This window comes from Scleropages formosus, chromosome 11 (genome assembly GCF_900964775.1).
Source record: "Scleropages formosus chromosome 11, fSclFor1.1, whole genome shotgun sequence".
NCBI lineage: Eukaryota > Metazoa > Chordata > Actinopteri > Osteoglossiformes > Osteoglossidae > Scleropages > Scleropages formosus.
The window spans coordinates 3391401-3513296 of record NC_041816.1 but is presented as its reverse complement, the minus strand read 5'-3'; the positions used below and the strand labels follow the sequence as shown (position 1 = coordinate 3513296).

Below are 121896 nucleotides of genomic sequence, written 5' to 3'. Positions count from 1 at the left end.
ACAAACTGCAGCCGTTAATCATACGTGTACGCAGTAGACAGGACCACTGCATAATGATTTCAAGTCAATTAGCCTGTTTAGCAAAGGTCACCCTAAATATTCCGCTCACTTCTTGTGTGAACAAAGCACAACATTACTGTGGCACCGCATTCATGTGAGAGCAATTAGCGTCACTTGTAAAAATTGCACCAGGCGTTTCATTACCGCAGACAAATATGTATGCACAATTTTCATAATAAACCAGTGATTGCTCCCCTCTGACACTACAACGTGTGCGCGGTCCTGCCCTCCTCCGTGTAATATGTGCAGGAAGACTGGAGAACATTTGACGACTCCAAAACACGCTTCTTTAATAATTAACTACCCACTCATGCCTCATTAGACTATATACTGACGACGAAGAGGGCCGAAGACGGTTTTTGAGATTCAAAGTGCTTTTGAGTTGAGCCCAACGAAGGCTCCCGCAATGATCGGGACCCCATGGGGATAGAATATAATGGAGAAACAAGGCCCTCGCTGACAGAAAGACAGAGCAGGCAGAGAATCTCCATCGGTGGGAGGCTGCCATCTGTGTAAACAGCTCATTTGTGCCCTCACATATGGCTGATCATACACCCCCTTCAAAAGGCTTTCAGCCTTTCACTTTGCCCAGTAAATAGGATCAGAACGTGATTCAGGGATGTCTGGACATGGGTTCAATACCCATGTGGTGTTTCCAAGTTCTCCTTCTGTTGCTATGGGTTTACTCTGGGTGCTCTGGTTTCCTCCCACAGCACATTGGTGACTCTATATTGTGAAAAATAACATCAGAAAAGCCATCTTCATTCTATCGTTACCCATGGTGGGAGGAAGCACTGTAAGTATTGGTGACTGTAGAGCACAAGTAAAGTGCGAGCTCACCTGGACAACACGTGTATGGGACAAACTGGACAGAAGAGTGACGGCAAAGCAACACACGAGTCCTACATCTCTGTGAAGTGCTACAAAAGATTTAGGAAGACGCGGTGTCTGTGTCCAGAAAAAGCATGTATAAATACAACACCAAAAGTCAAAAGTTTGAGTACACATGTGAAAAAAAACCCTAGATTTCAACATGTGTACTCAAACTTTTGACTTTTGGTGTTGTATTTGTACATGCTTTTTCTGGACACAATCTTCACAAATAGTCCAAAGACTAAAAATTAACTTATATTCAAGTTGTAGATCTGGCTAAAGTTTGTCTGTACACACACAGTCTGAAATCGCCTAGCCCAAGCAGGGTCACAGCAAACCAGAGCCTAACCCAGCAACACAGGGCACAAGGCTGGAGGGGGAGGGGACACACTCAGGACAGGACGCCAGGCCATCGCAAGGCACCCCAAGCAGGACTCGAACCCCCGACCCAACAGAGAGCAGGATCCAGCCAAACCCACCGCACCTGCTGTTTGTACCAAAAAGTTAATTATTCATATCCACACAGGTATTTGGGTTCTTGGTCCACTCTTTGAAAATGTTTATCTACAGCACATTTTGCACGACTAAAGCACATGTTTCATTATGTTTAACGGGACACTTGATTCATTATGTCTAACAGGACAGGACAAAATTTGCATAATAGGCCCTATTCATTCCGTTTGAAGTCCGGAGTAGAGAAACAAATGTGTACGAATTGCCAGGCGAAACATCAATAGAGGGGAAAGTCAATTCTCCGAGGATCATCTCCAGTGGGTTTCCGCCGCGCAGGATAAAAGATCCCGTTTACTGCTACGTTCGCAGAAAGATGGGCACGTTTTCTCATTTTCTCCAATGCACAGTATAACCAGGAGGGTAATGAACACATAGCGCTCAGCCTCATCTCCTTGGGGCTAAGCAAACGGAGGCAGGCAGGCAGGCAGGTGTGCGTGTGTGTGTGTCTTGGGGGATTGGCTTCCCTGCTGTTCTCCTTGCAAATGAATTTAAGAGGCCTAAAGCTCCATGCGCAAGCTGACGGTTAATATAGAGATTGTGAAGTGTCACAGGAACTTGTCATGTTTACTCTTTGATCCGGTAAAGCATGGGACGCAGCGGCTGAGGACAGTGAGAATATGAGGATTACAGACTCGGCTCTTGACAGCATTTGACAAATTCCGCTCCATCCACAATGCGTAAAGCAGAATGTCAGCAATCACTGCAGTTTTTAGACATGTAACTAATTGGAAAATTATCCGTCCATCCATACAACTATCATCAATGTCCATAGCAGTGACGGTGGTCCAGAGGCAAAAGACAAAAAATTGTTATTGCAAATACTGCGAAAATACACTGGATGAGGCAAAAAAAAAATGGGGCTGGCTCGTTTAATTTTTACATTTTTAAAAAATTACATTTTATGTGGCTGCTTTGGGCATTTTACTCCAGAAATTATTGTGCTTTGTACTCCCGTAATAAATTATATGTTTTAAAAAAAAGGGGGGGGGGGGCTAATGTGAACATGGCACTTTTACCTGTTGTGTTGCATTAGACAAAAAAAATAACTGGAATAAGAACATAATTTCCTTTTTATTTTTTAACTCACAACGCAAACCTCATTGTCAAGTTCCAACAGCGTTTAATACCTTTGCATTCGTCCTCTTCAAAACATCCCTCGAAATCCCAACTAAAGTGTAAATCCTTCTCGCCAACAACTTGAACACGGAGATCAGATCTGCAGTTTTCAAACAGCATGTAGGGAGGGAACTCTACGGCATTACTGGTGCTTCCATTTCTACCGTTAATGCAATTACTGTACAACAGCCTCGGGATTTTCCATTTCTCGTTAATAAAAAAGTTTCAGTTTTGCTCTAATAAAAAGCACAGTGACGCAAATCCTGCATTTAGTGTTCGATGCTAAGCGATGAGAGAGCCGTGCGTCACTTTAATGCCTCCGTGGTCTTCAGGGGTCCGGGACGCTGCTGCTGCTGCTGCTGCTGCTGCTGCTGCTGCTGCTCAGTGAGGGGGGCACACACCCCAGTGCCGAGACGACACCTTCGCTGAAGGAAACACAACCAGGGGATGTCAGGGTTCGGCGCATTGACAATGCGGAACACTAAGCTTTACTGTTAAGTACGCATTTTTACAGCACGATACTCCTACTGCAAATAAGGGTAAATACCTTGCTGAAGGATACCACAGAAGGAGCGGGATTCAGCTCGGGAACCTTTATACTGTAACGCGATGCTCTAGGTACTACTCAAGCTGCTGTTTCTGAGAAATTATGCTATTTTATTACACATTGCACATATATTTGTTTTTCACACAAAAGCACAAGGGACTGACATGTAGTTTATTTTGTAATTCCAGCCATCAGGTTTGCTCAGAATGATCATGGTGGTCAAAGACAGATTTTCAACACACAGACCGACACATAAGCGCTGGCGTAACTATATATTCCCCGTATGTATAGCACCGAGCATCCATCAGCACCCCGCAAATCACAATCACAGCACATTGCAGCTCTTTGTCCACTTGCGATTGGCTCACAGGCACACGGATGAAGAGGCACAAATGAGCGATGGGGGGCCGGCAGCGCAAAGCGGAAGGTGGAACTACGCAGGCCACAGCAGCGGTGAACATGCTGGCTTGGTGGGACCGACGAGCGGCTCCCACCCGAACATGCACAACTGTACAGGCTGAACACGGTCGTCCGGTTGCGGATCCCTGGGTTTCGCACCCTGTGCATCAGAGGCCTGGCGGGTTGGGTTGGCACAGCAGTCAATCCAACACGTGTCTCTAAGGGTACCGGCGGTCACTGCTTCCTCAACACACCATCACCAAGTGCGCCTGTCTTATGTGGGCCATGTAACACTTGCCGAGATGCGTGCGTGAGAGGACAGTGCAGCGGTGACCGCAGATGCCAGTGTAACTGCGACTCAGAAATGCGGCTGTTATTGGCGCTGCAGTAAATATGCAGAATAGAGGGGGCGGCTTCAGTCTTTGCAAATATCAGGCTGAAGGTGCAAACGTCCTCTCAGTACAGCCCTGTGGACTTATTGCCCTGGTCGCTCTGACACAGTTACACACATCACACTACCTGATCAAACGCCGCCTGACAAAGCGCACGATGGGGGCGCCGCAGCCCCGAGGTGAGCAGCCGAACCTGATGGCGCAGCGGTCGGCGGCGCAGTGAGCGAGTGCGTTGGTGGCAGGGGAATCGAGCGGCCGGTCCTTACTCTGTTCGTTCTTGTCAGACAAACGTGTAGTGAAATCCATTGCTTAGGGAGGGGTTGGGCGGCTGTGGGGCAGGAGAGGGGAGGGTAGGAGGGTGGAGCACCTGGCTCGGAGCTGGGGGGGTGGGGTGGGGTGTAAACAGGAACAGAGTGCCGTTAGACACGTGCCTGGCCACCGGGGGGCAGCAGGCACTCCCATCACTGACAACCTCTTCACTCCTCTCCAGTAAAATATGCAGCGGGATCCTCCTTTGCTATATCCTCGTTTATATTCTCAAACCCTTTTTCCATTTTGTGGAAGAAAGTACTAGTAAAGCAAACAATGCTGTCAAGGACAGGCTACTGAACGGCGTTTGCTCATCGACATGCATGCCACACTGATCTGCAGAAACGCCGCTGGAAATTCATTTGTCCTAAGCAACTGACGACAATGCAAGATGTGCCCACTGGCTCCTCATATTACTAACAGCTGAGTTACAAATTTCCGTAGATTAAATACTTTGCATTAAGTTTTCTACAATTTGTTTGCAGGAAAGTGAATGCAACTTGTATTTACCTGCACAGCCCATAGATGGCAGTAAAGTTCATTAAAACAGAGTAGAAGAACCAAGCTCACTTAACACACCTTCAGCTTTTTTTACCGCTCATGTCTGGTTTTTGTCAATATTGGTGATCAATAACATTTACAGGATGAAAACTATCAGGATTTTCATAACGAATGTTTTTTTATGTCAATTAAGTCTGACAAAGTCTTACAAAACACTTCTCATTTATTACAGCTACATCACCCAAGACTTTTACTTAACCAGTCCTATGAATAAATCAAGGGGCGTCTGTACACTGAGGAGTCAGTGTACATGTAAACAGACCGACCAGCTCAATACTCTGGGAAAAGGCAAGCTTTTTCTGCACAGTCCAGATCAGAACTGACACACATTAGCTGTAAAAATAGCCTCATCAAGAGATCCTGCCCTTCTGAAAAATTTCACCAAACGTGAACATTAGCACAGCCTTCCCATATAATATCCATTCTAAAAATAAAGTGATTCATTTGGTGATTAACGTACTCCATCACGGGGACATCGCATTCATCATAAATCATGTCTACAACCATCTTGTTCATGTTTCTGCGATAAAAGACTAAAATATAGACACATTTACATTTAAACTATGGTGGCTTGTTGGGACTTATAAGTGTCCCTAATTGCATTAATTATCAGGGAATAAGGTAGAATGAAGAACAGGTTGAGTCCTGTATGGGGGATCAAGAGAATGTGGTTTACCTGTCACCTCCTTGTTCCTCAGCGAGGCCTCAGATGCCAAGACATAGGGAGCGGCCACCATGCGCTCCTGCAGGACCCAGCTGGCACTTGGCTCACCTGGCTTCTCTGGGTCCTCTGGCGGCAACATGTTCTGAACACTGCTATGCACACACACACAAGCAAAGGTCATTTATTAATGTGGAAAACAGTTAAACTGCTTTTTTCACTTTTTTGGAAAATTCTACACTGATGGATGGAGTTCACAGCTTTGTTACTACTGTATGGGCGGACATGTGTCTTCATGCTGCTAGAAGTTACTTAAGTAAGTCACTACACATGGTACTAGACATCGGTGTCACCGAGTAACCGAAGAGCCTAAAGTAACCACAAACTGGTGACTCGTTTCTAGTACAGGCTTGGTCAAGGCCGGTACCTTGACTGAGCCAGGATACCGCTGATGCGCTCTGCTTTGCGGTACCGGGCCTCCGCATCGTGCTGACTGAGGGGCTCCTCTGGCTCGGTCGCTCTCTGGGGGATGAACACCTTCTGGGGTGTAGAGAGCTGTGAGGAGCACACAACGGAATAAACTCACCAACGGACACAAACTCCACCAACGCCAGACACTCATTTGAACCCAGCTCCAAATAAACAAGTCTAAGTGTGTTTAAAGGAGAAGGGATGTTGACCTGATCAAAAGTGATCAATTTTGTGTGATTTTCAGATCGGCTGGCATTTTCACAATTGGATCTTGGGCAAAACGTAAACCCTGGCCATTGCGGGTCACTGTTCAGATAAGGGGTCAGTCTTTGCCTCGCGTTGCAGGTCCAATTCGAAGTCCACAGGTTCCAGATCCAGCGCAGCCAAGGGCTTAGCCAACACGGTCAGCCACTCGTCGGCCTGGGGCCTCACATTGTCCTGGTGCTCGGGGGGCCGCTCCGCGCCCTGCACGGCCCGCTCCAGCAGCTGCATGTCGAAGTCCTGTTCTCGTTTCCACTGTGGGAGCCAAGACAAACACCACCGTCATCCCCACTCCATTCAGATCGATGCTTCAGGGGCCCAACTGGAGGGCTCAAACCACCATCTTCTCAGCTTTAAATAACAGTAACAAGATGAAATGATGACAAGGTGCCGGTGGCTGCATCCATGGGCACTGATGGTTGCAGCGTCATCTGGGGGCATCCCTAAATCCCGTTCACGGATTTCTTAGCGGCAGAATGTAGAAGAGCAGAAATGTGAAAGGGTGCAGAGCACACTTGGTGGTAGTAGCGGTACACTGGTGTGCTGCAGCCCAAGGAGATGTACAGATTTGAGTCATGAATGGAATGAGGAATTAATGATGCATATCTCATTTATGCCCATTACATGTTCAACTCCCTTCCTTTGCACGTTAAGCTTATCCGAATACTAAGTTTGCAACGCAGTTACTTTCGACACAAAATCACAATAAAAGGTGAATATACGTCCCCTAATTTTGGTTCTGAAAATCTTCAGAAATGTGTCTAAAATTACTAAAACATGGTTACTAATTTATGATGCTATTGAAAGGAATCCGAAAGAAATCCGTATCAAACATTTTTGGAGCGTTTGTAAGACATGCCGGTATATGAAGCTACACACTTCAGTCTAGATACACGGCTATGAGCAGCAACACAGAAATGTTTGCGTTATAATGGCAACTCCCAAACTCAGACCCAGCAGTGATTTACTGTACACCTTCATGAGGGCAGTGTGAAACGCCAAGGACGGTGAAGACCCTCACACCAGAACACAGCCTTTGCAAAAGCAAGACTCCTCAATTGAGTGTAGCGCGACCCGATTGCTTGTTTGTTTGCAAGTTAAACATTTTTAAATTCATTGACTCATTTATATAGTCTTAAATCTTAATCCCAGGCTTCATTGTGCTTACTCGACAAAAAAAAAGCTCAACATCACCAATGCATATTTATGAAGGACCAGCAATGAAAAAAACAGCCAGCATTCATTAATTAGCAAAAGGTTTTATTTAATAAGTGCACACATCTACATAAAAAGTGATGGAAGTACGAGCTGAACATTTAATACTCCATTTGCAGCTGAAGTTTTAGATTAATTGCCTAAACACTGTAGTTCCAAGCCAATCGAATCAGTGTAGTGCTACTGAAACACATCTGATTTTACAGTCTGTTGAGAAAGTGTGCAGCGTTTCTCTCCAAAAATCTAGAGGCTACTCTCCAAACAGCTAATAACTGACTCAGATGGAGCCACTCCTGTAAGTGTAAGCTACAAGCCACTTTTTCATGTGGATCAAATTTGCGAGATTCTGTGACAAAATCAACAGAGAGAAATAAAACGGGTTATATAAATTACAGAAATGCAACTGTTAAAAAGAGCATCTCTACAAAATTTTGGATTATTTGTGCATTACTTCTCACACCCTCATTACTTAGTATTCGTTACTAAGTGATCAAAGCCATCTCAGGCTAAAAGCATGAGTGAGAAAGTTAAGTGTGGTTATGACCAAACATGAAAATCATCAAATAAATTAATGAAAGCCAATGGAGTATACATTTACAGTAGTAGCAAAGCTATGATTTACATTCCCCTTAGCCAGCGTTAGCAATGAGCAGCACAATGAGGCCTGGGCACAAGAGATCTGGTCATTAATCGGGTTATCAGAGAACATGTTAGGAAGCCAGTGATGGGGGCAGAAGTGGGATGAGTGAGAGAGCACAGCGCACATCGTAGGGGTTTGGAGCCGAGGGACAGCGAGACCACCTGGCCAAGGAGGAGGAGTCCAAGCCAGCAAGTTAACAGCGTTCCTACCACAGTATACAGATGCTGACAAAACACTTTGCCGCAAAGAGACGAGATAAAGAAGCGGAGGAAAGGCTTCATGAAACAACACATCATCATCAGTCCATTTGCCTGGCAATCATCGCAAGGTCAAGTGATGACGAAAGACACTTCCATCAATACACAGCAACAGAATTTGTTCCTAGAAACTCACTTTCATTTACTGACGCCATAACGTACTGCTCCAGATAGAGAAGTCACTGTCAACGAATGCCAAAATTAAATATACTCAAATATAAATTGAGTCAAGAGCACGTGCAGTAACACACACACACACACACACACACACACACACACACACACACACACACACACACACACACACACACACACACACTGTGCTCCTTTCAGGACCAAACCAGTCCTCATTCGAGTATAAATGGTGTTTCCGTCTCGTGACTTCTGAATCCTTCGCATCATTCATCAAGGGACAAAATAAAACATTTTCTGCACAGTGCTGTTTTGCACACCTTTAACACTCGCCTTGGCACAAACTTGTCTTTGATGATACAAGTGTAAAATTTCATACAAAGCTGCACACACTTTTGTTACTCTGTGATGGGGGAATAGGGGGAAAAAACAAGGCTGATACAATGGAAAATCACTTCTAGACGTAATTTGTCGGACCTGGGGTACCACTCTCCTCACAGATGACATCACTCATACACCCACTTACCTGCAGCTTGCTAGGTCCTACAATGACAAGTTAAACACACTGCATTGCTGCAACGCTACACACCGGACACCACCTCTTTAACACGGTACCTCTGATAAACCCCCAGAGGTGATCGTCGGGGCATGGGGATTATTATTTTGTTTTTGTGTGTTTTTGGAAGTTCTAACGTACTGAGCCCAGGTCTGTGGGGGGGGTTCGGGAGGAGGTGGCCGCAGAGGCGCGGGACGAGGTGCTCTGGCGCTCGCTCTGGCTGAGGTTCCGCTTTCGCTCGCGAACCAAAGCCTTCTGGTGCCTCTTCATGCGCTCCAGCTGCTCCTCGGCGCTCATGCGACCCCCATGGTGCGCTTCCCCTGGGTACAGACGCTCCAGGGCGCTCTTTGGTCTTTCCTGGTCATGGATAACAGGGGACCAGGCACACATTAACGCAAAAACCCCACTGAGGCCCTAAGCACTAAAAGCAGAAGCAAACAAAAGTCAGAGCAGGAGGCTGGATTTGCAGAATGCACAAAAAAGAATGAAATGGAAATGTAATAATAAGCAGAAAAGGCATACACTAGATCCTGATGAGCATAGTCTGTATTGGATGTCCTCTGTAAAATTTGTTCATAACTAAAACGTCACTTACCAGAAAGTCAACCAATGTAAGTAATACAGACATCCCTGAATTTATGAGTTAGTATAGCTGAGGTTATGAACACAACCGTTCTCCTATTCAATACTGTCAATCAACCGATCTCATAAACGTTAAAAGATTAGTCAATGATCATCGACCCTTGTGAACGCCAGACGAGAGGTAAACAATCGAGCATCGAGTTGAATTAATGCGGCCACACAGCCCCGTTTGGTTTTCTTTTACTGCCATCTGTCATCTGGGAATATAAACAAGGGTTGCTTTTGCTCTGCAGTTTGAGATTTTACTAAATAAATGACCTGGAAAAGGATGCATTTTTAGAAATTCAACATTTCATAACAGACGGAGCCAGCTGTGTGTAGACGTTTTACATTTAGATTAATTCATTTAGCTGATGCTTTTTTCCAAAACGTTTTACAATGTGAAGTTACTTACAATTATTTACACATTTATACAGCTGGGTAATTTTACTGGACAAATTTGAGGTAAGTACCTTGCTCAAGGGTACTACAGCTTAAGTGGGAATCAAAACAACAACCTCTGGGTCCAACGGCAGTAGCTCTAACCACTACGCTACCAGCTGTCCCGTCATAACTTCAGTGCATAAATTTCATATTGTACATGTTTATTAGGGCACAGCGTAAGAGGATAATAAAACCTGATAATAACTAGTATAATAGTTAAATCGTAATTTGTAGGTTTCCCCAAAGTCTCACGCCCCTAGTGAAGCCTCAATCACAGTTTTTTAAGAACTCAGCATGTATAAAACAAACTGCAAAAGGGTGTGAAGTAAATGGTGCTGGATGATGTCCTGAAGACATGTCCTACCGCGTGTCTATGTGTGTTTGTTCTAATGACCCCGGGTCTCACCTTGAAGCTGATCTCCGAGACGCCTCTCCGAAGGGTGACGAATGACGAGATGTTGGTGGACTGGTTCAGTCTCGAGGTGGAACCTGCCAGCCCTGCGAGAAATCCAGGTAACGTCGAGGTCCCGGTGTGCTTCAGAACACCATTTAGCACAGCAGAAAAGAGGTTCTCACTCACCTCTGCTTGGCAGGGTCTGGTATCCGTTCCCATGTGCCACCGTCTCTGTGTCCGTCTGACCAAACAGCTCCGGTTCGCTCACGTATGACCTTAGCTCCACCTGGGACACAGTCAAATAGGTCCGCATTGCATTGTGGGTAAATCCATGACTTTGAATTAGCACGCAGTGCAGTGTTGGCGACTGGGTTCTCCGTATGTCAGTCATTCAGTCTGCTGACACACCTTGTAGTCCCCGTTGATGTACTGGCCGAACTCGCGGTCGCGCTTCCTCTCGTCGGACTGGCGCTTGAGACCCCGGACGGACGTGTGCCGGATAGCTGAGGCCTCCTTGGGGAGCGGTGGCACAGCGGGCGGGTTCTCTTCAGGACTGTAAAGTTGGGGCAGGGGCGGTCTGGGAGGGGCGTCGTCCTCCGCCTACATCCAAAATGCATACATCCCATGGTGCACTGTGCTGAGTACGACATTTGCGTATCACCCAGGGAGGGCGGAGTAGTCCCACACAGTCACTCACCCATGATGGCACAGGTAGGTGGGACACACAAACCTCGGAGTCCATGCGTGTCAGATGCAACGGCTGCTGGGAAGGTAGGCTCTGGGGTTCTGGCCACGTGGGGCTGAGATGGGGGCTGTGCAGGGGGCTCCTCGTTTTTCCCACCGGTGCACTCGCCGGCAGAGAAGGCACTGAGGGTGCTGATATGGAAGGCACGAGTTTCCTCTCTGTACCAACACACACACGGTAGCACAAAGACAATGCATTATATCCTCCTCCCTTTGGTACCCAAGTAGCACGGTGTACGGAGGTAGGAGCATGGAACTTGGTCATTCTCACCTGGGTTCTTCACCGAGTCTACGGTGACCTTGTAGATGGCTTTGCTAGAGCTCAGGCCCGCCATCACGTCCTCCATCCTCCACAGCTCCTTCCTCATCTGAGCCTTCTCTTGCTGTCAAGACATCACAAATGCCCACTTCTGTGTCCAATGGAGACCTTTTAGAGAGCTAGAACACCCTCCCATCAACAAATCTGTCCCAATAATGCTGCCCCAGAGAACGGAAAAAGACTCCTGGCACGTCATCTTCTCCAGACCATTACAGTTTGCCCATGCGATGCAGAAGGTGGTCTCACCTGAGACAGGATGGTGCGGTGCATCTGGTCCTGCAGTGACTCCCTCAGCTGGTGTAGGTCACTCTCCAGCCGGCTGTACTCATTCCAGGCTTTCTCCATCTCCTGTAGGACACAACCACTTGTAAGGATGCACTGCCAGCGAAGACATTCCAAACACGTTTTTGTCTCCCTGGAGTGATATGAAGTATTGTACACGTTTTTTTTTTTTAAATTCACCATCAAAACACAACACAGAGTACAATGTTAACTGATGAATGACAGGAGGGAATCCCCGGCCTGGCTCACCGTGGACACTCGGGACATCTCGGCCCGGATATGCACCACATCCTCCTGTAGAAGCTTCTGCTGGTAGGCTATCTTCTCGGCGTGCGCCGGCTGGTCTCGGTACTGCTCCATCTGTTGGTGGGACACATCCAGCACCGACTCCAGCTTGTCCTGAACAAGGCATCGGGGGAGAGTTACGAGGACCACTGGAAAAAGCACAGTTACGAATACAGGCTGGCGTGCTACACAGTGCCACTGACTTCCAATAAACGTAGCCAAACTGGCTTTGTGCGACTTTCTGTACTAGAAGAATCCAGCTAAGTCAACATTTTCTACAAATGTTTATTCATCTGACTCCTTTGTCCAAGGTGACTTAGAGTGATAGATCAACTTTTTCATTCCCCTTCTCTGCAATAGCTGGGTCACTTTTACTGGAGCAATTCAGGCTAAGTACCTTGACTAAGGGTGCTCCACAGGTGGGGATTCAAATCAGGGACCCTCAGATTCCAAGGCGACAGTTCTAACTACTACGCCTCTTTCTGGCCCCATCCATATATATTCCATCTCAGCAAGGTGTTACATCAGGTCGGAGGCCCAAGGTTGACAGAGGTTCTGGGAACTCGATGGATCGTTTTCCATATACCTTATCCTCCTTCAGAGAACGGATCCGAGATTCGAGCTCCTGGAGAACCTTGTCCTGTTCGCACAGTCGGCTTAACTTCACCTGCAGGGAAAAGTGTTGGCAGCCGTCAAATCTTCTCCATTCACACCAGTGCGGTCAAATGGTCAAATTGACCACACCGTGCTTCACACTTCGAGACACTGCATTGAAAATGATCTTTACATGCCAGCTTGTCCATGTGATCAAACTGTGTCTGATTTAACAGCCAATCTTCTCATGGGTGACCCTTCTTCTTAATATTTTTTTTATTACTGAATGTAAAAGATAATTTTTCTAGATGTTTCAAAACTATGTTGAGGAGAAAAGAGAAAAAGCTACAAGCAGCAGAGCCAATTCCTCTGTCACTCGCACAGCAAGTGCTTCCCCCCCCGGGAGCTGTTTACCATCCTGCGAAATTAATAATTTAACAGTGTGCATTTCACCACATTGTTGTTTTAATTACATTAAATATTCATCTTTCAGACAAACCTGACAGCGGCTCCTTCCAAGTTGTTAACAACGTCACAGATGAAATGCCTAGACTTTCAAGTAATTTAGGATAGCATAAATAAAATTAAATGAAAACTGAATGAAAAATATCAAACTGAAAAATTTAAGAGTTAAAAATATGAAAAATCACACAGCATGTATTTTTCTCTTTAAGCTGATGCACTTGTTTAAAGCCTGCTCAATCTTTCATAACTCCGCAAAAGGCGTCAAGATTATCCAGCGGCGCCTCTGTTCCAAGTTTGTTTTCGTGCTCGAGTTCACCCCCGTAACCGCCGAGCGAAAAGTTTCTCATTCACACTCCGACACCGCGATTCTTTTCGTACTTGAAGACAACTTTGCGTAAAAAGAAGTTTGTGGTTCCGTACTTACGTCGACGTCGCTTTCCGCTACTTTGACAGGCCTCGCCGATTTGTCTTTCAAAATTTCGCGCCCCATCACCTAAAGGAAGTCACAAATGTTTGAACATTTTTATTAATTAACTGAAAAACGGCCGAGACTCTCAGGAAATTTGGACCGGGCCGCAAACAGCTTTGATGGGGAGGTGCGGTAGCAGCGAGCTCGCTGGTAATGTAAACGGAGGCATCATGCAATAAACAATTTTAATGGGGGGGAAAAGCTACGCTTGGCGCAAACTGAAGAAAATACATAACAATTTGAGTAAAAACCCTAAACTCCATTAACCATATATTAGTTCTACTCCGGCAAACGCTCTCGATCCTTTAATCTTGCAGAAAATAATATGCCGCACAACCGCCACGCGTACATGTGACACTGCGTCAGTTACATATGTCAAGCGAAGGGAATTGGATATGTCGCAAACGAACTGATGAGCTGATGCAGTCAGTAACAACATAGGCGCAAGACACATCGAGAATAACTGTAAATATTTTCTATTAAATGATGTAAAATTGGCTGAAAAAGGCCAAACTGCCTTCATGCCCCATGGCAGCATGAACACGAGACAGAGCAGAAAACTGTGGAACCACCAGCAAGATTTATTAAAAGCACAGCGGACAAATTCTGTCCATCCATAACAGAAATAATCCATCATAGAGAAATCGGTATTCATTTATGTTCATTTTTACTGTTTTTTTGTTTCAAGCACCTTGATCAAGGGGACTTCAGCAGGGTTTGGGATTCAAAGGCAAGTTCTTCCAACTGCAGGGTGACACCTCTTAACCATTACGCCACCTACTGCCCCACAGGGAATAATTTCCACTGAATCCCTCTCGGCCGTCAACACACCTTACCCGTGAACGACAGCGATGGAGCAGGGGCGCTCCCATTGAACGAGCTCACTCGACAGAGCTCCTTTCTTACACGACAGTCCCACAATCAACCAGCAAAGATCCGTGATGCTGAGCTGGCGCGCCGGCCATAAACGATTCACTGGGTGTAAAGGGTGTCAGTGGGCAGGGGGGTTTGGAAGAACCCACCTTCAGGTCCAGATATTCTAGGTCCGACTTCAGCTGCAGGTAGGTGTCGTCCGCCTTCAAGGGAGGAGGGAGGGATCATGTGACATGAAGAGGGACAGACCAACAGTAGAGCCTTACCTGGCTGTCACTGCAGAACCGCAGATGGGGCCATAAATCACAGCAAATGTTACTGTAACATCTCTTTGGAATTGGCATTCATTCTAGTAAGAAAATTATCCTGCTTCCATATAAAAAAGAGCTCAAATAATCCATTTAATTATGCAGAGGACAGCATCCCCCCCCCCCACACCCCTCAGATCAGCACCGATAAAGCCTGGACGCTATTACAAGTGCCCTGCAGGCGCAAGAACGTGTCGTCTTTTTTGAAATACAAAACTTTGAGTCACTATAATCTAAATTATTACTGAGTATCAAGCTGCTAATGTATGAGGGTCTTAAAGCTTTGTATTAACCAAAAAAGCTCTTGCATGCATCACGTCAGCCCTCTTCGCTGATTTAGCCCAAAAAGCACAAACTGCAGCTCATGTTTGTAAAATTTTATGCATTCCCCCCCCCCCCCCCCCATTTGACAAACCAGCCAGAGCAAAGATGCAAACGAAAGCAGAGCTTCTCCACGGCATCCCTTCCGGGCTCACGCTCGCTACAGCAGTTCCCGGCAGTTTGGCAAACGGCAACGAAATCGGTGGAAGCAGCAGGAGATCGGCGTGCGGACGGTCGGCACTGCAGCTCTGCCTCAAGGTGAGCTGATGATGCAATGGTCTCGTGGCCTCATGCCAACAAAGAGCAGATCAACTGCATGAGGAAGACGGAGCAAATGCATACGAGCTCGGGCCAGGGAGGCGGGGTTACCAGGGCTTTAGGGCCGCCGCGCAGCCGCAGCAGGGCTAGCGGATCCCCGCGCATGCCGGCCATCTCGGCCTGGCGCCTCCCGAGCTGGACCAGGAGCAGGGTCAGCTCCTCCGGCTGCGCGGCCACGGAAGGGGGCAGAAAGGGCAGCTTTTCATTCACAGCCTGCAATACCACACCTGCACCGCAGGGGGCGACAGATGGCAGGAACGTGGAAGCCGGGCCAGTAACGGCAGATTCTCCTCATCATCCCCCATAATCGAGCCATTTTTCTCAGAAAGCCAAATTATGCCACGAGAGAAAATCCCTGTGCCGACAGGTTTACGCCACACGCTCGCCTGGAAATGAAGCAAGTTGCGTAAAATGCTCAGGTAGCTGTGCGATAGGACTCAAGCAGCTGTGCTGGCATTTTAAAAATGCATACGTTACTTTTATGACTCAACACGTCGGTTAATGATTACACTGATGGACAGGTGGAGTTTCGATCTTACCGTTTTCCCGTGCAAACTGGGTGCGCTGACTGTGTGTGTCATGTAACCCATGGGTGGTACTGACCGCCTGTCTGTGGGGGTCGTCTGTTGCGGGGGGGGGGGGAGAAAAAAAACTGTTTCAATGTAAATTATTACTAACAGCAGGAACACAACTCCATACCTGCCGTATCTGGAAGACTAAAACAACACCGAAAACAACAACAATATGTTGCTTATGCTATTTGACCCATTCATATAACTGGCCTTTTTAATGGAGCAAACTTTTCAGTTTCATTGTTTTGATGCTCTGTCCATTTCCATCAGCCTTGCTTTCTTAACTGCGACAAGGCCTTATAGATTCTACTTTTTTTGTACAATCAAGTACAGTATGGCAGTAATCAAAACAGATCATCAGTCATTAGCCTCTAATAAACCCGCTGCTAGTTAAAAAAAAAAGCACAAGGCTGTTATTCTCAGACCTCCACTGCTGGTTGATGCTTTTTTTTTTTAAACAGAAATCATAGATCACGTATTCCTGCAATGTCCCCACATTGGTTGGAACGAACCCCACAGCAGTTTGAGTCCCTGGACACACGCAGTTCCGTACGTCCAGAGAGGTACACAATACAGCAAAACAGAAATGCATGTTTGGCGGCAAGAGAGCAAACGAGCTTTCAGGGGCCGGGATGTGAGAAAAAGCTCCCGAAGCACTCGGATAACTCATCAAAAACACCGTTACGGCCGCATCGCTACTTGTGATCCTCATTAGAGGCGTGTCAAAGGGAAAACAAGGGTGTTTTTGCAATTAAATTACATTGTTTTGTTAATTTATCATCCAGGATCTGAAGGTTCTCGATTTAAATCCCGCTCTCTCCTGGACATGTGGTGGGGATGTGCTGGGGATGCGCTGGTGCAGTGGGTTTGGCCCGTGTCTGCTCTCTGGTGGGTCTGGGGTTTGAGTCCCGCTTGGGGTGCCCTGCGATGGACTGGCGTCCTGTCCTGGGTGTCCCCCCTCCAGCCCTGCGCCCCGCGTTGCCGGGTTAGGCTCCGGTTCACCACGACCCTGCTCAAACAAGCAGCTTGAGCCAACGTGTATCTCTCTTTTGTACTTATGAGAGATACTAAAAAAGACCCACCTGTACAAATGGGTAAATCATTGGCAATGATTTACCCAACATCATGCAACGCTGTAAGATGCCTTGGACAAAATTGCCGACTGGAGAAATGGAGCCTCTCAATGTGAAAGCCACCGACTCGGGTGTAGGAGCATCCCGGCTCTGGTGTGAGCAGTGTCCCTGTTGGGTGTATCGCTGTGGGGGTCTGCCGCGTTCTCCCACACGCCGTCACGTGTGACCACCGTGGACCGCAGGTAGAGGGTGGGGACACAGTAATACGGTAACATCCCCGAGATACTCCCGTTCGAGTTACACAAATTCAACGAAACACCCCAGTTTTGACCTGTGAAGAATTTCTTTAGCTTTACGAGGACTGATCTCCATGAGCCGAGTGGTGCGAGACCATCACCGCCACGTTGCCTTCTTGACCGTGTTTTTCAGCTTGTGCTACATTTACGTCCATCACGCCTTGTCCCCTAGTTTCACGTATGAATAACCTCAGTAATCGCGTCCCCCATTCGGACTGTCCAAGCAAGTCACCTTTTTTCTCAGTGTGAATTCACGTAAACCCTTTTCACCGATGTCTTTCGTATTTACTTTCTTCCTTGTATTAATGCTGAATCAGTGCGCAAACACCGGAGTGTAACAGTGTGTTTGGGAATAAGTACGGAAGAGCTGAACGAGCCCATGTAGACAGCAAAAAATATTATATAGCAATTAATGAAAAGAAACTGCACTGTTATGATCACGTGTCATCGGAGTAATTTTGTCCATTATAACTGGACTGGGATACTTCAGCATAAATGGGTGTCAGTTTTGGTGCATTAAAAATTTTTTACCATTCCAACTAATGGTAATAACATCCTTATAAGATGTAAAAACCTTGAAAAGTGTTCCGTCAGAAACTAATTATATTCATAAGGTGGAGGCCGACTTCACTTTTTCTGCTATGCATGGCAGGCACTGACTTTGCACCTGAGGGGTGTTGGTTCAAATCCCAGGCTGCAGTACTCCCGAGTTCAGTAACTGCTAAATTGCAAAAACACCCAGGTGTGTATTAATGGGTCAGATAGAGTAGGCTGCACACACACACACACACACACACACACATTGACTGAAACCGCTTGTCCCGAGCGGGGTCGCGGTGAGCCGGAGCCTAACCCGGCAACACAGGGCGCAAGGCTGGACGGGGGGGGGGGGGGGACATCCCCGGGACGGGACGCCAGTCCGTCGCAGGGCACCCCAAGCGGGACTCGAACCCCAGACCCACCAGAGAGCAGGCACAGGCCAAACCCACTGTGTACAGCAGGTTGACTTTGGATAAACAATCACCTGAGCAACAGCAGCAATCATGAGAGAAAATGTACTTGGCTCATTTTTAAAGTGTTGAGCTGAAAGGTACACTGTACCGCTGCTCACCCTGGAGTGCTGAGGGTACATGTGCCGGGGGGAGACGGAGGCCGGGACCCCCACTGCCGACGCCTCATCCACCGGCCGCACCGTCACTCGGTTAGCAGGCACGTGAGGCCGACGGGGGGACAGGACCTTGATGGTGGGCCCCGGTGGCGGGATGTCCGAGGGAGAGGGCGGCACCGACATGGAGCGGGGCACCTCCAGCGTGATGCGGAAGGCAGAGGCGTCGGCGTACAGCGGCGCCGTGGGGCTGCCGTGACGGAACTGTTGCCGCTGCTGCCACTCGTACAGCTGCCACACGGTGCCCTCCTTGGTGGCGACACGCTCGTCCGCCGACATGCGCAAGTGGCTCACGCGGTCCGCCGCATATTTGTAATCGCTGGGCAGGTTGCGGGGCACGGGTGACGAGCACCCAGCCGGGCCGTGCTGGGACGTCTTTGGCAAGGACTGGTAGGCCTTGGGCTGCGTAGGCGGGGTCCGTCGGGGAAGAGTGTGCTCGGATGGAGAAAGGCTAGAAAAGGGGAACAGCTTTCACCCAGTTTTACTGCAGAGTCGACCATCAGTGGAGCTTCTGTCAGCCCCATCGATCAAACGAGTAACTGTAAATCAATGTCTATAAAACATGAAATAATTGGGAAAGAAGGTGACATAGCGGTTAAAACTGTCTCGCGATCAGAAGATTGAGGGGTTGAACTCCTGCTGCAGAACGCTTGATCAAGGTACTCGCCTGAACAAAACAGTAAAAATACCCTGCTCTAAGTGGAACATTATCATGCAGAGCTGACATTCTGGCTCAGAGAATGGTGTCACATTAACGCTTTATTTCGATTACATCGGCTGAAACCGCTTGTCCCATTCGGGGTCGCAGGGAGCCGGCGCCTAACCCGGCAACACAGGGCACAAGGCTGGAGGGGGAGGGGACACACCATGGATGGGATGCCAGTCTATCGCAAGGCACTCCAAGCAGGACTCGAACCCCAGACCCACCGGAGACCGGGACCCGGTCAAAGCCACCACGCCCACTTTATTCTGATTAGCTAGGAATTGCTTCTCTTTTTGCTTTTAAAGTGAGTCCTTGTGTTTTCAGGTTTGGCAATTAGCACCAGCAGGGGGCGCTCTGATTATATGACCGACACCAGTGGTACAGAAGGTGCCGTGGCATTTGGGAGCCGATGTAAGGTTAAGCATAGTTACTGATTGATGAGCTGGATTTGTGGACAAAAATCGCGCAGATTTATTTCCCGGGAGGGTTGTCCTTCAATCCGTGAGCATGACGACACCGATCCTGACAACACAATCCGGCAGTACGAACACAATACACTGCTAACATGCTGGCGCTTTCCAGTCACACTAGGAGTTACCAGTTCTTTTTAAAACAGCTGGACATGTGATTTGCACATCCCTTTAGCTGTGTTCACAGAGAGAATGTGACCGACTGTTGCGATTCTGTGCCGTGTCGTACATTCCCGTTTGTGACGACCTTCTCACTGACCTCCTGGGGTCTCCCTTCTGCACCTTCACCCAGTGCTCCACCTGGGCCAGAGCGCTCTTCCTCTGCACCTGCTTCTCCGTGTCCGGGCGCGGGGTCACGCCCCTCTTGTACGCCGTGCGACCGTTCGGCTCGGAGCGCCGGACGCCCGGGGACAGGCGGCTCACGTGCACGGGCGGCGTCGCTTTGGGGGCGGCCGAGTCCGTGGAAAGACCTCCCGGGTCCACGACGATGGCAGGAGATCTGGCCTGGCCGCCAACCTCCCTCTCTTTGCGGCCCTCCTCGGGCTTCCCCGTGCCGAAGGGCGCGCCGTCGGGCCGTTCCGCGCTTTCCAGCCGATGCAGGCCCTCCGGCTGGGACGCGCTCCTGCCGTAGCTGCTGATGTGGTTGGTCTGCGGGCCCGCCTGTCGCTCCAAAGTCTCCGCCCGCTTCTCCGACTTGTCACCCTCTCTGGGAAAGGACAGCAAGGTGACCGAGAGCCACAGAGGGGACCACACCTGAACCCTGCGACCGTCACGCTCGAAGGCAACAACAGAGATGGCGCGAGAAGTCCATTTAGATACCAAACAGAATGCGGTCGAACCTGCTTCGGAGTCAAGTGCCTTTTCTTATCAACTGCGCACATGTCAGCTACTAGAGAGGTTCAAGTTAATAATTGATTAAAAAATGTATTAATTTCTTTCCAGCACTGAAAGTGTTAATGCGCAGAGAACAATGACAATGAGAAAACGATAAAAGGTCATCGGCAAAGCGGAAGTCCCTGTGGTGTGAAAGTTGTGTAGATACTCTCAGTTAAATAGTACAAATGCCCAAGTGTACCATCTGACATGAGTAGAATACACACATTGTCTGAACCATTTGTCCCATACAGGGTCACGGGGGGGGGCCAGAGTCTAACCCAGCAGCATAGGGTGAAAGGCTGGAGGGGGAGGGGGACACACCCCGGACAGGACGCCAGTCCATTGCAAGGGACCCCAAGCGGGACTCAAACCCCAGACCCACCAGAGAGCAGGACTCAGGCCAACCCACTGCGCCACCGCACCCCCCCACCCAAGTAGAACATCAGACTGAAATTGAACCATTACCCTTAAATGATTAACAATACTTACTGAAAAATGGAGGACAAACTGTAGCCATGCAACTATAGTGTCCCCCAGCGTCCAAAGCCAGTCCACTGTGTTCAGCAGTACTACAAATACCACGATTCATTTTATCGTTACTACAACATGTGAAAACTGACATCAAGGTCAATGTTTTTCATAAACAAGCTGCTGCTGCCTTTCTGGTTAACAATCAAGTCTATTTTGACCCTGCATGCGAAAAATATTAGGAATAGATGAGCCTTTCAGGTCTTAAAGTAATGAAATTGATACATGGAATTATCCATCAGCTATGCAATTATGCAAAGCAGATATGCAATTATGAATTTGCTTATACACAATCTCTTCTGTGTTAAACCCCCCAGGGCTACATGACAGGTGATCAAAAGTTAGTGAATACATTGTAATTTTTCAGGAATATGGCACGCGCACACACACACACACACACACACACACAGAGTTCTCAGAAATGTCCATCCATGTGACGTGGGAGGAAACCTGTTGAGGAATTTGAGCCAAAAACTGAAATTGAACTGAATTTTTCACTCTTTGGAGATACAAAATTATTAGGACGACAATGAATGCCTTTGGCACATCATTGGGATGGGTCACACATTTCGCCACTCTCGGTGCAGACACCTCCCATTTATATCCTAACCGTTTACACAACCAATGAACCTTAGAAATGGAGCCTGAAAATGGCCATAAATCTAGGAGACAGGCTGTCAGTCCCGGACTCAGCCCATTGGCTTCTCTTGAGGGTAACGCTTCAAAAAAAAATCACGTGATCCCATAGAAACATACTGAAAGCCCTCCAAAGGGTAAATGTGAAACATGACAGGTCTCATCACCAAGGTGGTGATTATTACCATTATATTTCTATTTAACAATAATTTTCCCTTTTATTCCCATTTCCACAGCAGGGTCATGTGTAAGCAAGAACATTTCTTCAAGGTACTATAGCAGGAGCAGCCAATCATTAGATGCAGGTCTTTTGAGTCCTACATCTAATGATGTAGGAGATAGATTACATATATCTAAGAAAGGGTGGCACGGTGGCACAGCGCCTGGGTGGTTTGAAAGGACATGGGTTTGATCCCCGTTCAGTCTGTGTGGCGTTTGCATGGGCTTCTTCTCGGTGCTCTGGTTTCCTCCCACAGTCCAAAGACATGCTGTTCAGGTTCCCCCATAGTGGGTGAGTGACAGAGAGAGAGAGAGAGAGTGTTCCACTGATGTATGGATAAGTGACCTATTGTAAGTAGTGTATCTAGCAGTGTAAGTCACCGCGGTGTGTGGACTGATAACACTACATAGAGTTCATTGGAAGTTGCTTTGGAGAAAAGCATCTGCTAAATAAATGTAACTGGACTAAATGTGGTCAGACAGCTTAGCTTTTTACATCAACCATTTACAATTTTTTTTTTCCTGAGAAAGTACAGAAGTGTGTGAACGACAGATTAAGAGCTTTATTTACAAACGCAACCATCGACGCATAACGAACATCTCAGCTTTGCTACCGGAAACGTTTTTGTTGGTACACATTACTTGAATAGCTGATGTATAACTGCGAATCTGGCAAGAAATGCAATGATGGTCATGATGGATTGAATGGAAGAAAATGAGTCACACTGAATCGGCGTTTCTAACGAAAAGGGGGTGGTATATCGAGACAGTTCTGGCAGGGGGCTCGGGACCAAGTCTCAACAAACACAGCTGTGCCGAGCCGCAAAATTACCCAAACTCAAAGCAGGATTTCTGCCAGTGGGAATTCACAGATGACTGAGAATTATAGTCATATTTTGACTCCCAAATTGAGATGGATGGAGCAAATTATGATGAATATATTCATTTCAGAAAGAGCAGCAGCAGCTGGTGGTGTAGTGGTAAGAGGTGTGGCCTGTAGACCCAAAGGTCACAGGTTTGAAACCCACCTCTAGGTGTAATGCTCTTCGGCAAGGTACATACCCCCTCCCTTACTCCAACAAAATTACCCAGCTGTATAAATGAGTAAAACACTGTAAGCCACTAAGTGTTAGCTAAATGGATAAATGTAAATATAAGCAACGCAGGAACAGATAGTACCGTCCCACACGAAGACACAGGGGCTGTGGGGTGGAAACGGACCTCCTCTCTCTAGGGGCATCCATCACGAGGGCTGCCTGGTTCATGGCTCGGATCCAGCCGTTCATGTCTTGCTGGGTGTCGGCGCTGAAGAAGTACGTGCGCATACAGCTGTGCTCGGCCTGGGAGCCACCCCCGGAGTCCTTGCGGATGTAAGCACGCATCCCAGTGTGGCACGCCTGCGGGTGAGGGGGGAGCGCACAGAGACGTTAGTGCCAGGGGTAGCAGCATGTGTCCCGGTGCAGTGAGAGCACCGGCGGTCACAGTTGAGATGGCACACGGGACAGCTTTCGGAGGAAGATCCAACATCATAACCAGAGCTCCAAGGACCCAGCAGAGAAAAGCCAAAGAATAAAAGCTGAAATAGAATACATTCTGTAGAAAAACTCAGTTTCTGTAGCAGCCTCAATCTGAAACGGGAGAGGTGAAGGAAATGACTCCACATGAAGAAAGCCAACATTACTGTGTATTGGTAGAACAATTCCCTTCAGTTATGGTGCCACTGCAGAGAGCAGTAAACCAAGCCACAGCGCCACAATTCCCACAACGCTCGCTGACAGTGCACAGACACACGCACACGCACATACGTACTTTGTCCCTTGAGCTCTTACGTGGAGATCTGACATTCATCCCCTTTTGCCCCCGGATCGCAGTGGCAAGACCCATTATAGTAAATACAGCACAATGGCAAAAGCTTATCATATTTAGCGGAAAATGTTCTAATACACCATCTAAAAAGTGCTGAAAAGGTGATCAAATCAAGCAAATTATTAGAATGAACTTTTCTAGTGGAAAACCCTAACTCTGTTATTAATCTAGACTCCCACTTTGACAATCACACACACATCATCTGGAACCGCTTGTCCCATACGGAGTCGCGGGGAGCCGGAGCCTAACCCGGCAACACAGGGCGCAAGGCTGGACGGGGGGGGGGACATCCCCGGGACGGGACGCCAGTCCGCCGCAAGGCACCCCAAGCCGGACTCAAACCCCAGACCCACCGGAGAGCAGCACCCCCCCCCCACCCCACAATACAAAACTCAAAAGCATTAAAGTTTCTGCATTTTTAGTTTTTTTTTTTAAATTAAGCTTACCAACTTCCTAAAATTTTTTCTTTCTTTCTGGGAGTTCATCTGTCCAGCGAGGACACTGCTGGGAAACCTCACGTCTTATCTTTCCATCCTCTTACAGCACTGCTTCAGCTGGACGTGTGCGACCCTCCGCTGTTGTCCTAGCCGTCGGGCCCCCCGGCCCCGCGCTCAGCGATGGTCTCTGCCGCACGGCTGTTTAATTCCACTCCAGCTCAGCAGTTTCCATTGTGCTCCCTGCTTTCTGTGCCCCCATCACTGTGCCCTCAGTCCCGCACCGACCCATCGAGACATCCGACCTCTGGACGACTGCAGCAGCAGCTTCAACGCTCGCTGCACTAAGAGCTTTGAGACTGACAGCGTATTAGATAGAAGTCGCTGGACTCTGTTGTGTTGTCATAAAGAATCCTGGTCCCCCCCGCACTACATTCTCCTTTTATACTCTCGTACAGGAGGGTTCTCTTCAAACTGCAAACATTCTGTGTTCCTAGGGAACACCTGGCATTCTGTTTTGACATTTAACTACATGCATTCCATATTCCTGAGTAATGAAGTATATTGGTAAAAGTACTATGCTTTTATAAAAGATGACTACATATTTGAACAATAGCAAATCAAAACTTCTCGTTAAGGTGCCCCTATTCTGTGTAAGTGTGCTTTACTGCCATCTATTGGCTCGGAGGTTAAACACAGGTCATGCTTATTCCAGAACAAAACAAATGATTTGAAAATTGAACCGTTCCGAGTCCCGCTTGGGGTGCCTTGTGACGGACTGGTGTCCCGTTCTGGGTGTGTCCCCTCCCCCTCCAGCCTTACGCCCTGTGTTACCGGGTTAGGCTCTGGCTCCCCGGGACCCCGGATGGAACAAGTGGTTTTAGAATGTGTGTGCGTGTGCACACATTTTAGAAAATACCATCAAATATAAATGAACCAGAAAACGCTCAAAAACTTGAATGTGGCCATTCATAGCTTGATGAGCCAGGGTGGTATAATACATTTACTCATTTAGCTGACGCTTTTCTCCAAAGCGACTTACAATGTTAAAGTCACAATTATTACATACTTCCAATCATTTACCCATTTATACAGCTGGGTAAGTTTTACTGGAGCAATTTTAGGGTAAGTACTTTGCTCAAGGGGGGCGCAGTGGGTTAGACCAGGTCCTGCTCTCCGGTGGGTCTGGGGTTCAGGTCCCGCTTGGGGTGCCTTGTGATGGACTGGCGCCCCATCCTGGGTGTGTCCCCTCCCCCTTCAGCCTTACGCCCTGAGTTGCCAGGTTAGGCTCTGGCTCCCCGTGACCCTGAATGGGACAAGCGGTTCAGAGAGTGTGTGTGTGTGTGTGTATACTTTGCTCAAGGGTACTACAGCCAGATGTGGGGATCAAACCTGCAACCTTTGGGTCCAAAAGCAGTAGCTCTAGCCACTACACTACCAGCTGTCCAATATGGAATTGAACTGGCACATAATGTAAAAATTAAGATATGAATCATGTTCCATGTAATGAAAATGGTGGGCAATGCCAACACTCTTTTTGCACATGTAAGGATGACAAACCTCTCATTTGGTGTGTATACCCAGCACCTGTTTAGAGAAAGTCCACTCAGACTCAAGCACAGAGCCTGTGTGAGCTGAACCATGTTGGTGGGATAGTGCCGAGCTGGTCAACCGGGCTAGGATTTGAATCGTAGGTCCAAGTGTGCTGCTGCACAAGACTTGGTATCAAAACCCGTAAAGGCGCCACTCCACCAAAACCACTGCATGACAACAAATTCATAATGCCATCTACACCAAAAACACCGACCTAGTAGTAGCTGTACTTTTTAACAGCCTTGGCAGCTATGTGGTGCTCCAGCATCTACTTCAAGGTTCTAGCGGTCAGCCAAGTGTCATCCTGTGCTTTCATCGGATATCCCTCGGTGCGATTCCACGGCATCCCTTCAGACATCAAAGGCCGGTGACGCCGAGGGAAGCCGGACAACTCGACATGCCTCAAAAACAACACGCGGGCCAAAGAATTTGAGAACAGGAAAAACTCGTCTTCAGCCACTGTGTGTCATCTGCAGTGTCTGACCTCGAGGCCTTTGGAAGTGTCCCAAATAGGAAACTCTTCACATCAGACTTAATCGTGTTGAGTGGAACTGAAGTTTATTATTTATTATTGATTCAAAATAAGAGCGATTTAATGTGCCGACCAAAAAAGGGCTTTTAACAGCACATAGCATAGTGGCTACACCCATCACCTAGCGATTCGGTTCCAATCCCCACTCCTGCGGTTGTATTCTTGATCAAAGTACTACACAGTGTTGCCTGAAAGTATGTGAATCTTATTGGGAAGGACATTATTCTTGTATAAAATATTGAAAAAGCATAGAAAATCTAAATCTTAAAACTATAAAATGAATAAATGATAATGATTTACTCCTGATTCTACATACCTACCTGGTTTAACCAATGCATCTTGGGCTTCACTTTTTTTTGCACCGGTGCCACTTCCGTTTTTCTACTACACACAATTTCCTTTACTCAATGTCAGATAAGAAAGATTGTTTCTCATTAAATAACCAATTTGTGGTAAACTAAGGGGCACATACTTCACAGTTTACACTCATATTTTACGTAAGTTTAAGACTTTGAGTGTTTCCCTAAACAACTGTCGCGACTATTACGGTCACCAGGGTGTTCCTAAGGGTCACACAATGGTCTCAGACAAAGAAATACTCATTTTATAAGGGGATTACTTCGCTGGCACAATATAAAGAGTTGTTCAAATAATCCTAAAAGTAGAATAACTGTGGGTAACAAAGCATCGAAGATGTTTAAATCTGTTCAAAACCATGCGTTAAGCACACCAGCGAGGGGCCTCTTGTTAAGCAGCACATTTATCTAAATGCAATCCTGTATATGGTGAGGTACTGTTAGCAAATTAGCGGAGTTTACCCACACAATGAAGGAGTTATTACAGCAGCCACCAAGAAAATCAGTGTAAATAATTGTGCAAGAAAAAAAATTGTCATGTAAATTTGTTTTTCATTTTGTTAAATTAAAAATCCTTGTTGGTTGGATCACTGGGTGAGGACAAGTATTCTGTATTCAGAGTTCCCATCAAAAGTCTACGAGTCATGCAAATGCAAAAGTACAAACAGAATGTTTGGGTTACTTGGTTGCTTAGCAACATAGAATGTGTGTTGTTAGAAGAATGTTTGTACACTGGGTTGTCAACTAACACAATTTGGTCTGCAAATATGTTCTTAACTCAAAACGTGTTCATAACTGGAGATTCAACCACGACACCACAATCAATATCAGCTGAATAATACAGACAATACAGACATCATTAATTCACAAGTTACATCCTGTAAAAAAGCTCAGAAAAGGCAACAATGAAAAAAATGCTGTAAGGTTTTTATTAATTTATTCCCTTTCCACCAACTGTTTTGTCTTACGCAGGGTTGCAGTATTGCAGAAAGTATTCTGGAAACAGGACATGTTCCAGGGAACACCCTGGTTGGGATATGCCAGTTCTACATGGGACTTTTATTATCTTATATCACCTTGAAACAACATATGCAATGGAGAATTTTACCTGCCCCATTAGTGACAGGAAGGCGGGCAGCAGCACAGAGAGGAGAACATGCCAACTGAAGGAGGAGTACAGTCGGAAGGCGATGAGCTCTCAGTACAGTCTCACTCTCAAGGTTCTGTGTGGTACCTAGATGCTTAGCGACGCAGAACGTGTGTAGGTACATAGTGAAGTAGGATCGATCATAAACAAAGGACATTGCAGCTGCAGTTGGGGACTTGTGTGTTTGTACAGTAACCTAACACTGTCGGTTTGGTGAAAATAAGCAACAAATAAACGAATAAATTTTTTAAAAATAACAGCAAGTTCCAAAAAGAGTTAATATTGGTACACGGAATTTTATTTATCTTCTTGCCCACTTTGGAACCATTTATAACAAAAATAGAGGTACAGTGGCTCAGGAGCAGTGCCTAAGCTACGCATTTCAGCGTAAGTTGAAATCCAGCTCCGCCCGTACGGAATAAGCTTCTCCCCGTGTTAGAAATTCAAAGTCAATTGAACGAAGCCATGAAAACCATGAAAATTTCACCAAAAAATGACGACTTATTTGTCTGCCATAGTTGGCAGCGTGTTTTAGGAAAGGCTTTCTGGGAGAGTGAGCTTCCTCCAACAAACACTGCATGGTCACTGCAACCCCAAGGGTCAAGGGGCGACCATGGACAATTAGGCATAGGAGAGAAACCAAGCGCTGAGCACCAGCAAGGCCTGTACGTAAGCCAAAAATCTGCGGGGTCTCAACTCTGTTGAATGAATCGATGCGCAAACAGCATCCGCCTCGGTGTTCTTACATCCAACGAAAGGCGTGTCTTTTCCGGAATCGCTGAGCACAAACGGTCAAATCCCACACGCATTGTGCAACTGACACAACACAAGGGGGAAAGAAGGTGAAATGCACCGAGAAGCCTGTGCCAAAGCATGTAACTGCATACACCCCCCACCTCAGCGAACATCCCTCTCAATAAAGTACAATTACTCACCGGCTCCAAGAGGTAATGGGTACCTCTCTTGTTCCAGCTAAATAATTAACGCTCCAGCAGCGAGCTTTGGAACTTTTCACCTAGCCGTGACTTCGACTGCAGGGCGAGGAGGAGAAGACGTTAGAGAAAGGGCCCGATGCATAATTAATTGGTCCCACTGCAACAGTGGCTGCATAGGAATGCGATGAAATCTTAGCACTGCTTGTACAGTACTGTACACCCAGAGAGGAGCGGTCGTTTGAGGGGGACGGCAACAGAACGCCTCCCGACACATCAAACGTGAATGGCACATTGGTCACTGCGAATGGCGGTTATATCGCAGCCAGCGATGAAAATGAACCGCCCAGAGAACCGGACACACTTTACTGCGGCGTAAAACCGTAAACCGGAAAGTGAAGAAAACACCACTGGAAAAAAAAAAATTGGAAAATGTTTGTATTTTCAACTATTCGTAACTCAAGTGTTCATAATACTAGGAGGTGGTGTCAAAGAAAATGTTACATTACTATAAACAAACTTAGACATGCTTTAACTATGATAGTTACTACCTTCTTCTTTAGGGAGTGACATAATCACACTGGTTATGTCCTAAATGCAAAGTGTGTGTGTGTGTGTGTGTGTGTGTGTTTTCTTTCTTTAACGCAAATCCAGACTTCACATACATGGAGAACATCGTTAAATGTCACTAGCAACAGTGAGACAGGGAATAATAATCTTAGCATCTAAAGGTGCCCCAAATTAAGGTTTCGCGTGGCGGAGACTCGGCCGAGGAGAGGCGGGGACTGCGGCAGATGGACTGTTACATGCTCCAAAGGAAACTAATGGGCGCAGCGAAGAGCAGCGCAGACAAGGTGCTCAATCACCACGGTGCAAGGAAAAGGTCGCTCAAACAGCGTGAACTTTAAAGCGGCCGCTCTCGTTCTTTCACCGCCCCGGTCACGGTGACTTAGCTTCCTGCTGCCAACGCAGCGGATGCTGGAACGACAGCGAGGCCTCACGCACACACACGCGGAGCTCAGACTGAACCGCTCTGCACCATTATTGAGACAGATCACTTTACCTCCTTCCCTTTTCACACCCTTGAAGGTCCAAAACAAGCCTCCTTCTGGGGGGCTCATTTTTGCACCAAGTGGCCTGTCGGGGGCCCTCACCTTGAAGGCGTACTTGCGGCTGATGTGGTCGGCGGGCTCCACCGGACAGATGGCGTAGCTGGGCAAGGGGATGCTGCCCAGGGCGGCCTCCTCTCGGCTGTCTGCAGATGGGGGGGGGGGGTGAAAACGGACGGACCTCAGTACCCGGTCCACACCTCCCGATGCCAGCGTGTGTGCTGGCTTTTTCAGCCAGCCGCAGAAACATCTGGACATCTACACAGTGACAATAATTCAAGGCTTCTTCGGGGAGACGTTCCCAATGTGTGGCCACAAATCAATCTGCTCTGTGAAACGGCAGAAGGAGGAGCGCGTGAGCCGCATCCCATAACAACATTATTTGGGATGCTGGGGGACAGATTTACACACGTGTGCTTCGGCAGCAGAACTCGGGTTCAGCAGGAGGCGGAAGAGCCGAATCGCAGCACGCTTTCCAAGTAAACGGGAATCACAACGTTACAGCTTGAGTGAAACAAGCGATTTCCCCGTATGTAGCAAAAATAATAAAAAGCAGTATAATAGCAATACAGTAATGCACGTAAAAAGTGTGAATTTCGTCTAAAAAGATAACTGAATCCCCACCCCCAGCTTAGCGTACACAGCGAACATTGTAAGTCACTTTGTCAGAAAACGTCAAATAAAGGTTAATGATTTAACCGCGATTTTAAATACTTTTAAAGTGTGTGTTTGGAAGAGTCCTCGCGGAAGTTCAGCGTGAAACGTTTACACCGAGTTACACCGGGGTTCACCTGACGCCGGGAGACAACTCGCACCCCGAGCGCAGCACGCGCCCCCGTTTCGTTCCTCTCTCCGCTCCACCGCTTTCTGTGCGTGAAGTAGTTTCGCAGGAGCGTGTGATGGGTTTTCATCAAAGACAAAATACAGGCTGTTTTTATCCTAATGGCACTGAGCGCCTACCCAGTGCCCTTGGATGATGTTCATATCTCCAACAGAAACGGCTATATTGCTGCAGCATGTAATGCAGTAAAAATATTTCGGAAGGCAACAATGAAACCCATCCTCCCCACAGCACCCATTTTTATTCTTTTATTACGTGTGTGTAGAGGTTACATACCCCTGACTGCTGTACTCGAATCCAATGGTGGCATCAGGCCCTTTCATTTGACAATCATTCACTTTAAAAAGCACCATTAAGCACAAATCTAATAATATCCATATTGCTGGAGGACAGCTATAAAGCAGTTCCATTAGTTCTGTAGTAATAAAAAAAAAACACTGCCACAACCATATGTGTTTTTTGACGCTTCTATTCCATCGAATGTCAGAACACTGAGCGGTGTGACTCACCTTTGTAATAAAAAAGGCAGTGATCAGCCAGAACGAACCACTTTCGCTTCCAAAGCCTCATCCCCGAGCTGTCCTGGAGCAGGAAACACGAGAGCTCCTTCAACTCACACTCCCTATCCTAGGATTTTTAAAAATAAACAGTCTGGAGGGAAATGATTTTGCAAAGATGGCTCCAAAGGGAAAATTCAAACCGCCGCTCATGACCTCATCACTTTAGTATCATTCAGTGTTACAAAAGTTTAATTAATAATCTGCACTAATGTTAGTTGTTCTTTAGGGCATACTGGCTTATTTATCTAACCATTTAATAGTGAGCGCAGGCCTACAAGATGGCGAAAGGATCAGCACCCTGACACCTACAGGACTTGACCATTCCCTACGCCGCAGCAAGACATTATTTGATTTTATGCACCTGGGTAGTTTTACTGGAGCAATTTAGGATAAGTACCTTGCTCGAGGGTAGTAGAACAGGAAAGGGGATTGATCCTGCAATCTTTGGATTCAAAGGGAGTAACTCCAACCACTATGCTACCAGCTGGAATGACCTCCCTCGCTTCCTCAGAACTGCTGAATCTCTCTCATCATTCAAGAAGGGTCTCAAAATACATTTCTTTCAGATCAATTTCTCTCTTCATCTCCCAAAAACGTCACAAATCTGAAGCACAATATCGGTCATTATCATTGCATGCACTATTTGACTCTCAATTCTACAGGCAGCCACTTAATGTGTCGGCTAAAATTGCGGTATCAGACAAACAAGTTGTGCTTTGATAAGTGCATGTCTGTGTCTAAGACTCTTTCCCTGTGGTAAAATGCACTTGTTTTACTCTGAGTTGCACTTTGCATGTACTTTGAGGAGCAACCCATTCAACACCAATATTTATTTCCCTGCATCCATGAGATGACCAACGGCTGATCTGCCAGGCTGGGTGGTCTCACCTGTTTGTAGAGCCATCCCCTCACCACAGCTGGCACATTGGGGTCTCTCTTGATGGCGTGGTCCCTCTTTCCAAAGCTGTGCACCTTACCGTTGGACCTGGAGCCCTGCGATACACAGACACGATACTGATAGGGAGAAGGGGGTCATTTACTAACTGCGAGTTCATCTGCGGAGTCTGCCAAGGATCTGGCTGGCAGGAGGCCTCGGGAGGCACCACCACAGCTGATCACGAGGGTCTGGGCCTGTCGATACTGACCCTACTGTAATTTACACGTGACATTTTGATAATTACGCCCATTTTCCTGCAGTGGCAACATAGAGCGTGCTGACAGGAACACTTCATAATGCTCATTCCTGTCCCATTAGTGCTTATTTATCTGCACTCTTTTGGACAAATAAGAATGTGAGAAAAGTGCAAATGCCTTCAAGCCCAGAGCTCTATTAAGCATTGCATTTCCTACCGGTGGACTGGATCAAAGGCACTCATATAAATACAGCCAGGTATAATGTGCTGTAACGCTGTGTTACTATTGCTCAAATTTTATTATTACAGTAACAAGCCACTGTAACATTTATATTCATGTTACTCTTTCTTAGTTTGTTACTTTTCTTAATTTATAATGTTCTTGTTTTGCTAGGACAAATACCATAAACGGTTCAAGGTACGCTGGGCTATGAAACGACATACAGGCAACGGCACCAGTAACGGTAGCATATGGGGGTTCTTTGTTTCCCAGTTTCGACCACGCACTAAAGCAGTGCATTATTTGGGTGTAAGAGTTGTACAGCTGGCAGAGTAGTGGTGAGACCTGCTGCCTTTTGATCCAAGGGTCGCAGGTTTCAATCCCACCTCCAGCTGTAGTACTCTTGAGCAAGGTACTTACCCTAAATTGCACCAATAACGTTATACAGCTGTATAAATGGGTAAATGATTATAAGTAACTTAATATTGTAAGCGGATTTGAAGAAAAGTGCCAAATAAGCGTGAGAATTAAAAAATGTTTTAAATCTGCCTGTTGCAAAGGAATATATAGCATTATGTAATAACAATTTTCTTAATAAGATAAGGAGAAACCAGTATGTTTATATAACAATACTATATTGTGGCGCGCAGCGTCGTGGGTTTGGATGGGGCGAATAGGAACGCGGATGCAGTATTCATAACGAACGATTTATTCGAACACCGGCACAAGGGAAATGATGCTCTCGGTCCGAGGACCCCGTTTCCTCCAGGACCTTTGCTTACAGCCAGCCAGCCTAGTGCCCCTAGGTTCTCTCCCAACACACTGGCAGACACAGTCAACCCACCATTTCCCCCCGAAGTGCCCCCAGCGGTTACAGAGATTATTTACAGATTTCCCATAATGCAACTATTTACATTAAGCACACACTCCCTCCTAAAACAGTAACGCGGGGTCGTTACAATATATTTCCCACTGGATTTCCATTTGCAAGACCCGGCAAAGTGGGACAATTTCTTTGGATTTCGGCAGGTATTACCCTCGACGGCACATTAGTCAAAACTTTTTGTTCTAAATCCGGCCAAATTGGTTGGCTTTGGAGACGCCACTTTGGTAGATGTGAGCCATTCGAACCCAGAACGACAACTTCCTGGGTGGCAACTTTTAATGACCTGCAGCTGAGCGAGCACTGCAAAACAAGATCAAGGCTTCTTACAAATTCCTGAACTTTTCTGGAATGCAGGCTAAGTCTTAGACAAAGCACAAGGTTTCACGAATGGTGCCAAAGATGTACAAATAACAAAACAGATAAGAACCAGAGAATGACGTTTCTAAAGATATCTTTTCTTTCACGACTTCAGCTAAAATCTGGAAAAAGCTGAATGTTTCTAGTCGAATCTAAGGAATTTGAAGTTAGAATGAATGAATCGGTAAATGAAGCCGCATAACTTATTCAAACTGAACCTGAAGCTGTGAAAAGACTTCATAACTGTCCCTCTAATTCGTTAATCAGTGAGAATATTTTTGCCCAATTAATCCTGAAAAGTACATATTGACATGGATGAATCAGTCTAGACTCCAACAACACTGGAAAACTGATGTCCGGGAAGTGAAGCGAATGGGTTTGTGGTACGTGTGATGTATCGTCAACCAGCAGTTCCAGGCCTCGTCCTTCCTCACCTTTGCTCCCGAGGGCGGGTTCACTGTGGACGAGGTCATGGCTGTGGAGGACTCGCTCGCCACGCTGGGAGGCCTCTGGTTCGACTCCGGTTTGGACATGCAGGGATGCGGGCTGAGAAAAGAAAAACAGAGGAAACGGGAAGCGGCCGACCTGTGTAAGATGTGCCTGACCTTTGACCTCTGTGTAGGAAACAGTGAGAAACGGCCTATAGGAAACTCACAATGCCTGACAAAGCACATCCTCAGCCTCCAGAGCAACAAAAGTCTGACACAAGAACAAATAATTTATCAGTAAAGAACGTCGACTGGACAAAACTACCAGATTGAAAAATAAAGATTGCCTGCTCATGACATAGACGAGGACTTGGTCTCGGTGTTACGTTCAAATATTCATACCGACGCTAATATACAAAGAATTTCTTTAGAGTTTAAAAATATCCAGGTACTCAGAATCTCCACCAAAACAGGATATGGAGATGTCTTCCCAGGGAAGGGAGTCGTGTAACAAAGTACCTTGTTTCTGAGCTAATTTATGTAACCTCGCATTCCGACATCTAAACCAGATTCCCAGGGGACATAATCAAACTGCACCTTCCAGGGACCCGCAGGGTTTTAAACATATCCTAAATTCCAGTGCTCTGGAGCAGCGAGTGAGACACCAAACAGGGGTGGCATTCGGCTGAAGCTAGAGAAGTCATGTCAACGGATAAACCCCACGGTCAACAACTTGCAGGCTGATGTTTGGGCTGAACTCGACGATAGCAGTGTTGGACCGCACGGCAAGGGACGGAACTAGTCAGCCGCTTCTTTCGGACCCTCTCGCACCGACAGAGTACAAACAGTGTGAAAGAATTCAATGAGATGCTTTAGCACTGTTCCACCTTGCGACCCCTGAATGGCCACTGCTCATCAATTGCCTACCTAACACTGGAGTAGGTTCCACAGGTGAGGAGCTCCTGACTTTCTTCCAGATACTCAGAACATGAGCAAATGCAGAACACACTGGAATTATATCGTATTTCAGATCTCAGGGTCCTCACAGTCTATTTGTCAAGGTCGGGAGGTTGCAATACTATTTTTTAATAATAAGGCCATTAATAAAAAAGGCCAAATAACCATTCTAAGCTACACTTTAAGTTGTATTTCTGCAGCAAGGACAAAGTGAGATACATAAGCTGACTAAGTTTTCTTTATACACATACAGTGATGCTTGAAATGCAAACCCTGTATGTATGATCATTATTCTTGTATAAAATCTAAATCTTAAACTTCATTCATAAAATTAATGAATGATTATGATTTACACACCTGAGTCTACTTACCTACTTGTTTTAACCAATGCAAATTGGGGTTCGCTTATATTTGCGCCCGCACTACTTCCATTTTTTCTACTACACACGTGACTTCCTTTAAAGCAACATAGGGAATTGGTCATTACACACCTATTATTTCACGTGAGAAAGACTGCTTCTCATTAAATTAACACTTTGTGGTAAAACTAAGGGACACAGGGAGTTCACCTGCTTTCAAGCAGCACTATGTATATTCTTATTTCTCTTTCACACAAAGTATGCAGATTACAGAGGACACTTCAGAATCACAGGCAAGTAATGCAAAATATTTCCAAAAATACAAAGCGCATCATGGCTATTGAGACTCCTGACTCGGCAGGCAAAAAAGATGACAGCAGCTGAGGTTGCAGAAGCAAAATCCACAGCACGGGAGAAGTTTGGAGAAGCCATGGAAAATGACTTTCAGTCGGCCTCAAAGAGGTTCGGGAGATCCATCCCACAGCACAGGAGGGGTTGGAGGAGCTTAGTTCAAGTTGTGCTCAGTAAAGGTGGAGAAACTATGACCTCAAATGAGGACACTGTTGGGAGGTGGAAGGAGCACTTTGAAGAACTCCTAAACCTGTGAGATATGCCTCCCTTACAGAAGTTAGGGCCAGAGGCTCCTGGGGTATCAGAGGCCATTTCCCTGGTGGAAGTCACTGAGGTAGTTGGGAAGGTCCACAGGGGCAAAGCACCGGGGGTGGATGAGATTTGCCCAGAACTTCTTAAGGCCCTGGCTGTTTGGATCTCGGAGACAGTGCCTTTGGATAGGCAAAGTGGGGTGGTGGTCCCTATCTTTAAGAAAGGGGACCGGAGAGCGTGTGCCAACTATCTGGGTATCACACTTCTCAGCCTCCCTGGGAAAGTCTATGCCCGGGTGCTGGAAAGGCTCCGGCCGATAGCTGAACCTCAGATCGAAGAGGAATAATGTGGATTCCGTCCTGGCCGTGGAACAGTGGACCAGCTTTTTACCCTCCACAGATAATTGAGGAGGCATGGGAGTTCGCTAATTCTATTCTACATGTGTTTTGTGGACTTGGAGAAGGCCTACGACAGTGTTCCCAAGAAATTCTGTGGGAGGTGCTTCAGGAGTATGGAGGTGCCAGGGCCACTACTGCAGGTCATTTGGTCCCTGTACACACGGAGCAAGAGCTGTGTCCACATATTCGGTATTAAGTTAAGTCTGTTCACTGTGGGTGTTGGACTCTGCCAAGGTTGTGCCTTGTCTGCACTCCTGTTTTGTGGTTTTCCAGCCGAGGTCAGGAGGGCATTCTATGCGGGGACGGGAAGGTGATGTCTCTGCTTTTTGTGGATGATCTTGTCCTTTTGGCATCATCACATGGATGCCTCCACCAGACACTGAAACAGTTTGCAGACAAGTGTGAAGCAGGTGGTATGAGGATCAGCACCTCAAAGTCTGAGTCCATGCTTCTGTCACAGAAAAGGATGGCATGCCCCCTCCAGGTAAGGGGAGAGAGTTTGCCCCAGGTGGAGGAGTTTAAGTATCTTGGGGTCTTGTTCACGAGTGAGGGGAGAAGGGAGCGTGAGATCGGCCGCAGACTGGGAGCAGCGGCAGCAGTAATGCGGTCACTGTATCGGACTGTAGTGGTGAAGGGGGAGCTGAGCCATAAGGCAAAGCTCTCTATTTACCGGTCGATCAACGTCCTTATCCTCACCTATGGTCATGAACTCTGAGTAATGACCGAAAGAACAAGATCGCGGATACAAGCGGCTGAAATGAGTTTTCTCCACAGGGTGGTGGGACTCACTCTCCGTCACAGGGTGAGGAGTTTGGTCATCCGAGAGGAAGTCAGAGTAGAGCCGCTACTCCTCCACATTGAGAGGAGCCAGTTGAGGCGGTTCAGGCATCCTCTAAGAATGCCCCCTGGGTGCCTCCCTTTGGAAGTATACCAGGCACGGCCAACTGGGACAAGACCCCGAGGTCGGCTCAGGACCTGCTGGAGAGATTATATGTCCCAGCTGGCCTGGGAGCAGCTGGGGATCCCCCAAGGTGAGTTGGAGGAAGTCACAAGGGACAGGGACGTCTGGGCTTCTCTGCTCTCCCTATTGCCACCGTGACCCTAGAAGGACTAAGCGGCCTAGAAAATGATTGGATGGATGGAAATAGCGCATCAGGGCACTGCCACAGGAATTTCAATAAATTGATTCACAAGTTTGTCCAAATCATTAACAGATAGTTTGGCCTGAACAGCACTCATTAATAGCGGCAAATGGTTTGTGAAAGCCAACTGGAGACCCAGAAGATTGAGTTTAAAGGGGAAACTCAATGATTTCTTTCTCCTGAGATGCATGACACTACATCCAAGTGGAAGGTTTATAAGGCAAGTGAATGTGCATTATACAGTCATTATACAGTATAATAATAATGTATGTCTATGTATTATAGAGATGCTCTCAGTAGAGTTGTGGACATGGCAGTTAGGTGTGCTTCGGTTAGCAACCTTGTTAAAAATCGGTAGAAGTGAATCTTGTGCTATAAAAACACTGTCATCAGGATGCTTTATTGAAAAGCCCATACAGCACATTATCGGATCAGAACCCATCTACAACAGAACAGCTTTGTTACGTGAAGTTGACTGTAAGTAAAGAGCTGTGCAGATGGTCAGCACCTCGCTCTTATGTAAAATGACTGCGCAAACTGGATTTTCCAAAAAAGCCAATCATACAAACACAAATCAATAAATCTGGATCAATCTATTACATCAGTCCGGAGAAAAATAAAAACCTGTTAAGCAAATTTTTCAGCGGCTAAATTAGACAGCTTTCCTGATGTTTGCCCCAGAGCCAGCAAGCACAAGGGAGTGGATCGGTCCAAACCCTGGTACTCCTGACACTAAGACCTGCTTCTTTCTCCTGCTCCCTTGAAACAGCCCCTCACTGAGATTTCGTGGAATGTTGCCTAAGGTGTTTCCAGTTTGGACTGACATCAAACTCAGAGAGTAGTGTGAAGGTAATTCTAGAAGACAATGCGTTAATAACCGCCCGGCAATGTTGCTCTTCGGCCCTGGATCACACCCCACTTCTGACTCTTGGACTATGGGCTCCCTCCCACTTTCCCCTAATAATTTACTGCCATTGTCTTTACAAGAGATGGAGGAATACTCCCATGAACAATTCCCACGAGAATTTCCCCAGGAAGGGAAAAGGGTAACATCAGGTAGAAGAGATGTTCCAGGCCGCTGTCCAACTAGGGCACGACCCGAGAGGAATGGCCGCACCTCCCAGCATAAACTGCAGTGTTGCACTTGTTCTGGAGTGCATCAGGAACATTGATGACAACAGACCCAAAATCTGTGGTCCTCACAATAAATGCATCAGTGTGACGGATGTGGTGTAGAAAGAGACCGAAGAGCACACCCATTACTGACGGAGATGGTAACACAGGCTAAAAGGTCACCCTTATTCCAAGACTTGTTTTCACAGTATAAAACAGTCTGTATCCATATAGTTATGCAACAACACTTGATAATATTAATAAATTAATAGTTAATCTATATTAGTTCTTAATCAAGCAGCAGATGGTACAGTTGTTAGGGCAACCAAAGGTCCTAAATTAAAATCCCTGCTTCTGCTCTAGTACTTTTGATTAAAATACTTATCCTCAATTATACAGTAAAAATCACCCAGGCATGCAAATAAGTACTGTAAGTACTGCATCTTAGTTCAGTATACAAATTTAACATTTTGAGCGACTTTGGAGAAAAATGTCAGTTAAGTAATAGTTAATTTATAGCAAATTGTTCTGCGTAATTCAGCACTCTGCTTCTTGCCATTTGAACCGATTCAAATATGAGAATAATTGACACAGTAAAAGACACCAAGGCTAATAGTTTTTCGCATTGGTAATTTTGTCTTCAACACAGAATGCTGCGCTTTCAGAATACTGATCATTTCCATTATTCTCCACAGAAAAACCGCATTCAGATTAAACTAAGCATGGGAATGATGAGATTTTTTTGTAGCCTACTCTAATTCTGAATGCCACATTCTCTCAAAAACACTGCAGTAACTATAACTGCTATTGTTCCGTTGTCTGATATGCTTCTCCCAAGAGGTAAATTATTTTGACTCATGAGCTCCTCTCCACATCCATAAGGATCTTCTGTTAGTTTTTTAGAGGATGTGATGATGTGAAAACTATATATCTGACTACACAGGAACCCACACACACACACACATTGTCTGAACCGCTTGTCCCATACGGGGTCCCGGGGAGCCGGAGCCTAGCTCGGCAACACAGGGCGTAAGTACACAGGAACCTAACGGCTCATTCCTGTCGAACGGGCTATGTCAACAAGGTCAGTGTCACAGTCTACTACATCGACCTGCAGCAGTTACATAGCTTAGAATATTGTTTTCTGAGTGAGTTTTGTGGGCTATTTGAAACATTTTTATTAAAAGAAAGTGAGACAGTCATTTATGTGCTGAAACGTGCATGTGGATGTTTACCCCCGTAGCACATATTGATATAACACTGGCACAGCAGGTAGCGCTGGTGCCTCACAGTTCCAGGGCTGATGGTTTGAATGTGACTTGGACACCAGCTCAATCTCTGTGCAGTTTAACACAGCAGGGTATAGCTATGCCAAATAAAAGACACTCATTTATGCAACATGTTCAATAGCATATTAACACATCGGTACTATTAATTAACATAGCTTGTGAGCATCTAGAACTGTACAAATCTAAAATTAGATGTATAACTGCAGCTCTCCAATAGCAGTTAGAAGTAAATCAAAATACTGCCAAAGAATAATACTTTGGTATTATTTAAATAATATGGGTTCCACTGCTTCAACTTGATCAATTTATCACAGGTCTTAAAAAAATTGCTATTTGCACATTAGCAAAACGCAAAACAACACTTCTTACCACAGTCCATGCGATTAAAGTAGACTGAAAGGTCACCCTTTACTAAAATATGAGCAACTTACAGTTTTTAAAAAAATCTCTGACTATGGGAACGGCCGTTTTAAACTTATCGCACTTATTCAAACATGTTATTTACAATCACTGCTTCTTAAGCTAAATAAATTGTGTTGTCAGTCAAAATCAGACAAAAGTCAATGATAAACACCGATTGGTCATGAACAAACAATAGTGATAGTAACGCCTTGAGCGTATTACTCATCCAGACTGTTATGCGGAGAACAGACCCGAAGGAAGTACTCACTGTTCTTGCAGGAAGAAGTCAATATTTTCAGGGGATATCTCTCCCGTCACGGGGTGTCGAAAAGTCGTCGTCCTCTGGTTATGACTGAACGGGTAAAACGGAGGGTGAGGAAAAGGAGGTGAAGGTGGCAATGGGAGGGGGAGAAAAAAAGACAAAACAGAATGAGCTTCCTGTCACATGTTGGGCTAGGATCACCATACGCAAGTTAATCGTAGGGCTTCCCGTCCGACATGTGGTAGGAGGGCCGGGAATTCTGCGGGAACGCGGCAAGTTTCGAGGCCTCCCGTGACATTCCGGGAGCTGCGTTGCTGTAGGCGGGCCGAGTCAGTTCGTATCAATTCGCACAGCGCAGTTTGCAACTTGGCCCGATCGCCGCCCAGCGATGGAGCTTCATCGATTCCAATTACAGCACCTCAATCGTTGCTTGTGCATTCGCAGCACTCTTCCCACAGTGGAATAAACAAGCTGAGAGGGGGGCGACCTCTGACTCGGGAAGGATGTTAAAAAGGCACAACACAGTTCCTTATTGAACATCAAGGGATTAGGGCATTTCTTTGCTATTTCTGACCCTCATCGATACCATGCAGCTGGGAGCAAAGGATCAACTGCTTTGGACCATTGTTTCAACACTTTTGCTTTCCAGAGATCACCTTTTAAGTTTAATTTTTTGTCCGGCACACCTTCCCCATCCAAACAGGTGTTTTGCTTAAGGTCAAAAGTACAACAGTGGGGACCTTAGGGCTGCAGATCCTTGGTCAAAGCCCCAGTTCCCTTTCCACCATGGGAAGTGGGGCTTTGACCAAGCAGCATGGAACACACATGCTGTACGGTTGAGAGACGTCCCTGGGACCTCAGCAGAGCGGGGGATCGTTCATGCAGATGCCGTAATATGTATTTCGCAAAACGGTTTCTCTCCAGTCCACACCACCATGGGCGTGCACAGCACAGCATGAGACAGTTCAGCTAAGTTCTGATTGGCTGCCCTAAAGTCAAATCAGATATGATTGGTTGCCCTACGATCCACTCAGATCCCATTGGCCGCTCATTATGGTTCATTGTCCAATAGCAGAGAAAAACTTTTACCTTGCAGTTGGAAGCTCCAAGGTTCACTCTTGACCGGAATCCAGCTGCAGATGACCAAATTTGGCCGTTTGCAGACACTCCGACATCTCTGAACCTGGGAGTTGCTGGTTTCACAGCCGCTAGTGGAATCTAACACCGAGCGCAGATCACCCGAAATACCGTGCCGATTCCGTCACCGAGCAATAACAAAACCTCGGAGCAGCACCGCACAGCAACGTTAACGTGAGATATAACTGTTATTAACAGAACAGAAATCTTCTTTGTATTACAGGCAGAATGTGCCGGAACGTTTTATTTTTAGTCATTATCATTATTTCCACCGGCAGCGTGTTATTGTCGGAGCTCACCTAATCTTAATGAGCTCCACGTTTATTTCTGGTCTCGATAAACGGGGCTTTTTCTGCCAAGCGGCAGCTCATGTCTGGAAGCACAGAAACACTTAATGCCTTCGGTGTTCCATTTAATAAAGGCTCCTGGGCCTCCAAATGCCCAGATCGACTCCTCCTCGTCGCGAACCTTCCTGCGACACCGGTACAGGCCGGATCGAATCACCCCGCACTCATCCTGGGTTCAAGAAACAGCGGTGCGTCCGTCTCCAGGTGTCGGACGAGCGGACAAAGCCCACCTGGGCCCGGATCCCCGACGCGTACGGTCCAGGCTCTTTTCAGATGCCAGATCCTCCACGAGGCGTTCGCGTCAGAAACGAGGCTTTCGCCGTGGCTTTTATCAGCAAACGGTGGCACCTGTTTGCACTTTAAAAAAGAATTTTTCCACTTTATGAGGCGACAACAGACTGGCAAGAACTTATCATACTCGAAAACATGGACCTATCTAATGTATCGCACTTTCACACATATCTCCATTAATCGCAGTCACAGGAGTACATTAATCTTTTTGCAGCTGGCATGTCTCTCGAAAAAAGCTTACAATGAACTTACAATGATTTACTAATTTATTTCGCTGGGTAATTTACTGTATCACTTCAGGGTAAGAACTTTGATCGAGGGTACTACAGCAGGAGGTGGGATTCCAGCCCACTTCTTATGGAGACAGTTGGGGACCCACTCTCGGGCTTTGGGAACGTTTCATAGTATTTCGCACACAGCCTATTCGTCAGTTTATTCACCTGCAAACCAAAATTCGTGCTGTTAGACACAACACTTACTGGTCAAGCAAAAGAGGAGTAGAAGTGTTTACAGAGTCGGCCGAGATAACGTTCACGCCGGCACCTGAAACGTCCCCTGTTCGCATGCAAACACAAGGGCAGTGGCAGGAGAGCTGTGCCACAAGCCCCTGCATGGAAAAATAAGTGGGAAATCAAATTAGTGATTTCATTTCCTCTGTGCGCTGTGTTTTTTCTTGACTTCCTGACATAGGAAAGGGGAGCATGGGTGGACAGAAAAACACTACAAAGCATGCAGTACAGTTAAATCTCCTTTTGCTGTCGGGTGTGGACTGAATGGGAGTCAGGGCAAGGTGGGGTCTAACCTCATCCCATCACACTCATCCTTTTACCTCTGTAGACCACAGAGGCAGTTAAAGACAAGAAGTGATCTCAATTAAACGCTGGCACATCAGCGAACTCCTGCCCAGATCGACGTAGGAAATAGATACACTGTTGGGTACCTCTGCTCACAAGTGGATTTTATATTTATGTTTATAATTTGCCAAATATGCCTGCTATGTGGCAGGTCTGGGGTTCGAGTCCCGCTTGGGGTGCATTGCGACGGACTGGCGTCCCATCCTGGGTGTGTCTCCTCCCCCTTCAGCCTTGCATAGAGGCTTGGAAGAGCCTACGTAGAGGCTTGTGGCACAGCGGTTGTTGACAATGGATGAACGGATGGATTTGGAAAACGTATTTATTTGTTTTAATTTTACATTATTTTTATCCTATCTAAGCATATTTATTTATGTGGGCGGCAGGCGTAGCCGTTATCAAATGACCCATGCTGTAGCAGTACCCCGAGCAAGGTAATTGTATGAAGCCTAGTGTACACTCCAACATCGTAAGTCGCCTTGGAGAAAGGCGTGCGATAAATCAATTAAAATCTGGTTGTTATTCAATGCAGAACAACTCAGCAGTAACCACGTAGCAACAAATAAATGCAAGATCTATGTAATGTTAATGCAAGCAGATTGTAAACGCAAGAATGCCGTGCCAAAAATGTCGTTAAACCCTAATCCACTTTGTGTAAAATTATTAATCATGCAGATTTACAGCACAGAGGCCAACGTCAACAGAAAGGAGCGTGCTCCGTGCTTCGCTGTTTTTCGGATGTGTGCGTGCGCTGCGACTCGAGCTCGCCCCTCTCCATTAGAATAATCGGTGTTCTTCGCTCCTTCGTCTTCCTCGCGTTATTTCTGAGCTGCTGATCGTGGGAATCCTGCGTGTTGCCACGCCAAGAACAGACCGGTGCTCGGGCACGGAGCTCGCCCCGTCCACATGTGTCTTCTGACCCCTCGCTTTGACTGATCACATCAGGACAACAGCACACAGATTCATACACTATGCACAGATGCTTTTACACAAAGACATTTCGCATTTAGCTTATTTATACAAAAACAGCAGATCCTGAACAAAATGACAGCCCCGTTCCCAGTTATGGTCACTTTGTTCATAAGTCCCTCCGACCGGAGGTCAAGCTCCCCCTTCATCTTAACAGTCACGGTGCGATAAGTTATAAATAATAGCATTTACGTATTCATCCATTCATTTGGTTGATACTTCTCTCTGATGTCACTTACAATGTTAAGCTGCTTATAAGTATTCATAGAACTGGAGAATTTTTACTGTAGCAATTCAGGCCAAGTACCTTGATCAAGGGTACTTCAACAGGAGGTGGATTCAAACCTTTGAGTCCAAGATGTCATCTCTCACCACCACGCCACCTGTTGCCCGTCATACTTTGCTATCCTTTACGTTTCTACGCTGGGTCAGCAAATTCAAGAATTTCAAAAAGTCCAAAGGAAAAATCTAAAACATTATCATCAGTTATCTGGTGTCAAATCCATATTGTGTGCTTTGAAACAGGTAAGAAGGAAGTTTGTGCTAATGGTGTTCGAGTGAAATGCTGGAAACTCACACGTTGTCTGAAACCACTTGTCCCAAGCGGGGTCGCAGCAAGCCAGGTCCTATCCTGGCTACACAGGGCAGAAGGCTGGAGGGGGAGATGACACACCCAGGACAGGACACCAGTCCCTCGCAAGGCACCCCAAGCAGGACTCGAACCCCAGACCCATCGGAGAGCAGGACCCAGTTAAACCCACAGCACCACCACACCTCCCGTGATGCTGGAAACGATATATGTATTTTTAGGTGACATAGCACAGAATACTGCACTGGGCTACAGCACTTGTAAATATCAACCACTGGTTAAAAAAGCCTTGATTGGCCTATCTACATTCCCACAACACTTCCCTGAAGTTAAACAACACTCGCGTCCCGTAAGTGCTCCGTTTGTCTCCGTATCTCCTGGAATGTCTGACCACACTGGAGAACCTGCGTTCTCAGAGCGGGCATGTCCAGCCAAAGGTTGCGTCTATATAAAGATTTCCAGATAGCGTGCGTTTGGAGAGCAGCACAGAGGTGGATCGTTAACTTTTTTCCTAAACAGGAACGTAGTGTGTTGTGGTCCCAGCATGGGATCATGCGGTCCACGTGAAATCAGCAGCCAAAGCTGTTTACCTTGGCATGGAATTGTGCACAGTGTCCCGAGCAAGTCTGAGTGCACCGAGTGTCCATGGAGCCTCCTGTTGGATCTCAGCCCTCAAGACATATTGAGATAAATCACCTTCCGTTGTCTATGTTATTAGTAAAAGCCGGAGAATTATGGGTTGCACCTGTACCGTGCACTTTCCTGAGCAGAGAGGTTGAGTGTTTCGTCCCTCGGTTGACCACAAAATGTTATCACAGCTGCGCAGCCGAGACTTTTTGAGTGCTGTGCTCTGGTAAAGAAACTGTGGTCTTTCGCATTGTTTTTTCAGCAGAGGACAATCGCTGAACTCAGCGTGAGTCCAAGGTACGCCCACCGCACTGTTCCGGCCTGCCCGGAAAAACACGGGGCTTCGCTGATGTTTGGCGGGTCGCGATAGCCACAAAGCCATGCCTCCGTTTCCTTGGCTGAACTACTGCACAGGTTACATCTGCTACTCGATGCCCATTATCTCTCTTCATCATCTCGCCCCAGGCTACGGAAAGCTTTTCCTGCACGAATTTACCTGTTCCCTCATGGCCGATTATCCAGTAAGTTCTCGTCCCGTTCCTCTGGTCCTCTTGATCTTCCTGGCTTTGGATCACTGTCGACTCAATGGCCACATCCAGGGCCAGGAAAGGGGGACGGGGTCGGCGGACGGTGTTTCAAAGCTTCGCCCCACGTTCAGAAAAAAGCTTCCACCTGCTCTTCCACTCTCCCCTCTATCTTCAGGACTTAGTGAGATGCCACAGACCTTCTTACAGGGCTACCTCTCATCCACGCCTTCCAGATGAGCGGGACTTTTTCACGGACAATAGCTCTGCCAAGAGCCACGGAGTGGGAAAGGGAACCTATCCTGTCTTTTCTCTCCAAGAAAAGCAGAACCTTTTACCTTTTCCAGTCTCATAGAGCTCCTTGCACCCAAAGCATTGGCTTCTCACAGTAATCAACAGCTCCTCCACCCAAAGGCGAGTCTAGATCTGAAACCCAACACCATCCACCTCTGTTGTCGCTGAAGGACGACCTGATCCTTCCTCGGCATGGCAGCCCGCTGGAGTGGGAAGTTCTGATTCCGCTCCGGCTGCGGGTTCTGGTGGAAGGCGAGGCTCCCGGCTCCTGATTGGCCGGAGCCTCTCGGCTTGGCAGGGATCCGACCAACGAGGAGCCGCGCCTCCACGCAACGCCGTCTCCATTCTACCATCGCGCATTGTGACACTGAACAGAGGAATGCATTTCCCCTTTGTGAACCGCCTCTGCGTTCAGAGCCAAGTGGCCTTTGTCAACTGTTGCACAGTAATTCCATCACAAATGCCTACATTACGAGCCTAATGACCTCGTTCACTTGCGTTCAGCGGCTCTGTTATAACAACAACACGAGAACTCATCAAGGGAAAAAAAATAACGTTTCCTGCCCAACAAAGCGGGTGATATTTGCTCACAGCCAGAGTAAATATTGTATCTGATATGAGTACAAGACTGCTTAAAGGAACAAAACTAGTAAAAACTACAAATCACACATTTCATACGACACGTTAATTTATCATAGACAACAATATGTCACCTATCAGCAGTGCGAACTGATCCATCCACTTATAGTGTGTACACGTGGTGTGACGGCTTTGACAGCTATAGCATCTTATTATTACCTAAAAATTCAAATTACGCATCCTTGACATATTCTATCAATAGCAGGGACTCACATATTTTTTTAATATCTCAAGGTATCCTGAAGAATGAAATATTTTAAGCTTGAACATCTGCTGAACGCACTAATTTCATTGACACTGTAAGAAAGCAATGTGATTTCAGCTCCGTGATATTCTAACAGCTCATACTTCTTGCAGAACTGACAACTGGGAAAGCCGATCATAAACAAGATGGAAAAACAGGTTCAGGATTGACACCGGTGGACTGGGATGAGCAAATATGGGAGACATAGTTCAGAGGAAACTCTTTAGTCTTTGGCTGTGGTTTCATAACAAGAGTCATCCAGTGCATATGAAGAGCATTAGTATCACTGTAAGTCTGTCTGACTGGGCGATGAAAGACCAGTTTACCTACCCATGCAGAGTATAAGTTGTTAACTGTTAATGATTAGACATTACGGCATGGGAGGATCATAGATGGATAGGTAGATCGTTTGTATGCTGGGCATATACTGTGTTAAAATTCGATTGTGCACTCTTTAGAGAACTTGCCATTTGTTTGCCCAGCGATGCAGAGAAAGAAATCATATAATCAATTTATAAATTTACAAACACTTATGAAAAACCATATATGATGGCAGGTTGTGTTTCCCTGCAAACAAATTTAAAGAGCTGTAGTCAGTAAACTTAAGCGCTGTTGAGTCGATGCAGAGCCTTAATGATCAGAGTTCCTCCAGAATGTTCTCTCCTCCACTTGTATCCTGAGGGCCGAAAGATTTGTGCCCAGTGTCGCTGTGACTGAGTCCATCCATCGGGTCGCCTCCATTCTCATATTCTCCGTCTTATCCGACATTCTCAATCTTTGTCTTTTCAAGAGAATCTGATCTTCTCATGAAGTGTCCAAAGTGTGACAATGCCACTCTCATCAGTTGTGCTTCCAGTGAGAGTTCTGGCCTAATCTGATCTAAGATCCATCTGTTTCCTTCACCTCCATGATGTCCTTAAAATTCTTCTCCAGCACTACAGTTTAACAGTACGCTTCGTCTGTAGCTGTAGGTTCTGTTGATGATTATAAAACTGAGCGAACAAGGGCCAGAAGATGGATTACCGCAGACCTCTACTGCTTGCTCTGTATATGGCCAAATATGCATTTCAATATTTAATAAATCTAAAGAAACGCAAAATGTTCCACAAAATAAAATTGGAACATTTCCCAAGATGCCATGTCGCCTGATTTCCGCCATCGAACCAAATTATGTTGTTCTGTCTGGTCGGACTGCGGAAGATGCTCTGATGTTTAAGGCTCAAGCCATCAAGGCAAATGAGAGACATTATGAGAAGGCGGAAACCTACACGTGCATCGCCGGGGGTCTCAACTTTTTAGGCTGATGAGCGTTAAATCCGTGGTTTCGGCATCTCGGTGCAGTTTTCCTACACAGCTGAACTCCCCACAGGAGCCGATTCTGATCTCTTTGTATTACGACAGGGATTTTTTTCGTGTATTTTGGCAGACGAACTGCACAGGATGTGAAAATGAATCCATTCTGGTTCCTTCAAAACAATATTTATCTGGATTGCGTCGTGCTAAAAAAAGCATTTGAATAACAGATCTGACCAGGTGTGTATTTTCATTTAATGCTGTTACACTCTGCTCCGCATACCGACTCGTGGCACCAACAATGGCCTTTCCCGAGGTGCTCATCAGCAACTGCTCTACCACAAAAGAGCTCTGAGTCCAGTTCGCCTGCAACCTCACAGACATCGCTCGCAACCCGCCTGACTTCCCCCCTTCTGCTGCACAGAGAAAACCCATCTTTCATCATTAATCCGGCAGGATGCGGGGCACACCGTCGAGTCACACGTGCGCTGCGGCGCGAATCGGACCCGCTTTGTTGGACGCCCTACACAACGTGAGGGTGGCCCTGATCCCATTCCCATCTGGGGCGGAGCAGGAAGGGTGCTTTCGTCACTGGCGGTGGGGGCAGGAACATCGTCATGGGGAAACAGCAATGGAATTAACCCCACCCCACACCGTAAATTAACATCTCAGTTGTTCATACTGCCTAATAAAAACAGCTCAAAAGCACCAAGCTGCTGTGCTTGGAGTCTCCAGTTAAATAATTTTCATTTAATTTTTTTTTGGGAGACACTAGTCTCCAAAGCAACCAAACTGTCTGATGTCACTTTAGATGGGTAGCTCTATATGGAATCCGTAGAAAGTAGAAAATTTTAAACATTGTCAAGGGCATGACATGAGTCGCAGCACATAGAATTGATAGGAAATACTATGGTAATTGTGAAAAATGGTATAATGTAAATTTTGGGAGTAGACAGGAGATCCATGGCATGCAAAATTGCTCCTGGTGAAAGAAACACATGTAAGAAGTTAAAGTTGCTGAGACACATCTCTCTATACACATTCTGTATGAAGAAAGCTGTTTATTGGCGCACAGCTGCTTTGCCGCAAATTGCCTGGTTTTTCACTGCAAATCTTCAGCGTTTATTTGTCGAACATACGTCTCCCCGGTGCAAAGCAAAGCCTTCTTTCTGGCCGGTTGTGTTCAGCTTCAGTAACAGACCCCTCTAAGCTTCCAAAGTGCACATTCCTGGGCTATGTTGGGCTCTGGAGGGAATTCACGGAAAAGTCCGGAGCAAGTGCCGCGCTGCGTGGTGGTGGGGGGCAGGAAGCCGGGGGAGGGGTGCGGAGACAGGTTTTCCTGTTTTGATGCTCGCAGATGGGAATCAAAAAAGTGCATGGTGTGTGTGATGGGTGTGTGCGTGGGTGGGTGATGACCTTCAACATGTGCACAGGACTCTTTTACAGACTTTGACAGGGATACTGCTGAGGCCCAGACTTTTGGGGCAAGTAGATCCAATAAAGCTTAGCTCGCAGGTTAATCCCAGAGATCTGATCTTTTTCCGCTGCATTCTTGAGATGTTTCTTAAAGGTCACCGCCTTGCCCACATCTTGCATAGGGCCTACAGACGCCGGGACCGTGTTTTAGTGCCTCGCTGTAGTATTTACATATTTATTCCATGCAAAATAAATGACAAACGGGCTCCATCAGCACAGATCACCTCCTAGGATGTTGTTCTTTGGAAGAGTGTAAAAGAAGACATTTGGCATTACTGAGCACTTTCTTTCTACCCTTTCCAAAGCCTTACTGTGTCACTAAATGACCAAGCGCATTCCATTCACACTTATTATATTATGCATTTTATGTAGATGACACTTTTCAGTGTTAAATGACTTCACCAATTCAGTAAAGTACCCTGCCCAAAGGGTACTCTACAGCAGGAGGTGGGATTTGAACCTGGGAGTTCAGGGCAGCATGTCAACCCACTACACCACCTGCTACCCCTGACACTTAACCAGAAGATTTGGTTCAGAAAGAGAAGCAATATAATGCATTAGGTCTATGAACAATAGACAAAGGCAGAAATACCAGACCCTTGGGCTCAAGGTGGAAGTGGGCCATATATTCACTAACTCCTCAGCGTACAGTTTGTTTACTGTGCACCTCTTCATTGTGCACTTTACCCCATAAATGCAAAATCCATGCGGCTTGCATTGCATTCCGTCCCATGAACATCGGATTTTGCAATTATGACAAATAAACTGCATAAAAAAATCCAACTTGGAATCGAAATTTCTCAGTTATGTTCTGCAGTAGAAACTGGGGTCACGACTCCAATAAATCTGAGCCAATGATCCGTGTGGAAGCCTGAGCAAGCAAGACAGCAGTACCGTACCCTGTAATGATTTCAAAACAGCAACTACGCCAAGCAGGATTCTCTGGAATACCTCTATGTACTGGTTATCGATAATATTTATTTATTTATCTACTCTCTTTCTCCAAATTGCCTTAAAATATTAGGTTTTTACACTGAGATATTACAATAATTTGCCCATTTATACGGCTGAGCATTTTTTCCAGTAAATTCAGGGTAAGGTCCTTGGCCAAGGGTACTACAGCAGGAGCAGGGATTCAAGCCTCGCTCTTTTGACTGAAAGGCAAAGATAATCACTACTACTTGCAGTTGCTGAGCTGCAAGAAAATTTGGGAAAGGTTAGATTTAAAAAAAACAAAGTTTAAAGCATCACCTGCTGAGCCAAAGGAAGCATTTACAGTACATTCTGCTCTTATTCTTTATTGCCAAACAGTTTCTTGAACGCTACTGTTATGTTCCATCAATTCTTTCGTATCTAATCAACTTCCATAGTCTGAACATTACCACTTGAAGGTCCAATTCAGATCTTTGCTGTGCTGTTTCCACAAAAATCTACTGCTGTTCAACGTGGGTCACACCAGAACTTCATTTAATCAACTGCACAACATTTACACATCCATAAATATTTATAATGGGTCATTTCAAGTAATTCATCAATAGCGTCAGAGTTAGAGGGACTAGCTCAATGACTTTTGAACTGCATGGTGTTTTTTTTGAAAGGTTGGGTTTTCGGGTGGTTGGGTTAGTGCCATATATAAATTATAAAAATTTTAACATCGCTCAATGTGATGAAACATCACTTGGATTCAGAAACCTTGTTGGGCCCACTTTTTTAAATTTTTTAATTTAAAAAAATTCACCATTTTATTATTATTATTATTATTATTATTATTATTATGTCATTCACCATATACCTTATCCTTGGTGCCTTCCCATTCTTTTACCTCCCATGACAGTTCTAGAATACCAAGCACCTCTGCTAGGGGACTATTGGCCGGCCTGTTTTAAACATAAAGATAGATAACAGAGAGTTGAGGTGCCCTGCAGACGGTGAAGACAACTAGTAGCATAATGGCTAGAGCTGCTGCTTTTGGACCCAAAGGTCACAGATTTGAGCCTCGCCTCTAGTTGTAGTACTCTTGAGCAAGGTGCTTACCCTATCTTGCACCAGTAAAATTGCCCAGTTGTACAAATGGGTAAATAACTGTTAGTACCTTAACATTATAAGTTGCTTTGGAGAAAAGACTCAGCTAAATGAATAAATATGACAAAAAAAACCTCATTCATTTGCTTAGATTATTTATCTACTTATTTATCTCTGTTTCCACATTATAAATCTAGGATTAGTAGTTTAATTGGCAGCCATCTGCAACGGGTAAAATCTTGAGAGATTCTATCTGGTGAGATTCTACCTAACTAGTAAACCATTTTTTAAGATCATCCATGCCTTATTATTGAGACTTTTACATTTACTCATTCAGCTGACACTTTTCTCCAAAGCGACTTACAATGTTAAGCTACTTACAATTATTTACCCATTTATAAAGCTGAGTAGTTTTTACTGGAGCAATTGCTCAAGGGTACTACAGCCAGAGGTGGGATTCAAACCTGTGACCTTTGGGTCCAAACACAGTGTTACCAGACTCAAAAAAACCTGTAGTTGTTTGAAAAGATCAATTCCATCACGCATGTAAACTGAGGAAATGAGTGGTGCATCACCATCACTGTGTCCCTTCACAAATCTCTGTTTTCAAGTCACATGGTGTAGAAATTAATATACACCCAGCCATGTGGCTGCAGGATACGGAAGACCGCTGGAGATCTTGCGCTTCCACAATTCTACATTTGAGCCACAACCCATGACCGGTTTCATACACAAAGGGTACGCGTATGCAGCTACTCATCTCCCTCGTGGAGGATCTGCTTGCTGCATCTGGCTGCATCTGCAGTGCTGGCTCAGTCAGTCACAGAGCACGTGTGGCAAATATGTTGACTCATCTCATCTTCTGAGGAAGTGCAGGCTCAGAGAGTCCAGCTCCTTTATGTTTCACATCATTTTACAGACAAGAGACGGACGTCCAAACGCCCGATAATTAGCAGGTTACACAGAGCCTACCGGATCTCTGTATACCGCTCTTTCTCCCTCCCACACCCCCCATGGTGGCAGAGCATTCAGCTACAGGGCACCTAAATTATGCAACACACTGCCTGCTTCTGTGAAAGACGGCCCCTCTGCCGCTGTTTTCAAACTGGCACTGATAACCCATCTGGTTACTGCAGCTTTTCGGTAGATGGACATCGGTACCAGCACACCAACGTTCTCCTGATGCCACCTAAAGCCGAGAATAGACCACCAGACACTCCCCCCAATGGATAAGCCATCTGGGCCTGGACTATGACTTCTGCCTCCTGTCTTGCCTGTACTGATAACTTTTAGTTATAAACACATCTAGTCCTCTGTAACCACATTGGAATTCCCAGGAAGGGTGGGCTGCTGCTGGCACTTGGACACCCAAAGGTTTATTTTTCTCTCCATCTCTGTGGCTGGGAGTTTTTTTTTTCCTCTCCTCAGCTGCCAGCTGTCTTACTTAACCAACTCGGCCAACCATCCATTATCGCTCTTTCTGTAACTTTCTCGCTTGTATCCATCGGTCAGCACTCCGCTGAGCACAGTACTCAACCGGAGATCAGCTGATCGACACTGATGGAGTGCAAGTTTCGCTTCGTGCTCAGATAATTTACGAGGAGGGGCTTAGAGACCGAAAAACTCAAAGTAACCTCAGTTTGAGGTGCCACACATAATCATCATAACGACGATCGCACCAAGTAGCTAAAGCATTAATGGATGAAGGGTACTGCAAACCACATTCATTCATCTCTCCGATACACCACAACGTGCAAAAAAACATGCAAAGAGGTTCAAGATCATCCGGTTCAAGAACAGGACCTTTAAATGGAAAGTGTGGAACTGGTGGGAAGCTAAATGTCAGACAACAAATTAACACTATGATTAGACATGAGTGTATAATGGCGTTTACACAAATGGCTGCGTATCAAATAAGACGATCTAGAGTCGACGCTGGGAAACTGCATTTGGAGAGCAACCTCAGAACAGTCAAGGGTGATGTTCCTGTGTTGCTGCAACTCTGCGTTGGAGCGGCTGACCTTGCAAATAAACACGGCAACATCGAATAACCTTCACACCGCCTACAGCTCACCTCTTCTTTTCTTTTTCTTAGAGCAACACCTGTTTTGTTGCAGTCAGAGAAACAACAAGGATACAAAGAAATCATGTTTGCGTTGGCCAACTTTGGCGCTCCGCTTTCCGCCCTTTCAAGGTCGGAAACCACGGAAGCGTGGTTTTATTACTGCACGTGGTTTTCCAGCTTCTGAATGAAGAGAGGGCCTGAGTTTGCCTACATGTGCAACAGATCAAGGAAAACTCAATGAAACCTTCATCCGGCATCTCAGCCCTCTAAGGAAAAATGTTGATCCGGCAATGAGGAGCTAATGACACCGATAAGGGATGTGAAGAAGCGCTACTGAAAGCCAACGAGGCCTTGGATCCCTGAGGAATTCCCTACCACCAGAATGCATCAAGTTATCGCAGCGATCCTACACGAGTTGTACTTTTATTAATCCACCTAGGTTAAACAATGTCTCCATCCATCGCTGCCTACATGAGGATTATGTCAGTACAATGAACACTGACACATATGCTCATATCAATAATGGTGCTTTACAGAAAATGAGGCCTTTCTAAGAGCTCTGGCTCAGGAAGCAATGCGGTTGGTATTTTGCTGCCGCTTCATTTACAAGCTACCTACACCGTGCTGAAAGAGTTAAGAAAAATGTGCATTGTTATTATAAATAAAATGAAGCGGTGACAAACTGCCACTGGAAGCACGAATGATGAGGCGGAGGCTTTCGTGCTTCGGATATGTGACGAGAAGATCAGATTGTCTTCTGCGAGACAGCGGTGCGTGGAAAAGCTGGAGAAAAAAGAAGAGGATGAGCAGAGACCAGACGGATGGACTCGATCGCAGTGACGGCGGACACTTCGAACACGAAGGACAAAAGCAGGGGACGAAACCTCCCAGACACAGTCTGACTGCATTTAACAGCAGTAACAATGTAATTAGCGTAAAAACAAGGCTGCAAATAACAGTCTTTCACTTTGCTTTCTCTCCTCCCTATTCTCTCTCTCCTTGACCTTTCAGAAATTAATAAAGAATCCCTCAGTAAACTGAAATTTTCAATTAAATCGTCCTATCACTCAGACTCCAATTATATATTACATACTCCAATTATACCATTTATTATAATGAATGCTAATCAAAATAACGGACGAAAATTAACTGCTTTCTTTACATTTAGAGGTTACGACTTAATAATAATAATACACAAACCCTGAGAAAACGAGACAATTCCTCTAAACAACTGAGCTCTGCAGTCACGACTGCCTTTTGAGTACGACGTGGTTCCTTTCTTTATTTCCACCACACATTATATGAATATGAATACCTCATAAAGCCCTTCCAAAACTGACAGTGGGCACATTTTACATGCACATGAATTTATTTGCGCAGATCTCATATTACGCCCTGGTATACAATACAGAACATTCATTTCTTCCACGATGGATAATGCAGAAGCCATGAACTGGTAATTATAACTGTAATTATTGGAAATACTGAGTTTTTCTACTCTAAAGTGATGTGCCAGACTTCTTTAAACATGTCTTGGATGAACCCCGTTTGAGGACCACTGGGGAAATAACAGAAACGCCGTCAGTTCTGCTATAATGCTTCTTTTAATTAAGTGATTTGGAGGGATGTGAACAAACGGAGGAATGCAATTTCTGTAACGCAAAGACTTGTGATTCGGGAATAATACGAGCGCGTTCCAAGCACCGCAGATAAAGATGTGTGTCCGACGTGTGGGATTCTCAGTCACGAGCTTCTAAGCGATGGTTCATAGTATTTTTTTCTTTTTTAGATTTTTTAGATTTCGCATTTAATTTTGATCTGTTGCGTTACAGTTAAACGTGGCTGACCAAAGCGACAAGTGTAAGGAAGCGTTCTGCTGGCCCAAAAAAGGCTAAAGTCACGAGCTGCATTTCTACACGCTCTATCGCTTATCTGCGATGAATTCTGCACTGTCATCTTATTTCATGTTCGGTGCTCAATATGTTTTCGGGACGGTGATTACTGATTTTGGTGTGCTCTACACTGGCACCGCTGTCCCAACTGAAACTATTATTTTTGGCATGGGCGCACACACCCCATCTGACACCGCTTGTCCCATACGGGGTCGCGAGGAGCCGGAGCCTAACCCAGCAACACGGGGTGAAAGGCTGGAGAGGACACACCCAGGACAGGACGCCAGTCCACTGCAAGGCACCCCAAGCGGGACTCGAACCCCAGAACCACCGGAAAGAAGGACCCGGTCCAAGCCACTGCACCACCGGGCCCTCCTTTTCGGCATGCAAATTAGGCATACGGTGGTGTGTCGTAAGAACACAACCGTTGTGTCATAGTAGAAGTGACTGTATTTCAACAGACCCAAATGTAGATACTGCAAGAAATCATCCCTCAATGAATGACGCCAGAGAAGTACCAAGAGCGCACCAGGGTCCAGGTTGTCCAGTGTGCCACACCTCGGACTGCTCCCGTTACACACACTGAGCCCCTCGGTCACAGTGGTCTCTAGCCGCGTCTGCTCAGGTTCCGCATACCGTAGTGAAATTCAAGAGCCGAGACGCCGGTGGACTCCAGCAGCACGTTAGCGAATCGATCTCTCCATACACATCGGGGCCCTCCCAAGTAGCACCCAAGTGTTTCCGGCGGGCTCGCATTTCCAAATGTGCACACATGAGTGCGTGCGTGCGCCCGTGCGTCTAGTATCCGAGGCCGCGTCCAGGTGAATCGGACTCCGAAGAGCAGACGTCAAACCTGGGGGCATCCGCGCATCACAGCTCTCAAAAGTCGGCGGTTATTTTTGGCGAGACGCGCAGCGCAACCTCCGTCAGCGGAACCGACAGCCACGGGACGGGCCGTCGATCGCGAAGCGAGCCCAGCTGACCCGACTGCGCGGGATCTGCAGACCAACCGTTTGTCATGTGTCATTTAGTTGCTGCAAGAGAAAAAAAAAAACATCTCCTTCGTATCATAACCGAAGCTATGGGAAATTTCAGCTCTCTTTGACTCATATCTGTCGTTTAAAAAAAAAAAAAAAAAAAAAAAAAACACACACCTTTTCTTCACTTCCCATTCAGGCCACAGAAAATTCTTCACAGCTTCATTAAACTTCCATGATCTTCAGAGACAAATTGACTGCAGACAAATGACTCCTCTCTTCAGTAAAAACATTATCCGGGGAAACACTCGCCGTGTCACACCAGACGCAGAAATCCATTTTTTTCCCGTCATGGGAAGATGAATAAGTGGCTGTCAAACACACACACACGGGCTCTCACACACACACACACACACACACACACACACGTGCACGCTTTACACCTGCTCGCTTGCCATTTGTGAGTCATCCGTCTGATCTTCTCTAAGGAACATCAATCTTCCAACGGCAGAAAATGAAAAAGTCTTCCATAAATTATAGATGGAACATGTCAACTATCTTTTTTTCGCGTTGATTTCCTGTACGCCTCATATAAATGAGCAGAAGAAGCCCGTGACGTTTACGCCTCGCAAAGCCGGCATTCGCGAAGCAGATCCTTTCACGAGCGAACAAATTAAATGTCAGTATTACAGACAGACCCTGAATAGTCATCGATTCGTTCATCTGTCGTCGTTAACCTGCTCGTCCGACGCAGGGCCGCGGGGGGGCCGGAGTCTATCCCGGAAGCATAGGGCGTGAGGCTGGGTGCACGCAAGCACCGGTGCCAATTCCAATATTGCGATTGTGCAAAATATTTACAACGTAAATTAACCACGTATTTAGAAAATTTCTATGACAGCATAATGAAAATAACCACGGGTCAAAACCCGATGTCTTGCAAATCTGCCTCTTCCAAGAGAGCACATCGTGCATCCAGATAAAGCGAAGGGCAAACAGCATGTGCAGTGAAGTCCTTCAGTAATTTAAAATATAACTGTAAACAAAAATGTAAATCTCTCTACCCATGCTGAAGGTAACTCTGAGCGATCCTTGTTTGCAGAACGCTTTACGTCGTGCGCCGATACAGCGGTACCCCTCTCCCGAGACGTCTCCCTCAAGCCCGTCCCTCCAGTGCCGTTCATTCTCTCTTCAGGCTGTGCTTTGCGCAAGTATTTGTGGTAAACAGATCGGCCAACATTTGTTCGCAAAAGCTGTTTGCTTCTGTTCGCAAACATTTGCAAACAAGTAGCAGTCTAAAAGGAAACAAACACTCGAGCAACACTTCGGCAAACGGAACACCGAAAGGCAACTAAAACTGATACCGATGTCGTATAGACAGACCTGTCGGATTTGGGTCTTCCTTTCCAGAAGGAGACGTACCCTAGATAGATAGACGACGAAAATAAATTGTTCTCTTTAAAAGAGCACTTGGAGATCCGCCCCAAGCAATTCTCATAACTCTGAGAATTTAGGGAGAGTGCAGCTGAGATTTATTATTCCATCACCGCTGCAACCTGCGTCTTACACAATATGGCATTTAAGCAATATTACAATAAATTTAAACAAGCTACAAACTTACCTCTCAGACAAAAAATACAGAATCAAATGAGCCAGGCAGTCTGGAGTGCAGCAGATTCACCAGCTCCTAAACTTATTAAAACAACTGGAACCAGAAGTTTGTTGCAGAGTATTTTTTTTTTTTTTAAACCAAACTTGCTTTGACCACTAAATCACTCCCAATAAAAGCAAAATAAAACAGACATCTATGGAGTTATTCAGCTTTGAAGAAAAGCAACAGCACTAATAACAACAACAACAACAATAATAATATCAATAACTTTACATAATTTTGTGTTATTCTTTTTATTATATTGTTATTTTATATTGATTTTATATAATATAAAATATTGTAATACTAATAATAATATATTACAAATAAGGGGAGGTGCAGAGGTTCACTGGGTATGACCAGGTCCTGCTCTCTGGTGGGTCTGGGGTTCGAGTCCTGCTTGGGGTGCCTTATGATGGACTGGTATCCCATCCCGGGTGTGTCCTCTCCCCCTCCAGCCTCGCACCCTGTGTTGCTGGGTTAGGCTCTGGTTTGCCTCGACCCTGCTTAGGATGAGCAGTTTCAGACAGGGTGTGTATAATAATAATAATAATAAAGGTTGCCTTGGACAAAGATGCCTATTAAACCATGTTTACTAATAGCACCCAAGGGCAAGGGTAGAATAAAAAACACATCTGAAAAAAATTGTATAAATGCTAAACTTTATTGGACAAAAGTGTCAGCAAGGAGGCACAGTACTAATTATAGTAACTATAAAAAAAATCCAGCTGTGTAATAGTGAAGTATTGAAAGTAGTTTAGATTGCAAATGTAACAGTGGAAGACACTTTGGAAAAAGACATCAAGTCAAAAAGCATGGGAGGGGTGTTGGTGATGCTCCAAAGGGAGGTTCATCTGAGATGCAGACCCTTGGCAAAGCAGCAGTGACCCAATAATAACTGCTAATTGTAGCAGCACTTCGGTGGGATTCGAACCCAAGTCCTTCAACGCAAGTTGGGGGCTATAACCACTACACCACCTGCTGCAGTTACACCTACTTTTTCTCTCTCTCCCCCCAGTACACTCCCCTCCCAGCAGTGACCTCCTGTCTCTCACTCTCCACTCCTCTTTGGGGCCCCTGGTGGCCAAGTGCCTGCAGTACCCCTGCTGTCCTGTAGAGGGCTCCCAGGGGGGCAGCCCAGGGTCCCAGCATGGGTGCTGTAAGCCGCTGGCTCTCGGTGAAAAAGTTTAATTACGCAGAGAGGAAGAGCCACTACACAGACAGTGCTAATAGGTAACTTTGCAAAACTCACATGGGTATATTGCAATAAAGTGCAATCTAAAAAAAAAAACACACACTATTCTTGCTCCCATCTTATGAACACAGCTGGGGCCCAAAGTCCCCAAGTTTATTCATTTGCCAGTCAAGGGCTGTGCAACCATTTGTGGCCAATGGCTGCGATCATTAGTGCGAACTGGTCTGAGGGCCACAGATGTAAAAAACGTCGTAAAGTGGCAAATTGAATCTTAAATGTCTAAATTGAAAAAAGATATTTATTTACATTTACATGTATTCATTTAGCAGACGCTTTTCTCCAAAGTGATATACATCTCATAGAAAATACAATGTGTTCATTGCATTAGCAAAAAGAGACACAGCTGCAGATTTGTGGCTCTTAAGTACAGTTAGTTTGCTTCCTTCACCAAATGCACCGATGTTCATCACACACACACACACACACAGTCTGAAACTGCTTGTCCCAAGCAGGGTCGCGGGGAGCCAGAGCCTAACCCAGCAACGGGGCGCAAGGCTGGAGGGGGAGGAAACACACCCAGGAGGGGTTCATCACACAACTAGCTGCATAAAACTTTATAAGAATATCACCAATTCCTAATCATCTTCCCAGTAGTTTTTTTTTTCTGAGATAAATATTAACATTTACGTTACATTGCAGGAGTAGCTCTGTAACAGCTAGATCCGAGCGTGACCGTGAACATTTATACCTTACTTGAACTTAAGAGATGATGGGCGAAGTGAGTCTAGAAGAGGGGAGTTTTCAGACCGTTTTTAAATGTAGACTGAGATTCAGCAGTTCTGAGTGAGAGGGGGAGGTTGTTCCACCACAGCGGAATCAGAACCGAGAACCTCCGTGCTTTACTTTTTGCGCGTGGGACCACCAAGCGGGTAGAAGTAGAAGAGCATAGCAGTCTGGTTGGGGTGTAGCGAATGATCAAGTCTTGTAAGTGTGTGGGAGAAGTTCTATTGATGCATTTGGAGGCAATAACCAGGATCTTTACTGTACTGTCTTTTATGTGCTGTGTGTGTCTAGCAATAACACTTTTACACACACACACACACACACACACACTGACTGAAACCACTTGTCCCAAGCAGGGTTGTGGCAAGCCAGAGCCTAACCTGGCAAGACAGGGCGCAGGGCTGGAGGGGGAGGAGACACACCCAGGATGGGACGCCAGTCCATCACAAGGCACCCCAAGCAGGACTCGAACCCCAGACCCGCCACAGAGCAGGCCCTGGCCAAACCAGCTGCACCACCGCACCCCCCACTAACACATTTAGTGCATAATTCAAAAGAATGTATAGTACTAATGGCAGGTATAGTATAATTTTACAAATGTTCTTAGGGGTCACGAAAAACATACTGCATCAAAATGTTACAGTTAAGTGCACTGTATTCGTCACATGCTGTGAAATAAGTTCTTAATCGCTATCTGGTAATTAGACCAAATGTGACTATTTCTGTTTCGACTAAGAAGAGGAATAATTGATAAAAACTGTAGAGCTGGCATCGGTGAACGTAGAAAGTGCGCACTGAGGATGACGTGATCGCCACACCCCAATTAGCGGTGTTACGCAGAAGTCAACGGTGAGTCTTTGCACTCGAGACAAAGGGAGGTGACAGTTTAGGGTCGCTGCTCTTTATGACGTGCTCCAAATGCCAGAGTGTGACGTGCAATTGAGGGCGGCACGCACCTGGCCATATTAAATAATACACACACACACACACACACACACACACACATTTTCAGAACCGCTTGTCCCTTACGGGGTCACGGGGAACCGGAGCCTACCCGGCAACACAGGGCGTAAGGCCAGAGGGGGAAGGGGACACACCCAGGACGGGACGCCAGTCCGCCGCAAGGCACCCCAAGCGGGACTTGAACCCCAGACCCACCGGAGAGCAGGACTGCGGTCCAACCCACTGCGCCACCGCAGCCCTCTATTAAATAATATTAAAGCCATATTATATTTTTCTTGGGAAAACCATCTTTTCACCACTGAGGAGGGCCTAAGGAGGCGGCTGGGATGTTACATTTTAGCAGAGTTATTAAGTTTTGGCCGATATTTCTCATTTCTTCTGCAGGAGGAGGGTGGGTTTGGCCAGGTCCTACTCTCTGGTGGGTCTGGGGTTCGCATCCCGCTTGGGGTGCCTTGTGATGGACTGGCGTCCCGTCCTGGGTGTGTCCCCTCCCCCTCCAGCCTTTCGCCCTGTGTTTCTGGGTTAGGCTCCGGCTCGCCGCGACCCCGCTTGGAACAAGTGGCTTCACCAAATGTGTGTGTGTTTAGCTGCTCATGCTTAAATTCCTGTAAAAGCTCTGTAATGTGGAAATTTTAATGCAAACATGCAATACCACTTATACACTATTTATATGTTCTGTACAGATTTGTGTGATGCTTTTCCCCAAAGCCACATACACACCTTTACCCACACATTTATACAGCTGGGTAATTTTTACTGTGTCAATTCGAGGTGAGTACCTGCATCGAGCGGCTTCAGCAAGGAAAGGATTTGAACCTGGGTCTTCTGAAGAGAAGGCAACAGCAGGTGGTGCAGTGGTTACAGCTGCTGCCTTTGGACTCAGACAACCCAGGTTTGTATCCCATCTCCTGCTGTAATACCCTCAATAAAGGCATTTACTCTAAATTGATACAGTAAAACCACCCAGCTGAATAATGAGGAAATTAAGTGAATAGCTTAACACTGTAAGTTGCTTTAAAAAAAATATCAGCTGAATAATTAGTTGCAAAAATTGTGACTCCAAAGTGAAATAGACACACACTCAGGTAGGACCCCATGTACAGCTGCTCTCCGACTGCTGCCAACAGCAACCGACCAAAGAGGAAAAACACTGGGAACAGCGCAGACGGCACTCTGCTAAATAGTGTAAACACAGTAAACCGCAGCACGAGCGCCTCTGAAATCGCATGGTGCGATGCCAACGCTGGACGTTAACATCTGTTGTATCAGCTGCCTGAAAATGTTGCCCACGGAGATAAAAAAAAAAAAAAGTTTTACTCATTTTCATTTTTTCATATTTGATCAATACTTTTTTCGAAAGTTATAATGAAGTGAGAGAGCAGTACGACTCAAGTTCTGCGCCACTGCTTATGATAAAGATCTGTCGATACATCATCAATGGGTGGCACACCAGTCCATCACAGGGCAATCTCACCCACCCACACACACACACACACACACACACAGAAATTACAGTGAAAATATCACCTAAAACACATGTTTTTGAAGGAAACCCATTCAAAAATGGGGTGAACGTGCAAACTCCACACAGACTGAACGGGATTCGAACCCACAGCCAGCCCGACAGGCGAGAGGGGATCAGCACCACCTGCCGTGCCACCCTGCTGAGAAACACATTGACTTGATTGTAAAGAAAATTCAAACGAAGAGTGAAGCCACAGATCATCAGCAGTGACTCATAAGCCAAGCGCTTTGGGGTGTGTGTGTGTGTGTGTGTGTGTGTGTGTGTGTGTGTGTGTGTGGGAGCCTCTTGTTCCCCTGCCCAATTGTGCCAGGTGTTCTAAAAACTGAAGAGAACTGTGTTTGCGGAGAACTGTTCTCAGCAAAGGGCACATTCCTGGGCGGAGGGGGTTCGAGCCACACAGGGTAGGGCTGCTCTGCCCAGCGGGAGCGTTTCCCGACACACACACACACACACACACACACACACACACACACACACACACACGCAGCCCTCCGGGACGAGCACAGACGCACTCCGCAGGATCACATCCCGGCACCGCCAGTTTGAGTCCTCCCGAGGACCAACTCCTCTCCTTGTAACCCTGAGCGAAACGCAGCGTTACCGCGGTACGAGAGCCCGGACGAGACAGGAGGACGAGCAGCAGAGAGTGAGAGACTGATGGAAAAACTCCTCCGCTTGAAGTAGGGATGAACGTGACACTAATAATAGCTTACACACACTACGAAGAAACACACACCCCAGAGGACAAAGCAGTTCCCAGGCAGAACACAAGATGAAGATACACACCCCTCAAAGTATAAAACACACTCACGCGGAACACGGATCCCGAAGACCGCCCTGCTCTGCAGTCAGCGTCCCCCTCGCACCCACGCCACCACACTCCCTGCTGTCTGCAGCAGAGCCCCGTACGCTTACACACACACTGCCCTCCTCGCCGGTGCTGCTGCAGTAACCAGAGCAGCTGCCAGAACAACAGTAGAAAGGTACTGACCTGCCGGGTGTGCGGTACGACAGCTGCCCCAGGGCAGGGATGGGGGCGGGGGGGGCATAGACCTGCTTCCACATCCTTCCCGTGAGGCTGCGACAGCCCCCCCCCCCCAGCAGCGGTGCTCCTGCGGCCGGCCTCCCCGGAGCTCGAATCCTGTTCAAAACAGCTTCCCGCTCCTCAGCTTCCAAACGCAAGTGCTGAGAGGAGGGGGCGGAGCCTAACTGAGCAGCAGTACACGCCCCCCCCCACTCTGAAACAGACCACCCTCCTGTCCTCTCTCTCTCTTTCACACACACACACACACACACACACACACACACACACACACACCCGTGTGCATTCAGCTACAACATCACCAAAGAAGTCTTGGCGCTCCAGGGTACGAGTTGGGGGTGGGGGGGAGCAGGTATTACGGAGCCCCTGTGTGGACACCTCACTCGCAGGTATGAATCAATGCTATTGTCCCAGACGCACCGGGAGAACGGGTGAGGTACGACTCCAGGTACGGATGGGGGGGGCGGTCAGGTAACTCCACACTCCACACACTCTCCACACTGCTCTCCTTGTCCACAGAAACTGTACTCCCCCCTCACAACCCCAGGGCATCCGAACCCTGCCTTGGAAACAGGTTTTGTCGCCACACCCCATCACCTGGTCTAATCGGGAACGCCGCCACGATTCGTTCCCGCTCCGACGGGACCACAAAGACATTACGTGCGTCGTGCACCTGCACCCGGACGCTTTCCTCCACCCCCGTCCGAGGCCATTGTTCGGGAACAATACCGCTGGCAGCGGGGGAAAGTGTGACCGTGTCGAACCCGTGGCAGCGCGATATGTTCGGCTAAAGGCTCATCAGTCACACGATGAGGAGCGCAGCACAAAAGGGCTCCATCACTTCCCCTTCAGACGAGATGGAACGGAGGGGCCTGCAGAAGCAGCTGTTTGGAGAAAATCGGCCTCGAACCCATGACCACCCGTGACAGGCCCCTGGGGAGGGGCACACTCCGCTTTAGGACCCTCATTTGACTTCATTCATCATCACTTCCACACACTGAGGAGGCGGAGGAGGATGAAGAGGAGCAGGGGGACACAGGCACTGGTATTACACCAGATCGCATCCCACACATCGCACATCTCCACAACCCACTGGAACTCAGTGCTGAGACCCAACATCCAAACCACACTCAGGTTTACCACAGTAGACACCCTACAAGGCACTGACATCACACAATGGCTTCATCTCAAAGAGAATGAAAAGGCTCTTAGTTTATAGCTCACCTGTGACCCGACAATGGTCCTGGGTTCGAATCCCACCGCCTACTATAGGACCCTTGAGCAAAGCACTCACCCTGAACTGATGCAGTAAAAATTACCTGGGTGTATAACGCTTTGCTGCTCTGGAAAAAAGCATCAGCTAAACGAATAAGGAAATTATAAATATAATTATTCATATAAATGCTGCTATTAAGTATCAGTAAAACTATGGATATAATCTTCAAAAAAAAGAAAAAAATTTTGATTGGGTGCCCTAGGAGAGGTTTTGTTCTTTCAAAATATGTTAAAATATATTACTTATTCATGTATCTATACATATAAACAGTATATGTGTAGTATAGCTTAGTGTACAAACTCCAGTCCATTGCACTATATTAATGTCTAATAAATAATAGCAATAATAACTGCCTGTGGACAGTGACATGACGCCAGTGTTCAACTTAAGTGGGGCAGATGTTCCAGCTCTCCTCACCTTTTTTAAAAAAGTCGGGATTCGATAAACCTGAGGATTTGCTTCCGCACCAACGGATGGGTCGATCGTAAAGCAGCCGGCGAAGACCTTCCCGTCACACCGTGACCTATTCATGCAAATGAGGTGGCATTTAAAGAGAAATAAACGGCAGCGAAAGGGCATCTCAACCCTACTGTTTTTTTTTTTTTTTTTTGCAGGGAAAAATGGTATGAGATTCCAGGTGCAAACTGGACTGCGCCGTCCTGTGTTCTACCAGCTAGATCACGGTCAATGTTCTTGGAAACTGCAAAGCATCCTGGGAGAAGGAGCACGCGTCGCGTCCGAGTGGTTAAGAAGATGCTGGATTTAGTCCAGCTGAGTTCAGAAAGACCCCCTTGGTCACATCTGGAGCGCAGGCAGCAGGGAATAAAAAACGGACGGAGGCTGGACACTTGTTTTTATTAAAGCTATTGTTCACTTTGCTCTCCTGCTATTTATTCATTTGTTATTATGTATGCATTTATTATTCATATGACATTTACAAAGCAGCTTAGTGTTAGGTGTGTGCAGTGAGCTGATCGTTTTTACTGGATCATTTCAGGGTAAGTGCCTTGATCAAGGGTTCAATAGCAAGACAGAGGCTCTAACCACTGCGCCACCTGTTGGCCTGGCTGTGGCGGAGCAGTCAGGAGCGAAAGGGAAACCATAGCGAGGGAAAGGGAACTGAGGACCATCACGCATTTAAAACCCTCCCTCAGAAACATCGTCACACCGCCCATCACACACACACACACACACACACACACACACACACACACACACACACACACACACACACACCCTTATGTGTAAACACAGTGCAGTTTCACTCCCGAAGGCACGGCATGTGCTTTTATTTAAGGAAGCTCTTGCCCAACGTTGCGGCTCGCGCTGCGACGGCTCCCACCGCGGCATCCGAGAGCACGGAACCTTCCGGCGCAGCAGGCGCCCGATCCCAGCTGCTCCGGGACACGCGTATCTCGTGCAATCGATAATATTTCAACCCTATAAATAACGCATGAGTCCAAATCCAGTATGACGGGGAGCTGAGGCAGGAGGTTCCACGAGTTCCATATTCATGCGCAATTATGATCGAATGCAGAGTCTCTTTAAGGAGGTGAAATGGCCTCTTACCTGCCAGACTGTCGGAGCCCAGGGGCCCCTGGGAACCCAGCCTGCGGGGGGGAGCGTCCCCACAACAAACAGGGCGTTGCTCCGCTCCGCCGAGGGAGGCCGGGGCCGGTGCCGCACGCAGGGGGTCGGGACCCGTCCCGGGGGTCTACGAAGGAGAAGCGGGCTGCGAAGAGGAGACCCCCCGAGCGGAGGCGTCCCAATCCTCTCTGTGCCGTTTCAGCCTGGAGTCACGCTGACGGCCCAGTCAGCAAGTTCTCTCTCTCCGCCTCCCACCCGCTCGCGGGGAGACACGGACCGTGGGAAGCACGGGATGAAGGGTCCGCTGGGCAGGTTCGAGCACCCCGCCCCCCGTCTGCCTGACCCCCCCTCCTCCCCGCAGACTCCTAGCCACCCCCCGGTTCAGCCTCTCCGGTTACAGCGGCGGCGTCGACATCCCCGCGCCGCATCAGCACTTGGGCGTGACCTTGTCCTCCAGAGGAGAGCCAGGGTTTCGATCATGCAACCCTCCGAACGGTACCCCAGCTCCCTGGCGGAGCCCATCGGGGGAACTCTACATGCTGCAGTGCTGTCGAACCCCTGCGCGGCACAGCAATCTGAGCTTTCCCTCCCGCAGAGACACACCATCATACATAGCAGCTATTTGAGAAAATATCCACAAAACTGAGAAACTGTCCAAAAGGAGCAGCAATATAATTTATTAAGTTATTCTACTTTTCACCAACAATATCAGCTCTGCACCCCAAATTACGTACAATGATTTAACCCTCTATTATTATCTTTCTGTTTATTTCATTTTCTAACATTAATTTTTCTACTTCTTTATATGTTTGCTGCTTTATGTGTGTCTGTATGTATGTTGTATTTTATTTCTTTCTGGGATAAATAAAGTTCCATTCATTTATTCATCAGTACAACTGGGTAATTTTTACTGGGACAACTCCGGGTAAGTACCTTGATCAAGGGTACTGCAGCAGGAAGTGAGATTTGAACCCACGTCCTTTGAGTGCAAGGGAGCCTCAACCAGGACACTACACCTCGCCCATATTCTGACTAATACAATGCTGATAATTAAATAATCTGTGAAATTGAATCAAGGTTTGGATGAAGGGGGGACATGGTGGTGTGGTGGCGCAGTGGGTTGGCTTGGGTCCTGCTCTCCGGTGGGTCTGGGGTTCGAGCCCTGCTTGTGGTGTCCTGCGACAGACTGGTGTCCCATCCTGGGTGTGTCCCCTCCCCCTCCAGCCTTACGCCCTGTGTTTCTGGGTTAGGCTCCAGCTCCCCATGAACCCCTAGGGGTTAAGTGGTTTCAGATGATGTGTGGATTTAGATGAATTCACAAATGATCCTTCAGCTCATTTACTTAAAACACATGGTACTTACTATGGTAACCTTTCAATAAAGGGTCTTTCATTTCAAGGTCCACGTGGACAAATAAAGGAACAAACCCATCTATTCATATCAACAACTGCTTATTGAGCGCAGGGTCGCAGTGGTCCAGAGCCTATCCTGAAAGCACAGGACGTGACACACGGACAGTCCATCACAGGACACCGATAAACACAGTAAAACACATTAATCCGCACTTCTTTTCTTATTTAACCTGTAATATTGGACTTTACATTCCATTCCTATACTTGAATAGATCTGTACCGTATTGAATTTCGCTCCTCAAATACATTCTATTTTGCTGTATATTTCTAATATCTCTTTAGTATATTTCTGTCATTCCACATTTTTAGATCACTATATTTTTATCTTAATTTACTTATTTTATCCCATTTTTATTATAATATTTCTGTAGTGTGTTTCTAATTTCTACTTTATTTGTATTGCCTTATTTTTATTATTATATCTACTATTAGTATGTATTACGGGCAGTCGGAAAAGCATTTCACTGCACGCCGTACTAAGGATGGTTGTGTATGTGACAAAGAAAATTTGAATTTGAATTAGAATTAATGTGCTCAAGAATAACAATTATAACTACTCTGTACATTGAAATATATTAGAAAATAAAGTAAAAATGTATTCATTTAAAATGAAACCAATTCAAAGGGGGTGCGGTGGCACAGTGGCACAGTGGGTTTGACCAGTGTCTGCTCTCTGGGGGGTCTGGGGTTCGAGTCCCACTTGGGGTGCCTTGTGATGGACTGGTGTCCCATCCTGGGTGTGTCCCCTCCCCCCCTGGCCTTATGCCCTGTGTTGCTGGGTTAGGCTCCAGGTTGCTGTGACCCTGCTCAGGACAAGCAGTTGTGGGCAGTGTGAAATCAGCTCACATGGAGTGAGTAGTTTCAAAAAAAAAAAAAAAAAAAAAAAAAAACCAAAATAAAGTTAGCTGGAAAACCTCAGACCTGAGAGCGCCCCCCAGTGGCTGTTCTGTAGAAACACAGTGTGCATTTCAGCAGCCATGTACCAAGGCCGCACATAAACAGGGAACTTGGCCGAAGCACAAAGTCCATCACACGGATGAACGCGGTAACCGAAGAGCCCTGCTGACGAGAGGAACCTACAGGTACCTGGCTTCCGGTACATCGACACACCGCGGTAAGAAGAGGAACAGAGCGAGAACACCGTCCTTGTGCGGCCTGGACACCACAAGTGTCTCACCTGAGATATACTCCTCCTAAGTGATCAATAGATGATCCGCTCTTCCTGGAAACCGGGGTGTTAATGAAGAACGTTTTAAAAAAGTCACCTCTTTTTATTAAAAATATAAGAGGCAAATTTCCACATAATCCAACAATTATTCATGGTCGCTCACGTACAGTATGTCACTTGTGTGCAGTAAAGACATATCATCATGCACAGTTCCTCGAGGTCACTCACCATCCCCGGCACATGCTGGGATAACTTTTTTTTTTTTTTTTTTTATAAATGTTCCTGTTTTTGCACATGCGTGTATCTGAAAAAAAAAACAATCCCATCCTGAGAAAAAATGTAACAAATCCATTCTAAGACCACCAGTGCCATCCTGTGCCGAAGGGACAGGCATGTTAATGGTACAAATTAAAACTGGAGGAGCTGCATAAAACAAACAGCATGGGTATGAATACGTAAAAGTCAGCATTAAGATTACAAAAAGGTTTTGGTTTTTTTTTTTTCCATTACGAAGGGGCTGCAGAACAGTATTGGTGGCAGGAGATTAGACACTGAGCAAACTGAGATGTAAAACTTTTTTCCCCATAAAAATCACTTCACCCTACTGCACGCTCTAAATTCAACACTCCCGACCGTCCCAAGAAGGTCATTTATTTAAGCCCCGTTCCATCTGATTGCAAACAGAGAGGCAAAGTGATGTACAGTAGCAGTACCGTCATTGCTGGATCTACCGGTAGATCTCGGTGACACGGGAGTGTAACTTTAAATCCAGACGGAGCGGTCCGACCTCGGTGGCTGGGTGCAACGGTGGGACTTGAGAGGCTGGAGGCGAGCGGGGTTTATTGCCACTTTTGCATTAACCTCTAGGTGACATCGCACGTGCGAACCGTGGCTCTTCTCTAACACGCCAGAGAACCTTCTAGACCACCCACCGTCGCAAATCTGCTAGGAATAAACGACCAAGCCGTGGGCCTCCTGAAGCCAGAGAAAGAACATCTGATGAGCGTCTCCAAAACTGACGTCGAGCAGCACTGCGAAACGTGTACCTGCTGATGATAAAGGAGTTAAAGTCTGGCCCAAGGACGCAGAGTGAGGGTAGAAGACACTGCCACGGCCGCCTTGGCGGCTCACGGATAAACATCCACGAGCCGCAGAGCTGCCAACCGTATCAGTCCACCGTCTCAGAGGAACATGTTGAAAAACGCCCTGGCGACTCAGGTTATGAACACTTCATTTACGAACTGTCAAAGATACAAACATTTTCCCTGTTCATACATTCATTTATCTCAACTGCTTTTTCATCTTTTATCCATTTTCTAAAAATCCCGCAGAGTGAAAACGATCCCAGTTTATCCGCCAGGCTCATAGATGGGAAAAAAGTGCACCCACCTACAATGGCTTTAATTCAACTCGCTTTCACATTGCTTACGTCTCGTGCCTGATGCTCGCATGTTTTTCTACTACCACTAATATTACTATTGTGATTGAGGCAAAAGTGAATAGAAAGCGACAAACATTGTACATGTTTATGGAATTACCCAGTCAACAATCCGCATTATTAAACAGGAGTTTGCGGAGGCAATGTATTTTTTAACAACAACAATAATAATAATAGCTTATAATTAAAATACAAAGTAATAAAGTCTAGCATTTTTATTTATTATAGCTGAAGTCAAGATTTTTACTGACCCTAATTTTAGAATAAGTCAGATGATGTCAGTACTAAGCTGTTTATAAATTGTGAGTTAGCTGTAAAAGTGATTTTGGAGTTATGAACAAAATTAGTTACAAACAGACTTCTGGTCCCGATTGTGTTTGTACGATGAGGAGTTAACACACCTCATTAAAGTTCAGTACTGGCAGCAGAAATAGGTGTAAAAAACTGTAAATTTACCCATGTCCCTACATCGTCGCTGCTGCGATGGGTTCCAAAAACCATCTGTAGCACGCCAAGGTGGCAGAGATGGGAGCAAAGCAGCCACAGCTGGGGCTGATTACACTCCCATTTCTTCCCCGGTGCCCAGCAGTAGAGAGAAGAAACCGAGGAGGAGAACGATGAACCCGAGCTCGAACCCGATCCCAGAGACGACGTCCGCGTCCCGACCGACCCGACTCTCCCAGCCCCCCGTCCCACACGAAACCTCATCCTACCTGTTCCCTGGTCCCCCTTTTCCATCCCTTTCCTTCTCCCCGCTCTAAGGGCAAATAAAAGCCTTCATCAACGGGCAACTGCACCTCTTTTCTCCAGCCTCATCTCTTACACCATCTTAATAATTTTCATTCATGGTCACATCAATTTTTTCAAACAGTTATAGGTGACTTAAATCACACAAAGCTCAAATGATGCAGTTCAGCGAACTCCACCACTTAAGGTACACATAAACGTTTGTTTCTATTGTTTTTTTCATGCAATTAAACACATTCCAGAAGCAGTTTTGACCCGTATGAGAATAAGAAGACAAGAAACGTGTGTCGTGCCCTTTTCGGTGCTATTAAACAGAGAAAGGGGCCAAAAGTGAGAATCGGTGTAAGGGAAAGGGACAATGTGTCACCATAGCAGCCGGTCTGAAATGACGAGATGCAATTCAATATGTTAACATCTGGAGGGAAAACAAAAGGCTGAGCTCTCAGATTTCCTTGGACAAGGGAATAAAGTCAAGGTGTGAACGGCTGCATGACTCCAAACTACATGGGTGAGAAAGGAGGACGGCAGAGAAACATGGACTCCTTTTCCTCCTTTGGAGGAGTCTTTTTTCGGCCTGAAATGAAGCCACAGCTGTGACTGGGAACACAAATGATGAGCTGGAGATCTTCACACTTTAGACACATCATGGGAGGATCCAATTGCCTCCAAAAAGCTGCAATGCCTTGGAAGTCTGGAGGTAAACAAAGAGGACGACGAGCAGCCAGATGGACGGACTCAACCACAGTGAAAATGGATATACCGCGTTCAATGCCAAGGGCACAAGTTAAGGACTGAACATTCCAGAAGCAATTTATATGTCTGGACACTAAGAGTTGACATTGACTCAACGACACTGAACAACAGCTGGAGCAGTTAAGACGTGGAAGTGAAGTATTACCATTTCCGACTGGCTCAGTGTCCACCATCTTCATGAGTGTCAACCATAGACGTTCCTCTATTTCTACAGCTACCCTCTATATCTAAACGCACCTAGTAAGGACATTTCCATCTTCGTGGTTCATCGTGTTTTCTGGGAAGTCCCAGGATGTGCCGAAAGTGGCCGTAAAGCTGTCGCCTGGAGTTTGCCAAGAGGAGCGGATCTCATGTTTCCTTTCTAGGGTCGTTCCCTTTCCACGCTCTGTCAGAGGGTCGGGACGCAGAAGGACGCAACACCAAGCACTCCTGCAGATCGGAGCTCTATCCTTCAGGCTACAACCCAACACCAACACGACAACAATGCATTTCAAAAGCCCGGCAGCTGGAGACGAGGAATCCATTCCAAGTCTTCCGAAATCATACCTGTTGACTCCTCCAGGGGGACCTTCTCCTGCCCCTTCCAGAGGCTCAGGGGCCGGACGTCTTCCACGCCTCGATGCTAAGCAGCCGCAGCACGTCCCCATCGTACCTCCAGCTTCGGCGCTGCCTGTCAGCTCTGCGGGCTGCTCGTCTAGCCCCGGCTCAGGAGGCTGGGCCATCCTGGGCATCGCTGACCCCACGGGAGGGGGGCCAGGAGATTTAATGCATTCAACGAATGCGTCGGGGGTTAAATATCACCGGTCATGGGGTCAGTGATGGAATGCCTACCATGTCTCACCGCGAGACATAGCCACCCACTGTACCAGCCTCTCAATCCCTCCTTTGTGCCTCATGCTGCGTTTAGTACACTGCAGCACATGGGCATGGTCCACATGGCCCCCAGCAGCCCAAACTACCCTAATATTTACAAAAGTTCCAGACATTGGTCAAATTCACAAACCAATTCCTCTCTCCACCCGCCAATAATATGCAGATGAAGGAAACATCACTGCTGTCATAGAGCCTGTTATTCACACCCAACAACCACCTCTTTAGTTGCCGCTCAACAAAGAACACACATTTAGTCATTCAGCTCATGCTTTTCTCCAAAGCAGCTTACGTTACACAATTTACAATGATTTACTCATTACCCTAACTTTACAGCGCCGGCCAATTTTTCACTGCAGTAATTCAGGGTAAGTACCTTGCTTAGGGGTACCGCAGGTAAGGGGGGTATTTGAACCTGCGACCTCTGAATCCAAAGAGAGCGGCTCTAACCGCTGCACCACCTGCTGGCCCCTATGTGATCCCAATCACTTGGCATTTCCGTCTGAGACAGCGACAACAGTGCTACTGAGGAGGAGAAAATGAGACCCAGTCGTATAAATACTACAAATTGTATCGAATGACATGATATTACAGCGATAAGTAAACATACAGGGCACCTCGATATAATACAATTAAATAAATAATAATTTTACAATTAATAATAAGTGCAAATAGACATTTATGATGCAGCATGTCACTTATGGTCCCCAAAAATATTTGGAAAAATTATACTAACCCTCCTACCATTAATACTATACATTCTTTCGAATTACACCGAGTTATTGCTAGACACACGCTTGAACACACAGCACGTAAAATACAGTAAAAAAAAAAAAACAAACTACTTTTTTCAATTTGGACATTTGAGATTCAGTTTTTCACGTTACTGTGATTTTTACGTGTGTGGCCCTCAAACCGGTTCACACTAATGATTGCGGCCCTGGGCCAGAAATGGTTCGACTCCCCTTGTCTACAGCAACTATTTCAAGTGAAAAGAAAGGCTCTTCACTCCAGTGGAGGGCAGAGGGTCTGCTCAGGGTTCGATGGGGTTACCAGCCCACTTGACAGTGACTGACACTTAATTACATGTGTCACTGCGTTCTTCCGGGGCAGCCGCCTGACACCTGATCGATCTTCGTTCGTTCCAATTACATCGGTATGAGCGAGGGAATACGGCGCACGCCGTCCAGCTCCTTTCAGCCGAGTTCTTTCAATTACGTTTCTTCCGCCAATCGATGACCACTTTTGTCATTATCCTTTATTTAGTTTACATTACTTGGATCACCCATTAATACAGCAGGGTGTAGTGTAAGTACCTTGATCAAGGGTGCAACAGCTGGAGTAGGATTCAAACCCAGGACCTTCCTACTGCAAGGCACCCCCCCCCCCCCCCCCCAACTGCTACACCACCTACTGTCCCAAATTAAGACTTTGGTAGGAAACAACCACCTATACATCACCGAGACCTAATGGATCTGCGCGGAGTAGTCATGTATGTTTCACTGTGATTTTTTACATTCATTTACACTACTGTGAATACCTTGCCATCAAATGAAGATGATGGAGTATGGTACTTGTTAGGAATTCTGCACACCTCTGTGGACAGTGGGCTTCTGGAGCAGCGGTGGCTGACTGCGTTCTTGAGGTTGTATTTGCTTGCGCTCAGAACATGTTTCTCTTTCAGTTCGCATATTCGGTTCATGCTGCTGCTGCAAACATTATTAACGGAAAGAATAAGACAAAGTAGAAATAATCATTTTTGCTACAAATATCGTAAAACATGTTGGTGTCATCATGGTCCTGCATAGAAACACTTTTTATATTTTGGTATTTTAATTGATTGTTGCATGACGTATTTTTCAATAAGGAACCGATTTTTTTTTTTTTATTTTTTTAAATTAAGAAACAATGATAATTTTACCCCCTCGCAATGGGAATTGGCCAAAGGAGGTAATATTGCGGGACGAATTCACTATACTGTGTGAGGAATGGGTCCGCTCCGCTTTACACTTAGCCTTTATTGATCGACTCCAATCTTGTGTCCAAGGGCCCCAGGTGTCCCCGGCGGGCCGTTACTCTCCCGAGTTCGACCAAGTCGATGCAAAGAAAGAAAAACAACACTGCCGTTGAGGACCGAACAAATGTCCCGAGCCGCCTTCATTCTCACCTGGTGAAAAGGACTCACAATACGTCTCCTTCCGTCTCGGCTGCCAGCAATAAAAAAGCCCCGACTGAGTCGAGCCTTGGAAAGCGTTCCACTAAACCGCGGTGATCGAGCCAACAGAAGTCGAGAGAATAAAAGAACCCGAGGCCTTTCCCACTGGTCCCGCAGCGTATGTAGGACAGCGATGGAAAGCGGAAGGAGCCTATTTTAAAGAGCCTGGAATTAATCATAGAGCCCAAGTGCAACATCGCTAATATTTAGGGGCGCAGCTCACGTGTCACTGCGGATTAATTATTTCAACGCAATGAAGGTCAGTGAGAGACATTTGAAAACGTAATGAAAATTATTTAATTGGATGGGGGGCACACTGCCTTCTTGGGCTCGACGGAAGCGCAGGGCACACCAAAGGTCATCCAGGGAGGCGGCCCGCACAGGTCTGCTCATCTCGTCCACTTTCATCTTTTCATTCCCGACTTGGCAAACTCACAGAGTGAAAACCGAAGCTCCGCTCCACGTTAAATTTAAAAAATAAAAAAAAAAAAAAGGAAAGAAAAAGGAAAAAAAAAAAAAAAAAAGAGGTTTCATTTGCACAGCCTGGAGGAGGGCGCTCACCGAGGCTCTGCCGCCTGATCTTCAATGAAAGCGATCAGTTTCCACGCATCCGAACGTCCTCAGGGCTGATTAACTCGTAGTGCCGCGATCACAGGGACTGCTGACAGGCAAATGGGGTGTCTGGGAAAAACAGAACCGTCACAGTGGAGGCCAGAGTCACGGTCTGGAAATCAGCTGCCCTGCGTGGTCTCAGGGGTTTTGATTTCGGTGAAGCGGACGGCAGGTGGCATAACGGTTAGAGCCGGTGCCGTGCAATCGGAGGTCTCTGGTTCGACACCCTGATTTTGTCGCAATGCCCTGGAGGAAGATATTAGAATCGCCGCAGGAAAAATTTACCCAACTGTACAAACGGATAAATCAGTGCAAGTGGTCTCACGTACAAACCTGTAAGCTGACTTGGAGCAAAGTGTCGGCCGCATGAATACATGTAGATGAGTCCCACATATAGATGTTGGTACAATAAAAAGGTATGGATAAGGGTGGAGTGGCATTCTGAAGGCAATGAGCTAGTGGCTGGTTGTGGATGAGCGTGTGTGTGTGTGTGAGACAGCCAGGGATGTCGTTGAGGAGCTTCAGAGAGCAACCTAACAGCGGGTCAGTCTACAGACCATCGGAAAAGAGATGCGCCCTCATCATATTCTGCCCACATGCGAGTTTGCGCGGAACACGTACATCTTCTTCGCAGCTGGAATGAACCTGCTTTTAACGTAAACACCCCTACGGAGCAAATCCATCCCTTCATCCCAAAATAAGGGTGGATTTAAACACCAAACGTCTTCCGTGCGAGTCCTAACACACAGATCGGGGTTTTTTCGCTTTAAATTATGAAACCCGGGGAAAAAAACTAATCCGATCGCTCCTCCGCAGTCTCAAAGAGAGAGCTGCTCCAGTTTGAACTCGTACAAGAAAAGCACACCTGGCCCTGGCTGCGATGAATGTAAATGGATGCAGTTTTCACCATGGCTGCGCCACTTAAACAATCCCCTCATTGTGCGCCGTCTCCACGCTCTCCAAAGCTGCTGCACGAGCAACAGCCGGTTGCCACGGTAGCAACATGTGGACTTGGACCCGGCTCGGGCCGCTTCAACGAGCAGGGCCGACGGCAGAGCGGATCGCAAGCTGGCGGAGTGCAGAGCGGCGCCTTTGCCACCTCGCACCCGCCCCTCTGGGATAACTTTGTCCAGGATGACTCGCAATATAAGGTTTGTACACTGAGCTACTTACTGTGATTTACACGTTTATACACACACGCTGTCTGAGACCGTGTGTCCCGGTGAACTGGAGTCTAACCCGGCAACACAGGGCATAGGGGACACACCTAGGACAGGACACCAGTCCATCACAAGGCACCCCAAACAGGACTGAAACCCCAGACCCACCGGAGAGCAGTTTCCTTCAACTGGAAGGCAAGACCTCCAGCCGCTACACCGCCTGCTGCCCTGCACAATAAACCTGAAACAGCCCCAAAAAAGTGGTTCCCTGTAGGCTACTGTACGTCACACTTTTCCGAAAATACGCATGAAAACGTTTAGTGCAAAAACAGTATCCGTGTGACTCAAGCGATGAATTTTACATAAAAAAACCATTTGATCTATATGACAACTTATTTAAACTCTGGACACCTTTTTGGAAAGAGGACCTCTTGGAGAACAGCATAAACGGTACAAGACGACACCTGTGAAGCACTGAAATCTTCTACCACCGTTGCATAAATGTGGGTGTGTTTGCAACGTCTTCGTGTGCGCCGTTCCTCTTTCGACATTGCGGCGAAAAAAGTTTCAATTTTTAATCGTGTTCAGTGTCGCACAAAGGTGGTCGCAAGGTCTCCTGGCCACCTCAGCTCGTCCCACACAAACCCCAAGCAAATACCCATCAGTGAGCAATGAATAATGAATGGTAGTGCTGGTGTGTGTGTGTGTGTGTGTGCGCACATTCCTGCTTTGCCGTCTGCGGAGCTTGTCGTCACGTCGAGGACGCACCTCCTTCGCACCAGTGAGGTGACGGGAAGCTGGCACCTTCCTGGCACACAGAAGAACCGCCTCGTGTACCCGCTCAAGGGCATCCTTATCGGGCGTCCCGCGCTTAACCCCATCACACTGCTGGAATGTGTCCAACGCTGCCGTGTACCTTGTTCCCCCTGAGCAAAATCGCTGCGCCATCCCCTACATCTGCATTAATTCATTTTTTTTATTATTATTTTTTATGAACAGCACTGGGTCGCAGTGACATACAGACAGAGACAGCACACCAGGAAATATTTACACATTCTTTTGTATATTTACAGAATTTCATACGTTTGATCATGTACCTCTAATAAGTTCCCGAAGGCTGTCCGCACACTCCAGGATTCCACTGAAGTTTCGTGCGAATCAATAATTTCGCATATTTGTTGGGAGATGATACTAAATAAAGGTACAGCAAACAATCCCCAATAGACTGTTAAGCGCCATCGATTTGATGGCTCCTGGCAATCGCATTTGTACATCGCATTCCAGAATGTTCTGTCCTTCTCTTACATCCTCAGGCCTGAACGGCAGCCCAAAGATTAGTTGCAGTAATGCGCAATTCCAGTCTTATTTCAAGGACAATCTTCCGATTTCTCTCCAGCTTCAAAGCTGATAAATCATAATATTTTCCCTCCCGGCAGTTAAGCAATTATTGCAGCGCGCGCTGATTTACTTCGCTAAGGCTGCAGCTGAATATAAAGTGAAGAAGTGGTATTTGTACTCTGAAGGTACAGTACACGCATACAGCAGCAGTCAAAAGTTTGAGTACACCTGGGCAACACCTGTATGGGATAAAATGGACAGGAGGGCGGGAGAAAAGCAACGCACAAGCGTCCTACATCTCCGGGAAATGGTGCGGAAGAGCTGGGAATTACTCGTTAAACTCAAATCAAAAAGATATCTTTCGGGGGGAAAAACTGGTTTCCAAGAAGCGTGTCCATATTTTACATTGATACTGGACACAGATCAACACCCCGGCGAAACGGTGTAAAAATATAGCTGTATCCTTGCAACAATCAGTAAGTGACATTCTTCAAGGAGCCGTAACGGTTGAAGATTAAACCAGCTGAAATGCCTCCTCCGGGCTGCACTACGCATGCTCAGCGAGTCGCGGTCCAAACCTGGCCAAGAGAGGCCAAAGTAAATAACTTCCTCAATTTTAAAACAATTTGTCCTTCTTGGGTGACTCATAGATGCCTCCTGTGAACATGAACATTGACCGATGGTGTTAGTTACAGTTAGTGTGCTCTCTTTCTGCAGCAGCGCCAGGGTGGAGAAAGGCTCAGCCAAATGGATATATGGTGATGAACAATCCAGGGCGGACCTTTCTCACGCCACTTCTTTATTATTAGTGAATTCCATTCAGTTTCTCCAGCCTCTTTCCCGCCAAAACTGCATTTATGTTAATTAAATCACAACATAAAATCCCTTCAAATGCAATCAAATTATAAACAAACTAAATTCTCATGCTCTCATTAAAGTGGTAGGTGCAGATCTTGCTCTCAAACCTCTTTGAGACTCCAAAACAGGCCGTCACTCATAGGAGCCCAAGGTGTCCACTTGCAGGAACTGAACAAAACACACACACACACACACACACACACACACACACACACACACACAAGGCCGTCGCAAGGCACCCCAAGCGGGACTTAAACCCCAGACCCACCCGAGAGCAGGACCTGGTCAAACCCGCTGCGCCACCGCGCCCCCTGGAACTGAACAGGTACTCACTGTAAATTGCAGCAGTAAAAATGACCCAGCTGTATAAAAGAGTAAATCGGTATAAGTAGCTTAACACTGTCAGTCACTTTGAGGAAAAGTGTCGGCTAAATGAATAAAACGTAAATTAAGAACCCACCGAGCAGCAAGGCATGATGGGAAAGCAATATGTAAATGAAAATTTCTAAATTTAATATGGCAACGCGGAAATTAAAATTTCTCTGTAGCAGGCTTTTAGGAAAGATTGGTTGTAAACTCATTATATTTATATATTATGCATTATAATTCATTATATTCATCATCTTGTCCCAAACTGGCCTGGAGGCCGTCTTATTAGTGCCAATACAGCTACATACCGAAAACTACGAATACAACTGCATAAAACTATTCGTACCGCTTTAAATCATCATAAAGCTACAATGGACCAGCAGCACGCCACCAAGTTTTCGGCATTTCGACAAGCGACACATTATTACTCCGTATAAAATAGACTTCGTAATGGCGCAAACTCCTTATTTTATACACCTTGGCCGGATTTGCAGAACGGCTGAGAAAAACAGAGAGAGAGCGGCAGCCGTTCCAACAAAGCGGTCTCTTAAACCTTAGGCAACTGCATCCCGAGACGGAAGGGACGCCGAGACCCGTCCCTGCCTTGACTTCACTTTACAAAGAGGGGACATTCAGTGCGAGCGTGCACGGCCAAAACAGGAACCTTTGAGTCACTTAGGGCCACAAATAACCAATTTATTTTGTTGCCCTGACATCCCGTCCCTCGTATATCTCAGGCCGACACCGCTGGTCTCTGAAGCCGCCGACCCGAGTACAATAACCTCCTTCATGTGGCCAAATATAAACATGTCAGCAGCAGCCAATTTCCGAAATCACCCTGACTGACCTCCTAATGCTCTCAGAAATGGTCATGTGCCGTTCCTTCTTCCAAAGGTCACGTGACCGGGGTACCAGGGCGCTAAACCTTGCGCGTCGAGACAATCCCTGCCCTCCGAGGTGTCGCTGAGCGGAACTCGGAGACCGAAAGAGCCACCGAACGGTGGGAGACACGGGAGATGCGGGTCGTTCCGTTACGTACGCATTCGTCCTCGATACAGGCATTCGAGTTACGGCGACGTCACTTTACCAGGATGTCATTTAAGATCCCTCCTTCGGGGAATTAGTCTTAACCCGTGTTTAACTGAGTGCTAAATACACTGCACTAAGCTCCCTACCATCGTTCACCCGTTCATAGAGTGGAGAAGCATAAGCAGCAGCATGGAAATGAAGGGCTACCCGTGATGGAGGAGAGCAAGGTTACAGAACCAGCTGATACAACCTTAGCACCCATGAGAGCTGAATCCTCTGAGCTCCACGGTGACATCCCGTCTGGATATTGCAACTCCCTCCTGCGTGGCCTTCCTGGCACTACCGTCAACCCTCTACAGCTGATAGAGAATGCTGCTGCCTAAGTTGTGTTTGACTTGCCAAAGAGTTGCCATATATCTCCTCTACTCGTTCCTCTGCATTGGCTTCCTATAGCTGTCCAGATCAAGTTCAAGACCCTGGCTGTGGCCTACAAATGCATCAGTTGAACTGCTCCCAACCATCTACAAAACTTGATCATCCGGTACACCCCAAAGAGACCGCTACGCTCTTCCACATCTGCCCGCTTCACGGTCCCATGCACGAAAGGTAAAGCAAGGAAGTTGTTGGTTCTGGCTCCATTGTGGTGGTACGACCTTCCCCTCTCACTCAGAACTGCTGAATCTCAATCTACATTTAAAAAGGGTCTGAAAACTCATCTCTTCTAGACTCACTTTGCCCATCATCTCTTAAGTTCATGCAAGGTATAAATTTTCTTGCCCGTAAGGTATAAATCCTCACGGTCATACTCAGATCAATCCTTTACAGAGCTACTCCTGCAATGTAACGTAAATGTTTAAAAGAATTAAAAAAAAAAAAAAAAAAATACTAGGAAGGTAATTAGGAATCGGCGATATTCTGATAAAGTTTTATGCAGCTACTTGTGTGATGGTCGGTGCATACAGCGAAAGAGACAAACTAAGTTTACTTAAGAATCACACATCTGCAACTATGTCTCTCTTTCTCCCAATGTAACGAACACATTGTATTTTCTATGAGATGTACGTCGCTTTGGAGAAAAGTGTCTGCTAAATAAGTACATGTAAATGTAACACACACGTACACACACATTCACGCCCTGGGACACGTAGAGCCACCAATCCCAACACGTGTCCTGGGTAGGAAACGCACATGAACACGGTGAGAAGGTGCCAAGCGCACGTGCACACGAGCGGAGATCGAACCCATGCCGAATCACGCAGCCCAATGTCCAGACACAATGTTCGTTTGTTCGGTGAATTCATTTACGTTGTTGCCTTTACTCCTTTGCTTTTTACATTAAATCTTGAATTAATACGTAAACACTGTGTATCACATGTATGCACATTTTGTTTAAGTGTTTGTTATTGCCACAGTACATAATAGCTATGAAAGAACTGAATAAGGGTACATAGACAGACATACAGTACACACACACACACACACACACACACACACACACATTGACTGAAGCCACTTGTCCCAAGCGGGGTCGTGGCGAGCTGGAGCCTAACCCAGAAACACAGGGTGCAAGGCTGGAGGAGGAGGAGGGGACACAGCCAGGACGGGACACCAGTCCATCAAAAGGCACCCCAAGAGGGACTCGAACCCAGACCCACCGGAGAGCAGGAACAGACCAAACTCGCTGCACTACTGCACCCCCGTGCACCTGATATGCAGTATTACAGAGTAATTAATGACAGGAAACCGCCTTGTCATTTTGGGTTCTGATGATTGATGTTAACTATTGAAGTCATCATATCCATATTAATGGCAGTCGGTGATATTTTAGTATAAATAGGTACCAATTTTGGGGCTCAGAAGCACAGAAATATTTTTTATCACCGAAACCAATGGTAGTTGCGTCTTCACGTTACAATAATTCCCCTTGAAAAGGGATTTCCAGGGATAATGGACCTTCCTAAGGTGGGGGGACACTGGATTATGTCACACGAACAACTACTCTGTGACTGATGTTCAGACAACTACGCTCTGAGATCCATGATCATTAAAGGTCCATCCATCTTCTACTCTACTGTGGTGGTGTAAACTGGGATCTAACATTTCATAAGTTAGAGAGAGTGTGTTCCACTGATGTATGGATGATCGACTCAGTGTAAGTAGTGTATCTAGCAGTGTAAGTCTTCTGGGTGCTCTGGTTTCCTCCCACACTCCAAAGACATGCTGTTCAGGTTCCCCCATGGTGTAAGTGACAGAGAGAGTGTATGTGTTCCACTGATGTATGGATGATCGACCCAGCGTAAGTAGTGTATCTAGCAGTGTAAGTCACCGCGGTGAATAAGGTGTGTGGGCTGGTAACACTACACAGAGTTCATCGGAAGTCGCTTTGGAGAAAAGCGTCTGTTGAATAAATAAATAAATAAATGTCATTTTCGATTCCCTTTTTCCCTCCTTAGAAAAACAGGGTGGCCGATCTGCTAAACCACAGCACTGCACAGGTCGCCCTCCGAGCGATCCCTCGGCCTGGGAGGACAGCACCCAATCACGTGACCTTCGGAAGAAGAAACAGCACATGACCATTTATGATCGCCGCCTTTGCGCGCACCTAACACCGTCCACGTGAGACATCAGCACCCACGTGTCTCCACAGCAGACCTTCCACCTGGATTCTGACCCAACACAGACGCCGTTACCATCTGTTCAAAAGTCCGGCTTGTTCGACAACACCTGCTTTCCAGAGCACAACAAATATTTTACATTATATAATAATATTTTACATTAAATACATTTATCCATTCAGATGACTATTTCTCCAAAGCAAATTATACTGTTAATCCACCTACAGTTTACTGGAATAATTCAGGATAAGTACCTTGCTCAAAGGTACTTCAGCTGGTGTACTAAATGGTGTACGAAGTCTAGCGGGTGGAGGGCTTCCCTTTGGACCCAAAGGTCACAGGTTCAAATCCCACTAGCTGTAGTTTCCTATAAACGGGTAAATAACAGTAGGTAGCTGACCACCGTAAGTTGCTTTGGAGAAAAGCATCAGCTAAATGTGAAAATAAGGATGTGATTCATCAGTATTATGTAATATGCATTTAATATTTAGCAAACATTACAAATTCCTACAATCTGAGGCCTGAGGGGACACAGTGACGCAATGGGTTGGACTGGGTCCTGCTCTCCGGTGGGTCTGCGGTTCGAGTCCCGCTTGGGGTGCCCTGCAATGGACTGGTGTCCCGTCCTGGGTGCGTCCCCCCCTCCCTCCAGCCCTGCACCCTGTGTTGCCGAGCTAGGCTCTGGCTGCCCATGACCCTGTAGGGGACAAGTGGCTTCAGATGGTGTGTGTGAGGCTTGAAAATGTGGTCCAAAACCTCCTTTTCCAGCTTCACACGGATATTCAGCATGGCACGTCACTGCAGTTCCTCCCTCAGGTCCGCACTTCAGAAGCGCACACACCCACACGCAACGCGCGCCAGATGCCGGGACCTTCCGACTCCCCGGATGATCGGTTGAGCTCGGAGCGCCTGGAACTTGTTCGTGCCCGATGCCTCTAAATCCTTTGCCAATTTCTGTCACAGAGCCGTTAAATCCCACTATCAGCACTCCTGCGATAGCGAAATGCTACAGCCCCCCCCCCGCCAGCGGACCGGCCCCGGGATCGGTACCCGCATCATGTTCCTGTGACACTCTGGGAGAATGCAGCTCAGTAAAAACCTCAGCCAACGCACCTTTAAGGCTCCGAGCCCGTGTGGGTCAGGTGCGTACGCTGGTTTTCGCTCAAACCCATTCACTTACCTTTAGTCCAGCAAGTCCATCAACGGGCAATAGAAATATTTTCGGCTACTTATTTGCACTCCTAAAAAATGTTGCCTGCAGCACGTTGTATTCTTACAATATTGGGCAAAAATGTGGTTATTCAGGCATGACGGGCAAACGTCTCCGCCATCATTGCTATTAGGAAGCAGCGACAGCGGGAATTATGGTACGCCACAGATGACAGAGTGTCCGTGTCACTGAGGTCACCGGTTCACCTGGACGAGGGGGGAGCGAGACACTCACCCGTCTGCGCCTCGGCGCCCATTATAAGGGGCTTCGGCCGCACAGTCTAAGCCACAAATAACTTTTCTGTCCACTTTCATGGTTATTTTTCCCAGCAAAATTGGCTCCTGGATGGTATTTAAGCTCCAGTTGAGACTCACATGTTGTCTTAAGAACACAATATAATACAGTTCTGTGCAAAAGTTTTAGGCACTTGTGGAAAAAAGCTGAAAAGTGAGAATGCTTCCAAAAATAATGCTTTTAATAAAACTTCCTACAAAGCTTAGTATCCATCCATCGTCAACAACCGCTTGTCCCGAGTGGGGTCACGGCGGGCTTGGCCGGGTCCCGCTCTCTGGCGGGTCGGGGGTTCGAGTCCCAGGTGCCTTGTGATGGACTGGCGTCCCGTCCTGGGTGTGTCCCCTCCCCCTCCAGCCTTGTGCCCTGTGTTGTCGGGTGAGGTTTTGGTTCACCGTGACCCTGCTCAAGACAAAAGGTCTCAGACTCTGTGTGTGTGTGTGTGTGTGTGTGTGTGTGTGTGTGTGCTTTCTTTCTTTAACGACTTACAAAACCCTTATTCTAATACTGTAACTTTTTGCAAAAGGAATTCTGGGAAATCTAAAATATGCTCTTTCCCATTGACACTAATACAGAAGACATTAAATAACCGTCTAAAACAAATATTTTAGTGAAACATCTAAGTACCTAATACTTTTACACAGTACTGTATATTGGAATGCACACACACACACACACACACACACACACACACACACACACACACACACACACACACAGTCTACAACTTCTTGGCCTGAATGGGGTCGGGGTGAGCTAGAACCTAGCCTAATACAGGGCACAAGGCTGGAGGGAGAGGGGACACATCCAGGATGGGGAACCAGTCCTCCGCAGGTCACACCAAGCGGGACTTGAACCCCAGACCTGCACGGGAGCGGGACCCGGCCAAGCCCACCGCACCCCCCCGAAAATCTTACAGATCACTCTATTTCCTATACAATCAATGCACATGTTACGAGGGTGTTATAGAAAAACCACTGAATAATGGGACAGCTTGTAGTATAGCGGCTAGAGTTGCTTTTTTGGATGCAATGGTCATGGGTTCGAATCCCACCTTTAGCTGTAGTACCCTTGAGCAAGGTGCTTACCTTAAATTGCTCCGGTGAAATTACCCAGTCGTAAAGGGACTCAACATAAGTCGCCTTGGAGAAAAGCATCAGCTAGATGAATAAATACAAATAAATGTGTCTAAAGATACAATAATACGCTGGGTAAGATGTTAAAACCCTTGTGCTAAAATTATACTAAAATATGTTAGTCACAGAGGAAATTTTCACACAAGGAGAACAGGTTCATTTTAAAACAACGCGCACGCACACACACACACACACACGTACTGTCCAGAGGTTATGCCCAGTTTATGGAAAAGAACACAAGTACCATAAACAGCAGCAAAGAAAGTCTGACATGAAGCAGGAGAAAAACCATCACACAATTTCAGCGGAAAAGCCGCATCGTCCCGCCTGTCGCCATTCATCTCCCACCACCTGAGCGAAGACACACAGGTGTGACGGGGCAACGCCGCACACTTGCGCGGTACCAGCGCTCATTAGGAAATTCAAGATCCTCAAACAAATTTTCATATGCAGCCTCGACTTTCCTATAAAAGCTTTTATAACGTTGCCATTTTTGTTAAACACTTGAAACAAAGACAATCATTAGAGAACTGAATACATAGCAATAACTTCAAACCTTAAATAAATTCAATATTTTAGGAGCAATTTCTATTCTTGTATGACATATTTTAAGCTATTAAATCGCTTTCATTTAAAAAGCAGGTGGTTTACAATCCAAGCTTCATACAACAATAATAAAAGTTGAACCCGAATTCATTCTCATGTTCACCTTCGTAACACAGTCCTCAGATTTCATTATTTGTAAGGCATTACCTGCCCTCTCATAGTTACAGATGATTTCCAGGACAAACAGGTACCTTTTTTTTTTTTTTTTGCGGAAATGATTCAAAAGACTCAAAAGGTTCTGCATACATTACTTTGCTCGAAGCCATAATGTGCTCAGTGACAACTTCCACGGTCAGGGCATTCAGAGGTCACCTTCTGATAGGGCAAGAGGCCATAAAACACCATCACAGCAGTTCGGAAAACACTCAAAGTCCACCGGTGCCAAAGGGTAGCGACTTAATACTCTACCGATTATCCTCAGCCTGCACTGAATCACAGATCACGCCAGTGCTGGTTGCAAACACGATTTCTACCGCAGGCCGAGGCGAGGAGAGAACACGGGAAAAAGGGAGAGGCGTCAAAGCTCTTGGTGTGAGCAACACACACAAAAACTGCTTACCGGGTTAAATAATGACTCAGTCAAAGAAACACAGAACACCCCGGGAACGGACTCTTCCTAAAAAGGTGCAGCAAACAGGTGTAATTTGCGTGCCTGAGAACCCTGACAGCAAACACCGTGGACTCTGAGTGAGTTTCACACTAGTCTAAAGTTGTACAGGCACTTCTGTACCGTGTAAAAACTATTATCAAGTCCACCGGTGGACCTTTTCTTTATTTATCTATCTATCTTTGGCCGGGGTTTAACGTGTTAGGTACCTGCATTTTAAATGATTTACCCATTTATACACCTGGGTCATTTTACAGGAGAGATCCAGGGGAAGTGGAAGCTCAGGGATTCGAACAGACAACCTTCAGAATGCAAGGCGACAACCCAAACCACTACCGGCTGCCCCACGTACGTGATACACGCATACAAAATGCGTGGATATTTTCAGGAAAAGACACTGTGACTGACAGCGCAGGTGAAAGTACAGTAGAGGCAAGATGATTCGAGGAGGAGGAGGTATGTAGGCGGGAGGAAGGGCGCTCTTCTCCCCCCCTTTCCGAGCGAACAAAGGAGCAGTGGACACTTACTTTATGAAGAAGCTGGCCCCCTCCTCCGTGAAGCCCTCTTCCCACCCCTGGGGCAGGTCTGCACCCAGGGACAAGCCAAGGCAGGCGCACCATGGAAAGGAGCGTGCAGACAAAGTGCTGTGAGTGTGGCTTGAAGCCCAGACACTGTATTCCTACTAGATATTTCCATCATGCAAATTCATGCAAAAGAACAAAATAAGTTTTTTCCTCTTTTTTTTTGCGCGGGCGGGGAGCGGTGAGGGGAGGGGAGGAGAGGGGGGGGGTGACCCCCTGCATACCTGAGCGCATCATGTGTCCCGAGTTGACGGGCTCTCCGGTGCGCGGATGGAGCCAAGTGGTGCTGCGACTCTGATCGCTGCAAAGAGGCACCAAACACACCTGTTACTGCTGGAAACGACACACACCGACTCTCGGGAGAAGCACAAGAAGAAAAAGAAGGCGTGCGGCTCACTTGATGAAGAACACTCTGCCATCTCTGCACACTCCGTAGGACCAGTGGTCAGGGAGGGTGTCCGCCATGATCGGGAGCGCGCGCTCACACCACCACAACCACGGCCTCCTCCTCCTTCTCCTCCTCTTCCTCCCGCTGCTCTCCGAGGAGTCTCCAGGGAGCGTCCGGGGGAGCGCGATCATCAGCGGCTCCACAGAGCGGGTCTTAAAGGGGAGGATCTGCGCTGGACAGCGACCGCTGCGCCTTTAAGAGCCGCTCTGTGTGCCGACAGAAAAGAAGAGGAGCCTTTCGATGAACGAGGTGGTCGAAAGAAGGGTGAGCAAAAGACCAAAGAGTGAAATCAAGTGACGTGGTAAAGAGTTCAAACACCTTGTTTCAATAGGAACGTGTTAAAATGTGGCCCAATTTTAGATACATTCCGCGAGCAAGGTAGAGATAGACTTCTTTTTTTATTGCTCGTTATTTCAGTTACTTATTTCATTCATCATGATCATCACCATCATGTGTTCATTCGCCCGGTGTTAAGCAGTGGTTTACTCATACAGCAGGGTAAATTTTACTGCAGCAAGAATTCCGGTCAAGTACAGTACCCAGGGCCAGTACGCAGCAGGTGGCGTGCTACTACTGGAGTACCCCTGATCGGGTACTTACCCTGAATTACTCCAGTAGAGATGGTGATGATGCCGTACATGAATGATGGGTGAATTTGTGCAGGCAGCTTAGTTAGTGAAACATGGTCATAATTTAATCACGTTTTCTCTCCTCCACAAACGTCGTGTGTGGCCAGAATAAAGCAAAATGACGACACGTGGAGCTGATGCGTTTGTTGTGTTTGCGCTGCTCCGGAGCGCAGAAGAAGAGGAAGCGCGGCCACATGGCACAGGTTTCGGTGTTGAGTGTCATTGCTCAGTGTCAGTGTTCAGTATTGAGTGTCACTGTTCAATGTCAGTGTTCAGCATTGAGTGTCAGTGTTCAGTTTCAGTGTTAAGTGCTCAGTGTCAGTGTTCAGTATTGAGTTTCAGTGTTCAATATTGAGTTTCAGTGTTCAATATTGAGTGTCAGTGTTCAGTATTGAGTGTCAGTATTCAGTGTTCAGTATTCAGTGTTGAGTGTCAGTATTCAGTTTTGAGTGTCAGTGTTCAATATTGAGTGTCAGTGTTCATTGTCACTGTTGAGTGTCAGTGTTGAGTGTCAGTGTTCAGTATTGAGTGTCAGTATTCAGTGTTCAGTATTCAGTGTTGAGTGTCAGTATTCAGTTTTGAGTGTCAGTGTTCAATATTGAGTGTCAGTGTTCATTGTCACTGTTGAGTGTCAGTGTTGAGTGTCAGTGTTCAGTATTGAGTGTCAGTCTTCAGTGTCAGTATTCAGTCTTCAGTGTCAGTATTCAGTCTTCAGTGTCAGTGTTCAGTATTGAGTGTCAGTGTTCAATATTGAGTGTCAGTGTTCATTGTCACTGTTGAGTGTCAGTGTTCAGTATTGAGTGTCAGTGTTCATTGTCACTGTTGAGTGTCAGTGTTCAGTGTTGAGTGTCAGTGTTCAGTATTGAGTGTCAGTGTTCATTGTCACTGTTGAGTGTCAGTGTTCAGTGTTGAGTGTCAGTGTTCAGTGTTGAGTGTCGGTGTTCAGTGTTGTGTTGAGTGTCAGTGTTGAGTGTTCAGTGTCAGTGTTTAGTGCGACTGCGCACAAGAGCAGCACTGACGGGACTCTGTCGGGGAGGCTGGCGGGGCGCAGGGTGCGAACGCTGCCTTTCACTCGATCACTTTGAGGGGGGTCCAGACAAACCCCTCCGAGGACAAATCCCCCTCTTTTGAAACACAAAGTGGGACAAAACCTTCTTAATTAAATTAAAAAAAATGACAAAAGCCACTGTTTTTCTGTTTTTGCACTTTAATGCCATTTAATACCGATATAATTGGAAGAAAAATATAAATTAAGTAATTTAATACTGAAATAATCCTAGGAAATATTACAGTCTTTCCCTGCTCTTGGTTCATTTCTGAATGGCGTAGGACACGGCATCAGGTCCCTCTGGCTGTGCAAACATCACCCTGAAGTCGCAGTGCATTATATTCCGGTGTGAGATCACGAACATTCAAAGAGATGTTTTAATCACTCTCGTCCATTTCTCAATTTCCGAATTTCATGTAGCAGCACTGCTCAGATTACTGTAATAAAATATATATAATATAATATGATATATATTGTATTATATGATACATGATATATCATGTTATGTAATTTTCTGAGTGGCATAACAGCCCCATCAGATTGAATACATGTGAAAAACTTTGCTTTTGGAAGGTCTTGAGTTTGAATCCTCCCTCATGCAGCTCTGCTCGTCACGAAGATATGGTGGCACAGCAAATAACGCTGCTGTCTCATAGCCCTGGCTGGTACGAGAGGACATGGGTTCAATCCCCTCTCAGTCTGTGTAGCATTTGCGTGTTCTCCCCATGTCTACATGGGTTTCCTTCAGGTGCTCTGGTTTCCTCCCACACTTCAAAGACATGCTGTTCAGGTGGAATGGTGACTCTAAACTCTCCCATACTGTGTGTGTGTGTGTGTGTGTGTGTGTGTGTGTGTGTGTGTGTGTGTGTGTGTGTGTGTGTGTGTATCTGCTCAGTGAGTAAATGTACCCTGCTCTGTAAATAAGTAGCTGCATCTTTACTTGTCACTGGAAGTCTCCTTGAACAAAAGTGTGAGATAAATTAATAAGTAATAATAATAAAGCGGGGCTAAACACGCAGCACCCTCGCGATGCAAGACGTGTTCCACCGAAGATGAAATCTGTCATATAACAGTCACACTTCATGTCCCATGTCATGTTTCATATGTCAGCCCATCTGAGCAGGAGGATGTTTGCTGAAGCAGTTCACTTACAGCACAGGCAATAAATCTGCTATGGCAGCCATTCTCCCAGGCACTTCCCTTTACCGCGGTGTGCTGAGGTTCTCAAATATTTGAAGTTAACGCGTGCCACTGCAGTGAGAGAAAGATCCCATAAGTGACCGGATCCCTCGCAAACATCTCGGGAAGAAGGCCACTTCGGTCCCTCGGGATCAGAACTGAATATCGCCGACCCTTGATTTGGCTTCACCCGATTTATTCATAATAAAGCTCATAGTTCAGTCGGATTATTTATCGCTTATGGAAAGTATGAACGAACAAATCACGTACACCGCATACATAATTCATCCCCATCCAACCCCCAATATTGCGATGGACATTTTTTGGACTGGGTGAAGTCTTTGTTCCTGCATGTGCCGGCTTTCGGTCCTGCCAATAAAAACCTTCAATATCTATTCATAAACGCAAACTTTGAATTTTCCCTTCATATAACGACTTACGACGTTTTACTGGAGTCGTTTACAGTTATTACTTCGATAAAGGGCTCTACAGCAGGGTGTAGGATTTGACAAAGCAAAAAGCAATGGTTCTAAACGCCATGCAGTCGGCCGACTGTCCAGAAAACACCCTCTAGGGGCGTAAACTTTATAAAGCTCTATTTTTATTTATCTGGGGGACATGAGGATGAGAAGTGATTTTTCCTTTTTGAGGGACGGACTTGAGCGGTATTTTGGCGTCTATCCACACACCTTTCTTCCAGCTGCACGTTTCACGATGTCATAAAGGGAGGCTGCTGCCCGTGGACTCATAGGTTCGGATCCCACCTCTAGCTGTAGTACCCTTGAGCAAGGTACTTACCCTAAATTGCTCCAGTAAAAATTACCCATCTGTATAAATGGGTAAATCGTTGTAAGTAGCTTAACATTGTTAAGTCGCTCTGGAGAAAAGCGCCAACGAAATAAATAAACGTTTTCAATGTCGACGTGTGCAGGCTGATCGAACGGGGTGAAGAAGAGGATATTCAGACTTCTGGCCAAACTGCACGACCGGTGTCACTTGCGTCTAATCTGCTGCAAAATCAAATCATTCATTATTTATAGCAGGTGGAATGCGGAGCTATGGGCAGCCCGTATCGGTTATTCGACAGCTGACGTGGAGACCTTTGCAGGAGGTTCACGTCAACGTTAAAAATGATCACGTGTCAACATAACTTGTGGGACTTTTGAAAAGTTTAATTAAAATGCAAATCGCAGGACGTAGTAAAATAGCCGTGAGTTAAAGCTGGACTTTTTCTATCATTGTTATATTTGGAAGCTGCCCCCCGCCGCAGACTCTGCTATCGGAGGTGTCTGATGGTCACGTCAGCACAGTCATCTGTCACCTTGTTCTATAAGAGAGAACAAACCTCACCGGGGTAAATTCAGCCCTGTAAGAGCTTTATGGAGATGACGGTTTAAGAGCAGCCAGGACTCCATCTCCTCTCCACCGCAGCGGCCAAGAGGTCACTTCGCCACACCTGACCGCTGTAGGAACAGCAAGGGCACGGTGGCACAGCCCGGGGACCTCAGCGTACCGATATTCCCCCTCCTGATTCGCACCCTGAACCCAGCATCACGTGGGACACCGGGATGCTGATCAGCCACACCGAGCCAGTTGCTAAACTCTCGTCGCCACGCACTTGGCATCCTGTGGTGCGACCGCTGCTGTTCTTCTGCCAGCGGCTCTCGGTGCCGCAAGGTGACCCGCCGTTTGCAGCCTCGCTCTCCAGGGGTGGAAGCTGCTGCATCATGACTGGGGATGGCAGCAGGGGTGGGGTGACAGCTTGCGGGCTACACACACACACAACCTTTTTCGGACTGCAGTGGGCCCAGCAGCCAGGTGCTGTAGAGTCACTTGGGACTGTTTTGTGTCTCATTTTTATCATATTTTCACCATGTTTGTCTGTAAAAACCCCAAAGCAGATGGGATGGAGCTTTTGATGTATTTTTGTTCATTTTTTTTTTAGCTTTCAAGAGCTTGTACATTCAACCGTAATTGCTTGTGAGTTTCGCAGTTCTTCTGTCGCTCTGAAAGAGACTGGCACTGCAGCGAGGCCCAGGCTGAAGTCCAGCTTCTGGAACGCACACGCACACACACACACACACACACACATCAGTGAATTTCCTCATTGTCCTTTATGTAAATTCTGTGTAAATAATGCATTCCCAGCTCGGCGAAAGCACTCGCATGACAATGAAGTCACCAGGCAGACGGCTCCAAACTAAACGAGACTAAACGTTTGTTTTGTGCTTAATTAAACGTGGGACCTCACACTCAAAGCACATAACTTCCCAAATGAAGAAGTGATTAACCAAAAAAAAAAAAACATGCTTATTTCAGCCCTGTAGACATGTGCATTTGAAAAGGAGTAGAAATAAAATGCACGTGGGTGTTGTGGAAGTGCTGAACACGCGTCCAAAAACAAATCAGCCGTAACCTCTCTCCAAGCAGCTTCATTTGAACATTGCACTTTTCTCCAGACTTCAGCATTTGTTTTCGGAAAAATTCCCTTACTTCTAAAAAATACACAGCTCCACCCCCCTTTCACTTCTTTTGAAATGAGTTCAAGCTCACAGTAGACCAAAGTGTTTCCCCAAAATTACATTGCAAAACATCGTCATTGCTACCATGACAACTTCAACAAAATAACGGAACATTTAGCTGACAATTTTCTCCAAAGCAACCTACAGCATTAAGGTACTTACACAGCTCTGTAGTTTCACTGGAGCAATTTTAGGGTAAGCACATTGGTCAAGGGTACTACAGCTGGCAGCGGGATTTAAACCTGTATTCTTTGAGTCCAAGGCAGCAATTTTAACCACTATGTCACTAGGTGAACCATCTTAATTTTGATGAGAATGTAACATGCTATAAATAAGCATAAAATATCATAATTAACACAAATACTAATTATGGTCTATAAAACTATAACTATGTAGAATACATTTCTTTGGAGGGAATGTATTGTAGTTACTTACCGCCCCCTTCTGGTACAATGATCAAAGGCAACTTTAAATAATAGTTTCAACAATTCAATGAACAGCCTAGAGTGATAAGTGATGCAGACATAAAGAATCATTTATGTAAATTATGTAACAAAAAAAAAAAAACTTAAATTCACACTCAAAAGAACAGCAAGGCAGATATTCTACAACAAATCTCAACTGCTTGTGTGTCAGTATGTCTATAAATTTATTGTAGCTGTAATGATACAGCTAACGAGTTCAGTAATCGCTAACTGCTCCATAAGAATAGTGCACAGAACAGACCACGAGATGGGTTTTCATCCAAATAAGTTTTATTAGTCCAAAATGTGAAGGCATTTATGCCACCAGAGCAGAAGCCGTGGAGGATTCGCTGTGGAACAAAGAAAAATGTGATTAGTAAAGGGCGCACACATGCACACAGTGTCAATCACTTGTCCCAAGTGGGGTTGCAGCGAACTGAAGCCTAGCCCAGCAACACGGCAGAAAATCATTAATGGACTTATTTAAGCAATAGGGGAAAATATTTATACATCAGAATGTTGTTTACACATATTTTTCAAAATGGCATGATATTTTAGGTGTCCATCAAACTCACCAAAAGTGACTAACAAATACGAAGCAAAAGACTTGCCAAAGGGTTCGGTAGCAACATTACTTGAGAGTTTTTATTTTAAGTCCAGCTTCTTATCAACTATACAAACTGATGTGTTGGCATTAAGACAATGAGAACAGTTTGTCTCTGCCAACAGTGAACAGCATTGTTCAGTGACAGTACAGAGTGTGCGAAGGGGACTGGCAGAAACGGCACGTTGCAGCCATCCTGCTAATTTACCTCCAACGTTCATCTAGCACGTCAGAAATATCTCATTTCTTACAGGAAAAGAATGGGACAATGAAACGTGCCAAATGATATTCTGGACACAAATATGTTCAAAATAAAATGTGTCAACAAGACAAAGCCCAGACAGCACCCACTGATTTACCAACAAATGTATACAGTTGTAAAAATACTACATTTCTACTACACACTTAATACCCCCAGTACTTACTACTTCCAGTTGGGTGGGAGTACTCTCTTAGTCTTGTAGTAACGAGCCAACCTGTGGATCCTGCTCTCAACGAGAATCAGGCGGAATTTGGCATCCTTGTCCTGCAAAAGATTTGGAAACAGTATCACCCGCTAGTCACAGGAAGTGGTTTACAAACCAGCTTCATCAGAACCACTTCATCATTACATACAGTAGAGGGGGAAAAAATTTCCTCTGACAACAAACGCATTAATGTCAGAGCAAAGACGGAGTTCCTCACCTTTCTGTTGCGCTCCAAGTGCTTCCTCACAGCGACAGCCTTCTTGATCAGATGGTACAGGTCTTCGGGCAGGTCTGGGGCCAGGCCCTTGGACTTGAGGATCCTCAAGATCTTGTTGCCTGTGACGAAGCGCACCTGAGCCACACCGTGGGAGTCCCTCAGGATTACACCTGGAAGAGCACATACACCAGAGGCATCTGGAATCTGCTGGATGCTCAATTTCCTTCGTACCAGTCACACATCATGTCCATGTAGGTATTCAGTCAACCATGTTTATAAAAAATAAAAAATAAAAAAAAAAAAAACACTGAATGGAATCTCTTCAAAGATGTTGGTTTAGCTAAAAAATAAACACAACTTAGTCCTGTAATCAACCTTGGAATAATGCATGAGCCAAATAAAAAGAAATAAAAATGAATACATCATAATGCAGATTCAGACCCTCAGATCTGAAAAGAGATCTCAAATTATTCAGACCCCTTAAAACTATTTCAAAAACTGTAATTCACTGATGACGAAAACAAGACACGCCCATGTACACCTCAGCTTAGAAAGTACAAAAAACAATACCAAAAACTGATTTAAAAAAAGTTGAGTCAAGAACAATTTTTTTTAACTGAATATATAAAAACAGTGCTTCGGGGACACGGTAGAAAACTACAGCAAAAGTCACCTCCACATACAAGAATTAAAATACGATGACCACAACAAAGACCTCCTTTCTCCTATAACTAATGTAAATTGAATATTAGAGTCACCTTAAACATTTGGGTCGTAGAAATAACAATAATAAATGTCGATTACCGATCTGAGAGGGGGTCAGGCCCTTCTTTGCCAGCTTGAAGATCTGCTCTTTGACATCATCAGATGTCAGTTTCAGCCACTAAAAGAGGAAAAAAAACCTATATGGAACATCAAACATATATGGATGTTTCACATGCAGATTTGTTACTGTTCTTCAGGACTTACTGTGGGGACACTGCGTCTGTAGGGCAGCGCAGACTGAGACAGGCCCTTTCTGCAAGGAACATGTTAAAACAGACCATCAGTCAGCTTTTATTGATAAGATCACGAGGAATACTAGGGCCGGCAACAGTAATACAGAGAGAAATGTGCGTCTTCCACTTTTCTGCACCTTCCACCATGATGTGCAGCAACAAGTAGAGCACCAGGCCCTGACACACTCATGCATACCTATTGTGTACACACATCTTTATTCTCTGTTAACATGGCTTTCCTTGCATATTGATTAGAGAACTATAAAGGTGTTTAAGTAAAAGTACAACAACGTGACATTTTAAACGTTTATGATTAATTCTGACTCCTGGGTGGAAGAGGGTCCTCCACACAATCAATGAATGATTTATTACTCGGCTATAATATATATATATTATATATTAAAACTTGATAAAGTTTAGAGAGTCAGAAAATATCACGATACGGTCAGAAAGGGCTATACATGTCATGCCTGAAACCAAAACACTGTGAACTTTAATGGTTTACAGATCCCACTGTGATCATCACACACTCGCCACGCGTGACGCGGCCACGCTTCAACCTGTGGCACAAAAAACGTAGTTTTCTGCGACAAAGTACAACTTTTGACTACCGCATCCACGGCTATAGAGGTACAAAATATCAATGCACCACTGAAATGCTTTTCAATATGATTACACAATGAAAATAATAATGTAAAAGGATAAAATCAAATCTTACCCGGGAGCGTGCATACGACCCATGATGGCGGTCTAGAGGAAGAGGAAGGCCAAACCGAGGCTGCTGGAACGTTACTGCCTAAGGCGGAAGTGACGTCAAAGAATGACCCAGAATGGCGTTCCAGGCAAGGAGGAAGTCTAGAGCGAGACTGCGAGAGCATTAGCGGAAGTGACGCTACACGTAAGCACGAAAGTCATCGCGAGGCTAATGCGATTGTGGGGTAGCGTCTCCTGAGAAAACACAGAAAAAAAGTTCGTATTTTTTGCATTGCAGCGAGTTAATGTCACACGTTTTAATATTGTTTTCCCAACGTTAAAATGCTATAAGTTTTAACGATGAAAAGGACTTCCTCCTCATGAAAACACTGTCTTTCCACAGATAAGGCTTCGCCAACAAAAAATGTTTCGAAAATCCGTTGCAGACCCACGCGAGGGCAGGACTCGGGCCAACCCAGTGTGCCCCCAATATAGGAAATGCTACTTTTTGTATTTTTTGTTGCACCAGGACAGCCAGGCACAATAAAAGTTTCTTTCCTCAGGCCATCTACCTCATGAACAGCTAAATCCCCCCCAGAGAGTAAACCAGTGCAATACACAACGCTATGTATATTTATAATTATTTATCACATCATATCTCTTACTCACCCTCCCTTGCATTTGTATCTAGTGACTATTTTTGTATATTGGGTACTTCATATTTTTATATATTTTTCATCCCTTATTCACATACTCTATCTTCTCATCTGTCTTGTCACTGTCATTCTGTCTGTGCTGTGGAAGTTTCTGTCACCAAGACAAATTCCTTGTATGTGTGAACATACTTGGCAATAAAGCTTCCGATTCTGATTCTAAAATTAAGTAAATCACTGCCAGACCCAACGAAAATAAATGGGAGTAACATTCATATTACAAAATAGCTGACGTTGTTTGATACACTCAGTATAAAAGCGCAGAAATGCAACAAAAGATCGCATTGGAAGCTTCCGAAACATCCACAAGTATCCATGTAAATCACATCTTGTAGCTGTGTTTAATTGACTAATTAACACCATCTTAACTCATTAACTGAGAACGGAAAGCATACAAATACACAACTTTCATAACTTTCCGCCATAACTTCCCATTGCTCTGAGTGACACCTAATTCCCCCAATAGGGCTGCCTGTGCCAATCTCAAATGGGAACAGCTCTACAATTATGGTGGATATGAAGGCATTTGAGAAGCTCCTTGAGGAGGCTGAAAAAACTGAAAGGAGAAGGCTTGAACTTCTGAACCACTACGAAGAACCGAAGAGGCAGCACCAACAGCTGGCATGACTGATATTCCAAGAGGTATGTGATGGGATGTAATTGCAATGATGGATCACATCAGATTCCTCAGCTTCCCCAGGAAGGACAGCATCTAGATGAACTAGAAACAGACCCTCCTGAAGACCCCACAAGTGGTTAAATTCATATAATGGCACCTGAACTTGAAGTAACATACTAGTATTTGTCATACTTTGTCATTGCTGCAACTTCAGAACAAATTCTTTCCTCAGGTGTGGAATACCCTTCTCCAACTCTGCAGGAGTATGACCATGTTATGTCCCCTGACCATGGGTGTGTTCTTAACCACCCTCACCCCTTTGCTTTGCCATGTTATTGTTTTCAGTAGCTTTTAGAGAGGGTATAAGTGTCATGAAATTTGACTCTGGCTTTAAGAAATGGCACACAGGTTTTAAAGTTCACTTTTTGTATTGCCTACTGTTTACAATAATTTGTATATCTTTAGGAGGTGTATTAATATCTGAATGTAAACTACTGCTGAAGTCTTTCCACAGTGAAGGTTCATGATTCAGAGGCATTAAGGAGCTAAATCTAGTTGCAGAATGTCTGAGTAGTGTGTCCCTGAAGGTAGTGCATTTATGACTTCTAAGACTGTCATTTAGTAAAATAAAGTTAGTCAGCAAGGATACTTTATTAAAGATGCAGTCTGAACTACTTTTCCTCACAAGCTGGTGCAAAAAAAAACTGTACAGTAGAGCTCTAGCTGATTTCATGGTGATTCACTTGCAGAAATATCTTACTTCCCCCCAGGTTGGTGGGGAACCTGAGCTCTTAAAGTAGAAGTACTTGGTTATGTGAGGGCAGTGGTTTAAAAAAAATCTTCACATACACCTAGCCATAACCCTGCCATATACTGAAATCAGGCCTGTTTCATGCCTTTTACCTCAACCATGCTTGATTAGAGACATCTTCTTCCGTGTGATGCTCAATCCTCCATGGCAATCTAAATGTCCCATGTAGCCTCCAGTACTTACTTTCATGGGCTTTATGTGGCTTCCTCTGCTACTCAGTGTAATATTTATAGGTAGCTTGTGTCCTTGCTGCTGAGGGTTAGACACAGGACTTTTCCTCCATGCTTACATTTATTCATTTAGCAAACGTTTTTCTCCAAAGTGATGTACGTCTCAATTTGTGCACTAATGTTCATGGCACAAATAGGTGCATGCTTTTGGCCAATACTATTCCAGCAGCTTCTGGTACCTTGCCACAATCTTTCATTTCACCATCCCCATACAGTTTGTTTTAACTAGGGAAAAGACCTTAGTATTAGTCTGTGTACTGTTTCCTTGCTGGTTCACCTGAAATGGCAATATAGTATTGCCCACTTCAGTGAGAATGAGCCAATCTAAACATGGTCATTTCTGTAAGTGTAACTTAAGGGCTTAAATATCTTTGGTTATGGCAATCAGGATTGCAGTATTGTGCTTTGTACTGAAAGTCAAACAGGTGGCACTGCTCAAGTTTGATATGGCAAACTACACAGAGCTTTACTGCAGGTAATCCACTATACGAGGACCAAAAAAACTGACAAGGTAATGCAACATCTTTATTGGAACTGAAGCAACATCACTTTACAAAGTTGAGGAACTGGCAGTTAAAATGTAACAAATGGAAAAAAAATAAATGCTTTTAGAACCCAAATGAACAGGGTCAAAGTGAGTCAAAAGGGAATTCTCCAAGGAAAAAGAACCACCAGTGGCAGGCAGGGATTTTGTTTTATTTTATACAAAAAATAAATTAATGAAAATCTTTCACGTTTACAGGAATCCATTTCAAACAGCCTTGCTTAAAGTCCCAGTGCTGAAGATTCCAGCTTCACATGTTTTGACAAAACATCTCAAGTTCTTCTAAACAAAGTAGGCTTATTCTGCTCATGACTGGAAAGTATACCACTGATGGGGGAGGAATTAGAAAAAGGACATGTGGGGTGAGTATAAATGCATTCTCCATTCTGAATGGTCAAGGTGGGCCACATGAACAAGTCCACAAGCTCTTCAGGAACGCATCACTTGAGCATTGCCACGCGAGGAGCCTCTAGCTCCCTGGCCAGTCCCACGCTTGTAGCTCTGTTGGTAGCCTTCCTGAGGGAGAGACAGTACCAAAACCTAGGAGACACATGACCACTTCCACACAGGCGCGTGGGTCTACTGAAGTCTGACACTATAGGGCAGCTTGGACTACAACTGGACAACAGTTTAGTGAAGTGTTTCAAAACTAAGTTCTGCTTTCCCCCCCCACCATTGCAAGGTTTTAGCATCAAGAAATGTGGGTTAATATATGGGAAGAGTAAAAAGCAGGAAGTAAACATTGCTTGTGTTATTCCTGTTGATGAATCCATGCCCTACTGCCCTGTCCTGTTTACTACTGTATAGTGTGACATGAGATAGGCAAGGGTGTCACTAAGGCAGTGCTTACCCGCTGATAGCTGCTGTTGGAGTAGTCACGAGGTGTGTTGAACTGGCCTTGTCCATAACCACTGTTGGGAGTGTTGGGGAATGGAGGCCGATACCCATCGTATCCCCCTGGGAACCACATTTGTGTCGTTATACGCTTCAAATACAACTTAGTCTAGCTCTAATTGTTCTGAGTTTGGTTCTCTGCCTTGCCTAAAGGTCACACTTCATCAAGGAAGGTTCTAACAGCACAACAGCTACACTTTTCAGAAGGCCTTAACTGTATTATCTCAGGGTGGTGGTGGTTGACACATTCAACCACCAAAATGATGATCAAGGAAATTAAGCACTTGCTACTCAGACACCATTATTGTGCTGGTCTGATTCTAACATGCTCAGAACTCGTGCTGCACCTCTGAAGCCACTGGAGGGCCCCCTGTATCCATTCAATGATCCTCTGGAGCTCCTGGGTCCGCCACGGGACACAGCCCGAGTGGTGTAGAAGGACTGGGCCGGCCGGCTGAATCCCACACCCTGCTGCGAAGGCTGCTGGGATATGGGCTGATGACCTGCGGTGGGAACGGTCGGGTCTTGAGTGTGGAAGGCACCAACAACTAGAAGGAACAGTGAGGGTATGAATACATTAAAGTGTAAAAATCCCTAAAACCACTACTACATACCAAAGGCTACACTTCCACTATTCGGTGGAGGAGTACATCACGGTATATCGAGCCCTTATTTGTTTACAGCTAGTCTTGGATTTATTATGTAATAAGAAAGCCTCTGAGAAACCTTGAGAATGGAGCTTGTTCGTAAAGAAGCTGTCTCACACTGCACCAGACAAGTTATGAGCACAACATAAATGTATTTAATAAAGTTATGACTAACATGATATGTGGAGGAATATCAGCTTTTCTGAATTGTTGTCTTGGCAACACTAGTTACTGCAGAGATCCAAGGAGGTCATGTAGGCTCAAGGTCAACATTGCACATCAAACCTTTTAAAACCAACTGTTTGGCTTTCACTACAAAGCATAGTACAGCAATCGTCAATGTGATAAGTTCACCATTATGAAGAACATTTAAAGCCACTCCAGCCATTCCTGGCTCTGACCCTCCCACACTCCTCACCGGACTGCAGCTGCTCCTGCTGCAGTTCAGACTGATCTGCTGTGCGCGGCGTCTGGCTGCCGAAGCCCTGGTTGTAGGAACTCTGAAACTGGCTGGGCTGCTTCAAGGGTTCACCCTCATTTCCCGGGGGGACAGGTGCATTCATGTTGAACACCTTGAAGGCCAAAGGGTGAGATGTCTTTCCATTAGTTAGCTGGGGTTCATGCTAGAAGGAATAAAGCTTAACACAGGTGTAAGCTTGTATAACTTGTAATGTCTGAGGATTCAGGTTATTACCTGATAAGTGTAATTGTTGATAAACATGGGCATTTGTGATTAGATTGCTCAGTTTTGCTTTGGATATGCCACATGTTACCTAATGATGGAACACCATTTTTTATTCTTCACAGTTAAACAGAGCTTATTAGTAAATAAGCAAGATTTCAGGCTTACAACCTGAAACTAAATCCAGAGAAGTTACTACACAGGTATAGGGATGTTGGCCTTGCAGTTACACGAAGTATAAATTCAAACATCCCAGGCCTTGTTCTAAGAGGAAACAAGTATGGCACCTACTGTCTGCATGGACTGGAACGGGGCAGCATTGACGTTGATGCCGCCGCCATGTCGTGGTTTTGACACAGGCTGGAACACCTGGGGGTTTGGTATTGTGAGTTTACAACAAAGTCTTGGAGGATTGCTGTCTCTCACTCACTCACCCATGCACACACACAAACACCTGCACTGCTTCAGGCCCAATACAAACACCAAACTGTTGTGCTTACCTGAATGGGGTTGATAGGGTCTGCCTGTGGTCGGGGTTCTGTTGCAGGGGGTGCCTGGTACAAGGGTTGTGCTGTAGAATAGGCTTCAGATGTGGAGAACATTGGGACCTGGAAAGAAGTCCACCGCTGGTGTGATTTCCTGTGACAAACAACCGATACACATAAAAGGAAAATGCCTCAAGAGCCTGCTTACCTGTGTGGTTTCAGGCTGTACAGGAACTGTGTTGGCTTGTGTGAGTCGGGATTCTGTATGAACTGCAAAAAAAGGACAGAAACAAAAAATTTTAAATGGAAAGTACTGAAACACTTGAAGCAAGGAAGTTACTGTTCTCACACCTTTATTAAAGGTATCAGTTGCAAATGACAGGGGAAAGAGACAGTAAAAGCAGTTTGTCTAAAAGCACACTGACGGAACAGATTCAGCAGCTACCTGGGGGGCAAACCAAATGTGGGAGATCCATGTTCTGAACAGGCTTCATGGGCTGGGCGGACACAATTGCAGGGTCTAATGCCTGGCCATCAAACTCCAGCATGGAGTCCTGCAGAGGACACGAACTGTCACGACAGGGGAACACACCACTATGGGACAGCATGGGAGATGAGGATGGGTTGACAGCACCTGGGCCCCACCTGCATGAAGTTGTATGGCCCCTGCATCTGTGCCATGAGGTCCTGCACAGCCTGCTTCCTGACTATAGGGTCCACAGGCAATGAGGGCGCAGCCTGAGTCAGCACGTGGGGTTCGGAGACTGTAGTGGGGAGGGTCGCCTGTGTGGGCAGCTGCTGTGGGACGGCATTCGCTGCCTACAGGGAGGAAAGTCAATCAGCCACTGTGGTGCGCAGCAGGAAACCAAGTCATCTGCAAAGGGCTACAGACTCCCAAAGAAAATAATCAGGCTTACTTCTCATGATTCACCCATTTATTATTTTATCTGACTCATTTATCAAAGGCAAATTACAATGTTAATAAGTTTACAAGATTTGCTCTCTTAATGAGCAGGGTGTTTAATTGCATCAATTCAGGATAAGTACCTTGATCAAGAATAGTACAGCAGGAGTGTGGATTTGAACCAGGACCTTGAGACTACAAGCTGACTATGCTAACCACTATTATACATGTTGCCAATCACAGAGATAACAGGAGCCAGTAACCAAGGGGCTCACTTTGCATTTATAAATGCTCATATAAAAACCAGTTTAGTTTTCAAAAGTAATTTAATGGAAACACTTTTTCAGTAATATTGTACAGCTGTTGATACTAAAAAGGGATCAGTAATGCCAGTGCATCGAAAAACTTTCGCTAACAGAAAAATGGAGGGTACCTCTGACTCCGTATTCCACTCGTCCCCGTGTTCTTTGGCACTGCCACTGTAAGCAGCTTCTGAAATGAACTGCTGGTTTACAAACTGCAAAAATGCAACACTGACGTGAAAACTCTGATGCTGTTATTTTAAATTGCATGGACATACATTTGAAACATATTAGATACACCCGGTGCTTTTTTGTAGATAGAAATGTGCTGGTAAGCATTTCAATCAAAAGTTAACCAACATTCCCCCCCCAAATATGTCCTCTAAAGTTAATCATCTCAAATACAATACAACGTTCACCACTCATAGTTCCTATTGCAGAAGATTGCAAATTTTGTCTGGTTTTTTAAAACACAATCTACCACCTACATTCCTTGCTGTTGGACCATGGGGTGGATCATCCTCCAATAACCATGTATCAACACCGAGCAACAGCCTTCAAACCACTATGTTTTGGCCTAGAAGTTTCAATGAACCATGAACAGAAAGTAAATTTTGTTCTGCAACTTCTAAGCCTTGACCAAAAAAAAAAAAAAAAACCCAAGTTGTTGCTGATGTAATGAACTCATTGTATTTTTCTTTGAGATGTCACTTTGGAGAAAACCATCTACTAAATGAATAACAGCGTAAGGTCTTTCAAGGTCCCAATACCAGTGCATTCAGTCACAAAAAAGCACTGGATGTAGCCACCATTAGTACTGGTGTGTATCAATTAATTTATCCAATATGCAACCAAAGTTCAGTTTTACCATTTAGCATTCATTTATTTAAATGCATCTTAAGCTTATGACTGTTTTTACTTTGATTTGATTAGTGAGGGAGGGAAATCACCTCTGTGCTTTTCACTTCAACAGGCTCTGCATACTCTTCTGTGAACTCTGCTTCTGCAGCAAAAAAAGAAAAGTCTTTAAACCTCTAAGACTGAGACCACTTCCACACCTCCAGAAGTGCAGTATGACAGGTGACGTGGAGCTTACCTGCTTCTGGTGACTGCTCCTCTGTTTCGGCCTTGACTCCCAGTGCTGGTGCTTCCTGTTCTACCTCCTCACACACTCCATTGTGGTGAGAGGGGGCTCTGTCGAAATACCCACTTGACAACACCTTGTCCAAGTTCTCCTTCAGTGCCTTGTCTACAGAAAGGGGAGACACTCATAAGACACTCCCACAGAAGAATAACATCTAATGCTGCTAGTACTACACTTGAACACTATGACTAATTATGGATTTAGAGGATGCTGACAATGTGGGATTCTTAAACTGCTCAGCCAAAAAAATTCCATCCAGTTTGCCAAATTTCCTTTTTAAAACATGACCTAAGTTTGCAACAAAGAGGCTTCCCTTGACTTCCCATCTTACAGCAGTTATATTTTCCCCAGTTTCATACTTCAGGGGAACCACACTACATCCTCTCCTCCGCCAACTAACACTGGCTGTTGACTGATCATCGCTCTACTTACATGTGGTTCCCACCACCTCCTTGTCCCGCCCCTCCAGCAGCTCCCACAAGTGTACAGATGCCTCCTCATACTGGTCAGTCAGCCTGTCAAACAGAAATATGTTGCTCCTTGTTATTCCATGTCATTTTTCTCTTTGCCAAACAAATTTCAGGTCCAAACATTCATAAAGCATCGCACACATAAACCTCTATTTCAACTAAATATTTCCTCAATCTGTTATGCATGTTTCATTTTCATGTCATGTGCAGTTTGAGGGGTTGCACATTAATGCAGCAGGTATCTCCTTTACTGCAGGTTTGGATGTGGGTTTGAAGCCGGCTCAGCCTGTGCGAAGTTTGCATTGTCTCCTTGTGTATCTGTGGGTTTCCACTTGGTGCTCTGGTTTCCTCCCAGTCTAATGACATGAGTTTCAGGTGAAACTGTGATTCTAAATTGCCTATAGTGTGTGTACATGTGACAGAACGAGTGTGCGTCATTTCTCTACGATGGACTGTTCCTGTCAAATGCGTACCCAACCTTGTTCCGCATGTTTCTGAAATAGGCTCTGGATCACTACGACCCAGCACTGAACAAGCACTTGTTGACAATGGACAGATGAATGGATGGATGTGTAGTCTGTCAATGGCTACAAGCCCTTCTTCCTACAGTTTCTGTCCTCAGCCGTTTAAGCAAATACAAGCCATGTTCTCTGACCTGATGTTCTGGTTACGCTCTGGTCCCACTAGCTTGCAAAAGTTGTCGAGGTTGGTAAGCTCTGTGTCTGTGAGCAGGGGGGAACCGCCAGCATTCTCTTTTATGTCCTGCCGCACAGACTCCTCCGTCAACCTGTCCAGGACAAACTGCACCTCCAGCAGTGACTTTAGGCGCTTCTGCTCAGCTTCTTCCCGCTGCAGCTGCTCTCTTCGTGCAGCCTTCTTGACTGCTTTCTGGATCTGTAGGGATGAGGGTCCATTACTGTACAGCACCACATAAAGCTACTGCATCCATAGGTGAGCTACAAGAGTGCCAACCAGGAACACCACAGTAATAGTCATGAAGAAACACATGTAGAAGATGTGAAGTCAGTTTAATTATAAAAAAAAAAAAAAGGCAAAAAAGATGAGGAAGATGTGAAAAGCTTCTGTCGTTAACGATGGGCTAACCGATTGTCTACAGAATTTTACTTACATCTACACCTAACGCCAAAAGGCTCTTCTGCAACTCCCGAGCAAACTCCAAGTTATTCAGCACTTCCTGGAACTTGGACAAAGCTTCCTTCACATAGGAACGGAACAAAAAAAAAAAAAGTTAAGAGGACTTCTGTTCTTCATAAACTTTTGATTCATGCTTCAGAAACCGTTTTACCCACCAGCTGGTCCTGGTTGAGGCGTTCTCCCTTGTTCTTCTTTGCCTGGTAGTCATCAAGTTTGCTCTGTGGGAACAGTGCAACACTGTACTGATTAAACTTAGATATTCAGTAATTTAATACAGCTATTCATATGTTGGGGAAGGCTAACAATAATATTCAGGAAAAGGAAAGACATGCTGTGTTTTTAGGAGGGACTGACCTACCAGATGCTGGTGTTTACTTGGTATTATTATTTATTATTATATAATAATGCATTTCACCAAAAGAATTCATAGTGTATCAGTCATTTATACCACAGGATATTCTTACTGCATAATTTAGTACTATTTATTATGCATTTAGGTGATTATTTTAAAGCAACTTGTTTTAATAAGTGACTTGAAATGTATTACTGAAATGAAATGTATTAATTGTAATGTTATGTTTGTATACAAAGGAATTTACAATTATTTAACCACTTATACAACTAGGAAATTTTTTCCATGTCATTTTAGCATAACTTTCATTTTCACTATTATTTTTGTAATATATTTATAAATGAAGCTGTTGGGAGTGTAAACTTTTTAAGCAGGAAACACTGACTCGGTAAGAAAATATACCTTGTCCAGGTCACTTCCTACCATGTAAGCACAATTCATAATCATAATTCATACAATTTTTGGGGGGATTGATGGCTGCTGTGTGGAAGAAGGGGGTAATTCCCAAGTCATGGCAGAGAGCAGGTGGAATTTTTATTCCTAAGAAAAAGGAGGCTGTTGGGGTAGGCCTGTTTAGGCCTATTAGTCTTCTCAATGTTGAAGGGAAGGTTTTCTTTAGTGTTGTGGCAAGAAGGTTGGTGGCAGACTTGAAAGCCAACAAGCTGATTGATACCTCCGTGCAGAAAGCAGGGCTTCCAGGATGCTCAGGGTGCTTGGAGCACACCAGTATGATTTGGCATCAGATTCAGTCTGTCAAGAAGGAGAAAAGAAATCTCCATGTGGTGTTCTTGGATTTAGCTAATGCTTATGGGTCGATTCTGCACAGTTTGCTGTGGGAGGCATTTGGTTTTTTTAAGCTTCCTGGAAGTGTTACAAGGCTGGTGAAAGCCTAATTTGCAGACATTCAGTTTTGTTTAAGTACGGAAAGCCATACAATGTCTTGGCATCAGCTGCAGGTTGGAATCATGGCTGGATGTACAATTTTGCCATTGGCTTTCACAATGGCAATGGAAGTTATTATAAGGGCTTCCAAATAGGTTGTTGGTGGTGAGAGGCTGCGGGATGGGAAGCCCCTACCTCCTATTAGAGAATATATGGATGACATGACAACCGTTACGGCTACGGCTCCTTGTATGCGTTATTTGTTCTCTAAGCTCAATGTGGGCTAAGCTGAAGGTTAAGCCAAGTAAATCAAGGAGTCTCAATTGTTGGTGGGAAAGTGGTACAGGAGAACTTTTGTATCAATGGGGAAGTAATTCCTTATATTCTGGAGAAGCCAGTGAAGAGTTTGGGTAGATGGTATAGTTCTGTGTTAAGTGATAAGGAGCAAGTTGTGGCACTAAGGAAGGTGGTTGTGGAAGGCATAAAGAGCATTGATGCATCCCTCCTCCCTGGGAAGTTAAAGCTGTGGTGTCTGCAGTTCGGGCTCTTGCCACGTATTAGGTGGCCGCTTACAGTATATGAGTTTTCTGTCCAGGAGGTGGAGAAGCTCAAGTGGGTTATTAGTATGGCAGTAAGAAGGTGGCTGAGAGTGCCATGCTGTTTAAGTGGTGTAGCGTTATATGGTAAGGGCATGTTGGAGCTACCAGTATCATGTTTAGTGGAGGAATACAAGTGTGCAAAGATGGGTTTAAAGCTGACTCTAATGGAGTCAAAAGATGAAATGAGGAAAGTGGTGCTGTCAGTGATGACAGGTAGGGGGTGGAACCCCAGAGATGCAGTCCAGAGTGCAAAAGGGGCACTGATGTTGTTGGACATGGTTGGCACGTGCAGAGAGGGAAGGCAGAGTTTGGTTCTGGCCATTTGCGATGGTTGTGGAGTGCTGCCCCGGAGGCAGATGAACGGCGATTGGTTGTTGAGTAGGTCCGGGGGCAGGAGAGGAGGTGAGGCGTGCAAAGGCGATTGCATTAGTTAAGCAAGGTCAGTGGGTGAACTGGGAAAGCATGGAGAGGAGGAAGTTACGCTGGCAAGATGTGTGGGTGATGGAGGCGAGTCGCCTTAAGTTTATTGTTGGAGCGACTTATGACGTGCTACCAATGCCACAGAATGTTAAGCAATGGGCAGGTGGCGCTGGTTCTTGTAAGTTGTGTAGCGGTGTGGTGATGCTGAGGCACATTTTGTCAGGGTGTAAGGTTAGTTTGGGGCAGGGGCGCTGTACTTGGTGCCATAATCAAGTTCTTAGATGTTTAGCAGGTGTGTTTGAGAGTAGGAGGCAAGCTGTGAATTCTCTCCCTGTTAGCAGTTTAGCTAAAACAATTGGTTTTGTACGGGCAGGAGAGAATAGCACTGCGCAAGAGCAGACATGCCCTGGTAGGTGGAGTAACGCACGGGACTGCAAGCTGTTGGCTGATGTAGGCAAGCAGCTCCAGGTTCCACAGGTCATTGCTATTACTTCACTGCATCCAGACATGGTGTTATATTCGGAGGGTGAGCGTATTGTGTACTTTGTAGAGTTAACAGTGCCGTTCGAGGATGCTGTGGGAGAGGCATACAAGCGGAAACTGTTAAAGTATACAAATCTGGTGGCAGAGGCAAGGGACCGTGGGCTCATGTAAGACTGTTAGAGGGTTTATGGCTAAATCAGCTATAGAATTGTTGGGGGAGTTCAATATGAGAGGCCAGTAGTTAAAGGCAGCGGTGAAGGAGCTGTCTGAGGCAGCTGAGAAGGCAAGTCAGTGGTTATGGTTGAAAAGAGAGCAGGGTAGTTGGGGGTTACAGGTTGGAGGGAGGTGTGTAGTGATGGAAAATTGGTGGCAGGTGGTGAGTAATGAACTCCGCCGAGGGATTCCTTCGGGGTCCCAAGCCCAGATAAAGGAGGAGGGTTGGGCATGGGGCTAGCGACCCCATCCTGTAAAAAACCCACACCGCTACAGAAACGCCAACAAGTACTCAAGACATCTCGGCCTTGGGCGAAGATGGACTTCCAGCTGGAAATCTTATGACGCGATGAGTAATGGGAGGCAGCTTGTGTTAAAGAGGTGTGGCCTTGTTAAGTAGTATAGTTTAAATTTGTGGAGTGGTGCATTTGCAGTTGGTATATATGGAGCTGTGGTTTAACTGGTTGAGTTAATGGGGTTGCAGTATTTGTTGAGGGTGAAAGGTATCGAATATGTGCGGAAGGGGGTGCGTCTGGGACGCCAGACTGCACTGCTGAGCCTTCCGGAGGTGTCGTGGGCCTAATTCAACGGAAACACTGACAAAGGGAGGTGCCCACTTGGTACCTGGTTGGTTTGGTTCTTTGTTGGGGTTGGTCGGTTAGCTTTAGTTTGGTTCTTTGTTGGTGGGTCAGAGTTTGTTTGTTGGTGGGTGTGGTTTGAGGGTTTTTTTTTTTTTTTTTTTTTGTATTGGTGGGTTAGACAATTTGGTGTTTTGTTGTTGGGATTGGTTTGATAGTTTGATGGATGGGTCTTTTTTTTTTTTTGTGGTGGTGGATTAGGCTTGGCTTTGGTGGGGTTGGTTTGATGATGATTGGTTATGCTTGGTTTGTTGGCAGTATGGTTTTGAGTTTGTTAGACTTGATTGGTTGGTTTGGTCTTTTGTGTTGGTGGTTGAGACATGGTCTGTTGGAGTGGCTTTGGCAAGTGTGGTTTGATGGCTGGTTTTTTGTTGGGTTAGGGTTGGTTTAGGTGTTGGGTTAGATTTGGTTTGGTGGGTGGGAGAAGTCAGTTAAGTTTCTTAGTCTCAGGTCATGAAGATGTTTGGCTGTGCTGGGTGTTCTGTGGTTTCAGGTTGGTGGTAGAACTGGGTCCTTGTGTACAGCTGTTGGAAAAATACAGGGTATAACATCTTTTCCTGTGTATCTTGAATGCATACATACCCAGGGCAAGTAACTGTCTGCTCAAATTACTTTGCCAAATCCCATGTAAAAAGTACAATACATACAATTACATAGGTTACAAGATGAATGCAACCTTGGTGGTAGCCCATGTGTTCCATGTTCTTTGGATACATGGGTACTGTACACCAACATGACCCTACCCTTAGTCTGAACACAAACTCCAACCGGTACTCCCCCCACACTTGTTTTGTGTTTCTGCACAAACATAAGTATGCATATGCAATATGAACGCTCCCTGCCAACAACGACCTCCAGCTGCTAGAATTTAGGACTAAAACTCCAATTCTTCACAACTGTTAAACAAAAAAGATACAAAGTTAGCAGTGGGGAAAATGTCTTAAATTCTGCTACACTTCCTGAGGGGGGATATACCAAAACAGTCATGTGCTGTAATTAGAACTTCCTTAGCTGCTGTAACACTAAAATGTGACTCAATTTTAAGTGATAACTTGGTCCATTAGAGTGTTAAGAAACCAAAAACGCAACAGGATTTCCATGCAGAGCATAAACCTAACTCAACAATTAAAGAATAAAGTGCTGTCTATACAGTTTCTGTACTCAGAGTATGCCAAAATTTAAGTTTTACATCAATTTCTTTGCAATAACGCCAATGAGATATTTTGAACCGTCCTTTCTGTAACTGGAATTCCTTCACCTGATTGACATCATAACACCAAGTAAAAAGGACAGTAAGCTTATTCATTTAGCTGGTACTTTTCTACAAAGCAGCTAGAAATATTAGGCTTTTATACAAAGGTACTTATGTGATTTACACATTTCATTTTTGTTGTATCAATTCAGGCATAGAACCTAGCTCAAGCTTACTCCATACAGGAGGAGGTGAAATTCAATCCTTCCTCCATGAATTGCAGGGCATTTTCCTATCCTCTGCTTTTTTTTTTTTTTTTTTTAAATATACATTTTGTTACCTTTTTCTTTTCCATGTTGCGGACCTTCTTTTCAATGACACCAAGCACCTGCTTCATGGCCTCCGTTTGGGCCCCGGATGATTGAATGGTCATGGAGCCAGGCCCCGCACCCACATCTGGACTGGTGGACTGAACAGCACTATTGCCAATCGTTGCCGCAGGCATCTGTGGGTGAAACAGCTGGTCACACACATTGAAATTGAATCCCTCAGACATCAGGAAACCTATCTGTATGATTACATCAACAGCAGATGTAAATCCAAAAAAAAAAAAAAAACCCAAAGGCAGCTTCAAGACTACACTGTTCTTCTCGGAACTAACGTGGGGATAGAATGTAACGTATCTGGCTGATGTTCTTCCATTCAAACCCCACTGAAGGAGAAGGCCTTGACACGTTAACAGCTGAAGACAGCCCATCCCTCACTGCAGTCCCATACCACACAATGTCTTTGTGAAGCAGAGCCCAACAATGAACTCCTTTCAGCAGAACAATACCGCAGTTAAGGAACACAACTGAGCCTCACCCAGTTACTAGAGGAGCTTCACACCATCCCATAACACAGATGGGGGAGTGGTGACCTAAGTGGTATGGGTGCAACATGCAGAGAACCCACCAATATCAGAGGCCAACCCCATGGGGCTCACCCTTTAAATCCACCTCTGAGAGCTCACTTTTTATACAGCTCACCCATAGAGCCTATACCCTAAAAAGCTCACCTTTTATTTAGCCTACTCCCCCAGCTCCATGAGTTCATCCTTTACAGAGCCTCTCAGAGCCAGCCCCTCAGGGGATCCCCTCCCCCTTTAAAGAGCCTACTTTCCATAGGGCTTGACCTTTATGAAGCGCAATTCTCACTAGGCTCACCCTTTACTATGCCCAACCCTCATGGCAGTCTCCTTGAGAAAGATCACCCTATAGAGCCCAACCCCCAGCTCGACCTCTATAGAACCCATACCTTATAGAGCACCACCCCCCCCCATAAATACTACTCCTTGGTGTTCACCCTTTAGAGCTCACACTTATGGAGTCCCCCCCTACTGTAAGCACAGTAAGTATGGCGGTTTGTGAGCAATTATTACCCCCCCCCCCCCTTTTCCTTCTAGTTGGTTCCTCTGCGGTTTCATCCTCTCTTCTCGTTAAAACGAAACAAAGCACTCCGCTAGAAGGCGATACGTTTCATACACTGAAAGCGAAACCACAACTACATTTACCATAACAATTAAAGTAAACAACCAGTTTCCGCCGTCATCGTCAGCGGACACTAGTTTAAGTTTACTTAGCCAATTCCTCAAATCTGTAAGATGCTGTTATAGGTTTTTTACCTTTATGCTCTTTATATCCACGAGGGAGAACAGATATTTTGTTTAGGGGATATTTTAAGTATTCGAAAGTCGCAGTTTACTGGTACAAATTAGTTCCCTCTTATTCTCTAATCCTCCGCGCCGGCTTCACCGACAATTGAAAGAATAGAAGCAATGAGGTAACACTTTATATGGAGGAAGGACCCAACCCATTGCTGTCTGAGCATATGCCTGAGCGAATAAACGAAAACAATCACTGAAGCGAAGCAACGACGTAACGCAAGACATGAAGGACCTTGGAATAGCTGTCTTAACATATTACTTCTTTTGTGAAGTCTTGGATGGTAACAGTGTATTTGATTTCATTTGGAGCTCTTTGGAGTCAGGTTTTACATTAGAGAATTTGCATTTGTGGATATGAAGTTTACAGTTTAGTTAACAATAAAATTGTAATAAAAAATTTTATTTAATATAATCAGTAGTTTGTCTTCCCTCAACCAAAGAACCAAATAGCACGTTGAGAATAACTTGAATGAGTATTTACATGGAAAAAATTCAGCATTTTTGCATTACTGTACATTATGCCAGAATGAATAAGTGCAGAACCGCGTCCCGATTGCTCGTCACAGAAAACAGTTTGCATTTGTCTCTTTTTCCTACTTCTAAAAATACTGACTTGCTGCTTAAAATACGTCTTATGTGGTAACAATCATAACTTTCTTCCGGCACAGTCGTATAACTCACATATTATTATTTGCACAATGAATGAGAGGACGTACGGAAGTTAGGTCTCGTTAAATAAAGTTACTTCAGTTGGGATTTAATTATTTTCTTTATTCACCTAGGTATTCTACTCAACCGTTTAATATTTTAATCCAATCTGTTTTTGTGTTCCCCTAACTAATTTATCTATTTTATGGTATCCTAAACTTTCTCCTTTGTTGTCTTTTGTACTAGGGTTGCGTTAATAATAATAAAAAAGTAACACTTTAAGAAGGGAAGCACCCTCCAATAGCTATCTTCGCATGTGACGTGTCTGAAAGAATAATATAAAATCATTCTTAAGAAGAAAAAAATCCTAAAAAACAGTAACGTTTTACGTAAAGGAAGGAGCTCTTTCTTAGACGTCTGCAAATATGCCTGAGCGAATAAAGGAAACTAATCCCTGAAACAAACATGGCTGTCTTCACAGGTGCCTGAGTACATACAGTAGTGAACTCATTTAAGGCAGGGGAATTTTTAATACAAAACTAAGGAGAAAGGAACCCACCTGTTATTTATACATCAATAAGTGGATAAAGGGAAAAAATTATATATTTTTAAGGCAAACCTAATAAATGAAAGAGAACTTCATATTGAAAAGGACCCTATCACATTTATGCTTAACGTACAGGCAGGACCTGAGAGGCTCTACTCTCTGCCACTTCACTAAATGCTCTCCAGTTCCTATTTAAGGAATGTTAAACAAGTTAAGGCAATTCTTGAGTGAAGGAGAAAATAAACTGAACAGCGAGGAAACGTTTTGTATTAAGGAAAACAGTTTCCAGACGAGGAATCGTTTAACCATCAGTGCTTCCGACTGATGTAGAGAATTTACCCAACAACAACAGGTCATTCATTAGGCTTTAGAAATTAGAGAAAGATACTGACACAAACGGTGTATTTTGTGAAGAGCACCCTAAAGGCTAAAGCTTTTCCTCACTTATACTGGAAGTGCTGTAACACTTTGGCAAAAAGTGTAAAATTTCATTAATGTAAATATTAATTACCACAAACCTCACTGTTGTGGGGGAATGTGCTTTTTGGATTGAGGATGACAGCAAACACTAATCAGGTTACTTAATTTTATTAACCAAATTTCATGTCCATAAATTGATGATAAAATGACATTCACTAGAAACCTAGTACAGTCTCTCAAGTCAAACTATGGATCCAAGACTCCAGTAACAAAAAGCAATTAAAATTGTTACACTCAGTAAATCCTTCGATATACTCATTTAAATGGTAACGTGTATTTGTGTCCTGGCATTTCGCATTTTTGTTGTTTCCTTTTGTATTCCTGTCATCTGTACTGTTGTTTTGTGTGTTTTCCTTCAAAAAACTGAAGCATGAGGGTAACAGTTCTTCGGTGGAAGGACCCCTCGGACGGCTGTCTTTAGAAATGCCTGAATTATTAAGACAAGCACAGTTTGTTGGGTTTTAACATTTCAAGTAAAATAACTTCCTAGTAATTATTTGAGTGACAGAATGTTAAGTTATTTCATATCAAACCAAGGCAAGAGATTCATACATGATACTTTCCAGTCTTTTCTGTTTATACAATTCATCTGTCAGTTAACAATATACTATATACACACACACACACACTTTCTGAACCGCTTGTCCCAGACAGGGTCGCAGCAGGGAACCCCAGCCATATCCGGCAACTCAGAGCGTAAGGCCAGAGGGAGAGGGGACACACTCAGGACAGGATGCCAGTCCATCGCAAGGCACCCCAAGCAGGACTTGAACCCCAGACCCGCTGGGGAGCAGGACCCGGTCCAACCCACTGTGCCACCGCACCCCCCAAACAATATACTATACTAAAACAATGACCGTCACCTATATATGAACATCACCATCATCATCTGAACCACTTGTCCCATACACGGTCGCAGGGAGCCGGAGCCTAACCCAGCAACACAGGGCATAAGGCTGGAGGGGGAGGGGACACACCCAGGACGGGACGCCAGTCCGTCGCAAGGCACCCCAAGCGGGACTCAAACCCCAGACCCACTGGAGAGCAGGACCCGGTCCAACCTACTGCACCATTGCACCTCCTACCTAGTTTGTTTATTAACACAATAATACAAGTGACTAAAACAGAGAACAGTATAAGAATACTATACAAGAAAAGAGCCTGAGGGATACAAATAGAGGTTACAACTGAAATGAAAATATTGAGCGTGTAAGAGTGCTGGTAGTGGGGTGTCCCTCAGCCGTTGCCTTTGAACACAAAGGTTTCAGGTTTGAATCCCACCTCCCCGTGTAGTACCATTGAACTTGCTCTTTCTTGGTCCTGATTTTTTTAGAAAAGTTACCTAGATAGGTAAGTAATTGTAAGTTCCTTTTGAGAAAAGCATCAGGTAAATGAATAAATTTAATAGCTTCAGTTGCTGTTTTATTACTGGAGTCTTGAATAGTATTAATGTACTGTTTGATTTCACCTGGGAGTGCTATAAAGTCAGGCTTCTTATGCAAGAATTTGTGTATGTGGATATGGAATTTGGTTAAGAATAAATTAAACTAATTAAATAAAATTTATTGTCCTCCTTGCAGTAATCAAAGAAACCAAACAGCACATTCTCCCAAAACAGAAACATTGGTTTATGATAATGGATATTTACATTGATAGTTTTGCTCTTTTTGCCAAAATGTTACAGTATACTGCCAGAATAAATGCAGAAACTTAAGAATTACTCAAGAGAAATTACCTCCCTAAAAGCCCAGACACTACTGTGGTAAATCCATGTTTCACCATCAGATGGCCCTAAACTACTGTTTTAAAAACTCCCTTCACACTGTAACCTCTGTTTAAAGTCAAATGATCTCAGTATGTGTGCATAGATGTCCTTTTCATTGTCTGATCATCAGTTCTCAAAATCAAACCCCTGCACTTTGCATTAGCAGATGCTCCAGTTTCAGAGTTGCATCATTTATTACTTTACATTTTATTACATATGTTTCTGGGTGACGAGGAAATACACTAAATCGTGGCAATATAGTCATGTGGATGCTTTTACATTGTTTTTGCACTTCTGTCATTGCACTCCTGAAGCGTATGTGCTGGAAACTGTCATCGAACCAGTATCTGGCAATGCAAAATGGGTAAATTAATTATTGTATCTAGTATTTGCTTCTAGATTTCTATCACAAAAAAACATCAGTATTATATATACACACACACACACACACACACACACATTTTCGGAACCGCTTGTCCCATACGGGGTCGCGGGGAACCGGAGTCTACCCGGTAACACAGGGCGTAAGGCCAGAAGGCTGGAGGGGACACACCCAGGACGGGACGCCAGTTCGTTGCAAGGCACCCCAAGTGGGACTCAAACCCCAGACCCACTGGAGAGCAGGACCTGGTCCAACCCACCGTGCCACCGCGCCACCGCACCCCCCTCAGTATTATATATTTTTATTTTTTTATAAGGGAATTTCTCTGAGCATCAGTGAGCCCCTGAAGCCCTGAGCTTTCAGGTGTCAGCTCTTCCATTTATAGTCAAATATTGGGTATTTCCTGGGGCCCATGAACACAGCCCTCTGTGCTGGAGCAAAAATAATTGCATGAGTGGCTGCTACATTTTTGGCTCATGCACACATTCTAAGAACTGGTTTGAATTTGTCATCGATGGGTCTTGGAAAAGTGACCCTCATATGGTTTGTGGAAGGACTAGAGATGTCATATAGTTGTGTACATGGAAAAGGAGAAAGGAGACTGGGCAAATGTGTGACTTCTCCAAGGTAACATCCTTGTTGGGTTCGACTGTGGCTTGCGAATGCCATAAATATACAGCATGTTTGGGAATGACTCGATTGAAGATGACATGTCTCTGTAGATGTTCTGCGTGGCGTCTCTGTGTGTGCGCTGCCTGGGGATGTCGGGCGGCTCTGACTGACGGTGCGGATGGGCCAGCCAACATCCCCTCGCACAGCTTGCTGGGTTTCCATCAGAACACATGGGGAGGCACATAAATCGCAGCTTCATCTGAACCGCTGCCAGAAGACGAAAACCAAAGGAATCATGGGACGGTTCAGTCCTGCGGCCAAAAGCTTTCTGCAGCTCTCTTCTGTGCGAGATGAGAGGCGGGGAGCGCTGGAGGGATACACAGCCCGACGGAGAGAAGGACCGTGGGAATGAGAAACTGCAAAGCAAAGCCTCAGATGCAGGAACACCTGTATGGACCACCTGAGAGGCAGATCGCAAACCGTGACCAGGTCACATGGTCCTTCAGGTACCAGTGAGAGTCAATGAGCCTCTCCCTGCTGAAGGTCTCAGTGGGAGTGTCTGAGATGGCTGGGGAAGATGCCAGGAGGATGGCAATTGGCCTGGGGCAACCATCGGTTCGCCCACACAGTCTCGGGATTACACTGAGATTATGTATTATTATTCATTCCTTCATTACGTGTTACATTTTAACTCAAAGCTCGGTACACTGATTTAACCATTTGTACAGCTGTGTCATTTTTACTCTATTAATTCAGGGTAAGTACCTTGATTAAGGACACTGCAGCAAGGGCAGGATTCTAACCTGGGTGCTTTGAGTGTAAGGCTGCTGTTTGAACCACCATGCCACCTACTGGCCCACAGCTTTGAGGACGACCAGTCTATTAGCTGTACAAAAGTACAAATGAATGATGTTGTCATCGGAGAAGCCGGACAGGAAACGAACATGGATACCTGAGAAAAAGCACATTCTTCATACCAGATCCTTCCAACTTGTCTTCTCCGCTATATTTACAGTTATTATTTTAGTAGATTCATTTGTGCAAAGTGGCATACAATGACATACAAAGAAAACAAAGTGGTACATGCAGTGCTAAACCCACAGGAGGGTGCAGGCATCTATTTGTTTGGCATTTTTTTCCAAAGCTACTTGGAAGTATTTAGCCATTTATACAGCTGGGTATTTTTTACTGTAAGTACCTTAAACAAGGGCACTGCGGTACACCAGGAGGTGGCATGTCTGCGGGACCCACTAACTGCGAGACATTCCCCCACCTGCTGGAGCGAACGTGGGCGTGACAGCGGAGCAGGAGAGGCAAGAAGCGAAAGGCCACGGTGTCGCGTGTCCTTCCCAGCAGACTGTGTGGTTTGGCTCCTTGCGAGAAGAGTGCCTGCTCTATCTCTCGGCATGTCACCGGGCCTCCGCGAAGGGCCCGGCGAATGTCACGAGCCGACTGCGCTTATGGAAAACGAAGAAAAGAGTCTGAGGAGAACCGCACCGTGTGTGTTTTTGCCTTTGAAGGACCGTGACGTCCAGCAGAGGCCGACTTTCCTGCCAAACACACTCGCACCATGTTCACAGCACACATCAGAGGGCCCAGATCTCTGTCGAACAGTGGAAAGTCCAGCTGTCTGCATTGCGGATTTCGTGTGATCATTTCACACGCAAGGAAAGGGCCGACAAAAGAAAGACACTCTTACAGTATCATAAGAAAAAATATGAAAAGGGAAAGAATTACATCATTAACTTGAACTGGCTGACACCCTTGTGCAAGGTAACTTACCACGCGGGATACGCTGCATTGTCCCGTGTTACTTCTAAGTGTCTACCTATACACGCAACAGAGCAACAGAAATGTAACACACACACACACACACACACACACTGCAAGCAGTTAAGAGTCAGCAGCCCAGCTGGCCCACGTCTTTGGACTGTGGGCGGAAACCAGAGCAAAGGAACACGGGAACTGCACAGGCTGAGCTGGATACAAACTCATATCCAAACAACCCAGGAGCTGTGAGGCACCAGTGCTACTTGTTGTGCCACCAAGTCCTCAGTGAGATGATATCAGGAATAAGGTTTGGATTTCAGTATGGTGCCAGTCAAAAGTTTGAGTACAGTACTAATTTGTTGTTAATGAGGTGTACGTCACTTTGGAGAAAAGCGCCTGCTAAATGAATAAATGTAATTTTTTTCATCATAACACATTTTACTTTGATAAGTTTCTGTAAATACACTAAAATGAAATAAAACAGCAAGTTAGTCATTCACACAGGTTCATTCATTCATTGCATTCATTCAACATGGGTTCCATCAAAGTGCTGCTCAAATTCCCAAAAAGAGGAGGTGTGCAGCTTGTGCTGTTGAAATAAACCAATGCTTGTTGCTTTCCTTGGCTTCAACACGAACGTGAAGGCCCTTGATGCTGTCTCCATGGAGACGAGGCAGGTATCACAGTACCAAAGGTGCTTACGGGGGTGAACTGAGGACGTGCTCCTCCTTGCCCAGTGCTTCATTACTAGTCATTATCTGGCACATTTGTTCAAAGCGACTCACTATGTTAGGTTTGTACACCCTTGCAATTATTTGCCCATTTACACAGTAGGGTAATTTTTACTGTATTGGTATGGATGGTAAGGACTTTGCCCAAGGGTACTACAGCTGGAGCTGTGATTCAAACCCAGATCCTTCATTTGTAAGGCTACAGCTCCGATAACCACACTACTTTGCACTCGAGTGCTTCAGGGTTTTGTTGACGTGGCCCGAGTACAGGGAGGCTGCCGAGACACTCGTTTCCCTGAGACGCATATCCTTGTGAAGAGACAGGCCTAATGGACTCAGTGTGTGGAACAGCAGTGGGACTTGAACTCTGTACGCTCTGGTGTGCAATTTAGACTGGATCCTGCAGAATTACAAAGGAACTGGTAGTTAGCCACACTGTGCTGCGGAGCATAGCGATCCTGCGCATGCAGACTGCTGCCTGATGTCGAGCTCCCCGGGTGTGTGACAGCGGATTGCAGGTGAGGACCTTTTCACTGAAGGGTGGAGAGAAACTGTCCTTTTCTATAATCCATCTCTCCTGTTCCATCTAAAGGGACTTTGCTGGGTTGCAACCTGAGCTGAGTGTCCATGTCCACCTGCCTATATCGAGGTGTCAGTTTGCATCTAAATCTCTTTGTTGCTACCACGGTACTTCCATCAGGCCCCTTTACTCTGTTCTTCAGCAAGCAGATATGTACCGGTGTGAAAATACACTCTGGTCATATTAATTTCCCCAGGCTTTTGTACACAGAAACAAGTCCTCATATTTCCATCAATTTATTCAACTAACACTTTTCTCCAGTAATAGGCTACTATGATTTACCCATTTATACAGTTGGGTAGCTTTTACTGTGCTAATTCAGGGGAAGGATCTTGATCAAGGGTACTACAGCAGGAGGTTGGGTTTCAGCCTTGGGCCTTGTAGAGTATGGTGACATCTTTAACTGCTGCACTACCAAGGACTTGGATCATTCACTTTGGGATCTGCAGGAAGAAAAGCCCATAAATAATGTTAATGGGAGAGGAAGTGCAGCCTTTGACCTCAGGTTCCTGTTCTTGTCTTGCGTGACTGACTGCGGTTTAGAGTTATAGACCTGAGGCATTGCTCCAGCGGCACTAGAGGGTGGGGTCGTGGAGGTCACGCCGGCCCGCATTGGTCAACATAGAGTTTGGGTGAGCTGATCTTATCTGAAGCCCGTTTTTCCCTCCCAGGCTCCCAGAATGTGAGCTTGTCAAAACTATACATGTAAAATCACAGTCAAACGTTCGATCCCCGTGTGCCAAAAAATAAAACAGCAACATAATATTTAGACATGATATTTGCACCTTTTTTTTTTAACAATTTTATAAATTTATGCAATTTTTTTTTTAAATCACATGACAGTGTAGCCTCGTCTCACTGCTTATTGCGGCTTAAATCTTGCCGATTTCCAGCCTTATC

General features: G+C 45.7%; 3 protein-coding genes and 1 non-coding gene across 14 annotated transcripts; all 4 read right to left on the bottom strand.

Moving 5' to 3' along the window:
* Positions 1-2457: 2457 nt before the first annotated feature.
* On the bottom strand, positions 2458-88733 carry LOC108934644 (pleckstrin homology domain-containing family A member 7-like). 10 transcript variants are annotated; one of them, XM_029256103.1, is made up of 27 exons: positions 88526-88732; positions 88353-88429; positions 88075-88132; positions 40864-40947; positions 34339-34450; positions 32197-32301; positions 31258-31330; positions 29953-30053; positions 23118-23335; positions 19939-20385; positions 18453-18957; positions 15940-16023; positions 14603-14656; positions 13536-13604; positions 12639-12719; positions 12017-12166; positions 11732-11833; positions 11438-11549; positions 11120-11325; positions 10831-11022; positions 10609-10708; positions 10435-10526; positions 9105-9320; positions 6236-6418; positions 5859-5986; positions 5447-5586; positions 2458-2987 (listed from the first exon to the last, which is right to left on the bottom strand). In XM_029256103.1, the coding sequence occupies exons 1-27, from the start codon at positions 88705-88707 to the stop codon at positions 2944-2946; spliced, it is 3915 nt and encodes a 1304-aa protein (XP_029111936.1). In that variant the 5' UTR covers positions 88708-88732; the 3' UTR covers positions 2458-2943. The 10 variants fall into 10 exon arrangements, with proteins under 10 accessions (XP_029111936.1, XP_018608127.2, XP_029111933.1 ...); XM_018752611.2 differs by lacking the exon at positions 2458-2987 and adding an exon at positions 2996-4278 and having other exon boundaries at positions 88526-88733; XM_029256100.1 differs by lacking the exon at positions 2458-2987 and adding an exon at positions 2996-4278 and having other exon boundaries at positions 5447-5583; positions 88526-88733.
* A 5954-nt stretch (positions 88734-94687) lies between these two features.
* Positions 94688-97496, bottom strand: rps13 (ribosomal protein S13). Its single transcript, XM_018752529.2, has 6 exons — positions 97423-97496; positions 96676-96724; positions 96511-96589; positions 95707-95876; positions 95448-95548; positions 94688-94768 (listed from the first exon to the last, which is right to left on the bottom strand). The coding sequence occupies exons 1-6, from the start codon at positions 97443-97445 to the stop codon at positions 94735-94737; spliced, it is 456 nt and encodes a 151-aa protein (XP_018608045.1). The 5' UTR covers positions 97446-97496; the 3' UTR covers positions 94688-94734.
* LOC114911956 (small nucleolar RNA SNORA19) lies at positions 95175-95303 on the bottom strand. Its single transcript, XR_003798019.1, has one exon. It is a non-coding gene; the product is annotated as a small nucleolar RNA SNORA19 (small nucleolar RNA).
* A 2778-nt stretch (positions 97497-100274) lies between the features above and the next one.
* LOC108934697 (caprin-1-like) lies at positions 100275-113617 on the bottom strand. 2 transcript variants are annotated; one of them, XM_018752738.1, is made up of 18 exons: positions 113440-113617; positions 112117-112281; positions 107153-107215; positions 106972-107058; positions 106498-106736; positions 105805-105887; positions 105325-105477; positions 105179-105231; positions 104360-104443; positions 103668-103841; positions 103468-103576; positions 103231-103292; positions 103038-103145; positions 102829-102906; positions 102274-102427; positions 101556-101711; positions 101165-101271; positions 100275-100830 (listed from the first exon to the last, which is right to left on the bottom strand). In XM_018752738.1, exons 2-18 carry the CDS (start codon positions 112279-112281, stop codon positions 100744-100746), a joined length of 1962 nt encoding a protein of 653 aa, XP_018608254.1. In that variant the 5' UTR covers positions 113440-113617; the 3' UTR covers positions 100275-100743. The 2 variants fall into 2 exon arrangements, with proteins under 2 accessions (XP_018608254.1, XP_018608253.1); XM_018752737.1 differs by having other exon boundaries at positions 101556-101756; positions 113440-113615.
* Positions 113618-121896: the final 8279 nt, after the last annotated feature.

Bases quoted from the DNA above. Each gene is read 5' to 3' on its own strand.
- LOC108934697 (XM_018752737.1), bottom strand. From the start codon at position 112,281: ATGCCTGCGGCAACGATTGGCAATAGTGCTGTTCAGTCCACCAGTCCA. The intron at 104,444-105,178 runs GTGATTTCCCTC...GCATTTTTGCAG, and splicing joins TTGAAGTGAAAAGCACAGAG to TTTGTAAACCAGCAGTTCAT. The intron at 103,842-104,359 runs GTACCCTCCATT...TCCTCCCTGTAG, and splicing joins AGTGGAATACGGAGTCAGAG to GCAGCGAATGCCGTCCCACA.
- rps13 (XM_018752529.2), bottom strand. From the start codon at position 97,445: ATGGGTCGTATGCACGCTCCCGG. The intron at 96,590-96,675 runs GTAAGTCCTGAA...TTCCTCTTTTAG, and splicing joins ACAGACGCAGTGTCCCCACA to TGGCTGAAACTGACATCTGA. The intron at 95,877-96,510 runs GTAATCGACATT...GTGCTCTTCCAG, and splicing joins CCTGACCCCCTCTCAGATCG to GTGTAATCCTGAGGGACTCC.
- LOC108934644 (XM_018752611.2), bottom strand. From the start codon at position 88,707: ATGATCGCGCTCCCCCGGACGCTCCCTGGAGACTCCTCGGAGAGCAGC. The intron at 11,326-11,437 runs GTGAGAATGACC...GTGTTGGTACAG, and splicing joins AGACTCGGTGAAGAACCCAG to AGAGGAAACTCGTGCCTTCC. The intron at 5,987-6,235 runs GCAAAGACTGAC...TGCTCCTCACAG, and splicing joins AATTGGACCTGCAACGCGAG to CTCTCTACACCCCAGAAGGT.